We start from the raw sequence: 139,501 nt of genomic DNA on the forward strand, positions 1-139,501 counted from the left end.
CACACGTATAGGGATGGTTATACCATCTACCATAGCTGCGGCAACAGACATGAGCTGGGCACAGCTTTTATCGAGATGGGCGAAATGCAGAGGCGCGTGATTGGGTGGTGTCCAATCGACAACAGAATGTGCAAGTTGAGGATCAAAGGCCGTTTCTTCAATATCAGCATAATCAACGTGCACAGCCCTCACCTAGCAAGTGACGATGACGATAAGGACGCTTTCTACGCGCAGCTGGAACGTGAATACGACGGCTGCCCAAGCCATGATGCCAAAATCGTTATCGGAGATCTCAACGCTTAGGTTGGCCAGGAGGAGGAATTTAGACCGATTATAGGGAAGTTCAGCGCTCACCAGCTTACGAACGAAAACGGTCTTAGACTGATTGATTTCGCCGCATCCAAAAACATGGCCATACGTAGTACCTACTTCCAGCACAGCCTCCCGTATCGGTACACTGGAGATCACCCCAACAGACTGAATCGCAAATCGACCACGTTTTGATTGAAGGAAGACACTTCTCGGACATTATCGACGTCAGAACCTATCGCGGCGCAAACATCGATTCGGACCACTATCTAGTGACGGTTAAAGTGCGCCAACGACTCTCCGTTGTGAACAACATTCGGTACCGACGCCCGCCACGGCACAATCTGGAGCGACTCAAGCTACCCGAAGTCGCAACTGATTACGCGCAAAGCCTTGAAGCAGCGTTGCCGGAAGAGGGAGAGCTCACCGAAGCCCCTCTTGAGGACTGCTGGAGTAGTCTCAAAGCAGCCATCAATAACGCAGCGGAAGGTGCCATTGGGCTCGTGGAAGCAAATCGACGGAACGGTTGGTTCGACGAGGAGTGTCAGACGGTTTTGGACGAGAAGAATGCAGCGCGGGCGATGATGCTGCAGCAAAGCACCCGTCAAAACATGGAACGATAAAAACAGAAGCGAAGACAGCAAACCCATCTATTCCGGGATAAAAAGCGCCGCCTGGAAGAGTTGGAGTGCGAAGAGATGGAGCAGCTGTATCGTTCTCAAGACACTCAAGACACTCAATGCATCCCGCAAAGGCTTTGTGCCGCGAGCCGAAATGTGCCGGGATAAGGATGGAGGTATCTTGCCGGACGAACGTGAGGTGATTGAAAGGTGGAAGCAGCACTACGATGAACACCTAAACAGCGCAGAGGAGGAAGATCAAGACAGCAGGAGGAATGGCTTCATCAGTACGGCGGATGAGGGAGACGTGCCAACTCCCACAATAGGTGAAGTTAAGGATGCTATCAAACAGCTCAAGAACAACAAAGCAGCTGGAAAGGATGGTATTGGAGCGGAACTTATTAAAATGGGCCCGGATAGGTTGGCCACTTGTCTGCACCGATTGATAGCCAGGATCTGGGATACAGAACAGCTACCGGAGGAGTGGAAGAAAGGAATAATATACCTAATATACAAAAAGGGTGACAAATTAGAATGTGAGAACTATCGAGCGATCACCATTCTTAATGCAGCCTATAAAGTGCTTTCCCAGTTCATCTTCCGCCGTCTATCGCCACTGGCAAGCAGATTTGTTGGAAGTTATCAAGCCGGATTTGTGGACGGGCGATCGACGACAGACCAAATCTTTATGTTGCGGCAGATCCTCCAAAAGTGTCGCGAACATCAAGTCCCTACGCACCACCTATTCATCGATTTCAAAGCGGCCTATGATACCATCGACCGCGAAGAGCTATGGAAGATTATGGACGAGAATGGTTTTCCCGGGAAACTGACTAGACTGATCAAAGCAACGATGGATAGTGTACAGTGCTGTGTGAAGATATCGGGTGCATTATCGGACCCGTTCGAAACACGCAAAGGACTTCGACAAGGCGATGGTCTTTCCTGCCTCCTGTTCAATATTGCGCTAGAAGGTGTTATGAAACGGGCGGGCTTCAACATGCGGGGCACGATCTTCAATAAATCCAGCCAGTTCATTTGTTTCGCTGACGACGTGGACATTGTCGGAAGAACGTTCCAGGTGGTTGTTGAACAGTATAACAAGCTGGAACGTGAAGCAGATCGGGTTGGATTGAAGGTAAATACGTCGAAGACGAAATATCTGCTGGCTGGAGGAACCGAGCGCGATAGAGCTCGCATAGGCAGACGCGTGACGATCGACGGGGATGAGTTCGAGGTGGTGGACGAATTTGTCTACCTCGGATCATTGATGACGTCGGATGACAACTGCAGCAGAGAAAATCGAAGACGTATCATTGCCGGAAGTCGTGCTTATTATGGACTCCACAAGACCTTGCGGTCTGGTAAACTTCACTTCCGTACTAAGTGTACCATGTACAAGACGCTGATAAGACCGGTAGTCCTCTACGGGCATGAGACGTGGATAATGCTCGAAGAGGACCTGCAAGCGCTATGAGTTTTTGAACGACGTGTGCTTAGGACGATCTTCGGTGGAGTATGACTTCTGTCTTGAAGAGAGCGAATTTACTTCACGTAATTCAACAGAACTTAGTTCGATGGCATTTAAATCTTAGAGAAGTCTATTATGTGTTCGTAGCTTTGAAATACAACCATTCCAACACTTTTACCTCGACAACCACCAACCAGTGCTGACACTTGATGAAAAGCCATTGTGAGCTTGACAATGATTCCACTAATTTTGGTCGGAGTGCAGACGAATTTACCCGATGAATGCAATGTTTCTATACGTCTTCTAATGGATGAGTGCTTCTAAAATCTGTGCTCTAAACTCAAAGCTTCTTTTTGCTTCACAACAATTTCTACTGGAGCAGCTGGACTAACTCATCAATCTACTATTGTTTTCTTCTTCTGCAGCTTCCGCTGCATTAGCTCGTGTCAGATTTGCTGATTTCATGATTTAACGTCCATATCGTGTTCTTAAAAAAATCAGTCTCAAAGGTGACCTACCAAATTTACAACTTTATCTAGCTTTCTTTTTACATGCATTTGAGTATTTCTGTTCGTCTGCTTCAATTCTTGTTCACCGTTGGTCAATGCACTAGCTTTCGACTGAATTGTACTTGCATTTTTGTTTTCATTAAATATTTACACGTTGCTCTTTTGCTCGTCGTTTGATCTAAAGGGAATCCGCACTACGATTCGTTTAATTTGTTCCATTTAGGTGCTTTAGGAAAGGTCCTACGGTTGGGTGAATTAGCAGCATTGCTCTTTTTTCCCTCATGCACGGATACTCAAAACTTAACACATTCTAATGTGACCCCTTGTCCATTTCCATTGCTCTGCGAGAACCTTCACTAGTCAACGATTTTGTTTATGCGATCGTGAGTTTTCGTCAATGTGAGTGCAAACTTTTTTTCGATTTTCATTTTAGTGTGTAAAAAGGATTACAAAAACACGCACACGGATATGTGCTTAAGATTAGTGGCTCGCGCTTAGCGGTAGTAAGTGATGGATGATGTTTCGCTTGAGATTGTTTAGAAAGAAGTTTTTCCTAAGTATTGCTGTAGAATTTGCTTGCTTTTAAGTTCTATACTTTTGCGATGACTGATTCTTCCATCAGTCATTGACGCCATGAAGAAGGCTAGGGCTTTTGCTTCCGTTTTACTTGGTTTAACAATGTATTTGAGAGTGCCACGGATGGGAACGATATTTACAGTTTGCACACATTTAAAACACTTTTCTTACCTAGGATCGTTTCTAAACATATAACTTTGTGCAATACGTTTCGTAGAACATTCTTTCATTCGGCGATGGGATGCAATAAACGGAGGAGTTTTGATTGCCGTGGGCTGAATTGCGAGTCTTTGACAAGTTGGTTAGCGATATTTCTGAATCTTAAAATGATTTCGTTTAGCGTATAGCACATGGCAGACTTCAGCGGGTTGGACACTCAGAGCGAATATTGGAAGAAAGAGTTGCTAAAATAATAATCAGTAGGAAACCAAGTAGAAATTCTATCGACTTCGTGAAACAACAAGGATATGTTGGCAGTACGCAAGGACATGGACAGCCCAAAGGGAGATTACCTAAAACGTGGAGGGGGTTCAATGCAGGGCCCTGTTGAACTCCTACAATAATCCACAGGTCCGCAAGCACGTTTCCATACAAGCGACCCGTATCGTTTTCAAAGTACTTTAGCCCATCACCAGGAGCGCCAACCGGTGCATTAGGATCCAGGCCAGCGAGATCCTGATTATGGAAGACTGGCATCATCGTTAATAAGGATGGATTACACCGCCCTGAAACGGCGTGTTAATGGTATGGTTACCCCCATCCCGTTGAAACCTTGGCAGGCCTCCAAGTACGTACTAAACTCGCCAGGTGTCGAGGACCCGACTGCGTTCCAGAAAAGCGGTAAGGTGCCACGATCGCCAGTGCATACCAAGGAGAATCTACCGAGGTATAGCAGTAGCTCAATGCAAAGACTGGTCGACGGCGGACGCAATTCGGACAGTGATCGAGAGGGCCGAGAAAGCATTGAAACAATAGCGTAGAGGAGATTTTTACTGCGCCGTGGTCACGATAGATGTGAAGAACGCTTTCAACAGCGCCAGCTGGGAGGCCATTGCCACCGCGCTGCACAGAATGCGGGTTCCCGACTACTTGTGCCAGATTTTGAAGAGCTACTTCCAAAACCGTGTACTGAGGTATGAAACCGATGCCGGCTCGGAGGAGTAAAGAATAACGGCTGGATACCACAAGGTTCCATACTGGGACCAACGCTGTGGAATGCGATGTACGACGGGGTCCTATCGCTGGAGCTACCCAAGGGGGTCGAGATTGTCGGCTTCGCCGATGACGTCGTCCTAACGGTATTAGGCGAGACGCAGGAGGAAGTAGAAATGCTGGCAACGGAGGCAATTGGTCTAGTCGAAGAATGGATGGAGGGAGTCAAGCTGAAGATAGCCCACAACAAAACAGAGGTGCTACTAGTTAGCAACTGCAAAGCAGTCATGCACGATTGGGGGGCATGCCATAGCATCACAGCAAAAGTTGAAACACCTGGGCGTAATGCTAGACGATCGGCTGAACTTCAACAGTCACGTCGATTATGCATGTGAGAAGGCGGCGAAGGCGAACAATGCGCTCACAAGACTTATGCCCAACATAGGTGGTCCTAGAAGCAGTAAGAGGCGTCTTCTGGCTGTCATATCAACATCGCTACTAAGATACGACAGCCAGAAGAAGCCTCGGGATAAGTTAAACAGCACGTTCTGACTCATCACCATGCAAGTGGTGAGCGCGTAAAGGACTATATCGTCGGAGGCGGCATGCGTAATCGCTGGGATGGTCCCGATCTGCATCATCCTGTCCGACGACATCGACTGCTATCAGCAAAGGGAAACTAGGCAGGCGAGGAAGTTGGCAAGAATTCGTTCACTGGCTAAGTGGCAGCAAGAATGGGATGCCTCCGAGAAAGGCAGGTGCCCCACAGGCTCATCCCGAATCTATCGCCCTGGGTGAACAGGGAGCACGGAGAAGTGAACTCCCACCTGACACAGTTCTTGTTAGGTCACGGCTGCTTCAAGCAGTATCTGCATCGATTCGGCTATGCGTCTTCACCATTCTGTCCTGAGTGTAAAACGCCAGAATATGTCTTCGTGATGGACATAAGCGAGGAGATTTCGACTGATGTGGGAGAATTGGAGCTACTAGTTTCGGCGCTGCAGTCTTGGGTAATCAAAACGACTGTTTTTTAATCAGAGTCTTCTTCAGGGGGAGAATTATGTTTAGATTACCCAAGACTGCAGCGCCGAAACTAGTAGCTCCTATGTTGTCTTCGACTGCCCGAGGTTCAACATAGAGCGAAACACGGCGGCGACTGCTTTTGGTGAGTACTTCAGCGTAGACGGTGTGGTCCACGGAATGATAAGAGATCCCGATCTTTGAAATATGATGACCAACATGGTGTTGCAAATAATGTCTGGCTTACAGCGCTACTGGCGAGAAGAGAAGCGCTTGACGTCAGGACGTCGGTCCGCTGATGAACCGGAAGCCAAGCTCCCACCGGAATTAACGGACTAACCTCGACACTCGATAAGTCAGTCTGTTGATGAGAGGAGACCATCGGGCACGATCGGAGTAGGCTAGATCCTGCGTCCGAGTAGAACGAGTGTTACTTAGTATCGGTAATAAGTCGTCGAGGCGCCTGTGAACCGGGAGCCAACCTCCAACCGGAATTGCAGAACCGACCCTGACACTTGGCCGACCACCATCGAGTCGGAGTAGGCTAGATCCTCCACCGGGGACTAGCTGAGTAGATCGCGAAACAGCACCGGCAAATAGTCGTCGGGACGCCTGTGAACCGGAAGCTTCCTTCCACCGTAATCACAGGATCGACCTCGGCATCTGCCCGGATAGCATCGGTTCGGAAGATCTTCCGCCGCCGGGGAAATCTTCGTCGGAGATAGATCCACCGTCGGGGGCTATTCTGAGTGGTGAGAGTGTATCACCGACTTGAGTCGTCGGAGCGCCAGTGAACCGGAAGCCATCCTCCAACCGGAATCTCTGGGCCGACGGAGTATGAACAACGCGTAAAGTTACCGGTTACGGGAGATATTCCTCCGTCGAAGTACTCTCCATCGGAGTAGGCTAGCTTCACCGTCGGGAACTAAGCCGAGTAGTATCGATCACGACGAACCACCGGCTTTGGGTCGTCGGGGCGCTTGCGAACCGGAAGTTACCCCTCAACCGGAATCGCAAGACCGACCTCGGCATCCAACCGGTCCGCCCGTAGAGCATGACGAGCAGAAAAATGGAGCCAAGCGCACCAAGAAAACACAGCAGCATCCATAGAAAAATTCTCACATGGCCTAGGCGTGTGGTCGGCCCCAAAATGTGAGCGAGGTTGAAGAGACAAATTGCAGCCAAATCGAATAGAGCAAGAGGTGAAGCAAAGGCGTAGAGGCATCAACAAGCCCTCTGCCTCCTGAAGTAATACCATGAGGTAGTTCCAGGAAGACATCGAACTTGTAGCCCAAGCCAAAGAAAAGTGACGTGGTACAGAGTTGTTTTCCCCTTTTGTTCTCTGTAACCGTACTCGAGATGTGCATCCGCAGTAGACCGTAATAGACCGTTAAGTGAGAACCACAGAGCCTAAACCCCATGTGCACCCCAGATAGTCGGGTTAGGTGAAAGTTTCTAGCTTTGCTAGAAGTGCGAAAATTCTGTATAAAAAAACACAAAGACTACAAGGAGGATTAGGAATACAGAGTCCAGTGTACACAACGAAATCGTTGTTGCTCGAGGAGGGCAACAACCTGTAAACTCGAGGTTGACGGAGGTGAAAAATAAGATCGATGAACTCATCCAGTTCGTCAAGAACCGGCGTAATGTACATACAGCGATCAAAACCAGGCTGACGAGCATCAAATCCTCTGTCAACACTGCCATGAACGAGCAGAAAGCGCTGAGGATGAGAGCAGATCTTGACGAAAAGGCATTGATAAAGGTTACGGAGCAAATAACGGCTGACAAGCTAAGGACCCCGAAAGTACGAGCTGACAAACCTGCGAAGAGACGAGACATAGAGTCGCCAGGAGAAGAGGAAGACCCAAAAAAGGAAGCGCAACGAGCAAGGACAAGTTGTGCCGGAAAAGGACGGAAACGATGACGGATGGCAAACCGTCGGCAATGCCAAAGATAAAAAAGAAACAGAAAGAGAAGATGGGGAAGAAGAAAGCGAAGAGACGCCTACAGCGTGAGTGGTCGAAAAGGAATGCCATACTTGTTAAGGCAAACGACCAAACAACGTACGCAGAAAAAGTTAAGGACGATCCGAACCTGGAGGAGCCTGGAGAAAACGTAGTTAGAACGCGGTGCACCCAGAAAAGGGAAATGCTGCTTGAGCTGAAGAGAGACACAGCGATCAAGAGCTCGGCCTATCAGGAGCTAGTCACAAAATCTTTGGCGAACGAGGCGGACGTAATAGCACTTATTCAGGAAGCAGATGTTGAGTACAGATATCCTAACGAGATAACAATCGTGGACGAGGTGCGTGAGGAGTTGCGTAAGCAATGCAGCCTGTGCAATCCGTCTGTGGAAGTCATACGACGGCATACTGTCAGCGTCGATTCGGCTACCAGTTGACATGGCGAACTAACTGGTGGCAAGATGAGAATTGGCTTTGGACATGGACTTCAAACGCCCGACGGCGAGCTGTAAAGGTCCAGACAGAACCAAACTGTGCTGAAAATGTGAAGAAAGAGGTCACTTTGGGAAAAACTGCAATAACCGAGCAAGGTGCATGCTCTGCTCACCGGAGGAAGGAAACACCCATTCGACGGGCAGCTTCGTACCAAAAGCCGATCGCAGCCCAACACTAACAGAGGTATCGCAGATCAACCTGAATTGATGCGACGCCGCACATCAACGGATGTTGCAGTCGACAACAGAAACTAAGTGCGACGTTACGATAATAGCTGATCCGTATCAAGTACAACTCAATGCAAGCTCGAAGAATTAAGTCGGGTGTTGGAGCAGTTGACCGACGAGCTAGTTGTTCCAAAACCAGTGCTAATTGAAGGTGACTTCAATGCATGTACCATGGAGTGGGGTAGCAGGGTAACCAATACCAGAGCAAAGCTAGACATACAATTGTGCAACGAAGGCACCGTTAGCACATTTCAAAAAAGACGGAGTGGATGGGAGTCGATCATCGTCCTAACATTTTGTAGCTCATCACTGGCGAGCAACATGAACTGAAGGGTGAACGAAGAGTACACCGATGGCGATCACCAGGCGACACGCTATATGATTGGCCATCGGATCACTGTGGCAGTGCAAAGGAACACAATTGGCGACCGGCAGTATAAGACGAAGGCTTTCGACAAAGATCTCTTTGTTGAGGCACTTCGCAACGGCAGCGATGCCTTGAACTTGGATTCGGTAGGGCTGACAACAGCGATGGCAAGGGAATGTGATACAACGATGTAACGAAAACGAGAGCCCTGCAATAATCGACGTCCCGCGTACCGGTGGAACGAGGCACTCAATGCCCTCTGAGCTGATTGCCTTAAAGACAGGAGGCGTTACCTGAGAGCAAGGAACGTAGAAGTCAAAGTGGAGCGAAAGGTCGTATTCCATGCAGTCAGAGCTGCTTTCAAACGCGAGATAACGCTGAGCAAGTCTGAGTCTACAAGGAGCTGTGCCGAGCAGTTGACGCCAACCCCTTTGGGGTGCTTATCGAGTGGTCATGGCGAAAGTCAAGGGTCCACAATTCCGGTTGAAACGTGTGCTGAAAAGCTGAGGGTTATTGGGTCTTCCCAACGCATGATCTGACACCGTGGTCTCTAATGACGAGCTTGTAGCACCGGTGAAAGCATAGAAGGTGAAAAAGGCCCACGGATCGGATGGAATACCGACTGTGGCACTTAAAGCGACGATCCTAGCGTACCCGGTTATGTTCCGGAAGGTGATGCAGAGATGTATGGATGAAGGTCCTTCTCAGATATATGGAAAATCCAGCAGCTGGTGCTGCTACCGAAACCAGGTAAACCACCCGGTGATCGGTCATCGCACAGGCCCTCATGCTTGATGGATACACTGGGCACACTATTGGAACGAGTCATCCTAAACAGAATGGCCACATGTACGGAGAGCGAGATCGGACTATCAGAAAGGCAGTTCGGATTCCGGAAGGGAAAGTCGACGGTAGACGCAAGTCAGACGTTCCTGGAGAGGGGCGAGAAGGCATCGGAGAAAAAACGAAGTGGAAATCGTTACTGCGCCGTAGTTACGATATACCTTGAGAACGCGTTTAATAGCGCCAGTTGGGAGGCCATCGCCACAGCGCTGCATTGAATGCGGGTTCCTGAATATCTGTGCTGGATTCTTTAGCGCTACTTCGAGAATCGGGTATTGGTGTATGCAATCGACGCCGGCCGAAAGGAGTTAAGAGTAATGGTGAAAGTTCCCATGCTGGGTCACAACGTCGAAATGGGAATGGGATGTACGACGGGGTCCTATCACTGGAGCAACCTTATGGCGTCGAGATCGTCGGCTTTTCTGATGCATCGTCCTAACAGTAATAGGCAAAACGCTGGAGGAAGTGCTAGCCATGGAGGCAATGGGTACGGTCAAGAACTGGATGAATGGGGTCAAGCAGAGGTGTTACTAGTCAGCAATCGCAAAGCGGTTCAACACGCGTAGATTACCATCGGGGGACATGTCATAGCATCACAGCGATTGCTCAGATACCTGGGCGTGATGATATACAATTGGATAAACTTCAACAGCCACGTCGACTATACATGTGAGAAGGCGGTAATGGCGACCAGCGCTCATACAAGGAACATGCCATACGCTCATGGTCCGAGAAGCAGTAGTAGGCGTATCATCGCCGATACTGAGATATGGAGTTCCGGCCTGAGGTATTGCAAACCAAGCCCAATCGGCACAAGCTCAACAGCACATTCCAGCTAATGGCTATGGGAGTAACAAGCGCATACAGAACAATATCGTCGGAGGCAGTATGTGTGATCATCGGGATGATTCCGATTTGTTTCACCCTGGCAGAAGACATGATAGCGATATCGGTCAGTAGCCGACGGTTGGAACAGATAGCGTGGAGCACGCTGATGCCATTTTGATGAAGAACCTTAAGGATGCATCTGGATGAGGAGACAGGACCTGGAAGAGGTGCCCAAAAATAAGAGGCCAATATGCGGTCGAGGCTGTTGGCTGATCGATTGGCGAACTCGGCGATAGTGGAAGGAGCTCAGTAGCAGTGAGGAGCTTGGTACAAGGTGCAGTTGGCCAGGAGGTATATGGTGTGGTTGACCAGGAGGAGGTTAGTAGAGTTCGGCAGCTAGGAGGAGTTCGTTGCCAGAAAGAGTTTGCTGGACGTTGCTGGACGAGCAACGAGAATCTCGATGAAAAGGTCTTCGGAGTAGGCTGAGTCCACTCAAACAGATCGCGAAGTAACACCAGCGAATGGTCGTCCGCCTGTGAACCAGAAGTCTGCATCCGGCAGATTCGCAATACTAACCTCCGTTACGACCCATATTTCATCGGTTTAGATGATCTTTCACCACCGCGGAATTCTTCGTCGGAGATCCTCTACCTTGGACTATTTCGAATAGTACATAGCGTAGGATACCAGCTTTAGTCTGTGAAACGATAGTCGCAATCCAACCGAAATCGCTGGACTGTCCTGGAAGTATACCGGTCAACAACGGAGTAAGAACAATGCATAACGTTATCGGTTTCGGGAGACATCCCATCGTACGGGCTTCTCCAGCAGAGTTGACTAGCTCCTTCCCTGGGAATTACGCGGTGTAAAATAGATCACGACACAACGCTGACTGTGGATTGCTTTATGATCGACAAAGCGTTCTCATTGAATTCCATAGGGTTCTCAAGGGTTCTGTCGAAGATTCTTCAAGAGTTCCTAAATGATTTCTGAGGGACTACCAGTATACGCAAGTTTCTTAAGACGTCTTTGATGAACACTGGGAACTACTGCGTACCCCTACAGTAACTTTGGCAACTTTAGGATTTCCTTTTTTCCATAGCGCTTTTTGTATGAAAAATTTAAAATTTTTGTACGGGTCGTAGCGCTTGATCCTATTCCCCTCCTCCCCCTAGAGCGTTACGTAATTTGTGGACGGCGCCCAACTAACTTGTGCCCAACAATCCAGCCCAGAGCAATACAATCTTCCGCGTGTGTAACCCTCGTGGTGACACACGAGACTCTGACCGTTATTGCATTGTTTAACCCACGTTGGAAGAAACATGACGCCGCAGAACGCTCAACATAAACTTAACCTAGCTATTTACACCAATTCGCACACACTTCACACGGTCCACACACACACATTCCGCATTTAGTCGCTATTTACATCGGCGCCGTCGATCATTTTCCGATCCCGCTCCTGCCAGGATTGATCGTTGTAGCCCCCGCGGCTACCGGCCACCCGCTTCTGCCGGGACATTTTGAAGTTCTGCCGTGACTTGATTCCCATGGCGCTGGAAGGCATCAGCAGCAACTGTTGCTGCTGGGGCTGGGGATGCTGCTGCGCTTCGACGACGACAATACGTCCACCAACCGCTGAGGTCGAGTTCGTCTGCAACCCACTACTGTCCGGTTTCTTCAGCAGTGGTGAAGTGACCCGAGGTGAATCTCTGGGCGATGAACCAGCGTCCTCGTCGGAGACGGCTATCAGACGATCCTTCTGACGGATCGATCGCTCCAGTCGGCGGAGGAAGCTGCACGGAAGATCGGAATCTTTAGTGATAATCTAGCGTTTGTCGTCGAACGGAGTCACTTACCGAATCTGGTTGCCAATGGCGCGCAGGCGTCCGATCTTGCTCTGCGGTCGAGCACTGATGTCCTCCACCGTTACCTTGGGCAGTATTTGGCTAGACACATCCTGGATCCGGGGAAAAAAGGAACGGAAGGTAAATGTTCGATTAGTGGCTTACTGAATCAGGACTGCTGGTGTTCTATTCCGAGAGGTTCACATTCAAAAAACTCTATGGTAGATACTTAATAGCATGTAACTCTAGTCACTATAGTATCGATCAATCACAGGTTTACGTATTTACACTAGCAGCATCAGCAGCAGCGGCGTTCACTTTCAATATTAGCAGCAGCGGGCGCTAATCGGTAGCGGATGGATCATGGACAGTAGGATTGATGGGAATCGGTGATGTTCAGAAGCGTGGAATGAAGAGTGAGTGATTATGGGTGATAACTTATGAATAAATGAAAAAAAAACAAACATTCTTACACAGTTAGATCTTCAAATAGATGTTTCAACTAAATCTCATCACATTGCAATTAGTCAATTCGATAGAGCTTATTTTTATTATTGGAGTCATACATGTTCCGACACTCAGCAAGTTACAAAGTGTATTCTGTGCTTTTTCGCCTTTGACGTCTTCCAATAGATACATTGTGCAGCTAACGTGGCGCTAGTTTAAAAATTCTTCTTTCGTATAGGAATCTTCTGTCCAGGACTTCGTGGATCCAGTTTTTTTTTTTCTATTTCCAGCAAATATGTAATGGAGAATTTGCGTGCATGTTTATACGAGAATCGTTGTTTCACTGATATCTGATCTAACTATGTATTAGGGATATTTGTGATGCTACAAAAGTTGTTGCTGTTGATGAATTAAAAAAAAAACTAAGTTTGTTGTTCAGTAAACCAGGCCCTGCAAATTATTTCAAACGATTTGTCGATCCCCTGTGTTTCAAGAGATCTTCTGCTAATTGTAGTTAGTTATTCAAATGATCATCACTTCATCTGGGGCAGCCTGGATATTAGTTTAAAAAGCTCCAGTCTGATGGAATACTTAAGTTGCGTAGATTTTTGATTACTTAAAGCCTTACCTGTTTCTGCTTACCTCACGCATTACTCCAATAATTCCGTAAAAAATGTCTCCAGAATTATTGGAAGGCGGTCAAACATTTTCCCGGTGTTTTCAGAAGGAGTTTCCGGAAGATTCATCCCAGGAAACCTCCAGTATTTCACTAGCAAATTCACATAAGATCTCTGTATTAATATTAGTTGTTCTTGTGGATGTCCCATCGCAATTTCATAAGGTTTTTCTTAAGGAGCAGGGAAAAAATATGATGCTTATTCACGGAATAAATTTCTTGGCAAACTCTTAGTTTTACTGTTTAATTTTTGAATGTGTATCACGCTTACTGGGAAATTTAGGTTGTTCGAGTATTCCATGAATAGACAGTGACTCGCTTGGCTGAACGCTGTAAATTCCTAGTTTATACGGATAGTTTTAAGCTGCAGGGTTAGAGATTCTGGAAATTCTTTCTCGATCTCTGATAATGCTTTCAAAAAATGTGATCAAAACAAACAGAGTTTTGAATTCCTATCGGTGTTTCTCCAGATGTTCCTTTAGAGAATCCTTTAGGAATTCCTCCAGAAGTAACTTTAAAGATTCCTCATTGGTTTCCCCGTGAAATTCATCCTGGAGTTTATCCAGGGATTCTTCAAGAAATGCTTCCAGGAATTCTAGAAGGAATTTTTCAGGGATTTGTAAAGGATTTTTTCCATGGAGATTCCTTAATGAATTCCTATAGAGATTCATGAGTTTTTTGTCAAAAAGTTCCTTAAGGATTTCTTCCAGGAGGTCTTTCAGGAATTACGCCAAGATTTCCTTAAAGAATTACTCCAGAAGTTCCTTCAAGAATTCTTCCAGAAGTTCCTTCAAGTAATCCTTCAGGAATTGCTTCGCCAGGAATTTCTAAGAAAGCCAGAAGTTCGTTCAGGAACATCTCCAGGATTTTTTTTCAGGAGTTCTTTCAGAGATTCTTCCAGGGGTTTCTTCAGCAAAACCTCCAAATATCCCTCCAAGAGTTCCTTTAGAAATTACTCCAGGAGTTGCTCCAGAAATTCTTTAAGGAACTCCTTCTGAAGTTACCTCAGGAAATTCTTCAGAAGTTTCCTCTGGAAATTCTCCAGAAGTTACTACCGGAATACCTTTAGGAATTCCTTCAGGAATTCTTCCAAGAGTTTCTTCAGGAATACCTTTCAGGAGTTCTTTCAGGACTTTCAACAGGAGTATCTCCAGGAGTTCCTTCAGGAATACCTCCAAGACATCCTCCAGGAATTCTTTCAAAATTTCTTTCAGAAGCACCTTCAGGAATTCCTCCAGAAGTTCCTCTAGGAATTTCTCCAGGAGTATCTTCAGGAATTACCTCAGAATTTCGTTCAGAAATTCCTCCAGGAGCTCCTTTAGGTAAATTCTAGGAGCATCTTCAGGAATCCCTCCAGGTGTCCCTTCTATAATACCTCCAGGAAATCCTTTAGAAATTTCTTCAGAAGTTCCGTCAGGAATTCTTCCAGGAGTTTTTTAGGAATTCCTCCAAGAGTGGCTTCATTCAGGATTTCCTCCAGTAATATCTCCAGAAATTCCTCCAAGAATTCCTCTAAGAGTTTACTCCAGGAGTTCCTCCAGGGCTTTCTCCTGAAATTCCTCCAAATATTCCTTCAAAATTACTTCAGAAATGCCTCCACGAGTACCTTCAGGAATTGTTACAGAAAACCGTCAGGAAATCTTGCATAAGTTCCTTCAGGAAATTTTCCAGAAGTTGCTCCAATAAATTCTCCTGGAATTCCTTTAGGAATTCTTCCAAGAGTTCCTTCAGGAATTCTTCCAAGAGTTCCAAGAGGATCACCCTCTAGGAGTTCCTTCAGGACTTCCACAAAGAGTATCTCCAGGAGTTCCTTCTGGAATATCTCCAGGACATTCTCCATGAATTCATTTAGGAACTCCTTCAGAGGTACTCTTAGGAACTTTTTTTGAAGTTACTTGAGAAATTCCTCCACAAGTATCATCAGGAGTTCTTCCAGAAGTTTGTTTAGGAATTCCTCTAGGTGTTCCTTCAGAACTTCCTCCAGGAGTTTCTTCTGGAATTTCTCCAGGATAACCTTCAGGAATTCCTCGAAGATTTCCTTTAGAAATTACTTCAGGAATTCCTTCAGGAATTATTCCAGGAATTGCCCCACGAATTCCTTGAGGAATTCCTTAAGGAGTTCCTTCAAAAATTCTTCCAAGAAATCTTTCAGGAATTCTTCCAAGAGTAGTTCTTTCAGGACTCCCATCAGAAGTATCTCCAAGAGTTCCTTCAAGAACTCTTTTAGAAGCTCCTTCAGGAACTCTTTCAGAAGTTCCTTTAGGAATTTCTCCAGTAGTAGTTCGTTGAGGAATTTCCTCCTCAGACATTTGTTCAGAAGTAGCTACAGGAATTTCTTCAGAAGATCCGACAGGAATGCTTCCAGGAGTTCCTTTAGGAATTTCTCTAAGAGTATCTCCAGGAATACATCCAGTAGTTTCTTCAGTAATACCTAGAGGAGTTTCTCTAAGAATTCCTCTGAAAGTTTCTCCTGGAATTACTCAAGGAGTTCCTCTAGGTTTTTCTCCAGGAATTCCTCCAAATATCCTACAAGGAGTTCCTTCAGAAGATCCTTCAGGAATTCTTCCGAGAATTCTTTCAGGAATTCTTTCTAGAATCCTTCCAGGAGGTTACTTCAGTTATACCTCCAGGATTTCCTACAGGAATTCGTTCAGAAGTTCCTTCAGGAATTATTCCAAGAGTTCTTTAAGGAATTTTTCCAGGAGTATCTCCAATACTTCGTCCAGGTTCCACAATTTCCCCCAGGAGTTCTTTAAAGAATTCCTCCAGAAGTTTCTTCGAAAATTCCTCCAGGAGTATTCCTCCCAATATTAGTTCAAATATTCCTCCGGGAGTTCCTCCATGGATCTTTCCAACAGTTTTTTTTTCAGAAATTCCTATGGAACTTTCTTCAGGAACTTCTGGAGGTATTTCTGAAGGAACTCTCGGAGGAATTCCTGGATATACACCTGGAGGAATTCCTGGACATACTCCTGGAGGAATTCCTGAAAGAACTCTTGGAAGAATTCCCGAAGAAGCTTCTAAAGGAAATCATGGAATTTTGTAGGAAATCATGGAGGAATTCCTTAAGGAGTTATTGGAGGTATTAATGAAGAAACTCCTAGAGAAATTCCTGGGGATAATCCTGGAGGAATTCCTAAAAAAAAAACTCCTGGGAGAATTTCTGAAGAAACACCTATAGAAATTCCTTAAAGGATTTCAGGAAGAATAGCTAAAGAAACTCTGGACAAATTATTTGAGATGCTTCTGGAAAAACTCCTAAAGGAAATATTGGAAAAATTACTGAGAGAACTTCTGTAGGAATTCCTGTAGGAACTCCTGGAGGAATTCCTTGAGGAACTCTTGGAGGTACTACTAAAGGAACTTCTGGAGAAATTCCTGAAGATACTCCTGCAGGAATTTCTGAAAGAACTTTTGGGAGAATTCCTGAAGGAACACCTGGAGGAAGTCATAGAAGAACTCGTAGAGCAGCTCTTGGAGGAATTGCTGAAGGAACTTCTTGAGGATTTACTGAAGGAACTCCTGGAGGAATCCTTGAAGACACTACTGAAAGAATTCCTGAAGAAACTCCAGGAGAAAGGCCTGAAAGATTTCCTGGAGGACTTTCTGAACGAATTTCTGGAGGAGTTCTTGAAGATGGTCCTGGCGAAATTCCTGAAGGATGTTCTGAAAGTGCTCCTATAGGAATTCCTGAAGGTTCTCCTGGAGGAAATCCAGAAGAAATTCCTGGAGGAAGTCGTAAAGGAATTCCTGAACAAACTTCTGGAGGAACTTCTGAAGTCACTCCTGGAGAAATTCCTGAAGAAGGAATTCCTAGACATACCTTGAGGAATTTCCTGGAGGTATTTTTGAAGGAACTCTCAGAGGAAATCGTAGACATACTCCTGGAGGAATTCCTGAAAGAACTCTTGGAAGAATTCCTGAAGAAGCTGCTAAAGTAATTCCTGTAGGAAATCATGGAGGAATTCCTTAAGGAATTATTGGAGGTATTAATGAAGAAACTCCTGAAGAAATTCCTGGAGGAATTCCAAAGGGAACTCGTGAACTTTCCTGTGAATAATCCTGGAGGAATTCCTAAAAAACTCCTGGCAGAATTTCTGAAGGAACTCCTGGAGGAATTCCTTGAGGAACTCTTAGAGGTATTACTGAAGGAACTCCTGGAGAGATTCGTGGAAATACTCCTAGAGGAATTACTGAAAGAACTCTCCGAAGAATTCCTGAAGGATCTTCTGAAGGAATTCCTGTAGGGACTCCGGGAGGAGTTTCTTAAAGAACTCTTGGAGGTATTACTGAAGAAAAACCTGGAGGAATTCCTCAAGGAACTCTTGGAAGAATTCCTGAAGTAACTCCTGAGGAAGTCCTCAAGGGACTCGTAGAGCAACTCCTGGAGGAATCCCTGAAGACACTCCTGAAAGAATTCCTCAAGAAACTCCAGGAGGAAGGCCTGAAAGATTTCCTGGAGGATTTTCTGAACGAACTGCTGGAGGAATTCTTGAAGATCCTCCTGGCGGAATTCCTGAAGCAAGTTTTGAAAGTGTTCCTAAAGGAAATTCTGAAAGTTCTCCTGAAAGAATTCCAGAAGAAATTCCTGGAGGAAGTCGTGAAGGAATTCCTGAACAAACTTCTGGAGGAATTCCTGAAGTCACTCCTAAATTCTCGAAGAAAAAAAGTATTTCCGAAGGAGTTTCTAAAAGAATTGTTGAGAGTTTCATTTTGACTACGGTGAGAGTCGGACGCGTTTCGATGAGCTCGTGTGCGGTAATCGAAGTGAGGCAATCAAGGGTTGTGAGATTCATGTAAAAATTGATTGGTTTTTAGCTGCAAAATCGGGGTTTGTTACGGGTTTCATGGTAGAATGTTTATAGTGGAAAAGTTGGTTCTAGTGTGGGAAAAGTGATTATTATTGCCGGCAGGAGCGATTAGCATTGTGGAGTTGATGTGAAAAATAGGCGTCGAAAATTCGCGAAAAACTAGTCCAGCCGGCCATGCAGATACGGTTGCATTAGTGTGTGTGTGCTGTACATTCGGAACGGAGAGTTTAGAAGAGAGATCTATGGGAGAGTTAAAGTATTGAGAACAGTTTGGAACTGGTAGCAGACTGGAAATACGGAAGAAGGGGATAGTATTATGGTAAAGAGGAAAGGGTGTTGTGATTGAAGTGAGACGCAAATTCGGAATATGACAACGAGTTTCATGGGACTGTTTTTAGTGGATTGTGATTCGGAGGAAGGTTGGTGAAGGTGGTGTACAGAAACGGTCAGATAGATTGAAGTTGGAGGGAAAAAAGAAAATCGTCGAGAAATAGCGGAAAACTAGTCCAGCTTGCCGTGCAGATATGGATGCATCAGTGTGAGTGTGTGCAGTAGAGTCGAATCAGAGAGTTTTATTGAGAGATCTTGTGGGAGTGTTTAAGTATTGAAAACAGTGGGGTACTGGAAGCGGTCTGGAAACACGGAGGAAAGTGTTTGTTTTGGAAGTTTGTTTTTCCAAGTTTGTGATGAAGTGGAAGGGTTATGTAGGTTGAAATTAGAGTCATCTCATAAGAATACCTTATTATGTGGCTTTGAGAAGATTGAAACAGTGTGCACATGACAAGTGGGGAAGTTATTTTGGAAACTGATGAGAAGAAGAAGAAGAAGAAGCAAGCGGATCACAGTACGGATAGAAAGTTGATGAAAGGAAAGTGCGTTACTAGCTAGAAAGACGGGAAGAGTGCGAATGTACTAGTAGTGGTGTTCGGGTTTTTGATGAAGAGGTGTGTGGAGCAGACGGCATGGAGTTCTGTTTGATCTTTCGACCTTGACACTTGCTTTTGCCGGGGTGAGCGACGAGGGCAGGATCAAACATGTCGCGCGTTGGTCTAGTAAGTGAAAAAGTGGCGTGATCGGTGAGTTCGGTTGGAGTAACTGAAAAAGTGCCGCGATCGGTTAGTTCTGTTTGATCCTTCGACCTTGACGCTTGCTCCTGGGCAGTGCGTCAAGAAAGCCCGAACAGTTTTTTTTTATTCTTTTTGGGTCGCGCGCTTATTTTTTTTTCCTGAGTGCTTTTTTATAGCCGAGCAAACGAGTGAAGCCGAAAGTGGATTGTGGCTGCTCAGTCAAGGATAACGGATCAATTGGTGAGCTCGTTTCATGCTACTATTTCTAATCTATAAAATATGTATGACTGCACATTCAATCGTTACAATGGTGGGATGTAAATATGATTTTTCAACAAACTATGGATGGTTCGTCACTGCGAGTGTCGACACAAACTCTGATTCATGATTTATTTATGTTTAACATTTTTTTTTCAGAACACCTCTTATATACCTTTATTTTTGTAATTAAAAAAACTTTGAATGGTTCGACACTACAAGTGTGAACTTGCGAAAGGTTCACCTTATGCAACAAACTTTGGATTCGCCACTGTAAGTGTCGGCATAAGAATAAGAGTGTTCTATGATGTCCCAACCAATCGAGTTTTTTGTTTCTTTTCAAATGAGTAAAATATAATAACACATGCTTTCGTCCTGACAGCTGTAGGAATGTTACATTTAGGCATTTGTTCAACAAACTTTGAATGGTTCGTCACCTCAAGTGTCGGCATAATTTTCCTCTACATAGAAATTGTTCATATCAAATGAAAATATTATATTTACGTATAAGCATGTATATATCTCACAAATCATTGTTTATCATGGTCTAATCGCTTATCAAAGTGAATCCTATGACCCAACGATCCTCCCCATTAACAAACATCTCTCCCAGTAACCTTTGTGGAGATGCAGAGGCAAACACGGTCTCCAAAAAGCAAAGGTTACACACTAACATTCCTTCCCCCAATCCCACCTGACTGCAAGGACGTGGCCGGCGCCGTTATTGACCCTGTATAAATAGAGGCACTGAATTATGCACACTGAAGAAGATTATGGCCAATCCCAGCCGAACTTCTAGTTGATTCTTTGTGCATTTTCACTGACTTCGGTCAATCACGGAATAGCAACCATTGATATGTGTAGTCAGTCTAAGCTAAGCTAAGCTAAGCTAAGCTAAGGAGTTTCTAAAAGAATTGTTGAAGGAAGTCCTGGAGGTATTCCAGAAGGAACTCCTGGAGATACATCTGGTGAAAGTCCTGAAAGAACTCCTAGAGGGTGTTCCTCAAGAAAATCATGGAGGAATTCCTTACGGAATTGTTGGAGGTATTAATGAAGAAACTTCTGGAGAAATTCCTGGGAATTCCTGAAGGAACTCTTGGAAGAATTCCTGAAGGAACTCTTGGAAGAATTCTTAGAGGAATTCCTGAAAGAATTTCTGAAAATTTCCTGAAAGAATTTCTGAAGGTTTGGAGACATTACTGAAGGAACTCCTGGATGAATTCCTGGAGGTTCTCCTAGAGGGATTCCTGAAGGAACTCCTGGAAAAATTCCTGAAAGAACTTCTGGAGAAATTCCTTAAGGAACTCTAGAAGGTATTACTCAAGCAACACCTGAAGGAATTCCTGATAATACACCTGGATGATTTTCCTGAACGATCTCCTGAATTCCTGAAAGAACTCCTGGATTTCCTCCAATAGTTCTCTCAGGGATTCCTAAAGGAGTTCCTGCAGAAATTTCTCTAGGATTATTTTCAGGAATTCCTCCAGGAGTTTCTTCAGCGATTCCTCCACAAGTTCCTTGATGGATTCCCAGAGGAGTTCTGCTAGAGATCCGTAAGGAGTTTCCAGGAATACCTCTTAAAGAATTCCTGCTTGAGTTCCACCAGAGATTTTCCTTTATGGATTCCTCCAGGAGTTCTTCTAGTTCCTCCTGAAAATGCTTTAGTAATTATACCAGGAGTTCTTTCAGGAATAGCTCCAGGAGTTCTTTCAGGGATTCCTCTTAGCAATCTTCCTGAAGTTTCTTCAGGGATTCCTCCAGGAGCTCCCTCAGGAATTTATTTCATAGATTCCTCCAAGAGTTGCTTCATGAGTTTTAACTAGGATTCCTTCAGGAGATCCTTCAGGGATTTCATCGAAAGTTTCATCAGGAATTCCTTCGGGAACCTCTTGAATTTATTGAAGAAATTCTTGACGGATTCCTTTAAGCAACTCAAACAGGGTTTGATCTAGAAATTCCACAAGAAGAAATACTCAGGGAAATCCCCCAGGAATTCCTCCATGTAGTTCTCCGGAAAATCCTTCAGACATTCCTTCAAGTATTTCTTTATGACATCCTGGAGGATTTCCTGATGGCATGTATGGAGAAAATTTTGAACGAATCATTGGAAAAACTCTAGAATTTTAAGAGAAAAATCTGAACGAACTCCTTGAAAAATTTCCGGAAGATTCCTTGGAGTAATTGTTAGAGTAATTCCTAACAGAATAGGTAGAAAGATCTTCAAACAAATTACTGAAAAACCCGTAGAGAAATGCGTGGAGAATATCATGAAAGATTCCTTGGAATAGTTCATAAAGAAATCCCTAAAAGAAAATCTGCAAAAAAATTCTGGAAAAAATTCTGGAAAAATCCATGGAACACTGCAGTGGAAGAATTTTTCTAGGGATCTTTGGATGAATTCTTTGAGAAATCCTTTGAGTAATCTTGGAATATCCTGGAGGAATAACTGGAGAAGGAAATCTCTGGAGAATATGCCATAAGAGTTCCACTAGGTTTTCCATCGGGAACCTCTTAACGAATCAGTTCAAGAATTCTTCCGAAATTTCCCAGATAAATATATGAAAAAACTCCCGTAAGAATCCTTGAAGTCTTTGAGGTATCCTTTCCACGGCATAAAAGGAATTCAACCAGACAATGCACAAGTTGATTCTCAGCTACCTACTCCAGGAATTCCTGACAGTAGTTCTCCGAGAAATCCTCCGGATATTTCTTTAGGAATTTCTCTAAGGTATACTGGAGGATTTTTTGATGGTATCCTTGGAAGAAATCCTGAAGGACTCCCTGAAGAAAACTCTTGCATTCTGGGAGGAAAATCTGGAGAAATTCCTGCAGGAATATCCAGAAGAACCCCTGGAGGAATAATTGGAGGAATCCCAGAAAGAATAAGTGGAAAATTTAGAGGAAGAGGATTTCCTGTAGGAACTTCTGAAGGAATCCTTGGAAGAATTTATGAAGGAATCCCTGAAAGAAAGTTGTAAAAATACTCTTGAACATATTACTTGAAAAATCTCTGGAGTAATCATTGACATTATTTCTGTATGAATCAGTGGATGAGTGCTTGGAAGAAGTCCTTGATCCTGAAATATTCTGGAGGAATCTCTGAAAGAACTCCTGGATGAATTCTTGGAGGAGGAAATCTAAATATTTTTCAGGGCATCGCGATCAGTCTGCTACGCATGTATTGCTCAAGATATGAACACTGAGCTTTTTGGTCAGTGAGAAACAAAATGATAATTCTAATTGTGGAATTTTCGTGACATCAAATAGGCAGCGTGTTATGAATATCCACTAATTCAAAACTGATTTGGTTTTAGATAATGTCCAGTCTAAGCGCCATGAAATTCATGCGCTTGTACTCCAACACATGATTTTCTAGGCATTGGACATTAAATCGTGCCAGATATGTGGCATCGAACTAAGGAACCCTGCATTGGGTAAGAGTTTATTTGTAGAGGTCTTAATGCTGTTGTAACGCTCAAATCTGAAATAACAACCTTAAATGCTGTTGTAATGTTTCTTTTGCTGTGGAACATTTTAGAAGTTCCTTATCATTCTATGAAATAACACATTACTGACAATTCTCAAATGTTCTACTGAGAAGCTGTAGCAGTGTTCAGATGATACAGACGTATCTGATGTGATAGATTTCTCTTCGTCGATTTTTTCTTTGGATCAGTGAACGAAGTACAGCAAATTTTGGTGGCGGTTTACGATGGGTAGTACATTAAAATCGTAAGGGTTTATGGGGCGAGGAGGGTTTGAGTTTTCTTATGCGCCATCAGGGATGCCAAGTCATTTTTATTATTTTTTTCATAAAATTGACCATTTTGAAAATTTGTCTGAAAATCTGGATCTACTGTCATATGGAGAACCTTACAAATTATTTACAGAACCTTATAAATTTTTTACACAATTTTACCTGGATCTTCTAGATTTTCGTTAAATAGGGCTTCAAAAATCTGGAATATTCCAGTCATCGAGGAATGTTTTTTTTTGATGACCTTTTCCGAACTACTATCCAGCGTTGCCAACCTTGCAGATTTGTCTGGAATATTTCAGATTTTTGAGGCCCCTTTTACAAAAATCTGGAAGATCCAGATAAAATGTTGTAATGAAATTGTAAGGTTTTGAAAATAATTAGCTTGAAGTTGGTTTTGTTCACTACCAAGTTCCTAAAAACGAATAAGACAATGATAAAAAAGTTCGAGAACACACTACGAATTGGGCAGAACATTGTTTTAGAAAACTTCTTTCAATCAATTGTTGAAGTACACTACATTTTGCAACTGTAATGTTCTAACATTCAAATTCACTGTCAGCGATGCCAAGTCAATTTTTCAAAAATCTGGAAGAATTTGAAAATTTGTCTGGAAAAGTCTGAAGGGAAGATCCAAATATGACGCCCATCGTTTTTCGGGATTTCTAGACACCTCCTCCTCTCTTCTGTCAAGCTTTTTCCAATACCAAATACATGCACTGTCACATTTTCGTAGACCTCCCCCCCCTTCCCCTAAACAATGGATGTCAAATTTGGATGACCCCAAGTCGCTTATGTTGTATTGGGAGAACCTTACAAATTATTTGCAAAACCTTACAAATTTATTTGAAATTTTATCTGGATCTTCCAGATCTCTATAAAAGGAGGCCTCAAAAATATATTCTAGACAAATCTGGAAGGTTTGCAACGCTGTTCACTGTTATATTGCTGTTTTAGCGCTCAATGAAACATCTCAAAATGTTCCAGATTTTTTGAGAATAAATGAAAATGACTTGGCATCCCTGACGGCGCATAAGATATCTCAAAACGCCCCTCCTCCCATAAACCCTTACATTATAAATGGACGACTACCATGTTGCATCGTAAACTACCACCAAAATTTGCTGTGCTTCGGTTACTGATCTGAGGAAAAATCGACGAAGAGAAATCGATCACATCAAATACGCTCGTGTCATCTGAACACTGCAAGCTGTAGCAGAACATGCAAGAATTGTCAGTAATGTGTTATTTCGTAGAATGATGTGGAGCTTTTCAAATGTTTCACAGCCAACTGTGGGATTTTCTATATGTGATGGGTTAGACATCAGGCATCAGCTAGGAACAATGGAGATAAAGATTCTTTAATGGCGCTGTGCAAAAAATACGATTCGATCGCAAATAAATTTGTCTGCCACATTGATGATACTCATGCGTTTGGTGAGAACATATTTTCAACAGAAGGCCATGAATTGCTTCTTAAGGAAGCAATGAAAAATATGAAAAAAAAGTCTTCAGCAGATTTTGATGGAGTGGCTGGATTATTTGAATATTCACAAGAATATCATAATACAGTTACAGTCGACTCTCCACATCTCGATGTTCTACATCTCGATATCTCTCCCTATGTCGATGATTTCAAAAGTCCCTTCAGTCTGCATACATTTTCTCTCCATATCTCGATATCCTTCTCATCACGATATCTCCATATCTCGATGTGTATGTGTTGATTATTTGTTCCCAATTTTCTCTCCGTATGTCGATATGACCAGTATCATAGGTTAGTAGACCAAAGTTTTGGGATTCAAAACAAATTAGGAGCGCAAAATGGCATCTGTTTGTTTATTACTTTCTTGGCAACGGAGTGTTTTTCAATCTAGTATTCATCAAAAAATTGTTCTTTGTCCCGATCTCTCCCTATCTCGATGGCCCCTTCGATATCGAGATGTGGAGAGGCGACTGTATTATAATTTGTAGTTCGTATTGAACATACCACTAGTCAAATCTATCAGAAAAAGGTTACGGCACCGGTTTATTACCATATATCTTCTGATTTAAGAGCCATCACTGCAGAATGGCTTATCTAGTTTTGGGGCTTCATATTGAAAACGATTCCCTAACAATGGCGTTCCTTTCAGAAGAGTTGTTAGTGACAATGCTAAGGGAAATTTGAACGCCCTTTGTGTGGCGTTCAGCTACATTACCTTAACAGAGTACATTAAAAACGCATTCAGCTGGGTTTTTTCATCTGAATCGGACAGAAAAAAGGCATTGTCAAATATTTGTTTAATATATTTGTGCAATGCACATTTGACGAAAAAACAATATGAATCAGTAGATCAAAGTTTCGTCGAGAAACTGAGAATAACCGTCAAACGTCATACATAGATTCCAAAACTTGTTGGTATAATTTTGTGTGTTTCTTCTTAGTTCAGATCGTTCTTCAACTTTTGCCGAAGCATACCAATATTTGAAGCAGTTCAAAAAGAATAATGTTTTATGTTGTTAATGATTCAATGGAACACGATTCTTCAATAGATCAAACCAGTCAAGTTCAGTACATGCATAGCCCATTTTATTTATAACTAAACAACGTTTTGAGCGCTGCTAACAAATGTGTTTCGGTGGAAGCGCCAAATGTTGCAGCTAGATAGACTTTTGACTTTGGATAACGTCTTACGGCAACATACCGTAATTTCGGGTGAAATTGATCATTTTTCACTGTTTTCCTGCTATGCTTTCTAAACTGTTATCAATATCATACAACTAAATGCAGGAAAACAAGTACGACGGTGAACCTCATTGGCTCATGTACCGAAATTTTTCAACAAATGTGATGTTAGTGCCAAAAATCTGGTCTAAAATTAAAAATCGGGAATCCCATTTCGGGGTGAAATTGATCACTTGTCAATGTTATTATTGTTAGTTTCGAAATCAACTATACATACTTAATTTGGGCCTTCTGAATCCAAATCTGCTTGCCAAATTCTTAACAAGACAATATTTATGGAAATAATCAATAATTAAATTTCAAGAATACCGCGAAAAACGCCTAAATGTAGGCAATTTCCAAAGGATTTCCCTACTTTGTTGTAGAAAATTGAATTTTTCAACAAAACGAGCAAATTGGCAAGAGTTTCGATAGTAAAATCTGTTTTGGAGATATATTGTTAGCATCCTCACAAACTTTCAGGTTTACACCATGTCCAAATCCTTGTTTAGAACTAGAAGTATATAGATGATGATCAATTTCACACTAAACTTGATTCTAGAATTTTACATTATTTTCATAGAAATAAACATTCTGTGGCACAAAAAACTTCACTATACACAATTAGACATTATTTAAGACAAACAACGTTCATTTACTATAAGTTGCAATGAGCTTGGTGCACTATTAGTAACAAATAAAATCGCGTGACACGGTGATCAATTTCACCCTACTGATCAATTACACCCGAATTTACTGTACTGGGGTACAATTTCGAAAAACGAATCGCTCGCGTTATGATAAGTGGTTAAATTTTGACTATTAATAACTTACTAACGCCCGCATATATTTTCAAGATTCTTGCAGTAATCGATTGGAAATCTTTCAACGAATCTAGTCCAATGATGAAAACTATAGATTTTCATGACTAAACTATTGATAAATGGGTAAATATCAAGGCATGTCTTATTTTTCAAAGAAAAGCACATTTTTCTTGCTGTTATAAGGTTTTGACGTTTTTAAGTATGTACCGTAAAACGGGGTATCTTTGATACTGCGGGTAACTTTGATAGTACGTAACCCACCACATACTAAACGAAATATCATAATTTCAGTTAATCGGTTAAGCAAAACGAATGCAACACTGAAGAATATTAGTATGACACTCCATATAAGAGCTGTTTTCATTTGAATCGAGACCATTTGAGGCTTTTTACACTAATATTAAAAATTGACACAATTTTACCATTTTCGAAACGCTTACAAACAATCTGTTGTACGATTACTATTTGATGTACTTTCAAATAGTTGGCCACTTATATTTGGCAGCCTAGTTATCATAGAACTTGAATACGGTCTCAAATCTCTTAGCGAAAAGCATTTTCACAAACTGGGACCATTTTTGTAATCTAAGTCAGAAATTTCCATATAACGTTAAACGCCTAGAGGTATGCAATACCCTACAAATGTTCGTAATTCATTCAATTTTGTTCGATGCATACTCCATTATCAAAGTTACCCCAAAACAGAAAACCGACTTTCAATTTTATGAAAAATTATACATCCATTCAAAATAAATCTTTTGGCAATCTATCAACAGCAATCGATAGGAAGGATGCCAGTACTTGTTTTAAAAATATAAATTATAATTCTTTGAAACAGTATGCATAAATATTCAAGTTTTCTTCGAAAAAACTTTCAAAGTTACCCCGTTTTACGGTACCGTAATTTCGGGTGAAATTAATATTTTTTCATGGTTTTCCTTGTCTGTTTTCTATAATGTTGAAATTGCCAAACAGCTGAATGCAGGAAAACAAGTACGACGTCAGTCTCTTTGGCTCATGTGCCAAAATGTTGTAACAAATGTGTTTTGAGTGCTAAAAATCATCCCTTAAATAAAGAATAGGGGAATCCCATTTCGGGGTGAAATTGATTACTTGTAAATGCCATTATTGTTATTTTTTTAAACGACTCTACATAATGAATATGAGCTCGATGAATCCGAATGAAGTAATATTTAATGAAATAATGAATAGTTAACTTAAAGAATTGCAATAAAAACGCCTAAATGTAGGCAATTTCCTAAGAAAATCTCTGATATCTAACGGAAATTTAATTATTTCAACCGTATGAGCTGATTGCTACGAGTTTAGAAGATAAAATCGGGCTCGGGGATATATTTTAAGCATCCTTACAAACTTGACTTACTTTGAATAATGCCGTTGCCGTCGTCGCTACCTACATGTAAATGCATGCTAGTGCAATCAGAGTTTCAACTTGTCAAACAAAGAGCTTAAACTAATCAGCAACAGCATTGTTGATGTTTTGATTTGGTAAGAAATTGTCGATCGAACCAAAATACGCACCAGAGAAGATTGCAAAAATGCTACCACCACCCGACCCGAGCGACGGGAACCAAGGTAAAACTTCGTTTGCCATTTATCTCCGTTGAAAACTAATCATCTAAAATTATAATTGATAAATAAATAAATTATTTAATCAATTAATAGTAATAGATGGAATGTCTCTGGTTGTAACTCTTTTACGTCGAATGCATTATTGTGACCCTGAAAAGGGCCGTTTTGCTTGAAATTATGCTGCAATTCAGCTGAATGTCCTTCGGCATGATGCTGACATGCTTGACGTGGATCGCGCACAGGTTGCTATCCTCAAACAAACCGATCAGTTAGGTCACTCGCTCATTTGCCTTTACATTTCTTCGGATACCACGACGAAGCAGCAGAAGTTCTTCATGGCGCGGAACTTCCTCGAAGATCATGCCAATGATCGTGACAGGCAGCTTTAACATCGATTTGAGCAAAGAGGAGAACATGGAGTTCGCGGACTTCATGGAGAAGTACCTCAACCTACTGCCTTCGGAACCCACTAAAGCAACCAATCTTAGTGGATCATGCGTGGACCTAACTTTCAACCGGATTGGATTTTTATCAGTAGAAATCTTCCATTAGTTCGTGACGGTCTCAAGCCACGAAATAGAAGAAGCTAACGTTATCCAACGTTAATTTGGCGGTTGTATCTCGGAAACAACCTCTTGCTTCTTTGGTACCGTAATCCGGGGGCAAATTGAACACTGGGGTGAATTCGACCAGGTCGGTACCAAGTAGCATTTCCTTTCAAGGATGCTTAATACTTCGTTGGCATCACAGGTATTTCATGTTTTCTACTGAATAGATGTCTAATGATGATTTTAAACTTTTTCTTTTTTGTTAGGGTTAGTTTTGTATAGAAATATTCACAGTTTTTGAAGGTGTGAATAATAATGTTGGAAATGTCGGTACTTAAGTAAGCTAATCTTCAGTGTGAACTGCTGAACTCATTTTTTTAAATCGTACAGCATTACAAGAATAGGTTTTTGCTCATAAAACCGTTCATTGTTGCATAACGTGCTTATTTCAAGCAAAATTGCATACATTTAGGCGTTTTATGCAGATTTACAAAGTTTAATTTTGCAATAAAATGATGATATACACGAGTTGTAAGAATTTTGACATCATTTTCAGATCCAGGAGACCCAAATTTAGCAGATAGGGAAATTTTACTTTCTAAAATATGCTTTATTATATAGTGATCAGTTTCGCCCCAATGTGTCATTTTCAATTTTTGATATTAACCCGTAAAGTGGCAGGACGGACCTTAGTGCACAAAAATGCTTCAATCTCAGTCAATAGTCATCCGAATCCAATTCTTTAAAAAGTTATGGAAAGGGGATTAGTGTACCTACATTTTAGGGGGTGACCCATCCCTCCATACCCCTCCCCGCTTTTGTTTGACTCGAAAAACCTTGGCTCTTTAGTGTTTTTCTATAGCAATTTTACTAAGCATCATGAAAACAAAAATGCCATGCAGATTTTCGCTCTCAAAACTGGTCAAAATGATGAATTCAGACCTATGTAGGCATTTTGGACCATTATGGTCCTGTCGGAAGAGGACACCGGTGAATCCGGATTTATATAGGAGTGTTCATGTGAAAATGGCTGTATCTCAGTCATATACGAATCAAATCGCATTCTGCAGCCAGCATTCGGCAGCAAACCCTTAGGCTTATGTTTTTTGGTGGCGCTGGAAGTTGACGCATCCCCCCTAGCCCATCCCCCTCGATGTTTAGTTTGAAATTTTTATGATTTTTCATGCAAAACTATAGAAATTTTGCTTACTACCGCAAAGAGGCTGTTTTCAAAGCAGTTTATATCTTCCACATATATCACAATGATGGCAGAATTCCTTCCTGGCTTACAATGACCTGTCTGGTCCTTCTGAAACTGATCTGGACAGCAGTGAGTACGAATTTTTCGGAAGGACTTTTATAGATGGCAAAATATTGGCTATACGTGAGTCAAGAAAGCATTCGATAGGTGCATCGTAAGTCTACTTTTTGAAGATCGCGATTCAATAGGAAGTATCACATCCGTTGACGAATCTGTGATTTCAAATTAGTTGAGTCCTGATATGTTGAAGAGATTACCAAGAAGCTTTTAGAGTTACTATACGAATTTCTGGAAATTCTTGGAATACGAAATCCTGGGATTTCAGTAGGAATACTTCTTGCATGCATGTAGGTATTCCAGGGTATTCTTCGATTCTGGTAAGAAATATTACAATGAAAAGGAATTTTGGACTTTCGATAGGAGTAAGTTTTAGTGAAAGTTAGGGATTCTAGTGGTTTATGGTGCATGTTCTATATTTTTGAATTTTGGATCCCAATTGGTGTTCATAAATCTTGGAGGATGCTTCAAGACACCGGTATGAATTTTGAGATTGCAATGGAAGTTCTTAGTTATCAAAACTTCTTTGTTCTGAGATTTCAGTTGAAATTGTTGGTATTCTAAGATTTAGGCTAGAATTCCGAAGATTTATAGAGTTTTCTAGGATTCCAGTAAGAATCCTAAAATACCTATGGGAACTCTGAAATTCCAATGAACCCTAAGATATATTGAAGATAATCTACGATTCCGGAAGAAATTATGAGGGGCAGTGTTGAGTTCCGGATGAAATCCATGATTTCAATGACAATTCCCCTGAGATTTCATGTAAGGTATGCTGGGACTCCAATTAGAAGTCTGTGCTTCTGGTTGGAGTTCTTAGGCCCTGAAAGCAATTCTGAGATTTCTATGGGTGGGAATTTTTAAATTTTCAAAAAAAAAAAAAAATACCAACAATTCCTTCCAAATCCAGTAACTTCCACCGAAATAGCAAAATTTCTACCAAAATCTCAGAACAACAACTGCTGTCCAAACAGATACAACTAAATTCCTAAGAAAACCTACCAAAATTTCAACAGTAAGAAAATTGAGGAACCTGTCCAAGAATTCCCATCAAGATTCCAGAATTATTTCCACAGACCCATAATTGTGAAATTTCAGAATTTTCTCCAGAAACTCAAGAATTGCTCCAATATCCTAGAGTGAATCTCCAGGAATTTACTTCAAAATCCCAACATTCTCACCTAAATCTCAGAATACCCACGATAAAACCAGAAGAACTATATGAATTCCTATTGCAATCCCAGAAGACACATCGCAATTCCAGAACTCGTTTCGGAATCTACGGAATCTCAGAAATCATACGAGGCTGCTAAGAGCTTCTACCCGATTCTCAGAAAACTTTCCTCAAACTTGAGATTACCGCCAACCGAAATCTTATAACCTCTAACAAAATCTAAGAATCGGAATTTCATCAGAATTTCACTTATCAGAAAATAGACATCAAAAACAGGCACCCTTGGCAAATGTTTTTTTTTGCCAAATATTCGGGAAATTAAAAAAAAAAGGAATCTAATATCTTGAGGATCTGGATTTTCGATAGAAATTTTTGGAGTTTGGTTGAACTGCAGTGGGAGTAAGGTTTTATGAACGTTGTTCTGGAACTCCGAGAAAGTGCTGGTAATGGTATTCTGGATTTTGTTTATTACGTCCATGCATTTCAATGGGAATTTTGGAATTTCGGAGAAATCGATTGCATGCATGATATTTGAAAATGTATCTATCCAATACTTTGGTTTGAACTACTGGGATTTTGGCAGAGAATCTTTGATTCCGAAAGTAGTTGTGATATTTTTATGGAAATCCTGATAGAAGTTCTTGATACATGATGAGTGTTCTGAAGAATTCTTGGAATTCGAAAGTAATGCTGATAATTTAATGAGATAGTGGGTATTCTGAGATTGAGGAAATCCTATAAGCATTATGTGATTGAGGATGAAATCCTTTCATTTGGATAGACATTCTCTGAGTTCTCTATAGATTTAATGAGATTTTCAAGGGAGGATTCTAAACTCCAAAATTTCCGGTTCTAATATTTGAATATCGATAAAATTCTTGGATTCTGTCAGGGATTTTTTGGTGTAATTTCAGGAATTCCAATATATGGTGCAGGTATCCGATGGAAAACACGAATTTATAAAATAGGAATATGGAGAAGTCTTGGATATATAAAAAATGTCAAGAAAAATATATGAAATGCCTCAAAAGTTCTAGCATTCCGAAAAAAAAAACACTTGAAACTCGCTTGAATTTTGGTGGGAATTTTGAATGCATTGGCAGGTATATTTTTAGAAGTCGAATGTCATATGAAATTTGGCTTATGACCATAGTAGGAGAAACGGTTGAAATTCTGGAATTCCGATTAGAATTTTGCAATTTAGAAAAGATCTTCAGGAATCCAAGAACTTACACCAAAATCTCAAGCGGATGCCGTGTGAATTTTCCAATAATCGTTATCGTTTGGAATAGAAAAATCCAATCTACGAGATTTTTCTTGAATCCCTGTATCTCTAAATTTCTGTATTGAAATCCTACAACAATTATCATTTTTTTTAATTTCTTCAGAAAATTTAGCCAAAATTTTTGTAAACACAATGTAAACCTGAATTTCCAATGTAGTTTCAATCGCCTTCTCATCGAAATCTCACAACAATAGTTCTCCCTATCTATCACTATCAAAATCCTAGAATTCCTACCACAACACCAGATATTATATTATATTCACTATTTATCTGAATTCCATCATATATAATATCTAAAATCCAGTAATAATCGGAATTCCAGTATTCTAGCTTATGTCACAATACCCATTATAAAACTTCCATTTATTTCCACCGAAATTGAAGATTGAAATCACACATTGAAAACCCAGGATTTCTCCCCTAATACCAGGATTCCTATTGAAATGGCTGAATTCTCCTTGTAATGTTAGTAATTCACCCATAATCCCTAGATGCTGATCAGGATAATAAAATACCCTAAAAAATTCCAGATTGCCATTTTTACAGAAACTATACCATAAAACTAACATTTTCGCTTTCGGAATCTGATAATTCGTATTGAAAACTTAGGATTCTTCTCAAATTCTTAAACATTCTATAGACATTATAGTATTCTCACCGAAATTCTTGAAAACCCACACTAAAACTCTAAATTTGAGTGTAGTTCAACAGAATCCCTTGACGTCATACGGGAATCCCAGAATCTCTATTGACATCTCAAAATTTCTTTCAGATTCCAAGAGCTTTCATTGGTAGTGAATAAAGACTCCCAAAAGTTCCCCCATAAATTGCAAGAAATCATACCGAAATGTAAGAAATGATACTGAAATCGTGGAATTTTCTACCGAAATCCAAAAATTTCTATCGAAATACCAATACATCAGAAATCAAAAGATATGTTTTCAAATTCCATCATTCCTTCCAAAATTTCCAGACAGGATTCTCTCCGGAATCACAAGATTCTCTCCAATGTTCCAGGATGATCTTCAGAATTCTAGAATTACCACAAAAACACCCGAATTCTTACCGAAATCAACGAATTTTCTAAAACTCTAGTAACTTCCTAAATCTTAATACATCAGAACTCTCAATTTCTACTGAAATCCCAGAACTCCCATCAAAATCGCAGAATTCTTACAGGAATCCAAAGATTTCAACTAGATGCCCAGAACTCGCGCCGAAATTTCTGATCGCCCATTGAAATCCAGCATTCGCACCAAAAATTTGTAAAACCTCCCATAAAACCTGCACGGTTTCTGTAGGTTCCTATAAATCCCGGATTTCTTACTAAAAACCCATAACTTTCATCGAAAACCCAGATTTCATATAAGAATCCTGAGAGTTCCTACACGATTTGCAGAAATCCTTGCAAAATTTAAAAATTCCCACCCATAGAAATCTCAGAATTGCTTTCAGGGCCTAAGAACTCCAACCAGAAGCACAGACTTCCAATTGGAGTCCCAGCATACCTTACATGAAATCTCAGGGGAATTGTCATTGAAATCATGGATTTCATCCGGAACTCAACACTGCCCCTCATAATTTCTTCCAGAATCGTAGATTATCTTCAATATATCTTAGGGTTCATTGGAATTTCAGAGTTCCCATAGGTATTTTAGGATTCTTACTGGAATCCTAGAAAACTCTATAAATCTCGGAATTCTAGCCTAAATCTTAGAATACCAACAATTTCAACTGAAATCTCAGAACAAAGAAGTTTTGATAACTAAGAACTTCCATTGCAATCTCAAAATTCATACCGGTGTCTTGAAGCATCCTCCAAGATTTATGAACACCAATTGGGATCCAAAATTCAAAAATATAGAACATGCACCATAAACCACTAGAATCCCTAACTTCCACTAAAACTAACTCCTATCGAAAGTTCAAAATTCCTTTTCATTGTAATATTTCTTACCAGAATCGAAGAATACCCTGGAATACCTACATGCATGCAAGAAGTATTCCTACTGAAATCCCAGGATTTCGTATTCCAAGAATTTCCAGAAATTCGTATAGTAACTCTAAAAGCTTCTTGGTAATCTCTTCAACATATCAGGACTCAACTAATTTGAAATCACAGATTCGTCAACGGATGTGATACTTCCTATTGAATCGCGATCTTCAAAAAGTAGACTTACGATGCACCTATCGAATGCTTTCTTGACTGACGTATAGCCAATATTTTGCCATCTATAAAAGTCCATTCGTACTCACTGCTGTCCAGATCAGTTTCAGAAGGACCAGACAGGTCATTGTAAGCCAGGAAGGAATTCTGCCATCATTGTGATATATGTGGAAGATATAAACTGCTTTGAAAACAGCCTCTTTGCGGTAGTAAGCAAAATTTCTATAGTTTTGCATGAAAAATCATAAAAATTTCAAACTAAACATCGAGGGGGATGGGCTAGGGGGGATGCGTCAACTTCCAGCGCCACCAAAAAACATAAGCCTAAGGGTTTGCTGCCGAATGCTGGCTGCAGAATGCGATTTGATTCGTATATGACTGAGATACAGCCATTTTCACATGAACACTCCTATATAAATCCGGATTCACCGGTGTCCTCTTCCGAGAGGACCATAATGGTCCAAAATGCCTACGTTGGTCTGAATTCATCATTTTGACCAGTTTTGAGAGCGAAAATCTGCATGGCATTTTTGTTTTCATGATGCTTAGTAAAATTGCTATAGAAAAACACTAAAGAGCCAAGGTTTTTCGAGTCAAACAAAAGCGGGGAGGGGTATGGAGGGATTGGTCACCACCCAAAATGTAGGTACACTAATCCCCTTTCCATAACTTTTTAAAGAATTGGATTCGGATGACTATTGACTGAGGTTGAAGCATTTTTGTGCACTAAGGTCCGTCCTGCCACTTTACGGGTTAATAGAAATTTTATGAAATGTTACATTTTATTTCATAAAAAATCGACTACATAAACTAATAGAGATCAATGAAGTACTGATTTTGGCAATACGGTTGAAGCTTGTTATAACGACATCGCAAGGGACCGTCGTAATAGAGAAATGTCACTATAGAGAATAGTTATAACATCAAAACATTTTCCAAGGGACCGAAAAAAGTCGCTATAGAGAGCTTTTGTCGCTATAAAAGTTGTGGTTATAACGAGCTTCGACTGTATTTGAATTTTAAAGGATAACATGACAAAAAATTGTCCAGATGATGCTAATGCTAATGCTCCTCCCTTTCGCGCTCTTCTCTTTCTGATCAACCTATCTAGGAAATGGGTATGTGCCAATAATGTGTTGGGCTTAGAATCGCAAGAAAATCGCGGAAATGCTAATGCGTGAGAAAATGGTCGAACATGAATTGTTGGAAGGGTTGAAATTCCATAAATGTTCAATACTTAACTATTGATGATCAAAAGTTTTCTTTATTATGAAGGTAAATTTCTGATCCATGGGTGCCAAAATTATTACAATGGGTCGATGTGAATTGGTTTCAAAAGCGTTCGAAATATGTCGCAATTTTGTTATCAGTAATAATTTTAGTAATCTAAGTGTTCCCTTAAAATTTGGGAAATTAAAGGCGATGTTGAAAATGCCACTCTATTTAAAAATCGTCGTGGATTGTTGAGCACTCTCACCCCGACGGCACTGCAGCAGCGTCCGCGAATACAGTATCAAATTGTCGTGCCATCAATTATTCATGACAAATTAAATTTTGCACAATGCTGTGGGATTGATTGAGGAATATTAGATGTAATAAGGTCGGAAATATTTTTCTTATAATTCTTTTCAACACATTTGATGGCCCTGAAAAAAACCGATGGCTTTCTTAGCTTCGATGCTGTCACAGATGAATAGCACTGCGGGATGTTATCAGTTAATTGCCATGGTCAAACGGGAAATCCTCAACGCATATGTATAAATTTGAGCAAATTATTTGCTTATACGACGAACCAGCTAAATTTTTCGTGATGTGGATGGCGCACAACACCAATGGGTTGTGGATCACCGGGCATAAGTGGAAATCTGGAAACGATGCTCACACTCTTTAAATCTTGAGCGATTTCACAAGTCCGACGCTCGATTAGCAGCAGCTCTTCGGATCAGCAACTCAGGTGACTTCTGGTATTTTGTTCCTAACGGGTTTGCGCCTTGACCACCGATAAAGAATTTATCACGAATCGAAATCTGCAAGCGCGGATAAATTTGCGGCGGCGATGACGATGGCTTGGGCGTTTTTCCGAGCGGCAATAGTTCGCCGCTTGGAGAACCGCCCAAGCCATCGCCGCCGCAAATCAACCTTGCGTCTTCCTCTTCCGACGACACAAATTGAACTGTGACGCGGGTGCTAACGCAAAGCGAAAATGACTCGCCCGACCGTGTTAACAGTTCGACCGCAAAAAGAAGACTGAGGGAAGAAGCAGGACCGGTGCGCTTTTATAGTGAAAAGCGGAATCCAAAAATGTGCTTGAACGTGATTGGTTAGATAAGAAAGGGGTCAACATTTTACGATTTTTCAATAGTTTGTTGCCAATAATCAATAGTGTCCTCCATTTGAATCGACGCGTAGATAAATTTCCGATCAATTGGTCGGGGTTCTGCTAAACCGCACCAAGTACCAAAACCATCATTTTGAGATATTTAACATTAAAGTCCACTCACATGCAATTAGATCGCGAATGACTCTTTTCAAAATTTTATCGCTCCTGAATGACCCACAGGGTGCAATAAATAAGTCAAGGAAGAATATTCAAGAAAATCATGATATATTTTCCATGTAATTAGATTTGATTTCAAATCAAAAGGCACTTAGTTCACTCTGGCTGAACAAAAATTGAAGAAAATGGTTTTCAGTTCGGTTTGGCTGAATGTGTTTCATGATTTCCAGCAATACAAGAAAAAAAGAAGAAGAATGGTTCTTATCATCGCCATGCATGTTGAAATGCATGTTATAAATATTTATGTTACTATAATTGGGAAGGATTTGTAATTTCCCATAGAACTGGCTCACAATATAATGCGGGGAATATATGTGCACAATAAATTGGTACAAGGCATCCAAAACGTATTCTATCTGTCTTTCTCACGGTGGATTATCTATTTTAATAAAAATTATGTTAAATTAAGGTCCTCACGCGCTCAAAGATTCGAAAAAGACAATAATGATGTAGTCAAAAAATGTAATAATTGAAGAAAACCATGAATTTGTTCTGCCAGAGCGCACCAAGTTACTCGCATTTAGCACACTTTGGCTGAACAAGTTCATGATTCTTTATGTGAAGTGGATACCAGGTATGACACGAAATTCATCATTCCCGCTGTGCATGTAACTGCTTGTGCTCTATTGTTCAAAAATAGTCACATAAGCTGAAAGTTGATTATTTTCTATGACTGTCTGTTAGGGACAACGTAAAAAAATATGAATCGGGATTCGAACTCGTGTCCTTCGATTGGTGATTTGGCTTGCTACCTCTAGGTCATTTCGAACTGTTGAATTGAGAGCGAAACACTCGAAACAACTTATGCGCACTTTGATCAAATAGGTTTGATGGCGAAAACGTCATTTTCTGAACAGCTAAAGCGCACCAAGTGCTACCAAATTATTAGAACAATATCAAATTTATATGTCTTGTTATTTCATCACGGCTCCAGCATGGATCTATCAACATATTATATAAAAAGCAAAGGCGAGCGTTTAATGCGTGTTGATACCTTTTGTTCATACAAAAACACGATTTTTATATTAATGGTACTTGGTGCGGTATGGCTGAACAAAATTCCAATGAAAATACATCAGCACCACAAAAACAATAATTTATTTTACATGGCCGTTCGCTTACATTACATGCTCAAATCCGTTGGTGTTAATCCTGTATATTGTCCGGTATGACCACTTTGCAGTGTTTTAGGAAGAATTTGAAAAAAAAAAATGCCGTTTTGATTCGGAATACTCAATCACCTCCAATGAGATACTTAGGTTTATGGTTCGCTCTGGTTGGATACAATTTCAGTTTTACATATCCCGCCAGAGAAAAATTAGGAATTTAAACAACGAGGGACGGTTTAAATTATACGATATTTGTAATCTGGAAAGGTTATGATAATCTGAATCCTCTTGTGTGAATAACTCATTTTTGGAAAAATTGGCTCTTGGTGCGGTTTGGCAGAACCCCGACCAATTGATGTATAAACATTGAAAATCTATCGATAAATGGCTGAGTTATTAGCGGTCAAAACCTGACCACTTTTCGTTACATGCTCAATTTTTCGTTTTTTGGAATTGTATCCCCATATGTTGCCGAAGGACGTTATCCAACGTCAAAATCAGAGGGGGTTGTGTACAAGACACGACCGCATGACGTTAACAACGCCAAGTGATTTTCTGCATTTGAATTTTAGTCGATTGTCATAGTTCAAACTCATAAACATGATATCGTAACGGTCGCAACATTATAGATTTTCAATTGACACCCAGTATATTGCCGTAAGACGTAGTAAACGTCAAAAGAAGAAATTGGTCTGCTCTTATAGTGTGTCTTCCAACCCACGTGTTTGGTTGCGTAAGAAAGGGGTCGACATTTTCACAATTTTCGACAGTCTATCGTCAAAAATCAAAAGTTTCCTTTTTGAGTAGAATGTTGTATAAATTCCCGACTGATTGGTGGTAAAATATAGAAAATCTACCAGTAAATGGCTAGTATTCCAAATCTTACATAATTTTGTGACGATCGCCACATTTTAGATTTGCAAATGACGCTTAGTATATTGCCGTAAGACGTAGTTAACGTCAGAAACCTTGGCTTGATTTTTCATTTTTTTTTTAAATATTTGTTCTTAGCTTTGCGACTATTGGTACACCAACTCTAATTACTCCGAAAATTTCTCGAGAAAAGCCATGATGAAGAATTCTTTCAGGTAAATTCCAAAGAGATCGCACCAATCCTCGATTCTCTAGAGATAGTAGCAAAATTCTCCAGGGATATCCACCAGTAATGCCAAGGGTTCCTACACACTTTCTCCCCGTTTCTTAACGATCAACGCTCCGTCATCGTAATCATCGTCATCATCGTAACTTCAAAAGCAGTTTCTGCACAAAACTAAAAATTATTCGATGAAAATGTGTTTATTTAGATTGAGTTGGAGAATAGAATACAGTGAACGCATTTTCCTGTAAATTTTCTTGATTTTGAACGAAAAAACTGCTTTTGAAAATTCCGAAATCAATGACGGATCCTGCACCCTTAAATAGTTCTTTCAGTGTTCTTCCACAACTGCCCAGGGATAACTCGGGGATTCTTCCACGATTATCATCAGGAATGCTTCCAGGGAACCCCCAGAGCAGAGGTTCTCATTGTTCGGCTTCATGTTGTGCGGCCCGCGAAGAGTTTGAAAATTTCTCTTATCTGATCAACCCACTGGACCTAAATTAGAACAGGCCAAAAACTTTTCTCCCATATTTTTTGTTTACCTTTTAATAGACAAAACCAAAAACAAAAAATCTTGCGGTAAGGTAAAATACAATCTCGAGAGAGATTCGCCGAAAAAAAATTCTTTGCAGAATTTTCCAGACGGATTGCATAGAGAATTCTGCCTCAAATTATAGAGATTTCTTCAAAGGCTCGTATTAGAATTCCTTTACGGGTTGTTCCAGGGATTTTTCTAAAAATATCCCTAAAATAACCATCAGGGATTTCAACAAGAAATGCACTTGGGTTCATTGCAGCAATTCCTCCATGAATATAAATTCTTTTAGAAATGATTCTTATTCACAAAGATATTCTCCAATGATTTATCATGTTATTTATAAAAGGAATTTCCCATAGAGTTTGTACAGAGATTTTTTTAGTAAATTCTCTACGGATTGCACTCTAAGCACTCCTCTGGGTGTTCAGATAGTTTTTTTTAGGATTATCCCAAAAAAAAAATCAACAAAAAATCCACTATATTTTTTTGGACTCAACCAGATGACTGCTTTTGATTAAGTGCCCTTAGTGTAGAATTGCAGCCAATCTTTTATTTTTAGGCAACAATGGCGCTTGACTGAATGCTGACCAATGAGGGGAAGAGGAAGGAATTGATGTTGCATTTTAAACTGGCCCACGGTAGACCGGAAGTAGTAGGGTATTGGGGTGAGGCAATTTTATGGCAGAGATTCTGTCTGACTAGCAGACTGCCTATCAGGCGTACTGGGAAGGCGTGCTAAAATGATGGAAGAATGGAAGCGTAGGGAAGCGGTTTTTTGTTCATCTCTAGTTCTAGCGATTGCTATGCACGACTAGATTAAGAGTGGAAGATAGAAGCAAGTGAGAGCTACAACTGCAAAGTACAAGGGAAGGGAAAGGCCTGGAATTGAACCCATGATATTTTTGTTAGGAAGCAAATGCGGTAGCTACTAGACCACCAAACCCGTCAGAGGGAAAAAACAGGAATTCTTGGATTGCCACAGACATTTGTTTCTGACTTTCTGCAGCAATTTTCAAGAACTTATTTCAAGCATTTCAAACTTTAATTCCTCTGTCAGTCAAAGCCTCTCTAACCCAGAAACATGTGTTAAATTTCGACGATCTTAGTTTTGGTTTCAAAACACGTGTAAATATTTAGGCTGAATGTTGACCAAAAATAACACAAAATAGGAAGGGATCCTAACTTTTTTGTTTATCGTAACGATCGACTTGATGGGGTATGTGGGGGAGTTGCAATCATCATTCATAGGCATATAAAACATCAACTGTTTTCATCATTTGAAACTAAAGTTTTTGAAACTTTAGGTGTTTCTGTTGAAACACAGTTTGGTAAATATACTTCCATAGCTGCCTATTTGCCTTTTCAATGCTCTAGACAGTAAGTTAATTTGCTCCAAACTGACTTGCGAAAATTGACTCGCAATAATTCAAAATTTTTTGTCATTGGTGACTTTTATGCCAAACATCGGTCATGGAATAATTCTCAAAGTAATTCCAACGGCAGAATTTTATTTGATGAGTGCTCTTCAGGATATTTCTCAATTCAATACCCTGATAGCCCTAGATGTTTTTCCTCTTCTAGAAATCCATCTACGATTGATTTGGTCTTAACCGACTCTAGTCATCTTTGTAGCCAATTAGTTACTCATGCTGATTTTGATTCTGATCATGTCCCTGTTACATTTCAAATATCCCATGAAGCGATTCTCAATCCTATCAGCACCACTTTCAACTATTTACGAGCCGACTGGAATATATATAAAACGTATGTTGACTCTAATCTTGATGTTAACATTTCTTTAGAAACTAAACTTAATATTGACAATGCTCTTGAAACTTTAACAAATTCAATTGTTGAAGCCAGGAGCATTTCAATTCCAAAATGTGAAGTATAATTTGAATCCGTGATTATAGACGATGATCTTAAACTCTTCGTCCGTCTTAAAAACGTGAGGAGAAGGCAATTTCAACGTACTCGCGATCCTGCTATGAAAATTATATGGCAGGATTTGCAGAAAGAAATCAAAAAACGTTTTTCTCAATTAGGAAACAAAAATTTTGAAAATAAAATTTCTCAATTGAACCCTGGCTCTAAGCTTTTTTGGAAATTAGGGGAACTTACGTATTCTCGGCAGCTTAAGCCGATGCCGTGCTTCTTTTGTAATTTTCTCGGGCATCAGCAGACAAATTCCGTGTTTGTCTATTTACATTTATGCGTTGCTCAATCCTCTATCGATTCACACCGACAGACTTGTCAACATGCTTTTGGAAACGTTTTAACAACGCTGCGAACATCCCTTGCAGTGTGACTATTGTTGGCAGCCTCAATCTCTTCGGCAACTTTCCCATAACAACTGCTGGTGAATCTCTTCGGCAGCTCCAAATCAGTCCCATTTTGTGGCGTGCTCATTTGAATTGATGACATCTTCGGCGATATCGTTTGTTTAGTCTCAAAAATCTCGCCAGCGGGAAGCGGGCAGAACAAAGAATCATTTGATTGTTTCCACTGATGTGTTTTGATAGAAAAATACTGTATATTTGGCGTTTGAAATTTGGTTGCCGATAATAGTCGAATGGTGCCGAAGCCGTAAGTCTCCCTATCTAGATCTTGAAAAAACCTCAGAAGCCAATATCGGCATTGAAAGAGGAAAACAAATTATTACTAACTAATTACGAAAAAGCTCAAAAATTTGCTATGCAGTTTAAAAGTGCGCACAATTTTAATTTAGGACTTACTAGTCCAATTGAAAATCAAGTTACTCAGGACTTCGAAAATATTCTCAATCAAGAGAACGTTTTCGAAAATGCCTGGGAGACTGATTTGGAAGAAGTGAGAACTATTATTAAAAAAATCAAAAATATGAAAGCTCCTGGCGATGATGGAATTTTCTACATCCTCATCAAGAAACTTCCAGAAAGTAGCTTATCATTTTTAGTTGATATATTTAACAAATGTTTTCAATTAGCATATTTTCCTGACAAATGGAAAAATGTTAAGGTTGTTCCAATTTTAAAACCAGACAAAAGCTATCATCCAATCAGTTTGCTTTCCTCCATCAGTAAACTTTTTGAAAAGGTTATTTTGAACAGAATGATGGCCCACATCAACGAAAATTCAATTTTTGCCAATGAACAGTTCGGATTCCGCCATGGACATTCGACCACACATCAACTTTTACGTGTAACAAATTTGATCCGTTCCAGCAAATCTGAAGGCTATTCTACTGGTTTTACTCTTCTAGACATAGAAAAAGCATTCGACAGTGTTTGGCATGAAGGTTTGATCGTAAAATTAAAAAAAACTTTAATTTTCCAACATACATTGTTAGAATAATTCAAAGTTATCTGTCAAATCGTACACTTCAGGTTAATTATCAGAACTCGAAATCTGAAAGACTTCCTGTAAGAGCTGGTGTTCCTCAAGGCAGCATTTTGGGACCAATATTATACAATATTTTCACATCTGACTTACCTGAGTTACCTCAGGGATATCAAAAATCTTTGTTTGCGGATGACACAGGCCTCTCCGCCAAAGGTCGAAGCCTGCGTGTCATCTGTAGTCGATTGCAAAAAGTTTGGATATTTTTTCTTCATACTTGCAAAAATGGAAGATTTCTCCTAATGCTTCCAAAACTCAACTAATAATTTTCCCACATAAACCAAAAGCTCTTTATTTGAAACCATCAAGTAGACATGTTGTCACGATGAGAGGGATTCCAATAAATTGGTCAGATGAAGTTAAGTATCTAGGGCTCATGCTTGATAAGAATTTAACTTTCAAAAATCACATTGAGGGCATTCAAGTCAAATGTAATAAATATGTAAAATGTCTCTATCCCCTTATTAATAGAAAATCAAAACTTTGTCTTAAGAACAAGCTTTTGATATTCAAACAAATTTTCAGGCCAGCCATGTTGTATGCTGTACCAATATGGACTAGCTGTTGTAATACCAGGAAGAAAGCTCTGCAGAGAATTCAAAATAAAATTTTGAAAATGATTCTGAGGCTTCCTCCCTGGTATAATACCAATGAGTTACATAGAATATCCAATGTTGGAACATTGAAACAAATGTCAAATAAAATAATAAATAATTTCAGGCAAAAATCGTTACAATCTTCTATTGCCACGATTAATGCGTTATATGTTTAGGTTAAGTTAGGTTAAGTATATTTAAAGCGTTTTTTTCTCTTATAAGCAGGTGAAATCAACTCACCTGTAAAAAATCTGAACTGCTACGGCAAATGAAATGTAATATGTTGTTAACAAAATGTTAATTAAATCTTAAATTTGTTTTACCAAATTAGGATGATAGTGTTGTCTAATAACACAGAACACCTAGATATAAGAAATGAATGTAATGTTTGGAATGATACTAATAAAAAAAATGATTTTCATAAACAAAGTGTTGAGCAAGAAAAAACGATAAAGAAAACGATTAAAAATGCTGGGTTTGGAAAAACTTCAAAGAACCGCTGATCAAAAAAGAAGGGTGAATATTATATCAACCTTTCACCACCCTAAAATATACAATAAGTTATGATCATTATGAGTGGCAAAACATTTTCGAGGAAATAGGCAATTTGAGAAAACAGAGTAGCAGGGAACTGGTGTTCGGGAAAATGAAATTCGGGGTACCGATATTTGGGAGAAAGTAGCACAACCCCATTAAACTGTCCATTGAGAAGCAAACATTACCTGGTAATTGTACGATAAATTCTATAAAATACAATATTCTGATGGAGAACAGTTCGCGGTGGAAGGAAATGCAATTTTCTCAAAGTTAAAACTAGGTAAAATAGCTTAGAATATTGTATCAAAACCTCATAGGCAAAAATCTCGCAAGAGATGTAGAATAACATTGTTATATAGTCTCCGTTTAGTGCCCTAGCAGAAAGCTTGAAATGAGAAGAACGAGATTTTTACCATACTATTACTTCAATTTAGTGCTATTTAAGATGTGAAAAGGGGCACAAGTCGAATATTGTGACAGCCATGTTTGGATTCTGAGATGTTTCATCATGCATTAGTTGGTCAAAATCTCCAAGAAAACTAATTCTGGGGCATGGTACTTTCTGGCAAATGGTACATTCTGGCAAATGGTTTTCTGGTAAATGGTACATTCTGGCGAATGGTTTTCTGGCAGATGTCATTCTGGCGAATAGTTTATGGCAAATGATTTTCAGGCAAATATCGCACAATCAAATAACTCTTTTCCATTGATTTTGGGTTTCGTAATATTTGAATCATTCCTTAACAATAGAAAATATATTGCATTCCAACAGCAGTGCAGCAGCGTCCTTGGAAACATTCTCAAATTGTCGTTTTGTCAATTATTCATAACTAATCAGATATTGTATGATGCTACGAGATGAATTATAGCAAGAATGTGGTAAACACATTATCAAATATTACACAAATAACTCCTTAGTACACATTTGTTGGCCCTGAAAAGGGCCGATTCAACTGTGAGAATCGAGTAACACGGACAATTTTGCCTGCGAACTGGTTGAAATCCTCCCCGCCCGATAAGGTTTACGATGGCGATGACGATGGGCGCTTGAACAAGCGGCTTGGGCTGATTTTCTCCAGCCATCTCGTAGCCAGCGATTTCACAAACCGGACACTGGATTGGCAGCAGCTTAATGATTGTAAATTTTGGTGGAACTTTACTGATTTTGGTAAAATGTTTACCACAAATCAGTAAAAATTTCACTAAAACTATTATTTAATTCACCGACAGTTCTGTTGCTGTGAGTATTGCCAGTAATGTTGCGCTTCACGCTAGAAAAATTTTCAAAACTCTTCCAAAATTAAATTGTCGTCTTGAAAAGGACGGTTGGGTGAGGATATCGTCGATCGCTATTCCATGCTCAGGTTTTGTGGATTCAGTGGTAGTTTTGAATTCTGGTGTCGGTAATGGGAGCGATTTAACCTCCAAATCTGTACAGCGTACGACCCTGCCACTTCAGAGCGTAGCTGACATAATTCTGGATGACTTCAGCACACCGCGGGTTTTCTCGTAGATGAGACCGAAGGTACGTTTGACGTCGCCACGGCGAGCTAGACGGCGAATGGGGGGCTTGGTGATGATGAAAACCTTGCGATGACGCTTGGCGCTTTCTTTTCCGAGTCCTTTGCCTCCCTTGTCTGGCTGTGTACTACGGTCTATCTTCGGCAACGATTGTAACAAAACTGCTACGACGATGGCTCTTACCAAGCAGACTGCCCGTAAGTCCACTGCGCAAGAGCGCCCCAGCCACCGGAGGAGTCAACAAGCCGTATCGCTATCGGCCATGAACGGTCGCTCTGCGTGAGATCCGTCGCTACCATAATTCGACGGAGCTGTACTAGCTATGTAACTATCAACAAGTGCGCGATCCACGCCAAGCGTGTCACCATCATGCCGAAGGCCTTCTAGCTGGCTCGTCGTATCCGTGGCGAATGAGTTTAAATTGAATTGGGACACAATTTCAAGCAAAACGGCTCTTTTCAGAGCCACAACAATGCATTCCATGTAAAAGAGCTACGGCTAGAGATATTTCACCTATTATTATGAACTAATTTATTTATTTAATTGCCAATTAAAATTTCGGATGATTAATTTTCCAACGAAGAGAAATGGCAAACAAAGTTTTACCTAGATTCCCATCGGGCGGCGGTAGCATATTTGCAGTCTTCTCTGTGCGCGTATATGAATTCGATCGAAAATTTCTCAAATCATCAAACAAAACTGTTGCTGATAAGTTTTAGCTTTCAATTCGACAAGTTGATACTGATCGCTTTGGCATGCATGTGGTTAGTGACAACGACAACGGCATTATTCAATCATCGCTAAATGCGAGGCAAACCGGGATGGATTCTTCATTCTAGTGCGGTCCGCAATTTATATCTCATGCACACAATGTCGACGATTGCCCTGCGTGAGCGCGATGGGAAATTGGTTTCTTGGCCCTTCTTCGTTTTCTTGGCATTAACGTCCCCACTGGGACAGATCCGGCTTTTCAGCTTAGTGTTCTTATGAGCACTTCCACAGTTATTAACTGAGAGCTTTATTTGCCCATTTTTCGCATTCGTATATCGTGTGGCAGGTACGATTTTACTCTATGCCCAGGGAAGTCAAGGAAATTTCCATTACGAAAAGATCCTGGACCGACCGGGATTCACCTTCAGCATGGCTTTGCTTTGTAACCGCGGACTCTAACCACTCGGCTAAGGAAGGCCCTATGATTCTTGGCCATATGATTCTCGAAAAGCACTATTGTGTACCGTAAAACGGGGTAACTTTGATAGTTTTTTCGAAGAAAACTTCAATATTTATGCATTCTGTATCAAAGAATTATATTTTATATTTTTAAAACAAGTACTGACATCCTAGCTATCGATTGCACTTGATAGATTGCCAAAAGATTTATTCTGAATGGATATATAATTTTTCATATAATCGAAAGTCGGTTTTCTGTTTTGGGGTAACTTTGATAATGGAGTATAAATCGAACAAGATTTAATGAATCACGGAACATTTATAGGGCGTTGTATACCTCTAGGCGTTTAACGCTATATGGAAATTTCTGACTTAGATTACAAAAATGGTCCCAGTTTGTAAAAATGGTTTTCGCTAAGAGATTTGAGACTGAATTCATGTTCTACTATAATTAGGCTGTCATGGGTAAGTGACGAACTCATTATGACTTTATCAAATAGTGGTCGTAGAACAGATTGTTTGTAAGCGTTGCAAAAATGCTAAAATCTTGTAAATTTTTAATATTTGCATAAAAATCCTCAAATGCAATTGATTTCAACGAAAATAGCTTTGACATGAAGTGTCATACTAATACTCTTTACTTTTGCATTCGTTTTCCTTAACTGATTGACAGAAACTTCGATAATTCGTTTACTATGTTGGGGGTCTCGCACTATCAAAGTTACCCGCATTATCAAAGTTACCCCGTTTTACGGTACATCCATTCACCAGTAATGTCGCTCTTCACGGTGTAAAATTCTCATAACTCTCTTTCAAAATGAAATTGTCGCCCTGAAAAGGACGGTTGGTGGTAGTCACAATCGATCTAACTGGATTTTCATTCCATTCTTAGACAGAAACACACCAAAAGATTACCGAAGACGATTGAATTAAAATGCGGTCGTGCGTGTGCGCGTGAAGTGTAATTTGGTTGGCTTCGACTGAACACGAGATAATAAAGAAAAGTAAGAACAAGACAGGGGGTTTTTCCCTTTAAATTACGAAAGTGGCTAAGATATCTCCTTACCCATAACGCGGGTAGATCACCTTTTCGTGGTGCGTTATGGGGTAAAGATCTACCAGTGAACCCTAGTCCTGACTGCTTCAAACGAAGAGAACAGGATGTTATAGTAATCAAAGGAACACTTTCAGTCCTTGTTACATTTTAAACCTTGTTGAAAGTGACAAGTCTCGGTTTTCCCAGTTGCCGAGAATGATCTTGAGACAAGGAAAAAAATGAGTCGAATTCAACAATTTGTTTTCTAATCTTTTATTTATTTCGTCCTCTAGTTTGAAGAAGTAAGGACTAGGATTCTGATGCATGGACAATATCGGTGTAATTTCTTGGCTTTATCGAGGGATCCGATTTTGCCTGATAAAGGGGCGCGCCTGTGTGCTCCACACTCTTCGAAGTGTAGGAACCTTTCAGTTAAAATCCTTTCCTGTGATCAAGTTAGGAATTACAACTGTAATAAAACCGAATGCTTTATCACTTCTCGATAGTGACAAAGTAAAACGACATGCACTACACAAAGGACACGGGATATACTACAATAGATCAAATATTGGTCGCAGTGGTTTATGTTCCAAACAGAAAAAAAAAAGATATCTCGCAATGATGTCTGTGTCAGGAATACACAAGAAAAATGTGTTTTTCTATGAAAAATAAGACATACCTCGATATATCCCATTTTTTCAATAGTTTAGTCATGAAAATCGATAGTTTTCATTATTAGAGTAGATTCGTAGAAAGATTTCCAATCGATTGGTGCAAGAGTCTTGAAAATCTATCTGGGCGTTAGTAAGTTATTAACAGTCAAAATCTAACCACTTTTCGTGACGCGAGCGATTTTTCGTTTCTGGTTCTAGCGATTGCTATGCACGAGAAGAGTGGAAAATAGAAGCAAGTGAGAGCTACAACTGCAAAGTACAAGGGAAGGGAAAGGCCTGGAATTGAACCCATGATATTTTTGTTAGTAAGCAAATGCGGTAGCTACTAGACCACCAAACCCGTCAGAGGGAAAAAACAGGAATTCTTGGATTACCACAGACATTTGTTTCTGACTTTCTGCAGCAATTTTCAAGAACTTATTTCAAGCATTTCAAACTTTAATTCCTCTGTCAGTCAAAGCCTCTCTAACCCAGAAACATGTGTTAAATTTCGACGATCTTAGTTTTGGCTTCAAAACACGTGTAAATATTTAGGCTGAATGTTGACAAAAAATAACACAAAATAGATTTGTCATGGATGTCAAGATGCTGATAGTTATCAAAATACCATATTTTTTTTTAAAGAAGTCCATTTCTCATAATTCGATTTCGCGGAACCTCTAAGCGATTTCATGGAAAGGTGGTCAGTTCTACAAGAATGCTTGAATAACAAAGCAGTTATGGTACCCCGGGGCAAGTGGGACATAAAAAAACGATAGTTCAAACTAATTGTTCAGATTAATTTTCAAATGTCAATATTTTGCAAATCCAACGACACGGTCACACTTTGGCAACATGTTTGCTGGTGTGTGCATGAATTTGATCGAATAATTTCGAAATTGTGAAAACCTTTGAAGAAAAATGTACAATGAGTTATTAGACGCAGTTGCCTTGCTAAACGGGGCAAGTAGGATACATCCAGTTTTGTGCGTAAAACCACATCAGTAAGTCAACCGTTGAAATAATAGGATTGATAAATCATAGACATTTTATTCTGAGTACATATTTGATGTACATAAGGGATCAACCATAAAATACGTAACGTTTTAGGAAGAAACCCTTAAATTTATAATATGTCACATCGCATTTAATTTTAACTGAAAATTTCTCGCAAAAAGCGTAAAGAGCTATAAATCATGTTCAAAATATATCATTTACAAGTTATCAATCGAAATGCAGCTAGTATACTTCCAATAATTGACGAATTTTTGAATATGTTCTGTTATTATTGTTATTCATGGCGGAAAACCACTTAATGGGATGGAATTGTTTTCCGCAACTACTGAATTTGGTAGAAATAGCAATTAAAGTTTAATAAAAATAGAAAAGTAATCGTTCTCATGATCTATTTTTTTAATTTTATTTCTATACTCGCTTAATTATAAATTCGTAATTCAAAAAATTGAAAAAAAAAATCAAAAATCTTTTCAATTTTTCTCTTTTTTGAGCAATTATGTAGTATAAGATTGATTTTCTTTGGATAAAATCATTCGTTTGAATGTTTCAATGCTACTTCCTAATAATATTTGAAACGTATAGGAAAAGTTTTAATTCTGGTGCTTGTTTTGATAGGTCCCACTTATCCCGGGTATTAAGATATTTTGGGGTAAGTTAGACCATAGACATATGGAATGAAAACAAAATACCTGTTTATCGTTAGCAGCTTGTAATAATACTTAAAGTTGTAACTAACCGATGGTAATTAGATTTATGACACAATTATTTTTTGCGAGCCTATGCAGAACGTGAAACGTGTCACAATTTATCATGCAAGTTGAAAATAGCGCTGAGCTAACAACTGTTAGAAGGAGCTCATGGTAATAAAAATAACAATATTTTTTGTACTAAATACATTCCAATACATACTTTCAGGGAGACTTTTATTTTTACCATTATTTTGCACAATCCCTATCACAGTTAAGAAGTTTTTGTTTTCCTTATCATAATTCTGCAAGATTTTAAATAGAATTGGTTGTTGTTTGAATCCGCCCATCGCATATCAGATGGTCCTGCATTTACATTTCCTTTTCTATAGTATCCAAACAGATTGCTGGAAATTGAACAGAAAATAATAATAGTTTTTTTTCTAGCATATGTTATACTCACAATCTTATAGTGTTGTTAGGATCTTTATTGTCGCTCCATTCGCTCGAAAAATCTTCTAGGTTTAAACCTGAATCTGTTGATATTCTTTGTCCTTCATTTAATATAAACCGATCCGCTCTGCTCTTCATAGATGCACCGCTAAAGTCTTCGAACAGAACAACCATTTCGTGCGGTGCCAGATTTGTCAGCAGATAAAGTAGGTTCAGTCCCATCATAAATTCTCCGCTATCGAATCTTCCAAAACCTCCAAGATATTTGTTCCCTAGGGCGATCAAAACAGACGGACCCATCAAACCGGTTCATGACCACCGTCCAACCACCGCCTTCGTACTCTTGGTCACAGTAAACTACAGCAGTTTCGTCCAGATTGGCGTATATTCTGTACACCCCGGACGAATTCGATGGAACCTCATCACAAGAACCGTAGATATGCTGGGAATTTCTCAGCTGTTCCAGCGTTTGAATGCTCGACGTGCTTACTGGTAGTGGAGATTCTACTCTCACTTCCGGTAATTCAAAGTCGAACCCAGAACTACCCATAAGGTTTGCGGTACAAAAGACGGAACTTGCTGTTAACAGCAAAACACTACAAAAGGCTGTTCGGAAGCGATCCATTGCAGGTCGAAATAGTGAACAGTTGAAGACTGACACAGCAATGGAGAACCGCACTTAAGTAGTTCAAGAAGTCCGTGGCCATCCGATAGGGCGCGGCTTATTTTTCAAAAGTTCCTGAAACCACAAATTCGTGTGCTCTTCTCAATTCGAAGCACGTATAAAGACAAACCTCAAGGCTTATGCCTAATATAATAAGGTTTAGAGGCAGGTGAATTTTACTATGAAAATAAACTTTGTTTGACCATAACTTCATGAGCACTCAACTGATTCCAAATATTAAATATGTGTGAACAACACAATCGAAACGACAAATCGTTGCCTAACGTCCTGGTCTTGAACGGCTAGATGTTGTAGTGTTGGTCACTACTAACACTAGACAGGCAATAAATTTGTCGCCTCGACCTGTTAACTATATTGTTCGGCGTATGTAACAGTTCTATCGATCGTTGGCATATTTTCGGAGATTGATACGAAATTGACGTTACTTATTGGATTTTTTCGCGTCTAATATCGCATACCCCTAATTTGCCCAAGTGATCATTCGAACTGAAGTTAGATTTCTTTGCCAATTATATTCTACATTTATAAGGTTTAATCACCGCATGACTTTATTATTATTAAAATTCATTGGCTTTTTTCGGTGAATACAATATCTATACTCAGAGTGAAAGGGAGTAACGAAAGTAATGAAATGACAAGATGGATAGGATCGCAAGCGAGCGACGAGAGAAATGAATAGAAGTTGAAAATTTGTTTTTAACAGAGGGCCATATGTGTGAACAACACAATCGAAACGACAAATCGATCGATAGAACTGTTACATACGCCGAACAATATAGTTAACAGGTCGAGGCGACAAATTTATTGCCTGTCTAGTGTTAGTAGTGACCAACACTACAACATCTAGCCGTTCAAGACCAGGACGTTAGGCAACGATTTGTCGTTTCGATTGTGTTGTTCACACATATGGCCCTCTGTTAAAAACAAATTTTCAACTTCTATTCATTTCTCTCGTCGCTCGCTTGCGATTCTATCCATCTTGTGATCAATTTAAACTTGCCGCACCCTACTATCCAGCGGGCGAATTGAAATTCAAATTCGTTGTTATTAATGAGCATGAGGTGCTTGACGAAGCTAGACCTTGAACTTTCAACAGCACACATTTAGAGAGCCAATTAACATTCTGCGCTAAAAAAAACCAAATAATCACCACCAGCAAGCAAGCAATCGCTCAAAATTTCAAAACGAACGGTTGTTAGGTTTAAAGATTTGTGCCTTCGGAAACTCGAGGTTTTGTTAGATTGTTTCCATTCATCGGATAATAACGAAAGTAAACCTACAGCTCTCGCTCATCAAACTGGCTTGAAGACAATGACTCGCAATAAGTCCAATTTTTTATCATTTGTGATTTTATTGCCAAACATCGCTCATAGAATAATTCGCAATGCAATTCCTACGGTAGATTCTTGACGTAGGACTACGTCTTTCTTCTCCATACAAGAGTGGAATTGGGATTTCAAAACCAAGAGCGTTACGTTGGCATGAAATATTTTAAGCGTTTATTACTTTTTGCTGGCTTAACGAAATTGATTAGCACCTAAATCAATAGACAAGGCTTCAAAAGTTCATGTTGTTTACTTACTGAATCCCACACACCTGTCAAAATAGTTTAAATAACTGTTTCAAAAGAGAACGTTGATTTCAAGCAAATCTACAAATAGGGGTGCTAGAGAAAAGTTGACGCCAATTGCTTTTCACTCTCCGTTTGGATCTCAGCAGGCAACAGATCGGCTTGCTCTGACCGGGCATGCTTCTCAGGCACAGACATCGATAGCGAAGGACCCCCCGTGCGTCTTGCCTTGCTCAAATCAAACTGACCGTCGACCGTCCGTGAGAAGATGCCGCGATGAAGAAGACCCCGAAGAAGCCGCCACCGCAAACCTCCTCGGGCGAAGAGGATTCAACTTGTGCGTCGTCAAAATTTGTCCGTGTTATTCGAATTCAACAATTCAATCGGCCCTTTTCAGGGCCAACAAATCTGTTCTAAAGAGTTATTTGTGCAATATTTCCTAATATATTTGCCACATACTTGCTATAATCTCTTAATTCTTCTCGTGGCATCATACAATATCAGATTTACTACGAATAATTGACAATACGGCAATTTGAGGATGTTTCCGAGGACGCTGCTGCAGTGCCGTCAGGATGCAATAACAGCATAATGCTCATCTTGTACATCCCTTGCCAAGACATCAGTTTCATATAGCCTATTTCCTTGATTAGAAAGCGAAGAATACGAAAAGGAGGAGCATCATCTGCTATTCTAAGGGTATAAAGCATGCCTTCGTCGTTGAATTCGGTTTCATTCTATTTTCGCTTTCGATCTAGTAAGAGATCCACCGAACCTGCTCAGCTCCTCGTTACCTGTGCCACAGAGCTCTTGATCATCAAGCTGCTGCAAATTTAGCGTCCGGAATGTGTAATCGCTCAAGATTTAGGTCTTAGGTCGGTTTGCCGCTAAGCATACAACAGCCTCCTGAAGTTTTTTTTTTTTTTTGGAATGAGGGAAAGCCTGTAGGAGTGAAAAAAAAATCTCTTCTCCTATAGGCATAAAACCCTCAAACCTATCTTTATTTAGGCCCTTACCATAAAGTATTAGGGGCCGATTCAATAACGTTATATACAATGTTTGTAATAATTTTGTTTAGCTTCTACATCTTGTCATACTTTCACGACAAGTTAGAAGTTCTAAACTCGGGGCTTGGGATGCATCGTAGGACGGTTCTCTTGTCACTCCATCTTCTCAATGGATTTGTGAAGTTGCTCAGATGAGATGGTGATGATCAGCTCAATGGTATTATTGGAGGCGTCGTGCAGTTCAAAATGGTGGCTTGAGGAAAATTTGAGGAAACGGAATCGGTTTGATATGTGGCTTAAGACATCCGTCAATCACTCAAGTCGCAGGTAATAGTAATTCACTGTTAAAGACAATAATTAGATAGGAAAGTCAATAGCTTTTAGAAATTTATATATAGGATTTAGGAAATTGGGATTGCGAGAAAACAGAGCATCGCGGACTGTTGCGTTGGGTGGTTTCCATAAAACAGGAAGGGAATCAATCAATTCTTGTCTTTTTACTTCATATTTAGAACAAACCCAAACAACGTGTTCTATATCTTCAAATCCTTCACCACAGTCACAATGATTAGTATCACTTAAACCAATACGCTTAAGGTGAGCCTTAGATCTATAATGATTCGACATTAGTCTAGAAATAACCTTAATAAAGTCCCTAGTCAGATTATAATCTTTAAACCATGATTTTTTTGATATTTTGACGTATAAGTAACGTCCCATAGATCCTTCATCCCAAGATCTTTGCCATTCAGCAATTGCTTTCCGGCGACATGTTTGAAAAAACTCCCTAAAATCAATTTTTCTTTCAAAAATTTCACCTACTATGGCACCTTTTTTGGCTAAAATATCTGCCTTTTCATTACCATTGATGAGGCAATGCGATGGTATCCATATGAAAGTGATGCTGAAAGAGCGCATTGTTAATGTATTCAATAGTTTTCTTATTTCAATAATAAAATATGTTGCATTTTGTGGTTTTATTGATTTTAAAGCTTCAATAGAGCTAAGACTGTCGGAAAATATGTAATAGCTGCCAACCGATAAATTAAGGAGCCTCCTGAAGTTTGCTTCAAGTGTTTCGGGAAGGGCCATAAGTCGTGGAATCGCAATGGTCCCGACAAAAGTAAGATGTGCAGAAAATGCGGCACCGAAGGCCATAGGGCAAGCGATTGTAAGCAAATCACCAAGTGCCTAATATGTGTCGACAGAGCAGACAACGGACACTTGACGGGCGGACCCAAATGTCCGGGCACAAGCGGAATATCAAAGCAGCCGAAACAGAAGTAACACAGTTAAATTTAAATCACTGTGATGCAGCCCAGCAGTTGCTTTGGCAATCAGTCTCGGAAACCAAGACTGACGTGGTGTTACTATCGGATCCATACCATACTTATACCAGCCAACAACGGGAACTGGGTGGCGGATAGGTCTCAATAGCTAGCAGCTATATTCCCACAGTGGATCACCAGGCGATTCTCTACAGCATCGGCCGGTGAATCTCCCCAGCGCCGATGAGAATGAGGACATACGAGCGGAAGTGGAAGACAAAGGACTTCGACAAGGAGGTGTTTATTGAGTCTCTTAGAACATACAGCAGGGCGAAACTTGACGCAGAAGAGTTGACAGAAGTGGTAGCAACGGCTTGTGATGCATCGATGCCGAGAAAGTTGGAGCCTAGGAACCGAAGGCGCCCAGCGTACTGGTGGAATGAGACGCTTAGTACCCTCCGTGCTACATGCTTCCGAGCCAGAAGACGCGTCCAGAGAGCAAGAACCGAAGTAGAGAGAGAGAGAGGAACGGAGAATCGCTTTCCGTGAAGCTAGAGCTGCTTTCAAACAAGAGATTAAGCGAAGCAAGTCCAGCTGTTACAAGGAGCTATGTCGAGAAGCCGAAGAAAACCCTTGGGGCAACGCCTACCGTATTGTGATGGCGAAGTTTAAGGGTCCGGCGACACCAGTCGAAACATCTCCAGACAAGTTGAGGATTATCGTGGAAGGTCTGTTTCCGCATCATGACCCAACAGTGTGGCCGCCTACGCCATACGAAGACGAGGAAGAAGAACCCCGAGGTGTGCGAATCTCTAATGTAGAGCTACTAGCAGTGGCGAAGGGTCTGAAGGTGAAGAAAGCTCCTGGTCCGGATGGGATCTCCAATGTAGCATTAAAAACCGCGATATTGGCGTTCTCGGACTTGTTCAGGACGACGCTGCAGAAACTCTTGAATGAAGGCTGTTTCCCAGACAGTTGGAAGGTTCAGAAGCTGGTGTTGGTGCCAAAACCAGGGAAGCCACCAGAGGACCCAGCATCGTATAGACCTATATGTTTGCTGGACACACTTGGTAAGCTCCTGGAAAGGATCATCCTTAACAGGCTGACACAATGCACAGAGAGCGAGAGTGGCTTATCGAAATGACAATTCGGATTCCGGAAAGGGGTCTCGACGGTGGATGCAATCCGGACAGTTGTGCAGAATGCGGAGAAGGCATCCAAACAGAAGAGGAGAGGCAATCGGTTCTGCGCCGTAGTGACGATTGATGTCAAAAATGCTTTCAACAGCGCCAGCTGGGTGGCTATAGCCTTAGCACTGCATAGAATGCGAGTTCCTGGCTACTTGTGCAGTATGCTAAAAAGCTATTTCCAAAACAGAGTCCTGGTATATGAAACGGAGTTGGGTCAATAGTCGATCAGGATCACGGCAGGAGTGCCACAAGGCTCAATCCTTGGTCCAACGCTTTGGAACGCGATGTACGATGGAGTATTAATGCTGGAGCTACCTAACGGAGTGGAAATCGTTGGATTCGCAGATGATGTCGTTCTAACGGTGACTGGCGAGACGTTGGAAGAGGTCAAAATGCTGACGACGGAAGCGATTGACACGGTTGAAGCGTGGATGACTGGAGCAAAACTGCAGCTGGCTCATCATAAGACGGAGCTAGTGCTGGTTAGCAACCTCAAAGCTGTTCAGAGGGTTGAAATCAACATCGGTAGACAAGACATTTCATCAAAACGTGCTTTGAAGCATCTGGGGATGATGGTAGATGACCGTCTAAACTTCAACGCTCACGTAGACTACGCCTGCGAAAAGGCGTCGAAGGCGGTCAACTCGATAGCGAGGATCATGCCGAACGTCGGAGGACCGAGAAGTAGTAAAAGGCGTCTCCTAGCGAGTGTAGCGGTCTCTATTCTCAGGTATGGAGTCCCAGTCTGGGCCGCAGCGGTAAAAACCAAGCGTAATCGGAGGATGTTGAACAGCACATTCTGACTCATGGCCATACGAGTAGCGAGCGCCTATAGGACGATTTCATCGGAGGCAGTATGCGTTATCGCTGGCATGATGCCCATCTAGAAACACCGGAGCATGTAGTCTTCGAATGTCGTAGGCTCGAAGAAGTGAAGAGGGACATGCGAGGAGTCACTGTCGATAACGTTGTCGAAGAGATGTGCCGAGAAGAAGGCATCTGGAACGCTGTCGATAGCACGGTATCGAGAATAATGTCCGAGCTTCAGAGGTAGTGGCGTAGCGACCAACGATCTGCTAGCTAGAGTGAACGCATGAAAAGGAAGAATGGCTACTCGGTTTCGGGAGATATTCCTTTGGCGGGGAACTCTCTGACGGAGTAGGCTAGAATCACCGCCGGGAACTAGCTGAGTAGACGTGGCGTTGCACCGGTCCCGGGTCGTAGGAGCACCAGTGTACCGGACGATAGGCTTCACCGGAATCGCTGGACTGACTTCGGCACCCTACCGGTCGTCCCGTAAAAAAGTGAAGATCAGCAGTAGCAGCAACAGCAGCAGGAGAATCGGTCTCGGGAGAACTTCCATCGCCGGGGAATTCTTCGTCGGTGTAGGCTAGGTCCACCGCCGGGGACTAGTTGAGTAGACGTGTCATAGCGCCGGTTTTAGGGTCGTCGGGGCACCAGTGAACCGAAAGCTAGGCTCCACCGGAATCGCTGGACTGACTTCGGCACCCTTCCGGTCGGCTCGAAACGTAGAAAAAGAAGAATCGGTCTCGGGAGAATTTTCACCGCCGGGGAATTCTTCGTCGATGTAGACTAGGTCCACCGTCGGGGACTAGTCGAGTAAAGTACGTCGGGACGCTGGTAATGGGTAGTCGAGGCGCCTACGAACCGGAAGTTATGCTCAACCGGAATCATTGGACCGACCTCGGCATCCTACCAGCTGAACAAAGAAAAGGAGAAGGTGGTCGTAACTGTATGAGCACGCGCTCTGAATGAGTGCAGAGTAGTGTACAAACTGGAGCCGAAGGGCTCAGAATGTTGCATGTAGGTACTAACAAATTGACGGGTCGCCAATGGGCGAAAATAGGTACTAACAAATTACTAACGTGAGGAGCCGAAGGGCTCAGCATGGGGCACAACGTTGAACGGTTTTAAAACTGCTAACAGGAGCCGAAGGGCTGAGCATGTAGAGTAACAAATTGAAGAGGTGCGCTCAGCACGTTAGCCTCGCCTCCGAAGTAATACTGGAAGGTGGTTCCGGAGGGTTATGGTACTAAACCTAGGAGAGTGTTTTTAGTGGGGAAGGCACTTTGTGGATCCCACACCGCGCCAAAAATTACACTGGCATGAACATGAACATATACAGGCCAGTCTATGAAGTTTTTTAAACTCCTAGTTGCATGAAAAAAAAGCTAGCAGCTATAGGGACGACAGGACGATACCCTATCCAAGAAGTAGTCTCTAGCTCAAATGACGGTTTTGCGATAGCAAAAATCAACGGCGTGTTCTATTGCAGTTGTTACGCGCCCCCAAGGTGGTCGATTGAGGAATTCCCCCACATGGTCGACAGGATGATAGCCGAACTAGCTAATCGATAGCCAGTAGTGATAGCTGGCGGCTTTATTGCATGGACAGTGGAGTGGGGTAGCCGCTGCACCAATCAAAGAGGCCAGCTTCGACGGCGAAGTATTCATTGAAGCCCAGAGGCGTGAACGGAACACTCTGGACCTAAACGGTGAAGAGCTAGTTGCTGTGATATCACGAGCGTGTGATGCTTCCATGCCTAGAACAGCTCATAGAGAGAACAGGCCACCTGTGTACTGGTGGTGCGAATCAATTGCAAATCTTCGAGCAATCTGCCTTCGGGCTAGACGAAGAATGCAACGCACACGCACAGAAGCACCAAGAGAAGAACGCGGTGCAGCATTCATAGAGGCAAAGTTGGCTCTCAAAAAGGAAATCAAGCCTCGAAAACGGGCATGCTTTGATCGTCTATGCGAGAGTGCCAACTCGAGTCCATGGGGTGACGCCTACAGAGTGGAAATGGCTAAGACCAAAGGTGCCGTAGCGTCCCAAGCTACAACTCTTCCCGCACCATCCCATAAGCCCATGGCCCCCAGCGCCGTATGCGGCAGATGAAAAAGAAGAAGTGGAGAGAGTGACGAATGAAGAGCTGGCAGAAGTCGTGAAGTCATTCGCGTAAAACAAGGCACCGGGACCCGATGGTATCCTGAATGTTGCTTTAAAAGCGGCAGTGAACGCGGATCCAGACATGTTCAGAACCACGACGCAACGCTACATTCATCAAGGAATGTATGGAAGCGACAGAAATTGGTGCTACTACCAAAGGTGGGGAAACCGCCCGGTGACCCGTCGGCGTATAGACCTATCTGTCTACTAGACACGACGGGCAAGTTGTTGGAGAGGTTGGTTATCAACTGGCTAGTACCGTATACGGAGAATGCGGACGGCCTGTCCAACATCCAGTTTGTATTCAGAAAAGGTAAATTTATTCTGGACGCCATCCAGTCGGTCGTTCAGACAGCTGAGGTGGCAATCGAGCATAAAAGGAGCGGCATCCGTTACTGCGCGGTTGTCACTCTGGATGTGAAGAATGCGTTCAACAGCGCAACCTGGGAAGCAATAGCACACGCGCTTCCCCGCCTCAAGGTACCGGTGCAGTTGTGTAAGCTTCCTGAAAGCTATTTTGATGGTAGGATTCTACTGTATGACACAGAGGAGGGGCAGAAAAGTGTTCGAATTACCGCGGGAGTACCTCAAGCTTCAATCCTGGGCCCGCTGTTATGGAATGCGATGTACGATGACGTACTGAGGCTGCCCCTTCCAACGGGTATTAAGATTGTAGGCTTCGCCGACGATATCACCCTAGAGGTCTATGGTGAATCTATGGTGGAAGTAGAGTTGACAGCAGCGTACTCTATTTCCATATTTGAGGAATGGATGAAGTCTAGGAAACTAGGACTGGCCCGTCACAAGACTGATGTGGTGGTGGTCAACAACCGCAAGTCCTAGCAACGGGCGCTCATCTCGGTAGGTGATTGCACCAAGCGATCCCTAAGGCAATGATCGATGACAAGCTCAGCTTCGCTAGCCACGTTGAATATGCCTGTAAAAGGGCATCAACGGCTATAGCGGCGCTTTCGAGGATGATGTCTCTGCTGTAATTGCCAGCAAACGCAAGCTACTGGCAAGCGTGGTGCTATCCATACTAAGGTATGGAGCACCAATCTGGTCAAAAGCGCTTAGAACGAGCACAAACTCAAGGCGGTTGGAAAACACGTACAGGATAATGTGCTTAAGAGTAACAAGTGCATACCGGACGGTATCTGAAGAGGCTGTATGCATCATATCCGGGATGACGCCCATCGGGCTCATCATCAAGGAAGATGTTCAATGCTTCAATCAAAGGGGTACCAGAGGAGTTCGCGACACGTGTAAAGAGGAAACGCTCAGAAGCTGGCAGCAGGAATAGGATAACTCCACTAAGGGTAGATGGACCCATCGTCTAGTCCCAAATGTGTCAGATTGGTAGGGAAGAAACCATGGGGAAGTGAACTTCCTCCTGACGCAGTTTCTGTCAGCAGGACATGGTTGCTATAGACAGTAGGTTCAGGCACTCATAATCTCATGCGTGCCCCAATTGGGCTGGTGTGGAGGAAACAACGGAGCATGTTCGATTGCCCCCGTTTCATTGTTGTGAGAGGTCGCATGCTCACTACATGCGGAGGGGACACGTACCCCGACAATATAATAGAGAGAATGTCTACAGATGCCGAGTGCTGGAATGCAGTAACTACGTCTGTCACTCACATTATGTTAGAATTGCAGCGCCTATGGCACGCCGCTCTCCGAAGAAATACCGTAAGGTGGTTCCTGGGAGATAATGGTCTGAGGCCAAGGGTAATGTCGATGCACTGTTCACCAGTGCATAGGCTGGTTTTAGCGGGTCGTCGTTGGTGCGTCATCCCCGCATTCCCCAAGTTACCTTCTCAGGGGATCTGTTTGCAGATTTCCCCCTTGTAAAAAACAAAAAAAAAACTATCTACCAGAGCTGCGGCAACCCACACGAGCTGGGAACAATTTCTATAGTGATGGGTGATATGCAGAGGCGCGTAATCGGGTGGCGCGTAAAACGCGAGTACGACAGCCGCTCAAGCCACGACGTCAAAATCGTCATAGGAGATCTAAACGCTCTGGTTGGCCAGGAGGAGGAATTCAGACCAACTAATAGAAAGTTCAGCACCCACCGGCTGACGAACGAAAACGGCCTACGACTAATTGATTTCGCCGCCTCCAAGAATATGGCCATTCGTACCTCCTACTTACAGCACAGCCTTCTATACCGTTGCACCTGGAGATCACCGCAGCTCACAGAATCACAAATCGACCACGTTCTGGATGATGGAAGGCACTTCTCCGACATTATCGACGTGGTGCTAACATAGACTCTGACCACTATCTAAACTGAACCCAAAACTCTCCGTCGTACGGTACCGACGGTTGTCCCGGTAACTGTCGAAACTGCGTACGCGCAGCACTCGAGGCTGCATTACCGGAAGATAGCAATTCCACCGAACATGACGAATTTTTTTTTTTAAATTTAATTTTTGTATTTTTTGAATCGCCTGAAAATTTGCATACAGATTCTTTATGACCAAAAATGCCATTTTGCACCTTCAGACCGCCATTTTGAACCTCGCCTTATTTTTGAGAAGGGCGTATCGGAAAATGCATAGCAAATCTTTAAAAAACTGTAACTCGAAAACGGATTGTCCGATAGATTTGAGATCTTCTACAAAGTTGTAGGTATTGCTTAGGACTATATGGAGAAAAATATACACGGTAAAAAAAAGTTACAGATTATTTTTTATTTCTAAAACAATATTTTAAAATCGATTTTCTCCAGAAACGCAGTTTTGATTATTTTTTATTTTTGGATATGTTTTAGGGGACAACTTATGTGATTTATTGCACAATGTTTCAAAATGGAAGAATAATGACAAAAAAGTTATGATTTTTTTTTTAAATCACAGATTTTGAAAAAAAAATCGAAATATAGGAAAATAATATTTTTTATGTGATTATTTGAAAGTACAGAAAAATTGCTATCGAAAAGTACTTAAGTAAATTTTTTCTAGGTTGCATCAATTTCGAGATATACTCATATTTATATAAAATTTTCAAATAAAAAAAGTAAAATAGGCCCTTTTGAAATATATTTCGTGTTTCTCCATTCCAGAAATATTTTATTTTGATTGAGTGAATCGTAGCTGAATTGTTTATTGTTTGATCAAAACCTATATACTAAAGTATTTAAAAAAGTATGCACGGTAAAAAAATATAAATGAAATTTTCAAATGAAAATTTGAAGTTCATTGTTCTTAAAAACCGCAAAATTGATGTTTTTAATTTTCGGATATGTTTTGCAGCGTATTGTTTGTAATTTCTTGCACAATGCCTCAAAACGGAAAATTTTTGGATAAAATATAAATTATTTAAAAAAATAAATAAAACGAATATATGTAAAACGATATATTTGGTGCGCTTTTTTGAGTACAGAAAAATAACTATATATTTTTATATATGAAAAATTTCTAACGAAAAATACTCAAGTACAATTTAGCTGAGATGCATCACTTCCGAGATATACACGCTAAATCTAAATGTGGCATTAAAAATGTGATTCTATCACAACGGTGTACCCTTGGTCCCCAGGGCTAAGCCCGGCTAATGGGTAAAGCCCTCTCATCGCGGCAAGATCGTACAACCATGGAGAAGAAGTTTGTTTTTATTTTGTTTTTTTTTTTTATATATATACTGCAATTTTATTTCTTAATTATATCAACTACTTTCTTGTTACCGTCACAGTTCGAAAATTGTCTAACTTCAATTTGTGTTTCAGAGATAGGGATAAACGAGTGATATTTCTGAGTGCCCTGAACTGTTTTTTGCACTTGAAAATAGTTGGTTAAGTTCTTGTGCAATGATATCATATTCCTCAGTAGTTGAATAACAAAAGAAGATTTGTGTAAGCTGCTCTTCTTTCCGATTTTGAGCCAATCATATAGTTCCTTAGCATTTTTTATCGGATGTTCACGTTCTTTGGCAAGACTGGCTCTGGTAGCCATACGTTTTAGTGCCCCTCTTATGGCATCGCATGACCCTTTTCCATGCTACTACTTTAGTTGAGTACAATTAGACAGTTTTAAACGACAAGAATCACAAATTTTACGCTTACTATTTAATTTATTCTGTTCAGCAAATCCCAACAAAATCAATTTCTGAATATTATCTTCCGTAAGATTTCGACAATGTTTAGAACAACTTTGTTTGAACACTGTAATACATCTTGAACTGATATAACTCATTGCGAAAAAATGATATTTGCACAGCTTCATGTACAACAAAAATAAATACCTCTGTAAAACGCCTCCTTAATCCACAATATAATGCTGTATCTTCTTTCGTAGCACGTCAATTTCACAGGCAAATAAACGTCACCTACAATCACTGAACAATCACTGTTGATACAACACTAATGCTCTCACGGTTTCAGACTTACCTTATATACTACATAGGAAGTTTTTGTACCGCATTTTTTCATTGATGATTGCTACCCATTAGTACGTTTAACACATAAAAAAATATTGTTTTCCTTTATTTCGATTTTTTTTTCAAAATTAGTAATATTTTATACAATTATAACTTTTTTGTCCATTATTCTTCCATTATGAAACATTGTGCAATAAATCACATAAGTTGTCCCCTAAAACATGTCCAAAAATAATAAAAGTCATAGATGCATTTTCATAGAAAATCAATTTTAATTTTTTCATTAAAAAAAATCTGTCATTATTTTTTTCCAAATAGTCCTAAACAATACCTATAACAACCGCAAAATATATCCAAAAATTAAAAACATCAATGTTGCGGTTTTTAAGAACTATTACCTTCAAATTTTCATTTGAAAATATCGTTTATATATTTTACCGTGCACTCTTTTTTCAATACTTAAGCATAAATGTTTTGTTCAAACGATAAACGATTAAGCTACGATTCGCTCAATCAAAATATTTTTTTTCTGGAATGGAGAAACACGAAATATTCTATTTTTCTTTTATTTGAAAATTTTATATAAATATGAGTATTTCTCGAAATTGATGCAACCTAGAAAAAATTTACTTAAGTACTTTTCGATAGCAATTTTTTTGTACTCTCAAATAATCACATAAAAAATTATTGTTTTCCTCTATTTCGATTTTTTTTCAAAATCTGTATTTTTTAAAAAAATCATAACTTTTTTGTCCATAATTCTTCCGTTTTGAAACATTGTGCAGTAAATCACATAAGTTGTCCCCTAAAACATATCCAAAAATAAAAAAAAAATCGAAACTGCGTTTCTGGAGAACAACGATTTTAAAATTTTGTTTTTGAAATAAAAATAATCTGTAACTTTTTTTACCATGCATATTTTTCTCCATATAGTCCTAAGCAATACCTACAACTTTGTAGAAGATCTCAAATCGATCGGACAAACCGTTTTCGAGTTACAGTTTTTTAAAGATTTGCCATGCATTTTCCGATACGCCCTTCTCAAAAATAAGGCGAGATTCAAAATGGCGGTCTGAAAGTGCATAATTGCATTTTTGGTCATAAAGAATCTGTATGCAAATTTTCAGGCGATTCAAAAAACACAAAAAGCAAGAGGTTGTTTCCGAGATACAACCGCCAAATTAAAGTTGGATAACGTTAGGTTCTTCTATTTCCTGGCTTGAGACTATCACGAACTAATGAAAGATTTCTACTGATCAAAATCCAATCCGGTTGAAAGTTAAGTCCACGCATGATCCATTAAGATTGGTTGCTTTAGTGGGTTCCGAAGGCAGTTGGTTGAGATACTTCTCCATGAAGTCCGCGAACTCCATGTTCTCCTCTTTGCTCAAATCGATGTTGAAGCTGCCTGTCACGATGATTGGCATGATCTTCTTCTGATATTCGAGGAAGTTTCGCACCATGAAGAACTTCTGCTGCTTCGTCGTGGTATCCGGAGAAATGTAGAGGCAAATGAGCGAGTGACCTAACTGATCGGTTTGTTTGAGGATAGCAACCTGTGCGCGATCCACGTCAAGCATGTCAGCATCATGCCGAAGGACATTCAGCTGAATTGCAGCATAATTTCAAACAAAACGGCCCTTTTCAGGGCCACAATAATGCATTCGACGTTAAAGAGTTACAACCAGAGACATTCCATCTATTACTATTAATTGATTAAATAATTTATTTATTTATCAATTATAATTTTAGATGATTAGTTTTCAACGGAGATAAATGGCAAACGAAGTTTTACCTTCGTTCCCGTCGCTCGGGTCGGGTGGTGGTAGCATTTTTGCAATCTTCTCTGGTGCGTATTTCGGTTCGATCGACTATTTCTTACCAAATCAAAACATCAACAATGCTGTTGCTGATTAGTTTTAGCTCTATGTTTGACAAGTTGAAACTCTGATCGCACTAGCATGCATTTACATGTAGGTAGCGACGACGGCAACGGCATTATTCAAAGTAAGTCAAGTTTGTAAGGATGCTTAAAATATATCCCCGAGCCCGATTTTATCTTCTAAACTCGTAGCAATTAGATCATACGTTTGAAATGATTAAATTTCTGTTAGATATCAGGGATTTACTTAGGAAATTGCCTACATTTATGCGTTTTCATTGCAATTCTTGAAGTTAACTATTCATTATTTCTTTGAATATTGCTTTATTCGGATTCAGGGAGCTGATATTCATTATGTAGAGTCGTTTAAAAAAAATAACAATAATCGCATTGACAAGTGATCAATTTCATCCCGAAATGGGATTCCCCTATTTTTTTTCAAGGGATGATTTTTAGCACTAAAAACACATTTGTTACAAAATGTTGGCACATGAGCCAAAGAGACTGACGTCGTATTTGTTTTCCTGCATTCAGCTGTTTGGCATTTTCAACATTATAGAAAACAGACAAGCCAATGAAAAAGGATCAATTTCACTTGGAATTACGGTACATACTTAAAAACGTCAAAACCTTATAATAGCAAGAAAAATGTGCTTTTCTTTGAAAAAAAAGGCATGCCTTGTTATTTACCCATTTATCAATAGTTTAGTCATGAAAATCTATAGTTTTCATTATTGGACTAGATTCGTAGAAAGATTTCCAATGGATTACCGCAAGAATCTTGAAAATATATGCGGGCGTTTGTAAGTTATTAGCAGTCAAAATCTAACCACTTTTCGTGACGCGAGCGATTTTCGTTTTTCGTAATTGTACCCCAGTATGTTGCCGTAAGACGTTATCCAACGTCAAAATAACCGGGTTTGCGAAACAGCGTGGAACCGCTCAAGAGGGTGAGCAGGATGAAGCCCCTCCCGAGGACTGCTGGAGAACAGTAGAAGCAGCCATCAACAATGCAGCTAAGAGCTACGTCGGGTACGTGGAACGGAGTCGACGGAACGATTAGTTCAACGAGTACCGAATGTAGGCAGATTCTAGAAGAGAAGAATGCAGCGCGGGTGGTCATGCTGCAGCAAGCGACCCGGCAGAACGTGGAACGTTATAGACGGAAACGGCAACAGCAGACCCGCCGAGATGTGCAGGGATAAGGATGGGAGCATCTTGACGGACGAGCGTGATGCTATCAAAAGGTGGAAGCAGCACTTCGACGAACACTTAAATGGCGCTGAGAGCACAGGTAATGGAGGAAGGGGAAAACGGAGGAAATGCCTTCGTCAGTAAGTTCGTTCAAGTCACTTTGAGGGAGGTTAAGGATGCCATTCACCAGCTCAAGAACAATGAAGCTGTTGGTCAGGATGGTGTAGGAGCTGAACTCATAAAGATGGAGAGGCAGGCCATTTGTCTGCATCGGCTGATAGGCACAATCTGGGAAACAGAATAGCTACCGGAGGAGTGGAAGAAAGGGGTAATATGCCCCATCTACAAGAAAGGCGACAATTTGGATTGTGAGAACTTCCGAGCGGCCCACAAAGTATTATTCCAGATTATCTTCCGTCGTCTGTCGCCTGTAGTAAACGAGTTCGTGGGAAGTTATCAAGCCGGCTTCGTTGACGGCCAATCAGCAACGGACCAGATCTTTACTGTACGACAGATCCTACAAAAAGTCGTGAATACCAGGTCCCAACCTACTTATCGATTTCAAGGCGGCATACGATACTATCGACTGCGTAAAATCATGGACAAAAATAGCTTTCCCGGGAAGCTCACAAGACTGATCAGAGTGACGATCGAAAGTGTGCAAAATTGTGTGAAGGTTTCAGACGAACACTCCAGTTCGTTTGGATCCTGCCGGGGACTACGACAAGGTGATGGACTTTCGTGCCTGTAGTTCAATATCGCGCTAGAAGGTGTTATGCGGAGAGCCGGGCTCAACAGCCGGGGTACGATTTTTACTAGATCCAGTCAATATGTTTGCTTCGCGGAGGATATGGACATTGTCGGCCGAAATTTGAAAAGGCTGCAGACCTGTACACCTGCCTGGAATGCGAGGTAGCAAAACCTGGACTTGTTGTGAATGCGACCAAGACAAAGTACATGCTAGCTGGTGGATCCGAGCACGACAGGGCTCGCCTAGGTGTGTTACGATAGACTGGGATACGTTCGAGGTGGTCGACGAATTTGTCAACCTTGGATCCTTGCTGACGGCTGACAATAACGTTAGCCGTTAAATACGGAGGCGCATCATCAGTGGAAGTCTACTATGACCTCCACAAGAGACTGCGGTCAAAAAAGATTCACACCTGCACCAAATGTACCATGTACAAAACACTCATAAGGACACTACGGGCATTATACGTGGACGATGCTCGAGGAGAACTTGCAAGCTCTTGGAGTCTTCGAACGTGGGGTGCTTAGGATGATCTTTGGCGGTGTGCAGGAAAACGGTGTATGGCGGCGAAGGATGAACCGCGAGCTCACCCAACTCTACGGCGAACCCAGTATCCAAAAGGTGGCCAAAGCTGGAAGGATACGATGGGCAGGGCATGTTGCAAGAATACCGGACAACAACCCTGCAAAGATGGTGTTCGCTTCGGATCCGATTGGTCCAAGAAGGCGTGGAGCCCAGCGAGCTGGGTAGGCGGATTTGGCGAGCGTGGGGCAGAACCGAGGCTGTAGAGGTATTGTAACCGAGTATTGAGGCGTGAAATTGTTGATTCAGTGTTATCTGTTTAGATGTTCACTAAATAAATTTAATATGAAGAAATAAATTGACTGCCACGCAAATAAAAGTTGGCCAAGTGTTGTACAGAACCTGAGTATGTCGCAATTCGATTTCGTACACCCTTTATTATTTGACTAATTTTCAAAAGATTAGTAGCAAAAGTTCTGAAGTCACCCTTCAAATTTTCTTGAGGAATTTGATTAAAATATTCTTCAAGGAATATCGAAGGGTGGCTTCAACAATATTGCTGCAGTTTTGTTGGAAAGTAGTAGAATGATTTTTGGAATTTCTTAAGAATATAAATTTCCTTGGAAAAGTGAAGTTTAAATTTTAAGCTATAAGTTTATGCTAAATTATATAAAAATTGGTTTATGGACAAAAGGTCGAAAGACAAAAGGTCAAAAGGACAGAAGGTCGAAAGACAAAAGGTCGAAAATGATTTGCTTGGTGGGAAATTTTTCCTTCTTTGAAAATACATTTTCGACCTTTTCCCGAGCAGAAGAAAATAACTACTGAATACCAAATGGAGGTATGCATAAGAGGTAAAATACCTCAAATAATACCTTCTGCATATTCTACAAATACCAAGCTGATACTTAGATCAGGTATTGTAATACCTAAATAATTCTTGATGGATTTTCATATAAAAGTGAAATTTTTCAATACTAGTTCAATACCTCCAGCAGTCCTCAATAGCTGTCGAATACCAAAATGAAGTATTTTTAATTGTTTTAAACATTTTTTTCAAATATCATTATAATACCAAAATGAGGTATTGATAACTGGACAATACCTAATTCTGGTATGATACCAAAATATGGTATGCATAAGTTATTGGCGAGTTATTCTTTCCTCCTCGGGTTGTACCTTCTCTTTTGTTTTTCGACCTTTTGTCCTTTCGACCTTTTGTCTTTCGACCTTTTGTCATAGATTCATAAAAATTGAAGCAAAATTTAAGAAACGATCTGCTGCTGGAATAAAATACAATGGTTGATTTTCATGGACTAGGAAATTCGCTCAGTAGAGTAAGGTGGGGCAAAAGTTCGACCTTAGTGGTATAATCAAAGTTTCCAGGAAACAATACAGTTAAACAAAAATACCACACAGTGAACCTTCAACATGTTGGCTATAATTTTGCTGAACAAACTTGTGTCAAAATATTTACCCATTGTTAGTTATAACAGTTTCAAAATTGATTGTCTCATTCGAACTTTTGCCCCACCGGTGGGGCAAGAGTTCGAATCTAGTGTGGGGCAAAAGTTCGCTGGCTAAAATACAAAATATCGATCCTTTTATGACAGGCATACTTTACACCAGCCGTAAACTTAAGTTTGACGAAAAATACACACTAAATTTTCATCAAAAAATTGCCCAAATCCGGGTTAATTGTAATATACTCAAAAATAGCAGTTTTTCGCAAAACTAAGTGGAAATGTAAACTTTTGGTGACAGTTTTTACACGATCAGACAAATTTAACTAAATTTGAAGATAATATGTGGATTTTAGGCAATTTGCAAATTTTTCCGTGATTTTATACATGGGTCGAACTTTTGCCCGCTGATTCGAACTTTTGCCCCACTATGGACCAAAAATTGTTTACAAGCATTTATGCAAAAACTAATACACCTCAAAGCAACCTTATAATAGGTCTAGAAACGCCCTTACATAAAATATTGAAAAAGATTTTATCTTCAATTGGTTCCGAAAGTTCGACCAAAAATTACAATATTCACGTCGAAAAACAATAAATAGCCATAACTTTTCCAAATCTCAATCGATTTTTATGATATTTGGATTGAAAGTCTCTTACTTAAATAGCATTCGAACCACCATGACATTTATAAGATTTGTTTTGAATTGAGCTAGAAATCTTAAAAAGAAACTCTTACCCCACTCAAACTTTTGCCCCACTTTACTCTAATGTTTTCCAATTAATTTCAGTTAATATATGTATTTCTTAAGTAAATTATCACTATCAGTATTTAACACATCGCATGAATCAAATGAGTCGCATCGGCATGAGAATGATGGTGATGATTAGTACACGATGAATTTGAACTCACAAGCAATTCTACTTACTACCGGTTGATGATTCTACCTAGAAGTGAATGTCATCTAGTTGTCATCTCTGACTAGTTTCTTAACTAAGTGAACGAAACACACACATATATCTAGGAACAAAAGAAAACTCACACCCACAGCAGATGGAAGCACAAACGTATGTGCAAACAGTTCTCTAAAGAACAATACAGCATTGTAACCGCTAGAAAACCAGCAAATACCGGCGCACTGTCATCACGTCAAAGCTGTTCACTAGTTCTACGAATTTCTACCGATTTTTCTACTAGTAACAGAAACGCAAACACAGACTATCACTGGGATGCTAAACCAACAAACTATCAGGAGCTAAGGTAAGGGTGGTCTCTATATCTCTCTTTGTATTCTTTTCCTCGTTACAATTTCGATATTCCGAATAGCTTTGTCTCTTTTTTGACAGACACATGTGTGCGGGATTGTTCTAGGTGTAGTGAAACTAGGTTTAAGATCAGTCAATCCAATCAAGAGAGGCGGACAAGTGTGTGCGTGTGGGTGTGTTCGTTTGTGGAAGTGTGTGTTGGGCAAACGGGAACACGGGGTGGACAAAAGCGAGCGAGTTCGACAAACAGTGGGTGTGGCTGTAACAAGATTGGAAAGAGAACAAAACCTTTTCGTAATAGTAATCATCATCTTCGTCGTCGTAGTCGTCTTCGTTATCGTCATTATCATCAACATCATCGTCATCATCGAAATCGTCCTCATTTTGCCCGATTCGAGTGTAAGTGTAGCTATCGAAGGACGTAGACTGTTTGCTAGATTGCGACTGCGAGTGTTGTTGAGATGGCGCCGGCTTTGAGCGCAGCTTGTCCAGCTTGTAGTTTAACAAGCGACGGAACAGATCGGAATCAGCGCAGTTGGCAAAACGAGACGGTTTCTGGGAATCGGTTGGCGGTGGGTCGGATGATGTTGATGGAAGGAGAGTGGAAGGCTGAACAGAGGGATTAGGATCGAGAATTGATGATTGATTAGTAGAGCGTAAGGAAGGTGAAGAAAAGGGGAGGCTGTTGCTGTTGATGTTGCCAGTGTTGCCAGTTGATGGCAGAGTTGTCTGGGAACGTACCTCGCCGGTGTCATCTCCGGAGTCGCACAGGTGGGTTTCCCTCGTGAAGGACATGAACGCTGAATCGTTGGAAGCACGTAGTTGCAGAAAGATACGATTAAGTACATTTAGTGTGAGGTTTGTGATGGGTTAAGAGGGAAAGTAGTAAAAATGGCGATGAAGCAAGGAGGCTAGATAAAGGTAAAGAAGCGCTTTACCTTTGCTGGATCTTTGAGCGTACTCGCGAGTGGACGTCAACGATTCGGTTGACGACGAACTGCTCGCTATGGGATGCCGATACAGAGGACGCCTCTTGGGGCTTTTTCGGGTTGGCGTAGTGCAGGAGAACTTCGATCCAGGGACGCTGTGGGAGTTCATCATGACATGATGGCTACCAGAGCCGTTGTTGTCCTTAGTGTTCCCGCTGGGAATCTCCAGCAGTATAGAGTTCGATTTAGATGGCGAGAGAGTCGCTCCAGATCGAGAGCTTCGGCGTTCTCTCCTTCGACCGACGGTGCTCTTCCGATGGTGGATCGTCGAGCTGCCTTTGCCGTCGGACGAGGGGAAGTCGTACAGTCCGTCCGAATCGGTGAATGGCAGCTGTTGATCCTTTTTGCCGTAGAAAAGTGGTGAAAACCGTTCCATACTGGCGGTTCTATCGCTGCAAGAGGGAATTGATATGGGTGGGTGGAGAAATGGTAGACTGGTGACTTCTAAGGATCAGGCAGGTGCTACTTAGACGCACACCGTCTAATGGTTTTGCAGATATTGAAACAGTTGTATGTACGGGGAAGTCTTCGCTATTTGTGTTTTGCGTGTATACGTGTAAGGCAAGATGGCTGAACTTCTCATTCTCTTCGAGGTATTTCGGTATTTAAGACGAATCGACATTGCGCGTCGGATTGGGGCTTGCTAACCGCATTCGAACTTGCTGAAGGAATCAGGACTGGGAGGGATTGCACGGTCACCTTGCCAATTATGTTCTTTGTCTAGTTCAAAAAATGGTGCCATAATCTAGAAAAATTTGTAAGCATTCCTTATCTATAAAATTTTGAGTCTAGGCGTGAGCGAGGGTAAGTGTTTTGCATTATCTGTGAAGGAGATTCGAATTCAGCTTGGGGAGTGCATGAGAATAAGTGTTCAGAGATAATTGTACATCTGGAAAAGGAGTCAAAATACACATATTTACCGCTAAAGAAGGCTCGTTTACAGTGCGCTCAATCTCTGGGGAGGGTTCTACCAATTAACACGAGAAGTTCAACCTTCGAGCACCCACCGTTCCTAGGACGAGGATCACGATTCGACATTCTACCAAGGGACGAAGTCTGGTCGTGTTCTCGTGTGACTGAATACTGTCTCTCTTTCTCTCTCTTTCTCACTACACGGGCTCACAGTTACCTCAGGGGGCTCTCGGAGCGCGACGAAACCGGCGATAGCTTGTCGAACCCACTCTCCGATTGTATCACGATCGACGGTAGTTGCAATTGGGACATGGATGCCACCTCTGTTTGATTAAGAATGTTTCGCCCATTTTCGATCAGCTCCTTGCCGATGAAGAGTTCCAGCTCTTTGGCACTTTTGATTTCTCCTTCTTCGATCTTCTCATCCAAGTGGTCTGTTCCAATGCCCTCGTCGTTCGACTCAAGTAGCGGATCATCGGATAGAGTTTCAGAGTCGGACCTTAACCGGAAAGATTCGTGACGGTCAGAACTACCACCGGTTGCCGTTCCTCCGGCTCCTCCCGCAGCTTCGTTGTGTTTCTTCAGAATCGATGTATGACGACGCATGTTTGCTCCCATCATGGAGCTCAACCCAGGGAAGCCCGTTCCTCCGGAACCTTTAGCATTAATTGCGAAACACCGAGTTAGATTCATCGCTGTGGAATCAAAAGGTCGAACCTCACCTGTGCCGGGGTCTTCCATCTCGCTTGGACAGAGAGGATTGCTAGATCCGCACCTACTGGGACCGGGACTAGCCATACTAGAGTAGCCGGACGAACTAAGGTTACTTTCGGACGGCGCACGATCACCACGGGTACACATTGAAAATGGACTGAGATAGCACATTCCTACGGAACTACCGGACACGCCTAGGGTGTTGGTACCGTTTGGTTTACCTGTGGCGGCCGGCGACATGCAGTCGGCGTCCGACTCGAGCTCGCTCATGTTGGACGTGATTGTGATCATCGGCGGCTCAAAGGGCAGATCCAACGAACCGAGTTTCTCCCATTGTTTCAGCAATCTGGAAGAAGTATCACGGCAACTGATTAGACTAACAAGTTCACGACACACTACAGTACAACATCAAGCACATCTAGGATAATACATTGAGAGCACATCGAACCTTTTCTGCTGTTGTTTGTTGGGGAAGTGGAAACTAGTTTCTCCTATGCTGGCCCTTTGGGGAGGCGGCGACCCTGGGAACATCACCACCGAGGATCGTTCCTTCGTTGGACTTGGCTGCTGGATGATCAGCTCTGGGATTACTAGATCACGGGGCCGCACCGCTCGTTCTCTTTCGGGCGTTGGAGGTTGAACGTCGATTGAAATGGAGATCTTCGGAGGAGGTGGAGTTTTACGGCTTCGGCTGGAACCGTTCGAGCTGTTGGAGTCACTCTGAGAGGACAGATTAGTAGGAGTGGGCGAATCGGTGTCCGATTCGGGGTGGTTGATTTCTATTGTGACTTGGTTGGGATTTGCGTTCTGGAGTGTAGGAGGAAGAAGCAAATGAGAAGAACATTAGACAACGGGAAGACCGAAGCGATAGGGACTGGAGAGCACACTTACGTTGTATCCGGAGTAGTCTCCGCTGAACGTCACGGACATCGACTCCTCATGCATGTTCTGAGGAGATCGCATCCGCTGGGGTCGCGGCATGATCGGTGTCAACGCTGGTGATGGGATGGGCGTCGGCATTTCTCTGATTGGAGATAGGCACTTGTTATTGATTCCGTTGCTGGGAATCTCCAGCAGAATTGTAGGTGGATGCAGCTGTGTAGTGGTGGTTGTGGTGGCCGAAGGCGTCGTTTTGTGAGCGCTAAGTGCATCGAGAACAGGTACTTCGATTGTACTCTGCCGGTAGAACACGGGTGAGTCGGGTGCCCCACTAGAGAAGCTAACCGGCGTGTGGATGGACGAAGTCGACGAGTCGTCATCGCCAGCCACGTCATCTTGTGGGCTGGATGCCGTCGGGGTAGATGACGGCGATATCACGATCGACGACGGCAGGTTGATGCCGGCACTCGAAGTCGCAAAGTTTTTGAACATGGCCAGGATCGAGTCCGCGCTGGACACTTTGGGGCGAACCCGCCGGTTACCCCGCAAGCCGAAGTCATGCAAAGCTAGCTCGGAACTGGACAGCGAATCGCTTCCCTGGTTCGAGGAAGTGCTGTGCGGCGAACGGATTTCGTTTGTGCTTGGTGACGGTGGTACGGAATTTGCGCGTTGCGGTACTTCAGTCGGAAGACTTAAAGCGCTAGAATGTTTTGTTCCCTTTGTGATAAAGAAATATAGATAGGATTTTTGTTTTCGCTTTTTCTCTTTCCGTTTCCGCTTGTCAAGTTTGATTATTTTGGTTGCTGATTTGTTTGATTTGTGTGTTTTTCCGGACATTTTTGTTTTTATTACAGAGACACAACCACATAGATACGTTTAGGAACTCAAACAGAAACGAAAAAGAATACGAAACGTACACCAATCCAATCGGTAGAAGAGTTAAAACAGCATTTAATTAGCAGCGGGAGGCAAACTCATTAAAATTGCCGAATCAGTGTGCAAAACGATACAAACGCATGGCAGGAACGATTCACGGAAGTTGGAATCATTTGGGTCGTATTGAACAGATGGTAGTTTATTTAATGGTAGGTGGAAAGGAGCTTCGACTAGTTTAGCGATTCTATAGTTTTGAATAAATCAACAACACTTGGTTATAAACTATAATCAGTGAATAGTTAAGGAAGGTATCATAGCGGAAGAAAGTTAACATAACGAAGGGCGTAACAGCTAAGTTCAACATTTTTATCGTAACCATTGACTTTTATGAGAAGCTCAGAGCTCATTATGAGATTAATTTCACAAATCCGGAAGCTGACATCCATCGAACGGATAATAAAGAATGCCTAAAAAGGGCTCTCATTTACCAGCCGGGACCGCACTGGGCAGACGGGAATAACAAAATCATATTTTTACAAATCCATAGTTAAGCAAAATCAAGATTTCAGTTGAACAACTATTTAAGGTTTTCCGCAATCTCTTTCAAGTACAGGTCTGCAGATCTTCAAGCGTAACTAGCGATCTCTCAAAGGTATATGCCCACAAAGATACATTCCGAAGTTTTACGTACAACGATCTTTCAAGGTTATACAAGAATTTTCTTTGAGTACAGGCCTTTAAAAAGTGATCATCTCACATCCTGTGATATTTCGGAAGATTATGCACGTGAGTGATACCTATACGGGCTTATGAAATTATACTCTCCCAAGATTTGAGCTTAACGACAGACCAAAACCTACTTCAATACACGTCATCAGAACTAATACGTAAGAACTTTGCAATTGGGAGTAACATCCAAACAGGTTCATACAAGGTTTTTAAAGTTTTGAGTTCAGCGACTATTGAAGGTTTTCCTAAAATTCCTTTGAGTTCAGGTCGACATGATAGAACAATCAGCATCGAGGAAACATTCCAAATCTTCATTCTTAGCGCCCAGATGGAGACATAACTGCTTCGTCGATTTGAGGTACCTCCTGAGAAACGAAGTGCTAAGGCAGATGTCCGGTCGCGTGATGACCGCAACGTACAGCAGGTGGGATTCTTTGGTGGGCAGTTCTTCCTCCTCCTTTTATTTTACGTCAAGCGGGTCAAGCGAATTTTTTAATGATTTAGCGTTTTCGTGCCCGCACCTCTCCAAGATCTTGTCGATGTATCCTGTTTGATTCAGGGTGTAGTGGCCGTTTTGCTTCTCGATGCGGATTCCAAGAAACGTTCGAATTTCTCCTAGACTGAAATATTTGCCAGCGCCGTCGCTGTTGATCGAACACACGTTTCGAGTAGCAACATAGATTAAAATGTACCGCTTTGATTCATTTTACGAACACTTAAGGCTGCAGTGAAATATAACGCATCAAAAAGCATATAAAATAAATTATTCTATTCGATTCCTCCGCGTTATCAAGCTTTCAAAACACGTTACTTTCGTATGGTGGATCAAGATTTCGATTCCACACCTCGAAAATGAGAATTTTTTAACGGCAAAAATTGAAATATTTCGTGTGAAATGTTTCCCATACAAAGTGGAGTGCCCGGAATTTGAAGCTGTCCGTAATATGAATCAAAACGGTACGTTCACTTACCATTTTCTTCTCACGTACAGGTAGGGATCAGAGGACGAAGGATAGAATCCCATTTTCTTGGAAGTGTCGTCTATCTTCCGGTTACAGACACGTGCTGACTACTTTAATCCGTAGATGCTGCGTTTCAACCGGCAAAACTTGTCAGCCGTCTTCACACCTGGATGCAGTTCCTTCAAATCAGCGTATAGGTAGGCAGTCTTTCTTCCTTCATTGCTTTCTGCCGTAATTTCTTTTCCGGAGACAGGATTGCTTCGTTGTAGCTCCGGGGTTCACTTGTGGAATCACTGGTCAAACCAGTTACTTGACGGTACCGCTCTGGTAGGACTCATGGATTGTCTTGGGTGGCCAACGTAACGTGCTTCACATCGCTCTCTTGCAGTTCCACGAAAAATTCTCGCCTTGCGGCAGCGTGATTTATCGTGTCCGAGTCGACGATCCAAGGCTTTACCCCGAGTTTCACTTCCGCTGGCTAAAAACGCAAACAACACGATTGTCTCGATGTAGGCTTCACTGGTTTACCTGGCTTCGTTTCCTTCTCGGTGCCCCGTAGATGCTGGCGGCATTCCTTTTGAATGTGGCCCACTCTCTTGCAGTAGTGGCTGGCCAAAAGCTTCTTCTTCTTCTATTGTCCAACTTCCAACGCAGAATCCGAACCGCAAACGTCTTTCTTCGCTAATTCGTCCAGAAGTTTCCGCTTGACAAGCTTCAAAGTTAGTTCGTTCGAACGGCTTTCGAGGGCGGTAGTCAGGGTGTCGAACGTGCTTGGCAGGCTTCTCAGGATTATCGCGACCATGAGATTTTCCTCCAGCTGCTGTGCGGCATTCGCAAGGCTACTGAACAGCTCCTCCATGCCGAAAATGTGCTCCGCCATATCCTCTCCCTCCGAGTAACGCTTGTCGCAGATTCGCTGCTACATCGAGATCTTCGACGTTAGACTGACCTTCTGGTGGTGGTTTTCAAGCGCCGTCCAAACTTCCTTCGCGGTCCTCGATGATCGGATCAATGCGTGTTGATTGTGCTCGATCAGCAACCCGATGGTAGCTTTGGCCTTGGCATCTCCAGCGGCCCAAACCGCTTCTGCGTCCGCTTCCGGTTTTTCACCTGGTGTCACGTAACGCCATAGTTCTTCCCGAATCAGCAGAAGTTCCACCTTGAAGCGCCAGCTTGAATAATTTGCGTTGTTCAGTTTTTGCAGGCTGAATCGGCTTCCGTCGATTTTGCTTCCAGAATATTCGGCTTGTGGGAAAAAATTCTCGCTCAGGCTCATAAGATGCCATCCACAAATTACGTAGCACTTTAGGGAGACGAAAATTATACAAAAAGCGTTACGGATGGAGGGAGGGGGTAGAAAATTTCCAATTTAGATTTTTTTCATGATTGCTTTGATTGATTAAAATATATTCCAGGTTACTACGTTGCACGTGATTTGAATCAACGCACGACGACATAATTTTAATCTATCAAGAATTCAACGACTGTTTAAGGTTACCCAAGAGCTACTTGGAGTACAGGTTATCAGATCTTCAAGCAGAACCTAACAAACTTGATTAACACCCATTCTTCTTCTTCTTGGCTTTACGTCATCACACATATTTCAACGCCAACAAATTTCACACTCTGGCTCCCGTACACACATTTCGATGCATTCACTTGTACGTTGTGATCCTTGAGCCTTGCTTGAACGTCGACTAGATTCTTATCGTGCTCTTCCTTTGTACTGCCGAAAATCAATATGTCGTCGAGATAGTTAACGACACCTTCACAACCTCCTAAAATCGTACGTTCCATTATTACCTGGAAAATGTCTGGTGAGTTACATAATCCGAAGGGTAGTCTAGTGTAGCGAAACATGCCGAATTCCGTCATGAAGTTTGTTAAGTGACGCGAACTCTCATCTAGCTCGATATGGAAGAATGCGCTAGATAAATCTATGGTTGAAAACCATTTCGCTCCTTCCAATTTTGCCAGAATTGCGTCTAAACTAGGCATTGAATACGGACAGCGGATAATGTACCTGTTCGGCCCTCGCAGATCGACCACTAATCGAAAATCGTTTGGACCTTTTGGTACGACGAGCATCGATGAACAAAATGATTTATTCATCTCCTCTGTAACTCGCTCAATTATGCCTGCTGAAGTAAGCTCATCCAGTCTTCGTCCTACTACATCTTTCATCGCAATCGGAACGTTCATATAGATGTTGCGGCATGGGGGCTTGGTCGAGTCGTAGTTTATCTTAACGGCTGGAATGTTGAATTTGGGAAAAATCACCCCGGAACTGATGAACGCTACATTCTGCCATTTATCTCCACTATCAGATGTGAAAGAATTGCCGACGACAGGAACGTTCAGCCCAAGTAGTAACAAACTGTATCTGGTCGCCGTGGCTCTGCTTAGTAATGATCGCAACTCTCTGACGACATAAAATTTTTCGAGTAGAGTTGGACGCTCTTCCGAAACATACAGAAGGGCCTCGAAAGTACACAGGACTTCTATTCCAACGAATGTTGCGTATGCTTTCAACGGTCGATCGGTTCCACGTTGGATGTTATGCACTCCTTCGCTGTATTTCTCGTTCGTGATTAATTGTTCAAACACCTGCTCTGTCACCGTATTAACTTGGGCTCCTGAGTCAATCAAGAGCTCACAAGGTAGCCCCGCTATCGTTGCTCTTATGACACCACAATCTGTTGGCATATATGGTGCTCCAAGTGCTGAATCGGATTTTGAAATTATTGCGCAACCAGGCTCTTCTGGATGCTCTTCATCGAGCTTTGTCTCCGGTTTGGCTCCGACCGCCGCTACATCCAACGGATCGCTTCTCTTACGCTGAAACCTGTTTCTCGGTGCAACCGGCAAGCTGCAAGCTCGTAGCAAATGACCAACACCACCACAGTTGTGGCATGTCATGTTCATTGCATAACATCTGGCGGCAGAGTGGTAAATGCTATTGCAACGAGTACAGCGCTCCGGTACCTGTGAGTTTGAACCACGCCAAACCATTCCTTCTCTTACTGGCCGTTGACCTCTTCCACCGCGAACATTGGACCTTTGGAATGGTGTTTTCCCATATCCTGGAATCACACGACTCGGGACGTAACGCGAAGGCCCAGGAACCGCTTGAATTGCATCGATCGAAACTGAAGTCGGCTCTACAACTGACTGCTTTTTGGAAACGTATTCTTCATTCAGGCGTATCGTTTCGATTTCCCGGATTTTGTCGATAAGGTCTGCAAACGTTCTTATACGACTCATCATTTTAAGGGCAGCAATCCTCACCTCCTTATGTTTCGCCTGCTCCGCAACGGTACTCAGATTCTCTTCAAACTGCTTACCCTCGGGATATTCGCACTGTCTTGCTGCTTGTCCTACTCTTCTGATGAATACCAAATCCTATTCACTTGGATGCTGGGTCATGAGAGATAGTTTCCTTCGTTGCAACATTACATCAGATGTAGAAGCAAAGTACTTCTTGCAACGGAATATGGCGTTAGAATAGGGCTCTGTCTTTCCATCAGGTGCATCACTCGTCGATTCGGTTGCTCGATACAGTTCAAGGAGCTTCTGACCTGCCTTTACCTTGAACACAACGAACTGAGTATTCTCATCATTGATCCCTGCCAATGTCAACGAATCGGCCAACAAATCTTGCCATGCATCGAAATCCAATCGCGAGATATCTTCACCATCCACACTTGATTTTCACTCTGGTACGCAAATCGATGAGACGGACATCTGATTCATTGAAGAAACAAAACGTGAGACTTCGATAGAGTCGCTTCGATGTCTGGTCAGATGCTTTGTACTGCTAGGGCCCAAGTCATTTTCGAATTCGACGCTGTTGACATCTCCACACTCGCTTCTAGCGGACGTTAAACTGGTCTGTAGAGAGCGGATCGTTTCTTGAGCTTTGGCTAACTCTGAAGCTAGCATAGCATTGCTGGAATTAGCTTCTGATAGTTCCTGAATTGCAGCATCCAACTTCGATTTTTTCTTTTTCCTAAAAAAGTATTTGAACTGTGACGTTTGATCTCTAGTGATTGCTTAACATTGTCATTGAATGAATAATAATTCCATACTTTAGAGTCGATAAACAATGTAATTTTTCTCATGGCTTCCATTACTTTTTTGCCATGGTCTACCATTTTCAATTTGTGGTTTTGCGATCTTCAAAATGGTTTACCATATCTTTTACCATTTTGTTTCAATTCCTGAAGGCTTATCTTATTATTGTTTGCCCTCGTTTGTCTGTAAACATTTCTATGGCTTAGCTTAATTATTTGCTAGGACGCTCGATTAACTTATCTCACATTTTTTGCCAACAATTCATCACTTTATATGATTTTTCCTGTGGGTAATGTTTTTTTTTCTATCGAAATCGACTTCAACTTTATTATATTCAGATTAATTTGTTGTCTTATAAATCTATTAGTTATAAGACAGTTAGAGAGAGCATTGTCTGCGCCAATGTCGTGTTTCTTTGAATTCATATTGATTCAATTCCCACCACACTCACTCGGTGGAAAATGAAAATGAAATTGAGAATTTTTTTAATGCAACGTGCTATCGCACCAAAAATCGTACACTAAATGATCAATGAAGTCAACTTCCGATCTCAAAACGCATCCAGACAACGCCGTTTTTGTATTTCCTTTTTCCCTTCTTTCACCTTCGCATAGCTTTTTTTTGCAAAGCTTTCTGTAAATAGTTTTTTTTCTCTTTCACCCATATGTATAATCATGAAGCTATATCTTTTTGACTTATGTCAGTGGAAAAGTTTGCTCTGAGTAGCTCGAAGCTTCATCGATCCGCAACTTTTTTTACGATCTCTGCTTTCGGCTAATTGTCATTTGCGAAGCTTTCTACTCTGCGTTATTGCATACACTGAAACATTTTTTTTGTATCAATAATATATTAGCTCAATATCATCTAATAAATTACTTATTTGATGATTATTGCAAGAGTGAACATAAACATGTTTGAAATTAAATGACCACGATGATTTACATAAATTTCCTATATTTCGACTATAAAACCAGACCTATTATGTTTCCTACACTCAATTACACCAAACCTGAATTAATAATCAAAGAAATTATGTCGCAGATGCTCTACACTACAACTATTATATTTTTGGTTTCTTATTAGAGATACATGTTTAATTTTGGATTTTGTAAAATGAGTCAGTGAATCGGTTAAAATAAACGATTCAGTTTAGTGAGTGAGGCACCAAAGATTAACTCTATTGGTTATGTTTGTCAATCTGAAGACTCAACAGCGCTTTTGGATAATCCTAGAAAGCCGTTTGACTTCAAACTTGTTAGAATATGTTTGTTTTAGGCTGCTTGGGTATGGACCTTCCTCATTAATCATCGAGAAAGTCAATACAAAGGCTTTCACCCAAAGAAGTTTTTGGAAAGCCGTAGCAATCGTAGAAATCGAAACATGATGGAACACATATTATTGAGCAAGCTTGGGTGTGAACCATATTCATTACCATCAGAAAAGTCATTGGTTAAACATTTAGATGTTGTGGTCTTAACTCAAAAGAGTTCAATGATTACCAGAGAATGTCAAACTTAATTTTATATCTTCAAGAGATTACTGCTTACGTTTGTTGGTTTGAAGTCAAGTACTCAACGGAGTTCTTGGAAAACCCTAAAGAGACGCTAGCCTATAAATTATTATCACACGATATATTTTACTGGTCTGTAACCAAACCATTAATGTCAAAAAAACGTCACAAGTTACGCTTGTGAATCTGTAAGTCTTTACTCAAGGGAGTTCAATTATAATCGACACATGAGTGTAAATCTACTTCATTAATCGTCATAAATTACTATTTTCGTTTGTTAATCTGAAGACCTAGGCTCAACAAAATTCATGTGGATAACCATATAAAGCTGTGGGACTCCAAACTTGATAAAATATGTTTGTTTGAGTCTGTTCGTTCATAATCTTCGAAAGAATTATGATTACGTCTGTAGATACGAAGGCCTTAACTCAAAGAAGTTTTTGGATAAACAATAGTTAATTTCTAAACTCAATAGGACACATTTCATTGATGTCAGAAACGTTACAAGTAGTAGTAGACGCATGTATATTTGAAGGCCTTTAATCAGAGGAGTTCAATGATTGACGGAAAATGTTAAACTAATGGCGTAGGCTACCTCCGTCCCGTAAACCGTGCCAGCCCTTAGAGTACGTTTCAAATCCGTCGCCTGGTTGTTCCAACTCGGCAGGACTAGTCTCAGATACCATTACCTGACTTGTGCCAATCCTTAACAGAACTACTAGAAAGCTAAGGCACAATTTGGCAAGGCAGAAGTGTTTTCCTTCACAGGCAACGCGAATATATCGTATGTTATTATGCAATACGCGCTGCGAAAGAGGGGACCTCCCGAGGATAAATACGTGGCGGAAAGACGTATGGTTGCTAAGGGAAAAGTGATCTACGCAGCTGTCCTCCAGAGCGGAAAAGCTGACACGAGCCAAGCTCCGCGATCTAGAGAACATGGCAACAGTGGAGAGGCCAACACCAAGGCTATGGCCAAGAAAGCCTAGAAAAAAGAACCACGGGATTGGCACCAGGCAGTGCACCCACAGGAACTACGTGTTCAAGGCAACAGCAACCCGTGGATACGAGTTGGAAAAAAGAAAGAAAGGAGAAATTAGCCAGAGGAAAATGTTAAACCAAAAACGGTGAAACGTAGGAACTTGAGCAAGGTCTTCGTTATCGAAACGGAGGAAGCGAAATGCGCTGAGGTTCTGAGGGTGATGCGAAGCACGGAGAAGTTATCGCCATTGGACGCAGATGTGCGGAATATAAGGCGGACTAGGATTGGTGAAATGTTCCTAGTCTTGAAGGAAGCCAAGCAAAACGGTGCAGTCTATAAGCAACTGGCACAAGAAGTACTTGGAGACGAGGTTGATGTAAGATCCCTGAATGCAGAAGCGACTCTCTAGTGTAGAAATCTGGATGAGATCACCGATGCAGCGGAGGTCTCGGCTGCCCTCAAAGAACAGTGTGACATCGACGTAGCCAGTAAGGTCATCTACCTCAGAAAGGGCCCGCAGTGCATCCAGGTGGCGGTGATCAGGCTACCGGTTGCAGAAACCAAGAAAGTGAAGAACTTGGGCATTTTCAAGGTAGGCTGATCGGTTTGCCGGCTGAGCATACAACAGCCTCCTGAAGTTTGCATCACATGTTTCGTGAAGGGTCATAGTTCATGGAGATGATCCCGACAGAAGTAAGCTGTAGCTGTAGAAGGGCGATACCAAATCCAAGTAGTCTCTAACTCAAATTACGATTTTGTGATAGGTCCCCAAGGTGGTCGATTGAGGAATTTCCAACATGGTCGACAGGATGCTAGCCGAACTAACTAATTGGCAGCCAGTAGTGATAGCTATTGACTTGGGGCCTTTCTTACCCGTGTGGTTAGAGTCCGCGGCTACAAAGCAAAGCCATGCCGATCCATAATCCCGCACCACCCCACAAGCCCATGCCCCTCAGCGCGGCAGATGAAGGAGAAGAATTTGCGAGGATGACGAAGGAATAGCTGGCAGAAGTCGTGGAGTCATTCGCGTCGAACAAGGCACCCGATGGTATCCCGAATGTTGATCTAAAAACGGCAATCAATACAGATCCAGACATGTTCAGAAACGCGATGCAACGCTGCATTATTATTTATTTATTTAGTTGGTGTTACATCAATTAATTTGATAAAACCTCGTTAACGATGTTACGCCAATTTACTCGGTCCAAGGCTGTGTCTCTCCAACCTCGATTTTGGCCCACGTTCTCCAGATCTTGTTGCACCTGATCAAGCCACCTCGCTCGCTGTGCTCCCCGCCTTCTTGTGCCAACCGGATTCGACGCGAACACCATCTTTGCAGGATTGTTGTACGGTAGTCTTGCAACATGCCCTGCCCAGCGCACCCTTCCGGCTTTAGCAACCTTCTGGATACTTGGTTCGCCGTAGAGCCTAGCGAGCTCGTGGTTCATTCTCCGCCGCCACACACCGTCCTCCTGCACTCCGCCAAAGATCGTTCTAAGCACCCTTCGTTCGAACACTCCAAGTGCTTGCAGGTCCTCTTCCAGCATGGTCCATGCTTCATGTCCATAGAGGACCACCGGTCTTATAAGCATTTTGTACATGGTACATTTGGTGCGGGGGTGAATCTTTCTCGACCGCAGCTTCTTCTGGAGCCCATAGTAGGCGCGACTTCCACTGATGATGCGTCTCCGTATTTCACGACTAACGTTGTTATCAGCCGTTAACAAGGATCCGAGGTAGACGAACTCATCAACCACCTCAAAAGTATCCCCGTCTATCGTAACACTGCTTCCCAGGCGGGCTCTGTCGCGCTCGGTTCCGCCTATCAGCATGTACTTTGTTTTTGACGCATTCACCACCAGGCCGACTTTTGTTGCTTCACGTTTCAGGCGGGTGTAGAGGTCTGTCACCGTTCCAAATGTTCTGCCGACAACATCCATATCATCCGCGAAGCAAACAAATTGGCTGGATCTTGTGAAAATCGTACCTCGGTTATTGAACCCGGCTCTCCGCATGACACCTTCTAGCGCGATGTTGAACAGCAGGCACGAAAGTCCATCACCCTGTCGAAGTCCCCGGCGGGATTCGAACGAACTGGAATGTTCGCCCGAAATCTTCACGCTATTCTGCACACCGTTCATCGTTGCTCTTATTAGTCTTGTGAGCTTCCCGGGAAAGCTGTACTCGTCCATGATTTTCCATAGCTCTTCGCGGTCGATGCTATCATAAGCCGCTTTGAAATCGATGAACAGGTGATGCGTTGGGACTTGGTATTCACGGCATTTCTGGAGGATTTGCCGTACAGTGAAGATTTGGTCCGTTGTCGAGCGGCCGTTGATGAAACCAGCTTGATAACTTCCCACAAACTCATTTGTTATTGGCGATAGACGACGGAAGATAATCTGGGATAGCACTTTGTAGGCGGCATTCAGGATAGTGATCGCACGATAGTTTTCACATTCCAGTTTGTCGCCTTTCTTGTAGATGGGGCATATGACCCCTTGCTTCCACTCCTCCGGCAGCTGTTCGGTTTCCCAGATTTTGACAATCAGCCGGTGCAGACAGGCGGCCAACCTCTCCGGGCCCATTTTGATGAGTTCAGCTCCAATACCATCTTTACCAGCGGCCTTATTATTCTTGAGCTGGCTGATGGCATCCTTAACTTCCCTCAATGTGGGGGCAGGTTGGTTTCCTTCATCCGCCGTGCTGACGTAGTCACTTCCTCCGCTGTCGTGACCCTCGTCGCCTGTGTTCTCCGTGCCATTCAGGTGTTCATCGTAGTGCTGCTTCCACCTTTCAATCACCTCACGTTCGTCCGTCAAGATGCTTCCGTCCTTATCCCTACACATTTCGGCTCGCGGCACGAAGCCTTTTCGGGATGCGTTGAGCTTCTCGTAGAACTTTCGCGTTTCTTGAGAACGATGCAGCTGTTCCATTTCTTCACATTCCGCTTCTTCCAGGCGGCGCTTTTTGTCCCGGAATAGTCGGGTTTGCTGCTTCCGTTTTCTTTTATATCGCTCCACGTTTTGTCGCGTTCCTTGCTGCAGCATTGCAGCCCGCGCTGCATCCTTCTCCTCCAAAACCTGCCTGCATTCATCGTCGAACCAATCGTTACATGTCCTCCTTTCCACGTACCCGACGATGCTCTCGGCTGCGTTGTTGATGGCTGCTTTTATGTTGCTCCAGCAGTCCTCAAGAGGGGCTTCGTCAAGCTCGCCCTCTTCCGGCAACGCTACCTCGAGATGCTGCGCGTATGCGGCAGCGACGTTCGGTTGGGCCAGTCGCGCTAGGTTATACCGAGGCGGGCGTCGATACCGTACATTGTTGATGACGGATAGTTTTTGGCGCAGTTTCACCATCACTAGATAGTGATCAGAGTCGATGTTAGCGCCACGATAGGTTCTGACGTCGGTAATATCGGAGAAGTGCCGTCCATCGATCAAAACGTGGTCGATTTGTGATTCCGTCTGCAGTGGTGATCTCCAGGTGTATCGATACGGGAGGCTGTGCTGGAAGTAGGTGCTGCGAATGGCCATGTTCTTGGAGGCGGCAAAATCTATCAGTCGTAGGCCGTTCTCGTTCGTCAGCCGGTGGGCGCTGAACCTTCCAATCGTCGGTCTGAACTCCTCCTCCTGGCCAACCTGAGCGTTCAAATCACCTATGATGATCTTGACGTCGTGGCTTGGACAGCGGTCGTACTCGCGTTCGAGCTGCGCGTAAAATGCGTCCTTGTCATCATCAGTGCTTCCGGAGTGAGGGCTATGCACGTTTATGATGCTGAAGTTGAAGAACCGGCCTTTGAGCCTCAACTTGCACATTCTTTCGTTGATCGGCCACCACCCGATCACACGCCTTTGCATATGACCCATCACTATGAAAGCTGTTCCCAGCTCGCGTGTATTGCCGCAGCTCTGGTAGATGGTATGATTACCTCTAAACGTTCGCACCATCGAACCTGTCCAGCACACCTCCTGCAGCGCTACGATGTCGAAACCGCGGATCTTCAGTACATCGGAGAGTATGCGTGTGCTTCCGATGAAGTTGAGAGATTTGCAGTTCCACGTACCGAGTTTCCAATCGCTAGTCCATTTCCGTCGCTGTGGTCTTTGCCGATTGTTCCGGTCCGTATTCTCTCGTTGACGTTCCTGTGCTAGTGTACTTTTACGGCTGGCTTGCAGGGCCTGACACCAACCCCCTAGATTTCCGGAGGACCATTCCCCCTATATGTTCGGAGGGCCATAGTGCGCAGTTTAGCTTAGAGTCCTTCTCTGGCACTCGGACGATGATCAGCCGCCCCTGACATGGGGAACAGACGCTGTTGTGAGCCGCTCCTAACATGGAGTACAGACGCTCAAGGTTTGCAGAAGCAAACCCCCCCTTCCCTGTCAGCATACGACCAAAGTTCCCACCGGGGGTTGGTTACCCGATCTTCCCTAAGGTTACTCGTACCCCGGCCAGTACCGCGAGGAGGTAGGGATAGGAGTTGCTGGGCAAGAGGCTAAGGACCGCACAGAGGGGTCTATTTTATTCCTTCAGGTACGCGAGGTACCAATGGTACGCCATGCCCAGCCATTTACCAACCGCAACGCTGCATATATCAAGGAATCTTCCCGGATGTATGGAAGTGACAGAAATTGGTACTATAACCAAAGTCGCGAAAACCATCAGGTGACCTATCTGTCTACTGGATACGACGGTCAAGTTGATGGAGAGGTAGATCCTCATCAGGCTAGTACCATATACGGAAGGTGTTGACGGCATGTCCAACAACAAGTTAGGATTCAGGAAAGCAAAATCTACTCTGGACGCTATCCTGTCGGTCGTTTACACAGATGAGGTGGCAATCGAGCATAAAAGGAGTGGCATCTAGATGCGGTTAATGCGTTCAACAGCGCAAGCTTGGAGGCGATAATCTACTCAAGGTATCTCATCTCAAGGTACCGGTTCAGTTGTGTAAGCTTCTAGAAGGCTATTTTGATGGTAGGATTCTACTGCATGACACAGAAGAGGGCCAGAAAAGCGTTCGAATTACCACGGTAGTGCCTCTAGGGCCCGATGTTATGGAAAGCGGTGTATGATGACGTACTGAAGCTGCCCCTTCGACGAATGTTAAGATTGTTGGCTTTGCCGACGATATCATCCTAGCGGTCTATGGTAAATCGATGGAGGAAGTCAAGTTAACAGCAGCACACTCTATTTCCATAGTTGAGGAATGGATAAAGTCTAGGAAACTAGGACTGGCCCGTCACAAGACTGAGGTGGACCGCAAGTCCTAGCAACGGGCACTCATCTCGGTAGGTGATTGCACCGAGCGATCCTTAAGGCACTGATCGATGACAAGCTCAGCTTCACCAGCTACGTTGAATATACCTGTAAAGGGCATCTACAACTATAGCAGCGCTTTCGAGGATAATGTCTAACAGCTCTGAAGTAATTACCAGCTGACGCAAGCTCCTGGCAAGCGCTTAGAACGAACAGAAACCAAAAGAGGTTGGAAAGCACGTACAGGATTATGTGCTTAAGAGTAGCATGCGCATATCGAACGGTATCTAAAGAGGCCGTGTGCATCATAATCGGGATGACGCCCATCGGGCTCATCATCAAGGAAGATGTTCAATGCTTCAACCAAAGAGGTACCAGACGAGTCCGCAACGCGTGTAAAAAGACAGCGCTCAGAGGTTGACAACAAGAATGGGATAACTCCACTAAAGGTAGATGGACCCATCGGCCAATATCAAATGTATTAGATTGCTATAGAAGAAACCACGCAGAAGTGAACTTCCACCTGACGCAGTTTCTGTCAGGACATGGTTGCTATAGGCAGTACCAGCATAGGTTTAGACACTCAGAAACTCCTGCGTGCCCCAATTGTGCTGTAGAGGAAACTGCGGAGCATGTCGTGTTCAATTGCCCGCGTTTCATTGTTGTAAGAGATCGCATGTTTGTTACATGTGGAGGAGGGACACTTCCCCGGAAACATTATGCTAGGTAAGTATGCTCGAGACTATGTTGTAAGTTTGCAAGGGAGTATGAAACTAATAGGAGAAAGAGGCCGAAAATTATCATCAGTATTACCGTAAGAGTTGTATGAGATAACTATATCTCGGTTTAAATAGTTCTGTTACCATTTCGAAAAATAAATACATGAGAAAGGAATATTTTGAAGCAAGAAAATGTAATTAAAGCTACATCATATGCCTGTTATAGTAACCCTATCGCAATTGACGTTTAACTACCGTCTGTTTATACGACCCATTCATGTTTCTCCTTGATTCCACATCAAACCAAAACCCACAAACAAATTACAAATTCTTCGAGAGTCCATCTGCCGAAGATAACAACAAAGTAAACCAAAAGTACTGCAGCCAATCAACGACAAAATCCGAACGGAGTTTCCGCCAAAACTTAACAAACCATTGTTCTATATCATACTTAGGAGTACGGCAAAAGTTGAAATTACAAGAGAGTGTTCAACAAAGCAAAGCACATAGTAAAAGACAAAAATCGGCAACGGCATCTACTTACATTGGCCAGGTCCTCAGACCCGCTGCTCATCTCGGCCGAAACCTTGCTGAGCAGCCGGGCAAAGGTGACCTTCTTCTCCAGTTTCGGGTCGGAAATTTGACGCACCATCGACGACACGGACAGCGAATGCTCGGAAAAGGTCGTCTCCTTCAGGTCCGACTCCGATTCGGCGTGGTGCACCTTGAGCCGGTTCTCGGACAGCTGGATCAGCTCGCCCAGGCTGACTTGCTGCGAGGGAGGAATGGGATCGTTAGATGGACTCTGTGATACGTTGGGGAACCGTATGGTTTTACCTTGGTAGCGGAATTGGGTGCCGGCGATACCAACTGCTGCAATATCTGCTTCTTCTCGTTGACGTTCTTCTTCGTGGGAGTTGAGTTGTTTCGCTTCTTGCGGGGAGATGGTGTCCCTGGAAATGTATCAACTCTGTACAAATTTGCTTGCAAATCAAGCCGCACGATTACGAGAGAAGTATGAAAATCAAATACTGAACTCATGATGATTCGTTCGAGCTTCAGATAAGCTCACTAAAGCATGCCACTAAAAGGAAGGTTGAACTACTGGATAGAACTAAAACACCGAATACGCTTTCTAGAGCTGGTTTTAGATAATGGTTTTGAGCTTAGCTAGTAGATTCTACGACTCTGGGTCAAGCAAAATCATACTCAAATCAACCAAAGGTGTTCTTTGTGGTGAAGTAATGACAAACTCAGAGAGCATATACAGAAAATGGCGTCATGTTAAATGCAAAGTAAGTGTGAGTGTACATGTGGACGAATGATCCCAAAACTATGAACAAAAACGGTGAAAAATATGTGCATTGTATTTGCCTACCAGCAGCCACGCTAAATTTGGTTATTGTACAGACAGATTGTTTCGTTTGGTTTCGGTTGGTGGATTATTTCCTAAGGTTATGGATTTGTACTTTTTGTAATTACGAGGTTAGGATTGTTGCTTGGGCTGTATCACACTACTGCAAGTGGGTAGGTGGTGCAAGGTTTGAGACGGGGAGGGGTGTATCTACCAATTTGACATTTACAGCGGGATTATGCAAGGAGATTCTCTAGTCGTATATTTATACGTTCAAGTTATGTTAATGCACTTCATCTAGAATCTAAAAAAAAAGTCGAAAAGACAAAAAGTTGAAGAGGAAAATAAACGGGCAACAAGTCCTAAAAAAGAAGAAACAACTTTTCACAATTCAAATCATATTCGAGCTTTTGTCTCTCGATCATTTGTTCTGTTGACCTTTCGTCAACATTTTGTCCTAAACCATTTGTCTCCGTGGTTTCCATGTACGTTTATATGGAAGCTCGTATACAACGTTTGGTGGTCAGACGACTACCGCATCTGCTTAGTAAGCAGAAGAGTCTAGTTTTCTAGTTGTGCAATCAATATCTATATAGATACATTTCACTTCCACATACTTTCATTCGCACTCATTCGTGTTCTAGCGATTGCTAGAACCACCCAAGTAACCAATAAGCCGTAAAAATCGGCACCAAATCTGTTCTATAGTCGTTTTAAAGGCATGGCCAAAATGGCTAATTGGAACTACACTCCCTTGCATAAAAATTTTATAGCACCTGTAGGCGAATTTCGTGGGGCCCAGATAGCCGTAGCGGTAAACGCGCAGCTATTCAGCAAGACCAAGCTGAGGGTCGTGGGTTCGAATTCCACCGGTCGAGGATCTTTCCGGATTGGAAATTTTCTCGACTTCCCAGGGCATAGAGTATCTTCGTACCTGCCACACGATATACGCATGCAAAAATCGTCATTGGCATAGTAAGCTCTCACTTAATAACTGTGGAAGTGCTGATAAGAACACTAAGCTGAGAAGCAGGCTCTGTCCCAGTGGGGACGTAACGCCAGAAAGAAGAAGAAGAAACGTCATGTACACCAGCCTCTTAACAGCGTTGACAGTTGTTGTATGCTGCTTGCAGGCACAGCGTTTACAAGCACTGTGGTATAGCGTTATATACCAGGCAATGGACATGCCCTATATCAACTGCAGCTATTTGCAGTAGACAGGTTGTCCCTGGCCCGATCTATCTGACTTTTCAATATGTCACTTGAATCTGGTGAATTTCCAAAGGAATGGAAAAAGTCTTTCTTGGTACCTATTTACAAATCAGGCAAAAAATCTGATATCAGGAACTATCGTGGGATTGCCATCATTTCATGCATTCCAAAACTGTTCGAATCAATTATTAACAAATGTATTTTTGGTCAAATTAAACACAGAATAACTAATTCACAACATGGCTTCTTTAAAGGCCGTTCAACTACTACACACCTCCTGGAGTTTGTTGATTATTCCCTAATGGCAATGGATAAAGGTAACCACGTAGAGGCTCTCTACACTGATTTTAGTAAAGCATTTGATAGACTTGACATTTCAATGTTAATTTTCAAACTGAGTAAAATAGGTATCGAGAAAAAGCTTCTCAAATGGATTGAATCATATCTAACTGACCGGCAGCAAATAGTAAGATTTAATGACAAAAAAATCCAAACCAATTCAAGTCACATCAGGTGTTCCTCAGGACTCCCACTTAAGACCTCTTTTTTTATTTTATACTAGTGGTCCCGGCAAACTTCGTCTTGCCATCAAGTAGGCTGTTGAAAAATGCCATCAATCATCCCATACAAACTGACATATTAGTTCACACCCATTTAATTGAATTTCCCGGAAACTTTCCCAAACCTTTTCTTCATACGAACACGTCGGAACCCATGAAGAAGACAGCAGTGAAAGAATTGTAAAAATCGGTTTTCCCATTCTCAAGCCATTTCGTGACATACAAACAACATTCCATTTTTATTTATTTAGATGTTAACGACGTATCTTTTATTCTTAAAAAAATACGGATTCTTAATATGCAGATGACATTAAATTGTTTTTAGAAATCATGAAAGACGACGATTATGAAACATTTCATAATGAAATACTTTTATTTAATACCTGGTGTTTTAAAAGTTTATTGAAGTTGAATGTTGAAAAATGTAATCTAATAACTTATAGCAGAAAACGAAACACTCCGAATTTAACAATAAGGTTAGGAAACCAACATGTTAAGAAATGTGATAAAATTAGAGATCTAGGAGTAATTTTGGATTCCAAATTAACGTTCGTTGAACATTACAACACAATAACTCATAAAGCGGGCAATATGCTTAACTTCATAAAACGTTTCGGATATCATTTTCAAGACCCTTATACGATCAAAACCCTTTACGTTGCTTATGTGAGATCCATATTAGAGTATTGTAGTGTTGTCTGGTCCCCATATTTGAAATCACATGAAGAACAAATAGAGTCGATTCAAAAGCAGTTTTTACTATCCAGCTTTTTACGCTCGCCATAAAAACAATATGCTATAAAATATTTGACTATCAGCACTGAACTGAAACTTGGAAATATGTCCTCAGCATGCCTTGACGAATCGTCAAATTTCATTGTTTTTCTTTCTGTCAATCAAAGGAAAATAATGTTTGAATTTGCGAAAATAATCTTATTCGTTATTGGCCCTGTCCTTTTGTTCCGAAAGGGGTATGGGCGCGTTCTGCCAACTCGGTCGAGGCAGATTTCTTATGTGACCAAGTTACAACATGGACGTTCCAGAATGAAGTGTTGTGCTTGTGGGGAGCACTTGAAGATGGGATGGAAAGTCATTAATTCGCGTTCGTGCTTTACTTCTGCTTATCTAAAAAGTTATACGCAATAACCGACCCTGAGTTTAACTATCTAAATTAACAGTTGCAAATACATTAATCGTTCTTAGCTTACTAACATGTCGTCGCGTTAATTTTAGGGTAGGTGTACAAGTTATGGATACAATGGTTCCCTATTTCGCCATACCTGATAATTTGATTCTTTTCACATGTTTATTCATTCTGTGTGTTTTAGTAGTTTGATATCAAATGAATCTTGATGTTGAAACATTCAAAAATATTCAAAATGTGAAAGTTGTCGAGGAAACACATATGGCCAAATAGGGAATCACTATAGCCACAACTGGTACACTTTCCCTATATCATAATGATCTTTTATCTACATCAGTTGAACCATTCTGAATGGCCGTAGTGAGAATATCACCAAGAACTTCTCACATGAAATAAAGTTGGATTGTCCTACATTGAAACATCAAGGTTTTTGCTCTTTCGGATTAATTTTCTGTTGTTTATCATTAGTTTCAGGGATTGTTATCGTGGGAATCCAAAGAGCGAATTTTGTATGACTTCAATGTAGGCCAATACTGCAATAAAGCATGTAACAATCACTAACATTCCTTCTCTCTTTATCCTTGTTTTCATATCTAATCCAACTGTTTCAACTGTCCGCAGAGGGAAGACTGGAACGTCTGTTGAGTGCCTGCGTTTGGGAGACATGCGAAAGTTGGAACTCGCCGCCGGACTGAATGTCACGGACGACTTTCTCAAAATGTTGGTTTTGCAACGGATGCCGTCGAGTGTCGAGGCCTGGGAGGGAGGCACCGATACTACACACGAAATATGGAACAACGTTTGTTTGAACTGCAAGATAACTCCAGCTTGCCAACAACAATCAAGGCAGGCTTGGGGAAAATCGCTAGTTTTCTTTTGTTGTGTAGTTTCGATCTTTCCTGACAAACATGGAAAAAGGGCTACAGTTTTCTATGCACAAAATATTCATTTTCATTGGAAAAAGTAAAACGATGGGTTTTCAATTCTTTATATTCAATCAGATTGAAAGGTGCTTACGTGACATTACTTGCATTGTGTGCATGGATTGATTTTTATTCGATTTTTGTCACTTTTGATGAAAAGCGAAAATGTGTTCTAATCAGTTACGCGCTTTTTCCATGTTAGTCCAATGTTTGAGATCTGGGCTCACAGTGACAGTTTGTGACAGCGGAATCCCGGCTCACTATGACGTACATAATTTTGAATTGGTTTCTCCCTCCTAGGTCGAGGCTATTCTCACAATCAGCGATGGTACTATTAGGAAGCTGGCGGAAATGGCGAATAAAATGATGAATTCTCCAACAAACAACAAATCAAGTTTCCGCTACTGCAAGTAACAGCAAATTGTTTTTAGATTTTAGTTCGAGTGACAGAAAAGCAACGAAAATTATTTCAGAGAGTGATGGGTTACTAAGGATTTATTTTCGAGTTTCAGTTCAGTGGTGATAGTCAGCTTCTGTCAAAGATTTTATAGCATGGCTAGCGTAAAAAGCTGGATACGCACTCCGCAAATTAGGATGGACTGTATTTCCTCTTCCGTCATATAAAGCACGATGCATGTTGATAAACATTCAGACATTAAAACAGCGACGAGAATATGCCATGGTCGCATTTGTTAACGATATCGGTTCACAACGTATTGACTCAACAAAGCTATTATCCAAATTAAACTTTTATGCTCCTAATCAACAATTGCGTCACAGAAATTTGTTTACTTTAGATCGTTATCGTACAAACTACGTCAAATTTAGTCCTCTAAATCAAATGATGTCTGTTTACAATGAGCACTGTGAAATGATTGATCTAAGTATGCCCCGGATACACGCCAACTGATGGGTGGATAGTCACTTCTTATAGTGATGAGTCCTCTCAGCGCGGCAAAAACAAAGAGGATGACACCACAAAAGATCAAATAAATGGTCGCAGTGGTAATATGTCCCCGACACTGAAAAAAAAATGCCCCGGACCAAATTGAAATCATATTTTAACTCACTAGGAAATCATAGAATATAAGAAACTATGTAACTATGTAGTCTACAAATGATTGACGAAATAAATAAATAAATAAATAAATATCTGACAAGCCAATCGAGCCCTCTGTCACCATAGAAGATGGTGTCTCCATCATGTCGATAGCCTGTTATATACCCATATACGCAGGGCCGGATTTACAAATGTTGGAGCCCGGGGGCCATTTCTTGTGAGGGCCCTTTTCCCAAAAAAAAACAATTTGATACTTTACTTCATGAACGTAAACCGATTTCAAATTTAAATGTAATGTAGGCAGGGTTGTTGAATGTCATGATTATCACGCGACTTTGACAATTGAATATTGCTTATTGTTTTTCCCTGTGACCTTTTCTGAATTACTCTCGGTTGGCAATATTTACTGATGCAATATTTCACATAGAAGGATACTACAAGTTTTTATTTTTTTCCAAAATTTTGACATTTAACAGCACTGAATGTAGGGGATGTTTTTTATATTTAATACATCTTAGTAGATTTTATTTGTTAACAAGTTGAATTCAATGTTTTTGTCAATGTCAAACAATGTCAACAACAAAATTCGTTTGATGATTCTCTTCGTATTTGTACCTAAATTCAAATTATGCTTATTTAATTCATGTTCAATATTCAAGTTGTTGAGCAAACAAATTTATTTAACAGTTTTGAGTTGAAGAAATTGCTGTAGGGCTGGTAGCAGGTCTTTTCTAGAGGCTGTTTCTATTTAAGGTGATTATAAAACGAAGCCAAACTTTGAATTTTCAAGTGCACAAGACGAGAGTATCTGACAACAGTTCGCGTTGAAACCCAATCAAATTGCTTGCTTGCTGGTGGTGACCAATAGGATAGATTTTCTACGCGGAGCGCTGTTTGGTTCTAAAGTCTTGTGCTCTTGGAAATTTGAGGTGTGGCTTCGTTCTATAATCACCCTTAATGAAAGTCTCTGAATAGTCATTCATTTTTAATGGAACATTAATATCCATTTTTTATGGAACTGCAAGATCTCTATTTTAATCAAAATGCTCTCTAGAGTGTCTTTTCCTCTCGTTAGGATTGCAGTGAATCCTGATGCAAAATTCTACGGGATCCAGAGAAAAAAAAATCAAAGACTTTAATGCAGCTTTTCGGCAGGTACTTCAAGAATTTCCTCTTACATGTCCCTTTGGCTATCGATGTTCCAGTACCGTTTTTCAATCCATCAAGCGACAAAGATACAATGCTAAGAATCATCCAGAATTGGATGACAAATCTGACAGATTGAACTACCTTCCTTATTATAGATACCTTGATGTTGACCGAAATAAAATGTGTAACTTTATGTAATCATCTATCGCGAATTATGTGTGTAACCATAAAATATGTAGGGTGCCGGTGCCATTAGTGGACTACCTAAGCTTTAAAAAATCATAACAAAATAACGAAAAGCCTTAACAGAGATCTTTCGGCGTCAACAGAAAGATTTCAACCTCTACTATATGGGAAAAATATAAAAAGACTGATAAAACTAATTTTTTAACATAAAATCGCTTGAGCCAATATTGGTACACGTGTTCCAGTAGTTGCGCTAGTGCTCCAGTAGTAGACGTTCGGGAATGATACAAGGAATTTTTAACAAAATGGTAAATTTTTACATAGGTTTAACATTTTTCCCTCGAAACAGCAACTAATATCTTTCGAATGAAGCATAAAGATCATCTCTGGGACTCTTCTTCATTTTTTTACATCCATTTTAAAAACTGCTTCTATCCGTTGATCCACTACTGGAACACGACGGCGACTATTTTTTTGCGTAAATTTAATTATTTATATGACTTTTTGATAGAATAAAAAGCTGAAATTTGGCAAATCGACTAAACTAAGGACTGTTCATTTTATAAAGTGGACACCTTGTGCATGCTGTATCTTTCTTATTAATCAATGAAATTTCAATCGGTTTTTTGCACATCGTTCGACTAGTATTGTACAATGTTGTGATAATAAAAATTCTCCAAAAAAATTAAATTTCACACGAATATGGAACAACGATTAGATCGGTCGATTTTTTGAGGTTATCAAAATCAATGATTGTAAGAAATTGGCTGGAAAATTCGATAATTTATATTTTCTATTTTCAAAAAAGGCTTGTTCTTTGAAAGCATCATCAATCAGAAGCCTGATGGAAAAAATAAAGTTATTTTTGGAGCAACAATTTTACAAATATAATAAAATCAATTTTCCCGTATATTTTTAGAGAATTTTTTTTTAAATTTGATGGGAATTGATATGAGTAGAATTTTTTGTGTAAAAGTACGTCCTGACGGAAGTCCTAGTATAGTATTAATATGAAAAATAACTTACGCCTTCATAGAGTTACTTAGTAAGTCCCCACGTCACATTCAAAGCACAACAGAAACACAATTGCTTTATTCTTAGAAGACCTATCAAAGTACATTGACAATCATTGACAAATTGGCAACACTGCTGTAATGAAATCGATTTTATTTTCCACATATTATTTTCATAATATGTTATTCTGAGATTACCAATTGAAAAATTCGGAGAAAATTGTTTACAATTTGCTGTAGATCGATAAATATGCGTACATGATTTTGAAAGTATGAGACTTTTTAGTAAAACTACCATAAACAGTAAAATTTATACTTAAGACTGTGGTTTTATCTCACGATTTAGCTTTCGTTTATACTAATATAGTTTCTTTAGTAATCCAAACTAGTTTTGAACACGCTTTTTAATGTTCTCTTTTGCTGGGAGTGAAAGGATGGTGTATCAGTAAATTTGGCCATAAATGGGTAAATCACTAAAGTTACCTAATGTCATAGAATGGTGGAATATAATTGATATTTTTAAAGCTTTACCTTTAGTAGAATAGTAAAGGATACAAACATACAATTTGTTCATAAAAATAAGGATTTTTGTTTTGCGAAAAATAATGTTAAACTTTGACGGACAGCTTTTTTTAAGAGTTTTTGGAAAAACTATTTAGCTCTTCAACCAAAAGCATTTTCAAAGATTTTATATTTTTATAGCATTTTAGAATAATAGATCAACGATACACAGAAAACCGATTACGATTTTATCAATAAATAAAAAAGATATAGCATAAACAAAGTGTCCACTTTATAAAATGAACAGTCTTTAGAGGCGATCTATCCACCAAAAATAACACATGTCGTTTTTATCGCAAAATGTATGTTTTATTCCATAGTCCAATCTACTGGTACATTACAACCATTGGTACCGGCACCCTACGCACGGTAAAAAAATAGCAGCATGATATCAACAGTTCTGCACTTGGATTTGCATTACTGTTCAATCTTGGCAATACCGAAAAAACATCCCTTGAACTCAACGTTGCATGTTTTAATTTGAAAGCAAATAAACGTTCCCGCCTGACCCAGACTTGAACCTTCAATCTTCGGGGTGCTAGTTCTGTATCTTACCTCGACTCCAATTTGCCTCTGTTAGACGTGATTGAATTAATTTCAATCTCTTTCTACAGCTAGCTGCCAATGATTGCTTTCATACATGATGATCAAAATCAACGACTTTTCACTTCAGAGTCTAGTGCTAAAGACAGCACAACCAATGAAAAATTTAAACTCTTCAAAGAATGGTGATTGGTGTTTTGGATTAAGTCAAGATATCAATCAATTAAATCGAACGTGCTAATTTCTTACCGTGCGACTATGTCCTCCACCTCCCGATGACAGCTGTCATCGTCAACATTATTCCCACATCGCACACTCATCAGCACACGTACAGTTTCCGGTAGGACTCCGACACAGACAAACAGACGTCACACTCTCATCATTGGCCATCGACCACCTTTTTAACGGTCGGTTCAAAAATATAGTAGGTGGCCGATTCACCACCCGCAGCGCTCGCATCGTTTTTGTTCGTGTTTGACGTTTGCACACTACCGCCATCTGTTGGCCTATCGGCCAAACACACCGATTTTAGCATTGGGCGTACATGTCCTCGTGACTATGATTTTGATCGACATTTGTTCTAAGTGTTACGTCTGTTTGTCTGTGACTCCGAGTGACACACAAAAAGTAGGACCAGCTTGTAGCTTCACAAAAGAGACAATGGCGAATCGGAAAACCGGTGCTGTGCCAGGAATCGCTGCACGTAGGAGAATCGGAGTTGCTCTCCGTGCCAATCACCCTTATTCTTGTTTACGGCGGATCCAACTTTCGATCGAATCCTATTCGTTCGAATCCATTGCCCACTTCATTTTGCTGGCGTAAACGAGAATGCGAAAGGGTTTTCGATCGAAAGCGCATTCGTACGTAAACAAGAATAGGGGTGAATATCAGCAAATATCCCGTAAGTTAACAAAATTTACAATTAGGCAGGATAACTCAGGCTTACGGTACTGCCCACGTGAAGGTTCACGATACAAGTCGCGGATCGGACCAGAACCCGGTTAAAGCTGTGGCTTGAGGAGCTTACGTCCCAAACAACCCACCAGCGGCACCACGAAAGTACTTTTCACACCGCCATCGACGAATAAAGCGTTAAAAACACGCAATTCCATCCCATATAGCACATATCTACAAAGCCATTATTTGAGCCCAATCCTGGCGTGCATGCATTATTTGCCGGTACTCTGAATGAGCAAAACCCCGTGCGGAACTTAGCCTTCCCAGAAAAATATGGACTATCTTCCCGGCAGTGGGGTATCGACAGTTTCTAACCCTACCCTGAAAGCACATTCAGGACTCATCGGAGAGGCTAATAATTCGGCAATTCGTCCAAGATTGGTCTAGTACTCTTTGGTCCACCCAATGAGAGACGAGCCTTCACTTTGAAGTTCGCGCTTTACGGTTGATGGAACTCAAGGTAAGACACTAATGATCTGCGATCATTTTAGGGCGCGCATTACGAGACTAACTTCCATCAAGGTCATCGCTGGTTCAGGTAGGATTGGCGTGTCTTAGCTTCTCGATTATGTTCAACTCGCCACGGACAACGTGTGAAATCCAGGGACTTCCTCCGAGATTGGGACGCCATCAGTACGCTGAAGAAGCACCGTTCCCAGAAGAAATTTGTTCAGCACCTCATCGACCTGAAGAGGACCACCGCAACAGGATAGTGGAATTCCTCGACCGCCCTAGCTGCCTAAATCCATCATCAAAATGGACTCGGAACCACCGAAACCAGATAGAAGAATTGTCAACACTCGAACAGACAACCAACGTGTCGCCGGCATCGGTGGTCGTGCCGACGGCCGTCGCATACTACCACGGGAAGGAACAAGAGATATGTATGTGCGTGCATGCGGAGGTGTGCACTGTTTGTGTACCTGGGTCTAGGGAGGACCTGAACGGCGCCTTTGACCTACAAGAGCGCCATCGAATTACCGTTGCAGATCGAGGCCCCGCAATGAGAAAATCAACGGCAACAGTAGTTGCAGCCAGGTTAATTTAGGGTAGGCTATTTTCAAGACAAACCAAAATGTTCATGGCCAATGATATTGGGTTGGCAAGTGGCATGAGGTGAGAATTATCGGTCTTGTTTAGAGAGGTGACAATTCTCGATTCGAGTGAAGTGATTCTCCATTTGATTTACACGGCGAGTCACTTCACTCGAGTCGAGAATTGTCACCTCGCTATACGAGACCGACAGTTCTCACCTCACGCCACACGTAGAATAAGGCCAATTATGTTACCGCTAAATCCTTCCAATCATGTCTAAACTCCCTCGCTCGAGTGTGCTATATTGGCTGAGCGACACTGCTCGTCAACATCTACTACAGCGGCGGCAATAGAGCAGAACGTGAAATGAAGCGGGTTATTCGGTGGAAATTGGTAAGCGACCGAATCTGTGTGTTGACAATGAAAGGCAATCTCCTCAATTATAGCCTGATCAGCATATATGCGCCAACGAACGATAAGCCCGATGACATGAAGGATGAGCTCTATGAGAGTCTAGATAAGGCCAACGGAGAATGCCCAAAAGGGGCCTAGATAGCCGTAGCGGTAAACGCGCAGCTATTCAGCATGACCAAGCTGAGGGTCGTGGGTTCGAATCCCACCGGTCGAGGATCTTTTCGGGTTGGAAATTTTCTCGATTTCCCAGGGCATCAAGTATCTTCGTACCTGCCACACGATATACGCATGCAAAAATGGTCATTGGCATAGTAAGCTCTCAGTTAATAACTGTGGAAGTGCTCATTAGAACACTAAGCTGAGAAGCAGGCTCTGTCCCAGTGGGGACGTAACGCCAGAAAGAAGAAGAATGCCCAAAACAAGATTCTTTCTCCGACCTGTCATTGGAACGGAAAGCCTCCATTCCGTTACTAATGATAGTTGACAGCGGCTTGTAACCTTCGCTGCAGCTAGAGGGATGGCAATCATCTACTTTGCACCTAGGAATATCCGCAAACACAACTGACAACACCCGAATGGCGATGTATTCTCCCAAATAGACCAGGTGCTGGTTGATGGCTGACGTTTATCAGAAGTCATAGCTGTCGGGACCTTTCGGGGCCCTAATGTCGACTCGGATCATTATCCCGTTGTTAATAAAATTACGGCGTGATTACTCAGCGTCACAATTTCCAGGAATCACCGTACGATGCGCTCCGATATCCAACGTTTGTCAATGGATGGGATAGCTGCATAGCACCGCCAGCAGATAGGCAAGCAATTAGAAAGAATCAACGTTTCTGAAGATATCAACAATCTGAGGGGTGCCTATCCACGAAGGCGAAACGACTGGTTCAGAGAAGAGTACAATCACATCCAAAGATTTTCAAGTGCTCGAAGCACGGTTTTCGGCCGTTCCACCGTTCAAATGGACTCATGCCGATTGGTCGTGACGGCAAACAATTTTGAAGATACTTTGCAGTCAAAACTGCCTCGTTCCTGTACTTCGCATCAAGTCCGGCTTCTAGCAGCATACACATGGTCATTTCCTTCAGGTAGCGGTTAGGGCTCTCCGCAACCCCGTTCTTTTGCGGCGAGTATGGCGTTGTGAACTGGCTGATGATTCCTTTGCTTCGCAAAAATAGTATAACTCCTTGGCAACGTATTCACCGACGGCCGATTGCACGACATCGAGTATCTCCTTTGGACCACGGTCGGCCGTCTTCTGTAGTGGAGTCCGTGACATTTTTGCATCCAGGCAGCATCAGCAGACCGTACATCCATCGCATTCCACCAGTTTCATGCCATTAGCTGCACCGTGTGAACCGCTTAAATCTCTTCAATGCCTGATGGCCGAGACACCTGTGCCCCGTATTAATTAACTCACCGTTGCTTGATCTGGAACTCAAAGTCTGTACAGGCAGCCATAGCGATCGGCTACAACTGCTATTTCGTAACTTTTCTTACGGAACTCGCATCCGTTTTCCTCAAAAACAACATTGAAGCATTTGTTTGTTCGGAATATATAGCACATCGAAGAAACCTCTGTTCCCAGTCATGTGCCTCGATGCCCTGCTATCCACAAACAACCCAAGTGGTCCACCTTCCCTGCAATCCAAGCAAGAGTTCCATCAAAGACGTTTTGAACCTGCATCGCTTCTGCCAAACCGTCTTACGAATGATTCGTTTTATTTGCCTTCCTTCCGGATGCCTTCTGCTGGCTCCGACAATTCGTATGACCAGGTTTCTTGTATAGAAGACATACCAGCGTCTCTTGAATTTCGTGAACTGCTGCCCTTCCATGTCGCTGTATTCTCTCAACTCCGTGATAATGATAGGTGAGGTGATAAATAGATGAGTTTCTTGATTAGGTAAACCTTGGATCCCTTGTCATGGTAGTCCTTCAATGTTTGCCACGCATGCTGCTCCTCACTAGGCTCGTTTAGCTGTCATCAATGTAAAGCCCAATCGTAGCACGGGTCATCAAATTCGTCCTGCTCCAGTCGTTAGTAACCGTTTCTGGTTTTGCCTGGCCACAAATCCTTTCACACGAACAGCATTTTATTAACTTTATTCAATTTGCGTTATTTCCGCTGGGCCCATAACCTGTGAGCAGACACCGGAATAAACTCCCAGGAAACGTGAACTAAACGCTAATAACAACGATTATAAACCACGGACTACTTTTACCCTGAGACGAGACTCGCGAAGACGGTCTTCTTTTTCTGTGATTGCTGAGTTTTTTTCTTATTCCACTTTGTGTTTATACCAATTATGCGCATGCTGTTCAAATCCTCACATGAACCTCTCAGCAAAAAATGATTGAGTTTGCATCACATCGAATCATAAATAGCCGTTTGAGTGAAATTTCATGCCAGCAAACGTAGCAGACATTAGAAATAATTAATCTTCTGCTTAGATTTATCAGCAACTTTGGAAAAAACTGCTCCACCGACTGAGGTTTTTAATAACAGTTTACTTTGAACACAATACTTTTCACTTTTTCAGCCATAAAAACGGTGGGCTGCATTTGACGTTTCGTGAGAGGGGAATCTGGGCTGCATATGACGTTGATATTTTTCCTCTTCGCGAGTCTCTCTCAGCTTTTACCAACAACGTGTTCGTTTATTTACTCTTCAATGACAGTTTCTTACACACGGAAAGAAAACCAATATTCGTAGTTTACATTTGCTGGATCAATTTTCGATCGGGGCGTATTCATGTTATCGGTGCTACACATCAACAGTATTGATGCTGCCCGTTCCGACGGGAGTAAAGATTGTAGGCTTCGATGACGACATTGAGCTCGAAATGACATGACATTTCTGGCAAGCAAGGACTCGATTACACGACTGTGTGTGCGCACTTTTTTCTGAATGGAGATTCTTTTATCTTGCGGGTTTCGCGTAAGGGTCTCTGCTTACGGTCAACCCCTCCCGACCAACCAGTCTTCATAATTCTTTATAGATCTTTGACCAACGATGGCGATCGCTAACGGTTCAAAACGAATCTTTATCGATCGCTATCGAAAATCACTGACTGGTTGACCGGGCTTTGCTTTTGGCCCTTCATACAGGAGTATGATTGAATACTAATAGACTTACAGACAAGTATCAAATACGGTTCGTTGGATCTGCGAAAACATCTTATTGAACCTCTGACTTGGAGTGTTGTACAACAAATAACAAATATTACAGTAGTGTCATCGATATAGTCTTAAGTGCTTCGGATCTAATTTCTTGTTAACAACAGTTGGTGCCGGTGCATTTTGTGTATAACATTCATTTTACGGACATCAGCTTTTGGCATATGCTTATTTTGTGAGGATAGGTTAAAGCCACATCAAAATACACGCAATACAGGATAGAATACTTCAAAGGGGTAGTGTGAGAAATATTTAGAAGCCAATGTTCTTGTTGGATCACAACACTATGTGAAGTTTCTCGGAAGGACAGGTCAGATATGTAGGAAAGTTACTATCAACTACAAAACGCGAAACGGTTTTTGGAGGGAAGAGTTAAGGTTATCAGCAGAGTTAATGGTAGATACAGCGCATTTAGGGATAGGAATGAAATGAGTTGAAACTGCCAAGACTTCTGGAGTAAATTTGAAGTTTTTGGCAGTTTTCCAGAGTTGAGTCAATGCAAAGAGCAAACCAATTCAGAGGACAGGATAGAGGAAGGACTAGAGAGATAGTGAGAGATTGAGTTCACTGATTAACATTCGAAAAACTTGTTAGAGGGTTAGTTTGAGGGTAAATTGAACTGATCGAAAGTCGAATCGGTTTCGGTTTGATTTGCTTAGAAAAATAAGATTATTCATATGTTTGTCTGTCTTACGTCGAGGAGGGGGCCGTAATAGATCATCTAATGAAAATGTTCTAGCGGTTGCCCCTCCAACTTGCTGAGGGCTGCTGAGGCTCAATATGGATGGTTTTCTAATACCCAAACGTCCGAAGATGGTCCGGTGCGTTGCCGGGGTGGTGGCCGTTGACGAGGGCACCGTTCCGACGGCCGTTGCTTGCAGCTGTTCACGAAGAGCCGTATTTAGGTGGTGCGGCGGGAAGTTCGCAGCTGTAGGAAGAGAACACTCGTTAGCATTCCAACTCAAAACCCAAGCTTGACCTAGATCCTACGTCTATTCCGATGAGCTTCATCGGCGAGCAGCTTCTCAATCTTCTCCGGGAAGTGTCGCTTGGCACACCATACCAATCCAATGACCGCCAACACCACGAAAACCGTAATCAAGCCCAACCAAAACGGTTCCTGCAGCATCCGCTCCGACAGTGGCTTATACGGGATATGCATCATTCGTTTTTCGCAGCGGGGTCCTTCCCACCAGGCGTGACATCGGCAGAAGTAGCCTCCGTTCTTGGGATGGCACTCGCCTCGCCCCTCGCAAGGGTTATCTTCGCACGGCTTCGGCTTTTCATCGCACCGTTTGCCCATATAACCGGGCTGGCAGTGGCACTTGAAGCTGGATTGTGTTAATTCACATTTGCCGAAGTAGCACGGTTCTAGTTCGCACATCGTTAACCCGCAGAAGCGACCCGTGTAGTGACCCCGGCACTGACAAATGCCCCGGTCGTCTTTCTGCATGACGCATTTGCCCCCGTATTGGCAGGGGTTCGGTTTACAGCTTTCGACCCACTCGTCCTCGTTGGTGATGAGCTTCATCTTGTAACCGATGTCGTTCTGCAGACGGATGGTGGCGTTGAGTCGGACGCCCATTCCCTGGACGTTCCGCTGACGGATGTGCAGAGTGTTCAGGTAGGACGTGATGTAGATGGGTGCCGGCTTGGCCTGGCTGTTCTCGATGAGCTTGTACTCCGCGGAATAGGCCTTGGAGACGGATGCGTTTGGGTGGTTGAGCTCGCACAGATGCCACAGCGTGCCGTTCTTGTCTGCGTAGTTATCGAAGATCTGCAATGCGGAAAATATGATTTGACTAAACTAGATTTTGTTTAAGATAACGGTAGGATTGGAATTGAACTTGGACTTGGACTTTGACTTGGACTTGGACTTGGAAGACTTGGACTTGGAGGACTTGGACTTGGAGGACTTGTACTTGGAGGACTTGAACTTGGAGGATTTGGACTTGGAGGACTTGGACTTGAAGGACTTGGACTTGAATAAATTGGACTTGAAGGACTTGAACTTGGAGGACTTGGACTTGGACGAATTGAACTTGGATGACTTGGACTTGGAGGACTTGGACTTTGACTTGGAGGACTTGGACTTGGAGGACTTGGACTTGAAGGACTTGGACTTGGAGGACTTGGACTTGGAGGACTTGGACTAGGAGGACTTAGACTTGGAGGACTTGAACTTGAAGGACTTGGACTTGGAGGACTTGGACTTGGAGGACTTGCACTTGGAGGACTTGAATTGGAGGACTTGGATTTGGAGGACTTGGACTTGGAGGACTTGAACTAGGAGGAGACTTGGACTTGGAGAACTTGGACTTGAAGGACTTGGACTTGGAGGACTAGCACTTGGAGGACTTGAACTTGGAGGACTTGGACTTGGAGGACTTGGACTTGGACTTGGACTTGGGGGATTTGCACTTGTAGGACTTCCCAAGTAACATTGGTAGTTGAATAATGTCTTATTCAGCTAAATGCTATATATACAGCCTCTTTTCAGCTGAATAAGCTGTTATTCAGCTACCAATGTTAACTGAGTTGGGCTTGGACTTGGACTTGGACTTGGAGGACTTGGACTGGGAGGATTTGGACTGGAAGGACTTGGACTTGCAGGACTTGATTTTAGAGGACTTGGACTTGGAGGACTTGGACTTGGAGGACTTGGACTTGACATGGACTTGCAGGACTTGGGCTTGAAAGACTTGGACTTGAAGGATTTGGACTTGACTTGGACTTGCAGAACTTGGACTTGCAGAACTTGGACTTGAAGGACTTGGACTTGGACTGAGAGGACTTAGACTTGGAGGACTTGAACTGAGAGTCCAAGAAACATTGGTAACTGAACGACAGTTTATTCAGCTGAAATGTCGTTTATACAGCTTCTTTTCAGCTGAATAAACTATGGACCAATGCACGAGTTCACTAATTTGACGTTTGAGCGGTGCCGAATTCACTCGTTGCTATGGTCATGTAAATAACACGGCACCGCTCAAACGTCAAATAGTGAACTCGTGCATCGGTCCATTATTCAGCAACCAATGTTACCTGGGAGTACTTGGACTTGGACTTGGAGGACTTGGACTTGAAAGACTTGGAATTGCAGGACTTGTACTTGGTGGACTTATACTTGGAGGACTCGGACTTGGAGGACTTGAACTGGGAGTACTTGAACTTGGAGGACTTGGACTTGGAGGACTTGAACTTGGAGTACTTGGACTTGCAGGATTTGGACTTGGACTTGGAGGAATTGGACTTGGACTTGCAGGACTTGAACTTAGAGGACTTGGACTTAGAGGACTTAGACTTAGAGGACTTGGACTTAGAGGACTTGGACTGGGAGGACTTCGACTTGGACCTGGATGACTAGGACTTGGAGGACTTGGACTTGGAAGACTTGGACTGGGAGTACTTGGACTTGGACTTGGGCTTGAAGGACTTGGGCTTGAAGGACTTGGACTTGGAGGACTTGGACTTGGATGACTTGGACTGGGAGGACTTGGACTTGGAGGACTTGGACTTGGAGTACTTGGACTGGGAGTACTTGGACTTGGACTTGGACCTGGATGACTTGGACTTGGAGGACTTGGACTTGGAGTACTTCGACTTCGAGGACTTAGACTTTAACTTGGAGGACTTAAACTTGGAGGACTTAAACTTAGAGGACTTTAACTTGGAGGACTTGGACTTGGAGTACTTGGACTTGGAGGACTTTGACTTAGAGGATTTGGACTTGGACTTGGAGGACTTGAACTTGAAGGACTTGAACTGGGAATACTTGGACTTGGAGGACTTGGACTTGAAGGACTTGGACTTGGAGTACTTCGACTTCGTGGACTTGGACTTGGACTTGGACTTGGACTTGGAGGACTTGAACTTAGAGGACTTAGACTTGGAGGACGTTGACTTGAATTGGACTTGAATTGGACTTGACTTGGACTTGCAGGACTTGGACTTGAAGGACTTGGACTTGGACTTAGAGGACTTGGACTGGGAGTACTTGGAGTTGGACTTGGAGGACTTTGACTTGATAGACTTGGACTTGGAGGACTTGGACTTGGAGGACTTATACTTGGAGGACTTGGACTCGGAGTACTTGAACTTGGAGGACTTGGACTTAGAGTACTTGGACTTGGAGGACTTGAACTTGGAGGACTTGGGCTTGGACTTGGAGGACTTGGACTTGGACTTGGGTTGGCTTTGCATTGGCATTTATGGTCTGAAAAGCAACTTACCTCGATAAATCCACTTTTGTGACAACCATGCTCACTAAACCCCACCCCGTGGAGCTCCAGCAGTATCACATCTCCCAACGGCGCTATCAGATGCTGCGTAAAGTCAATCTCGTACGGCATCGATTGAGGATAGTTCAGGTAGAACATGTTCCCACTGGTTCTGTTCCCCAGATGGATAGACCTCTGCTCGGCTGCCGAACTCACTGCAATAGTTTTTAGATAATCAAACTGATTGCCAGGATCATTTATACTAAATCGTAACTTACACGTCTTGAAAGTCGCATGGAAGCCTTTTCCCCGAGGAAGCGATCCAGTCTTCAGTCGCACCACCAGCCGTTCACCCTTGCTCAAGAACACCCCATCGTTGACGTGACTCTCGTCCCGGAACGGCTCAAAAGGTCCCTCCGAGATGTCCACATAAACTATCGCATCCAACACAATGTCAAAGGACGTGAACTCCAACCAAACCTTCTTCCCGTACGGAGCCTGAATGATAAACGTACAGTCTAGATTGTTCAACAAAAAATGCGGATAGTTCGGACTACTAATTGTTCCTTCCCGCGAAGTTATCGTTTGCACCGGACACCCCGAAACGTCTACCGTGCTCCAGGTTGCGGTGTAGCCTCTTCCGCCTACGGAAAAGTCCGAATGAAACCGCAGGAACGCTTCGTTCCCGCTGGAGATGAAGTTGAAGCGCGTCATGTTGGCATCGTGCGTCCCACACCACCGCACGTACGGTAGAAAGGAAGGATCTGTTTCTTCGACGACCGGCTCAACCGCTGAATTGGACTCTAAAGTGATGCTCTGGGAGCTGTTCTTCACCGTTTTGTAGTTGTCCGAGCTGAGAAATCGCTTCTTGCGATCTTTTAGCTTGGAGTTGATCTTCTCCAGCAGCTTGATGTTGTCTTGCAGCTTCTGTTGGATATCGTCATTTGCCGAAAGTGATCGCTTCCGGTAGAATTTCTCCTGTCTTGGCGGAGAGGAGCTCTTCTGGTCGTAGCTGTAGTCCCCCGTCAAAAGTGGTCGGTAAGGCTGATCATTTGAGTAGTCAGCTGACAATAGGCCATCGGTTCGGCCATCCCAGAACATGGCCATCGGTTGTGGGTTGGTCCCTGGGTTCAACGGAGCATTCGGTACGATTTGAAAGTTCTGTATACTCACGTAGTCGTACAGGCATTCTTCCTGAAACTCGATATCCAGCATCTGAAACTGTATTATGATCCGGTTGCCTTCCGGAGCCACCAATCGGACCCAGTAGTCCGTGTGAGCTGGATACGGATTGGGCGAATCCAATCGTCCTTCCGTTCCACTGACGGTTTGGTTCTTGACCATGTTTTCGTCGGCCGTTGGACGCGGCTTTTTGCATACGTAGCCTCCCCTGGCCGAGCACTGTTGCGCACTCCAGTGCAATCCAGATGAAATCATCGGAGTGGGAGATATTTTCCACTGCAGACCTAAGCACATGGAAGCTTGTGGTGGCTGTGTTGGGTCCGGTCGCTGACCGGGAAGCCAACCCTGGAAGGTAAGGGAAGATTTATCGTTATTGACTGGTTCCATAGGAGACAAATCAATTGCACACCTCAAACAGTAGTTTCGTTCCATCGGCCCATTCTAGCTCGCCGGCGTCTGTTAGCTCACCACCAACCCAGTACAGAGCCCGGGGCGTGTAGTCCAGGCTGTTACGGATGTTGAACGTGATGAACCTGTTGAATGAGTGGTAAAGTGATTGCGCATTAATTGGTTTATCGTATTTTGATTGCTGTGGTATCCCGTACAGTATCAAATGGTGTACTTCAAATAATTTGGCGATTTTTGTTAAGTGAATGGAAGTGGAATGGAAAGGTTATTATTGGAGAAAAGCTGTTGCGATGCTTAGTTTTGCGAAACATAGCATTTAAGATTGTAGTCATGTTTTCTGCCCTGTAGAAATCGGAAAATTTTTAGCATTGTTACTGATTCTAATACACCCCACAGACGCTCAGACGGTTTGACCAACATTGACTCCGCCCCCCAGGTTGATGCTCATGTTGGTGCAATGTTTGACCGTGTGTGATGCTGCTTGACGAACCAATTTGACAGTTTGTGAAACCAATTTGACGGTTGACGAATCGGTCGGCCAAATCAAACGAGTTTGATTTTGCTCAAACCACCGGTGGGCGGAGCCAAATGTTCGACGAACTGATCGTACCGTCTGTAGGGATGTTGCACGAACACCGACGTCATCATGTCAAATTGAAGCTTCGAAGTCAGAATTTTCTCCAGGGATTCCATCAGGAATTCCTTCAGCGAAAGCAACTGGAACTTCTCCAGGGATTCCATCAGGAATACCTCTAGCCAAGCCATGAGAAGTTTCTCCAGCGATTCCATCAGCAGTCCCTTCAGAGATTCTACCTGGAATTCCTTCCAGAGATTCTATCAGGGGTTTCTCTAGAGATTCCATCACTAGTTATTCTATGAATTTCACCAGAAATTCCTCCATTGATTCCATCAGGGAGCTCCTCAACAACAACAACAACAATATATTCAGGGGATCCAAGGGATCCAAGGATTTCATCAGCAGTTCCTCCAGGGATGCCATAAAGAGTTTCTTCTGAGATTTCACCCGAAATTCCTCAAGAGATTCTATCAGGAGCTTCTCTATAGATACTTCTATAGGTCTATAGGAGCTACTCTATAGATTCCTTCAGGAAACTTATCAGGAATTCCTCCAGAAATTTCATGAGGAATTCATCTAGAGATTTCATCGGGACTCTATCAGGGGCTCCTCCAACAATATCTTTATATTCCTCCAAGGATTCCATCAGGAGTTCCTCCAGGGATTCTATCAGGAATTCCAATAGGGATTCTATTAGAAGTACCTTTAGGGCTACCATTAGAGTTCTTCTGAGGATTTCATCAGGAGTTCCTCCAGAAAATCCACCAAGAATTCCTTCAGAGATTCCAGCTAGCATTTCTTCCGAGATTCTATTAGGACTTCCTTTAGAGTTTATATCAGGAGGTCATCTAAGAATACCATCAGGATCTACTAGGGATATCATAAGGAATTTCTCTTGGCATTCTATCAGGAGTTCCATCAATAATTTTATCAGGAATTCCTCCAGGGATTTCATCAGGAGTTCCTATAGTGATTCCATAGGGAATTCTTCAAGGGATTTCATCAGGAGTTCCTGCAATGATTTCATCTGGAGTTCCTGCAAGAACATCTTTAGGAATTCCTACAAAGGTTTCATAAGGAGTTCCTCCGGATTCCGTCAGGAATTCTTTCAGGAATCATCATTCCCAGGAGTTCCCTTAGAGTTTCTATCAGGAGTTCCTCTAGAGATTGTATCAGAAGTTTCTTCAGAGATTTCACCTGGATCCTCGAGGGATTGCATCAGAAGTTTCTTCTAGGGACAACATCAGGATCTCTTTGGGGAATTACATCAGGAGTTCTTCTGGGGATTTCAAGAAGAGTTCCATCAGGGGTTTCATAAGCATTTTCTTTAGACATTCCACCTGGAATTCATTCTGGGATTCTATCAAGAGTTTCTATAGGGATTCCATCAGGAGTTCCTCTGAGTCTTTCAATAGGAGTTCCCAAGGATTTCCATCAGGAGTTCTTCTAAGGATTTTATCAGGAGTTCCTCTAGGGTTTCCATTAGGAGTTCTTTTAGAGACTTCACCTGGAATTTCTACAGGAATTCTATCAAGGGTTTCTCTAATGATCCTATCAGGGATTCATCACAAGTTTTTTCAAGGATTCCATCTGAAGGAGTTCTTTAATAGAACTTCTGCAGGGATTCCATCGGAAGTTCTTTCATGGATTCCATTAGAAAAAAAATTCTAAGACTTTATTATAAATCCTCCTGGGATTCCATCAGAATTTCTGTCAGGGATTCTATCAGGAATTCTTCTAAAGGTTCCTTCAGGAATCCCTAGTGTTATTCTAGGTTAATTTATTATGAATTCTTTTCGGAATTTATTAGGTGATACTACCCGAACTTCTAGAGAATACTTCAAGAGACTCATCCAAGGACTCTTCAAGGTAGTCCTCCTGGAATTCCTTAAGGGATTTCTCCCGGAATTAGTCAAGGGATACCCGAAATTCCTTAAGGAATCAATCCTCAAGGAATTCCTCCAGCAAAATCTCCAACGATTCTCGAAGATTATCAAGAATTCCTCCAGGGATTTTATCAGAAATTTCTTATAAGTATTCCATTACCGGCATTACCCAAGAGATTCCTTCCGGAATTTCTCAAAGGATTCCTCGCGGAATTCATCATGGGGCTCCTCCCGGATTTCCTTAAGGAATCAATCCCGGAAATCCTTAAGGGATTCCCCCGGATTTTTCAAGTAATTTCTCGTGGTATAACTCCAGGGATTCTTGGGGGTTTTCAGGAACCCTCCAGCGATATTATCAGAAATTTATTATAATAGTTTTACCTGTAATTTGAGAATCTACCAGTATATCATCCAGTGACTCTATCAGGAATTCCTCCTGGGATTTAAAACAGGAATTCTTTCAGAGATTCCTCTGGGAGGTTCCTTCGTGGATGCCACCAAGATGAACTCCAATTATCCAATAACGAATTTCCTATGCGATTTGACCACAATTTCTTGTAAAGATTCCACTAGTAATTCCTTCAGACACTTCAACAGTATTTTCCTAATTATATCACCTATAATTTTTCGCGAGAGAAGTTTTTTTAAGGAATTTCACAAGGAGTTCTTCTAGCGTTAACACTGGGAATATCACCAGAGTTTTGCTAGAATAACCACCAGAAAAATCTACCAGAGTTTCACCAGAAGTTCAACCATAAAATAATTCAAAGGTGTTACTAGGATTGTGCTTCAGGATTATCATAAATTCCTCCAGGGAGTTAACTGATATTTACTCAGAGTTTCAAACAACAAATTTCTCTAAATACCTCAGGATGAATCCCTAAAGTAGATCTAAAAGTTTTTTTTTCATTTCTGAAAAAAAAATCCATGGAGATATTTTTTAGAAACTCTTGGAGGTATCACCAAAGAAATCAATAGATTAATTCCTAGAGAGTATCCTGGAGAGATTCCTTAGTATATTTCTGGAAGACCTTTTAAAGCAATCCCTGAAGGAGTTTCTGAAAGATTTTCTAAGGTAATTCCTGAAAGATTCCTTCGAAAAATTCGTTCAAGAAATACTGGATGGAATTGATATATAAATTCCTTTAGGAATCCTCGGGGAAATTTATATTAGATTATTGAAGTAATTTCTGCAGAAATCCCAGGACGAATGCCTTCAGAGATACAAGGAAGAATCTTTTGAGGAAACAGAGTTGGAGTTTATAAAATAATTTAATGAAGATTCTCTAGAGGAATACCGAAGGATAACCTGGGGGTTCTTCTCAAAAAATTACACGTAGAATCTCTAAAGGAATTCCTGCTGATCAAGTTTTGATGATTTTTTTTTTTGCAGTATTTCTCTTGAAATCTTTGGAGGCTTTCTGATGGAATTCTTGGAGGAATTGTTGGTGGAATCCCTGGAACTTGATGAATCTTTGGAAAAATTGTGGGTAGTATCTGTATAGAAATGCTTAAAGTTTCGCTGGAAGAATTCTTAAATGAAACATTGGAAGATTTTTTGGTGGAACTCTTGAAGGAAGCATTGGATAAACCACTGAAGAAATCCCTTGGGAAGTATTTGTATAGATCCCTGGAGAAATCTGTTGAAAAATTGTTAGAATGAATCGCTTAAGAAATTCCTGGTGGATTTTCGGATGTAACTCCTTGAGGAATTTGAGAAGGAGGAGTCCTAGGAGCAAGCCCTTGAAAAAGTCCTGGTGAAATCCTTGGGCGAACTTCTTGAGATGTTTTTTTTTTGAGAAATCCATTGAGAAGTATCTGAAAGAATTCGTGATGTGATTCCTGGGTAACGCGTGATGGAATCCTTGGAACTAATTTCTAGAGAAATTTCTGAAGAAATCTTTGAAAAAAAATGTTATAACAATCTGGAGGAATTCTAGGAGGCAGCCTTGGAGTTAGTCCAGAAGAAATTTCTTGGGATTTTTTTGGACAGATCTTTGAAGGAATCAGTGGTTGAAATCCACAATAATTTGTAGAGGAACCTCTAAAGGTATCCTTGGAAAAATTCCACCTGAAGGTATGCCTGAAAAATGTTTCCCGGAGGAGTTTCTGGATGAATCTGTGGATAAATTTCTTAAGGAATTATTAATAAAAATTCGTGGTAGAATCCCATGCAGAGTTTTTGGTGGAATCTTTAGTATAGCTTATGGATTCGTGGAAAAACTTCGAAGCAGAATAACTAGAGGAAACGACTAAAAGATTCTGGATAGAATGTTTGAAAAAAAAAAACCATGGCCATTCCCATATCAATGACTGCTCAGAATATTTCCCGAAAGAGACCCGTCATGATTTCTGAGTTTTGTCGAAATATTTCGTACGAATTATAACTGGAATTCCTCTTAAATATTTATTTCTTCCGGTACTTAAATGTTGAAAATTCTTCTCTTCCTTACTGCGATTATTGCCAGAAAATCGCGAAAAGATTCGCCCCACAGCCACAGCATTCGAAAAAAATAACAATCCCATATTCACTAGACGCTCGGCAGGTCTAAAAACATGCGAAGAAATATCGTGTTGCTGCAATCAACCTTGACAGTCGGTCAAACGGTTGTATCAACATAAGTCGGTTTGACTAACTTGGGGGCGGAGTCAATGTTGGTCAAACCGTCTGAGCGTCTGTGGGCTGCATAATGAGATGAATCTGAAGTTTCGTTTGTAGCTGACACATAGTTTGATCTTATTACCTCCCGAGTTTTAACTAAACTGATAGAACGACAGTTGAGAAATTGCTTTGTGCGTAAAGTGGGTGACAGTGTCAAAAAGGAGGCCTGACTATAGTTCCATAATTATGCAGAAACCCTGGTTTCGGGATTCGTTTTTGAATTTCCAGATACACTGGAAGTATTTTTGTAAGAATCCTGGAAGGATTCAAGAGAATCTGGAGAGAAAGCTGGTATGAATATTGAAAATATTCTGTTGAGAATCCTAGAAGGAATGAATATCCTAAAACGACTCTTGGAAGAATCCTTTATGTACTCTCTTGATAACCCTGGTAGAATTGCGATAAGAATCCCAGATGATTTTGATAAAAATCCTGGTTTCTGATGAGAATCCGGGAAGGATTTCTAAGTATACTGAGTATACTGATAAGACTTTTAGAAGGATAATGATGAGAATTCTGATTTTTTTTTATTGAAATTCTTGAAGGATGTTGATGGATGAAAACACTGTTGAGCATGAAAGATATGAGGATTCATGTGATAAATCTAAGAGGATTCCTTTGAGAATCCAGGAAGAATTCTGATGAGAACTCTGAAAATTTTGATCCGAGTTCTGAGAAGATTCTGATAAGAATTCCGAGAGAATCGCGATGAGAAATCTGAGAAAATTCGGATGAGAATCCTCATAGATTTTCAATGAGAGTCCTAAGACGATTATGATAAGAATCCAGCGATGATTCTGTTGAGAACCCTGGATGAATTTTGATGAGAAAAGAGATTTTGATGAGAATCCTCAGAGAATTCTGATGAAAATGAATGATCTTCAATTTCTAAAGATATAATTATTGACACTTTGCCGAATACAGTACCTACTTGCTATCTCTTAACGCATACGAGATATTCAACAACACTCCCAAATTGATGGAATCCCATCAGCCCTTTGTCTCCTAAAACGTCCTCCACCAACATGTCTTATAGAAGACCTGACTGTATTTAGCTTATTCGTACTATTTCATCAGAATCGCGCAGAAAATTTGATATATCTAGTTTCCTAGATTTTACTTGAGCAGTGTTGCCAGCTTCGACAAATTTTTGAACCCTTCATAGAAAACGGGATTACAGTTGAAGAGCATTCCTAGCTTTCTGTTCCGCTCAAATGTTATGATTTTGAACTTTTCTTTATTTTTTTTAAACAGTGTTGCCAGCCATACGATAATTTATGATTCGACCAACTGGGTGGCATGCAACACTTCCTTCAACTTTGGTGAACATTCGGTATAATTATCTTTAAAATTAAATGGTATAGATTCTACGTAAAACACCCGCATATGATTGGCTCTTTTTATAACAATCGAGCTGTGTTGCCATCTAGTATCGATGAATGCAGAAATCCCATATGGAAAAACAATGCAGATTTAGATATAATCATCCACGTTTCACATGAACCCCAATTGTTGCTTCTCGACGCCAACTAAATGCATTAAGCCCGCTTTTCAAGTCTCTCCCAAACCTCATAAAATATTCACTCATTCGGCCCATATCCGCTGCTCTCAGCAACATCCGTTCTCTAACTGTTGATGTACCAGAAACCAGTGCCAAAATCCTTACCTCTGCTCATCGGTGGTCGAAATCGATGCCAGCTGCGCTCCGTTCAACCGGCAAATCTGTTGCGCCGTCATCCAGTCCGCTTCCGGGAAGGAGATGAACGAGTAGCAGGACGCATTGTAGGCCTTGAAGCGCTCGTCGTAACACTCGGATATCACTGCGGGGGAAGCCGGCACAACATTCGACATGAAACGAGAAAATCCCAACTATTAGTATTTGGAATGCGGTAATAAGCGGGGGAATGTTCAATTATAGATAGATAGAGAGCATATTTTAGAAGCGTGTTGGCAACATACAAGAGATTCACAATCCAGGCGAGCCACATCGATTACGGACAACAACATGTAATTAATGCACAAATCTACACAAACACCGAAAGCGACTACTGTTGATAGCAAATGAATTGAAATCTCCGATTGCACTTGGAGTGGATGAGCCGAAGCGTGATTCCCTCTATTGAAATAGCCCTAGTTGAGCATGATTTATCTAACGCATCCACCGCCGCTTCGTTTGTTTCATTATTCCGGTTAATCAATTTAGGCCACACCCAACTAGATCAGGAAACTTGGCAACTCGACATAGGAGATTGGCTAGCATCATCTCCACGGTGCTACAAAATAGTGCACAGTGGGCGAATACTGATCAAAAGCAGCAAAGTCGTAAGAAAAAGGATTAGTAAAGAATCAACGATAGAAATCTTTATTATTGGATAAAGCTATTTGAAGAAGTTTATTAGATAGCTGATCGGGATAGGAATATTGCTCTAATGTCAAAAAGCCAAGCCCCAGTGTAGGCGAAGTTAACGTCAAACATGTTCAATAGTGTCAAGGTTGAAATTTCAACGCATTTTTTTTTCAAATTGAAGTTTAATTATAAATTTGTTGTTGTGTGAGCACCAAAAATTGTCAACTTGTGTCACTAGTCTTATCCGATTCCCATACAATTTCTCCTTTCAGACTGAATCCAGATTCAACAGCGACAAAAGGTATAGAATTCTTACCGCTTTTGGTCAGGGTTTTCCCACTGTGCAATGGGTCAATTCGATCAGTTAGAATCCTGTCAGTTGCCGGGCTTTGTCTTGCAAAAGGGCCACCACCGCTACATTGTTGTAGAAGCTCGCACCTAACTATCGTGGAACCAGCACCATTCAAGGATGTGTGAAGCTAGAAGCTAATAAATTCAAATCCGGATAATTAATTCTTCACCTCCTCTCGGGAAGTCAGTCAGAGAGAGTGTGGTACTTTGCGGTTGGTTCTTCGAATGAGTTACCTCTTTAGTTACGCTACTCCGGGATGGGATGTTAGGATTGCCTTAGCCGGCTTGGTTTGCCGACAAATGGGTGGTCATTTGTTATGTTGGATTTTGGCAAATTGTCAGACAAATGATGCCGATTAAGGACGATGTTTTGCTTTTCGGAAATAATGGTGTTTTTGGTGGAGATGTTACGTGATTTATCATTAGCGTAGTCTAGTTTAGGTGAATGCACGGTCATTGACACAATGTATATTTTAAAGTAGATTGATGTTTACAGTACCGTCGTCGGGGGTGACATTAGGCCAAAGCATAATCTGAAATGTCTCAGCATATAAATATACAATTTTCAAGTAGTATTTCTTGCAGTTTCCATCTAAAAAATAGACTCTCGGAGCTAGTAGTTTATATATCTTGAAAACTGAGCGTGTAGATTTTTTTCAGTGTTGTAAGTGAAAGCAGATGCTACCAATCTGTTTCAAAAGCAACTTCAGTTAATCAAGCCTACATCAAAAGGAAACTGTTACGCAACACTTCTCTTCTTACTAATCACTTCTAAGCCTTACATCATGTCATCCTTTAGAGAAAATTAAAATTGCGTTCGATCCTCTGCTCCGGACAGAACACCTTGTCAAGCCTCAGGAAGACGTACGTATCCTTTCCTCGAAAAATCAACTGCTGTATTGATTTTCTAAATTTCCAATCACTCTGGCATGAAATTTGACTAATTGCCAACCTGACGTGCACTGGAACTGCACCCTTCGAAGAACGTACACTGAAGAGTCCAAACTATAACAACTCGCACTGTGGAGCGAAACTAAAAATATTGGTCAAAATCTCTTGGAGTCATTTTAGCTCACAGGTGTCCCAGACAACCAGAAGTCGCATTAAAGTTAACGTAATAACTCGTTTATTCATACAAATCACATCAAACCCGCAAATTGATGAGTTTCCTCGCATAAAACGCTTTTTACTGAGTTCATTTGTACATTTTGTTTCGTCCCGTACACTCATACAAAGTAAGTCGAATCAATTCGTAGCAGCCGTAAAATCAACATTTGTTTTTCATAAGTAAAGTCGAATAAGATCACAGGTTAGTTCGGTAGAAAATTTATACACTCGCATTGTATGCTATTATTCATCTACTTTTGTACGTAGAAGGTGTTTTCGCAACATCTTATAAGTGAAATGTTGCACGAGAATAGCCTCCAGGTGATTTCGTTATACGTACATCTTGGTTGTCTGGGGTATAAGGGACTGGTTTTGGATATTACGACTTGAGTAATGATAGAACCAGTGTTTGGATTTCGATCAGAATAAGCCGATCGAACCATATTCGGAGGGTGTTACAGTTCGCGAACCATAACAGTTCGTGGCACATCGCATTCGGAGAGCCCTAGGAATGTAAACATTCACTCTCTCGTTTGGTACGTGGCATGAGAGCGTTCGCGAGTAGCAACTCTCACAGACTGCAACAGTATCCAGTCGTTCGGGTGATTTCTGTTTTGCATAAAATTGGCAATAACTTTCATATTTACTGATCATGCAGCCTTTAACAATCTAATTATAATCTATTGGACCATTGAACCCCGTTGGTTGCAAACATAGCACAGAAAATAAAAAATATTCGCATATGTTTCTTGATCTGAATGAGTGTAGGTCAGCGAATGTTACAAGTGTTGACACACAGTGATCGGGGCCAAACAGTGGGTGGTGTGTGTCTGTTTTGTTTTCATTCATGGTTCGCAATCTTCCACAAACGATAAGTGTCATGCATGTTGTATGATTGCAGGCAGATAAATGGGCTGAAATTATGGCTCGTGTGTCAATGATCGTTAAATTTCCCAAAACCTGGATAGAAAGTACTGGAAAAAATGCTAGTTACCAGGGTAGACAACTTTCTACGACAACATGATGTACTTTACTGCCGACAATATGGATTCAGAGAGGGATCAAGCAGATGGACGGCGGCTAGTGATTTGGTTGATGAAATCTACAATGGCCTGGACAACCGGAAAATAGAAGGAGTACTGTTTATCGACTTGAAGAAGGCTTTCGATACAATCGACCATCGCGTTTTATTACGAAAGCTGAACTACTGTGGGAAAAAAGGGCTGACAAACAAATTGTTCGAGAGCTATCTGGCTGGAAGAAAGCAATATGTGTCTGTAAACGGAGCATTCAGTAGCGAACGTGATGTGACGGTAGGAGTTCCCCAAGGCAGCAATGTAGGCCCTCTTCTGTTTCTACTGTATATTAACCCCTCTACCGGCAGCTTCATTTTTTCCCCCAAAATTCAAATTCAAATCGTTATAACTTTTTTGTTTTTCAATATTTTTGCACCACTTTTTCATAAGCTCTCAAAAAACTCTTCTAGTTTTAGGATCTGTGTCGATATTGATCATAAGTCAACTGGTTTTGAAGATATTCCAAAATTCCTTGGGGGACCGACCCGTAACTAGAACCCCCCGTTAATTTCTTAGGCTACAGAATTTTAATCGTATTCGGATATTCACTCTTCGAAACAATACATTAATGAGAGTATGTTGTGAAAAAATGAAGCAATTTGGTGCAGCCGTCTTTATGTAATGACCATTCAGGTTTCTGGAACCACGCTGGCCAAATTAAGATTTTAAAAACTTCAAAAAACATGATATCGTAATTTTCATATATCTCCAAGAATACTGAACCGATTTGTATGATTTTTTCAGAGAAGCTCCTTATTACCTGGCATTATATAGCCCATATTTTATTTTTTTGATAAATCAATCAAAAACAAAATGGCCGCCAAAGACATTTTATATGAAAAACCAGATCACCAATAATGAATATCGACACGGATTCCTAAACTAGAAGAGTTGTTTGAGAACTTGTGAAAAAATGGTGCAAAAATATTGAAAAACAAAAAAGTTATAACGATTTGAATTTGAATTTTGCGGTAAAAAATGAAGCTGCCGGTAGAGGGGTTAATGACTTGGCAAAACTGAAATTACACGAGAACCCTAGAATGTTTGCCTATGACACGTCCCTATCGTATCAGAATGCAAATCCAGATTTGATAATTCAACATATGAAAGAAGATTTGACCGTTCTGCACCACTTTTTTGCTGAAAACATGTTGTCACTGAATCTCTTAAAAACGAATTTTATGCTGTTTCATTCACCTCGCCTCAAAATTCCTCGACATGCGGATCTGGTAGTAAATACGACTGTAGTTGACAAAGTCCAATCCTTCAAGTATCTCGGCCTCACCTTTGATTCGAAACTACAGTGGAACGAGCATATTTCGTCACTACAGCGAGAATTAAGTGCCACGTGTGGTGTAATGTGGAAAGTATCTAAATTTATGCCCCAGAAAGAATTGTTGACAATGTACCATGCATTTGTTCAATCGAAACTCCAATATTTGGTATCAGTCTGGGGAGCTGCAACTAAAACTGCAATCAGAGCACTACAATCAACACAAAACCGCTGCTTGAAAATTCTCTACCAACGACCTTTGCTGTTTTCAACTCTGAGATTGTTCAAGGAAGCTGCCGACGCGATTCTACCCATTGCTGCACTTCGTGAGAAAGAAGGACTAGTTAAAATGCATAATATTTTAACCAATCCCCGCACTTTGCATAATCGACAATTGCAACACAATCTACCCGATACCCACTCAGAAGCCAGGCAGTCTTGGTAATTGATTTGATTTGATGAGCTGAAAGAAATATGGAGCGTTTCAAAAAAATGGTTCTGTGTCTGATAAGAAGCAAAATTGCAACGTACGTAGACTAAGCATCAGATTGCTAGGTCAGGGAGAATCGCCAGTGTCACGTCCAGCTCCTCCACTTTTCAACGGCAATCACACCCCGCTGTTATGTCAACGCCTGCGCCTGGTCGCGTTCTAGAAGAATCGCCAGCTACTTTTCCAGCTCCTCCACATTTCTACGACAATCACACCCCGCTGTTACGTCAACGCCTGTGCCTGGTTGCTCGGTCAGGAAGATTTCGCCAGTTACTTTTCCAGGTAATGAAGACTGGTATATGTCTGGCCGAAGCCAGTGATGCTACGCTCGTTAAATTTGCTCGTATATGGTTCCAGCTCCTCCACTTTTCAACGCCAACCACACTCCGCTGTTCCGTCAACGCCTGCGCCTGGTTTCTCGGTCAGGAAGAATCGCCAGCTACTTTTCCAGCTCCATCACTCTACAACGGAAATTAGTTTGTCCTGCATCTTTACGCTACCGATGACCCTGAACATGCTGTCCCCACGCTACTTCAACAGTACTCAGCTGTTTCGTCAACATCTGCGCCTGGTGGCTCGGTCAGGAATGAATCACCAGTTCCTTTTTCCAGGTAATGATGACTGGTATATGTCTGGCCGAAGCCAGTGATACTGCGCCCATTAAAATTGTCTTCAAATGGTTCCAGCTCCATCACACGTCAACGTCAATCAGTTTGCCATGCACCTTTACACAAGCGATGACCCGATCCTTGAGCATGACGCCCCCACGCTGCTCCAACAGAACTCCGGTGCTCCGTCAACAAGAGCGCCTGGTCGCTCGGTCAGGAAGATTCGCCACTTACTTCTCCAGCTTTTCACTGCTTAACGCCAACCACACTTCACTGGTGCGTCAGCATCGGCGCCTGGTTGCTCGGTTAGGAAGAATCGCCAGAAGACCTTTCCTGCAGATATCACCGCTGATCATCAATCCTCGCCATGTGTTTTTCTCGTTGCTCGAATTGTTATTTTTTGAATTCAATTTTTTTGTAGCCGTGTAAATTAGTAATTATTAATTTAGGAAGTTAATTAATTGAATTAGATTTACCGCACTCCCTTCAAAGAGAATTATTTCTCACTGGAAGTGCATGTTTATTGTAATGTTTTGATGAAAAGAAGAGAAGGTTTTATGCCTCTAGGAGAAGTGCTTCGAAAGGAACGCCACTCCTAGGGGCTTTTCCCTACTCCAATAAATAAAAATAAAATAAAAAAAGTAAGAGGTTGTTTCCGAGATACGACCGCCAAAGTGACGTTGGATAACTTTAGCTTCTTCTATTTCCTGGCTTGAGACTGTCACGAACTTATGAAAGATTTCTAAGAGAGCAGCACCAATTTTCAACCCAACACTAATTTTCGACCGTTTTTCGATGATTTTCGACCGATCGGTTTTCGATACGGTTTTGGCCTACTTTGTATGAAAATCCGAAAATAGGCACAGAATTCTTGTAGGTCGAAAATAAGTGCTCTTCTAATCAATTTTCACACTATTTGTTGCATGTCAATTCTGACCTATTATGAACATTTTGTGTTATTATTTGGTTGGTTCGATTAACACTTCAATTGGTCGATGAAAGCAGAAGCATGAGCGGTAACTTTTGCTCAACAAACAAATATTCCGCTTGAGGATCCACGCATGATCCAATAAGATTGATTGCTTAAGTGGGTTCCGAAGCCTTTCGATACTCGTCGTATCCGTGGCGAACGCGCTTAAATTGCATTGAATCACAGTTTCAAACAACTGCCCTTTTCAGGGCCACAATTGATTAAATAATTTATTTAGTTATCATTATAGTTTCGGATGATTAGTTTTCAACGGAGATAAATGGCAAACAAAGTTTAACATAGGTTCCCGTCATTCAGTCGGGTGGCGGTAGCATTGCTCTTCTAATCAATTTTCACACTATTTGTTGCATGTCAATTCTGACCTATTATGAACATTTTGTGTTATTATTTGGTTGGTTCGATTAACACTTCAATTGGTCGATGAAAGCAGAAGCATGAGCGGTAACTTTTGCTCAACAAACAAATATTCCGCTTGAGGATCCACGCATGATCCAATAAGATTGATTGCTTAAGTGGGTTCCGAAGCCTTTCGATACTCGTCGTATCCGTGGCGAACGCGCTTAAATTGCATTGAATCACAGTTTCAAACAACTGCCCTTTTCAGGGCCACAATTGATTAAATAATTGATTTAGTTATCATTATAGTTTCGGATGATTAGTTTTCAACGGAGATAAATGGCAAACAAAGTTTAACATAGGTTCCCGTCATTCAGTCGGGTGGCGGTAGCATTTTCGCAGTTTTTTCTGTGTGCGTATTTCCATTCAATCGACAATGTCTTACCATATCGAAACGACAACAAAGCTGTTGCTGATTTTTTTTTTTTTTTTTTTTTTTTTTTTTTTTTTTTTTTTTTTAATTTCTTTATTAGTATCATTCCAAACATTACATTCATTATTTCTTATATCTAGGTGTTCTGTGTTCTTAGACAACACTATCATCCTAATTTGGTAAAACAAATTTAAGATTTTACTAACATTTTGTTAACAACATATTACATTTCATTTGCCGTAGCAGTTCAGATTTTTTACAGGTGAGTTGATTTCACCTGCTTATAAGAGAAAAAAAAAAGTTTTTAATATACTTAACCTAACTTAACCTAATCATATAACGCATTAATCGTGGCAATAGAAGATTGTAACGATTTTTGCCTGAAATTATTGATTATTTTATTTGACATTTGTTCCAATGTTTCAACATTGGATATCCTATGTAACTCATTGGTACTATACCAGGGAGGAAGCCTCAGAATCATTTTCAAAATTTTATTTTGAATTCTCTGCAGAGCTTTCTTCCTGGTATTACAACAGCTAGTCCATATTGGTACAGCATACAACATGGCTGGCCTGAAAATTTGTTTGAATATCAACAGCTTGTTCTTAAGACAAAGTTTTGATTTTCTATTAATAAGGGGATAGAGACATTTTACATATTTGTTACATTTGGCTTGAATGCCCTCAATGTGATTTTTGAAAGTTAAATTCTTATCTAGCATGAGCCCTAGATACTTAACTTCATCTGACCAATTTATTGGAACCCCTCTCATCGTGACAACATGTCTACTTGAAGGTTTCAAATAAAGAGCTTTTGGTTTATGTGGGAATATTATTAGTTGAGTTTTGGAAGCATTAGGAGAAATCTTCCATTTTTGCAAGTATGAAGAAAAAATATCCAAACTTTTTTGCAATCGACTACAGATGACACGCAGGCTTCGACCTTTGGCGGAGAGGCCTGTGTCATCCGCAAACAAAGATTTTTGACATCCCTGAGGTAACTCAGGTAAGTCAGATGTGAAAATATTGTATAATATTGGTCCCAAGATGCTGCCTTGGGGAACACCAGCTCTTACAGGAAGTCTTTCAGATCTGGAGTTCTGATAATTAACCTGAAGTGTACGATTTGACAGATAACTTTGAATTATTCTAACAATGTATGTTGGAAAATTAAAGTTTTTCAATTTTACAATCAAACCTTCATGCCAAACACTGTCGAATGCTTTTTCTATGTCTAGAAGAGCAAGACCAGTAGAGTAGCCTTCAGATTTGTTGGAACGGATCAAATTTGTTACACGTAAAAGTTGATGAGTGGTCGAATGTCCATGGCGGAATCCGAACTGTTCATTGGCAAAAATTGAATTTTCGTTGATGTGGGCCATCATTCTGTTCAAAATAACCTTTTCAAAAAGTTTACTGATGGAGGAAAGCAAACTGATTGAACGATAGCTAGAAGCTTCTGCAGGATTTTTGTCTGGTTTTAAAATTGGAACAACCTTAGCATTTTTCCATTTGTCAGGAAAATATGCTAATTGAAAACATTTGTTAAATATATCAACTAAAAATGATAAGCTACTTTCTGGAAGTTTCTTGATGAGGATGTAGAAAATTCCATCATCACCAGGAGCTTTCATATTTTTGAATTTTTTAATAATAGTTCTCACTTCTTCCAAATCAGTCTCCCAGGCATTTTCGAAAACGTTCTCTTGATTGAGAATATTTTCGAACTCCTGAGTAACTTCATTTTCAATTGGACTAGTAAGTCCTAAATTAAAATTGTGAGCACTTTCAAACTGCATAGCAAGTTTTTGAGCTTTTTCGCAATTAGTTAGTAATAATTTGTTTTCCTCTTTCAATGCCGGTATAGGCTTCTGAGGTTTTTTCAAGATTTTAGATAATTTCCAAAAGGGCTTAGAGCCGGGGTCCAATTGAGAAATTTTATTTTCAAAATTTTTGTTTCTTAAATCTGCAAAACGTTTCTTGATTTCTTTCTGCAAATCCTGCCATATAATTTTCATAGCAGGATCACGAGTGCGTTGAAATTGCCTTCTCCTCACGTTTTTAAGACGGATCAAGAGTTTAAGATCATCGTCTATAATCACGGATTCAAATTTTACTTCACATTTTGGAATTGCAATGTTCCTGGCTTCAACAATGGAATTTGTAAAAGTTTCAAGAGCATTGTCAATATCAATTTTAGTTTCTAAAGAAATGTTAACATCAAGATTAGAGTCAACATACGTTTCATATATATTCCAGTCGGCTCGTAAATAATTGAAAGTGGAGCTGATAGGATTGAGAATCGCTTCATGCGATATTTGAAATGTAACAGGGACATGATCAGAATCAAAATCAGCATGAGTAACTAATTGGCTACAAAGATGACTAGAGTCGGTTAAGACCAAGTCAATCGTAGATGGATTTCTAGAAGAGGAAAAACATGTAGGGCTATCAGGGTATTGAATTGAGAAATATCCTGAAGAGCACTCATCAAATAAAATTCTGCCGTTGGAATTACTTTGAGAATTATTCCATGACCGATGTTTGGCATTAAAGTCACCAATGACAAAAAATTTTGACTTATTGCGAGTCAATTTTCGCAAGTCAGTTTGAAGCCAATTAACTTGCTGTCCAGAGCATTGAAAAGGCAAATAGGCAGCTATGAAAGTATATTTACCAAACTGTGTTTCAACAGAAACACCTAAAGTTTCAAAAACTTTAGTTTCAAATGACGAAAACAGTTGATGTTTTATACGCCTATGAATGATGATTGCAACTCCCCCACATGCCCCATCAAGTCGATCATTACGATAAACAAAAAAGTTAGGATCTTTTTTAAATTTGGATCCAGGTTTTAAATGAGTTTCGGTAATAACTGCTATATGCACTTTATTAGCTGTAAGAAAATTAAACAGCTCGTCCTCTTTACCATTCAGAGAACGAGCATTCCAATTTAAAATATTTAAATTATTATTTGGATCCATTAGAAAAACGTAATCCAATAACAATTTTATTTGTAAATTTTACACCTACTTGGACTGCTTCAGTCATAGTGGTGGCTTTGAACATTGCATCAATCATTAGATTCAATTGTTCAGTTAGAAAATTAAAATCAGAGGCAGACATATCATCTGATGATTTCCCATTGGAATTTTCGGTAGACGAAGAAGCGGGGTAGGAGTTACCTGTGGCGGTAGGGTTTTTTCCATTTGATTTGAAACAAGTAGAATGGGTACTCATGGAACGAACAGGGGAAGAGTTCAAATTACCTGCTACGATATCGGCAAAGGATTTACCGTGGGTAGATACATTCGAAATTGAAAGATTCGAACGGCTACCCGACGGATTAAAATTTGTTTGTGAATGAGCATGATTATGATCTTCCTGGTGGGTATGATTCCTAATCAAGCGATCGTTAACTGAAAAATGAGCATTGTTCGATACTCTACCAGGCAAATTCCGGAAACGACCGTTATCGTAACGGATATTATCCTTCATCTGCTTGGCACGAGCCTCAACGACTCTTTTGCGTGAAATGCATTCCCAAAAGTTAGCTTTGTGAGGGCCCTTGCAATTGGCGCATTGAAATTTTCTGGTATCTTCTTTTACAGGACAGTCGTCCTTAGCGTGAGAAGAACCTCCGCAAATCATGCATTTAGCATCCATGCGACAATTTTTTGTACCATGACCCCACTTTTGGCACCGACGGCACTGAGTGGGGTTCTGGTAATTTCCTCCAGGTTTCTGGAAATGTTCCCACGTCACACGGACATCGAACATAAGTTTAGCTTTTTCTAAAGCTTTTATATTATTTAGTTCTTTTTTGTTAAAGTGAACTAAATAATATTCTTGAGAAAGCCCTTTCCGAACAATGCCAGATTGGGTTCTCTTTTTCATAATGATTACTTGGACTGGGGAAAATCCAAGTAAATCATTTATTCCATTTTTGATCTCTTCAGGTGACTTATAGTCACTTGAGAGACCTTTCAAGACGACTTTGAACAAACGTTCAGTTTTGTCGTCATAAGTAAAAAATTTGTGCTTCTTCTCTTCAAGATATCTGAGAAGAAGTTCGCGATCTTTAAGAGTTTCCGGCAAAACGCGACAGTCTCCTTTCTTTGCGATTTGGAAGGAAACCTTGATTCCCCTAATGGAGTTCAAGATCTCCTGCCTAAATCCCCCAAATTCGGAACAACTGACCACGATAGGCGGCACTCTTTGCTTCCTCACTTGAATCAAAGAGCCTGGGCTAGAGGCTGCTTCGATTTGGTGTTCGGAAAATTTGTCTAGAGCATCGAACTGATTGCTCATTTCGATACAATTATTCATTTCACCCTTGGAAGAAACTTCGCATTCCGGGGAAGCGTCCTTTCTTCCATTCTTGCCACGTGTAGTGACAGTTTTAAAACCCACTTTTTTGGAAGGAAGTAGTGAATTCAGAGATTCACCCTTCCTTTTGTTAGTTGTTGATACCATGTTTAGTTAATAAACGAGAAAGACGTGACCTTCGAGAGGTTTTTTCCCTAGACGGTGTCCAAGAAGGATTACCACCGCTAGCTTTCGCCAACGGGTCCAACGAAAAATCGAAGGCACGGGTCCAAACAAGGATCGTAAAGGGATCAATAGTAGAAAAAATAGTACTGAAAAGTACTGTTTAAGTAGCACTGAAAAGTACCGTTTTTAATTTTAGCACTGAAAAGTACTGTTTGTCTAGCACTGAAAAGTACTGTTTTATTGCTTTAGGTAGTTTTTAAGAAAACTTCCAAGAGCAGAGAGAATTCGTGTACGCACAGCACGAAGGTACGATGCGCACTGCTGTTGCTGATTAGTTTTAGCTCTGTGTTCGACGAGTTGATATTGATCGCTCTAGTATCATGTAGGTAGCGATGGCGATAACGGCATTATGCAATCATCACTAAATGCGAAACAAACCGGGAGGGAATCTTCATTCAAGTGCCGTTCGCAATTTATCCGACACCCTGTCACGCACACACTGTCGACGATTGCCCCGCGCGCGCACAATCGGAAATTCATGTCCCATTTATGGTTGCGTGTAAATGACTGACCAAAATCTAAATCAATTACATCCAATCATCAGTAATTGTCGGTGGAAAATTCTCACAACTCTTTTAAAATGTAATTGTCGTCCTGAAAAGGACGGTTGGTGGTAGTCACCCGTCGATCAAACTGGGTTTTCATTCCATTGTTAGACAGAAACACACCAAAAGCTCACCGAAGACGATTAAATTGAAATGCGGTCGGTAATTTTGTGCTTTCTTGTCGATCCTTGTATTCGATGGTTTGCTCACTCCTCCGACGGTAATTATCAAGGTTTCTGGACGCATTCTCCACGAATTCGATGGGCGAGCTGGATGCCAAGGGCCATGATGAGCGATAACACGGAACCCGCAGCTTTTAGCTTGGGAATAAACAGCAGCAGCAGCGACGAACGTGTAAAATTTATTCCGATATGAGTCCTTCTCCGGTTGCTGGTCAAACGATTGACTGATGCGCGCGTGAAGTCGAGTTTGGTTGGCTTCGACTGAACACGAGATAATAAGAGAAGTAAGAAGAAGACCGAAAGGGGCGTTTCCCTTTGAATGACGAAAGTGGCTAAGATATCGCGCAATGATGTCTGTGTCAGGAATACACAAGAAAAATGTGCTTTTCTATGAAAAATAAGACATGCTTCGATATTTCCCAATTTTTCAATAGTTTAGTCATGAGAATCAATAGTTTTCATTGTTGGAGTCGATTCGTAGAAAGATTTCCAATCGATTGGTGCAAGAATCTTGAAAATATATCCGGGCGTTAGTAAGTTATTAACATTCAAAATCTAACCACTTTTCGTGACGCGAGCGATTTTTCGGTTTTCGAAATTGTACCCCAGTATGTTGCCGAAAGACGTTATCCAACGTCAAAAGAACATAATTTTCGTTGCACATTTAAATTGTAAATTTCTAGGCTACTCCATCCAGCCTAAGGAATTTTACCTTTGTAAGGTTTTGAAGTTTTCATGTACTCAACCAACACGTGCCAAATGTACAAATCACGATGCCGATGTCTAAAAATAATATCTCTCTCGCTTTGATGCCTACATGTACACGTGTGTCAAATGTCGAATGACGTTAGGTCGAAAGTACATTTGGTCGAAAAGGTTTAGTTGCAACAGGAAGCATATGATATTTGGTCAAATAGACATTTCGTGGAATGGATAGTCGAATCTAAATAGTATGGAAACAAAGTTTTACGTTTAGTCTGACTGTCGTCGAAAGTAGCATTTAGTCGCTAGAACAAGAGTGATTGAATAATTGAAAAGGTATCAGCCATTGCATCAACAATTTATATGCGATTAGCAAAATTTAGTTATTCAATTTGATGGATGCTCTCCCAACATATTTATCAACCTATTGCGTTTTTGACGTTTTATACTGCTTCATATTGACTGTTCAAGCATGTTTTGCGATTCGAGATAAGCTCATCTTAAATGAAAGCAAGCCAACTTTTGTCGCCTCATTCAACTCGTCTTTTCTTCCCCAATACAGACCAATTTTCATTAACAAAAAAATAAACTAAATCTTCTACTGCAAAATCTATTATTCACGCGGGGTCATCAACACTGTCAGCAAAGTCATATATTTGCTTGAGGAATGTTATTAAACTGGAAGTTACGATAAGCTGAATAGTCAGCAGAGTTACCGACACCTAACAATTACTTCGCCATAGAGGATTTCCATTTTTTCCTGCCGTTTTAATTCTGATTTCCGCATTCAAAATTCCTACCTCCATCCGTAAGCTGCAAGACCCAGAATTTAAAGAAAGATCCTGAGCACTCTCTCCGAATGCTTCCATCAGATAAAAATCAGCAGTTCACTACGAAGAACGATATCAGAAGAAGGATATTTCAGAGAACATTTCAGAAAAATAATTAATAATACAAACATTATGTTCACATCGTTAAGTAATGAAATAACTTGTTGAGCAGTTTTTCAAAGAATGATGAAATTTTCAAAGAATAATAAATTAACAAGAGTTAAATATTTCAGTAAATATACAAAAAAACTACTACTAAAAATTTTATTTGAATAATCATCGAATCATCCTCTAGGGTTGGCATAACTTCAGATTACAAATAAAAAAATGTTTGAAATTAAAAAAAAGGCTACATAAAATGTCCCATTTTTTATTCAACAACAGTTAATGATTTAGATTATTCGAAACGTTATATTATCAACTTTGCAATACTTAAAAAAAAAAACACCAAATGATCTTTCAATAAGCCATTTGAAAATAAGCTTTCAACCAAATTTCCGTTCAACTAAACGTCATTCGAGCAAAATAAATGTTCCAAAGCAATTCGACCAAATGTCATTCGACGAAATGTCCTAAAGCCGTCAAATGTACATCTGTTCAGACTGCGAAATGATGACACCATGTGCTTTGGAATAATCGAGCACAGTTCGCCTCCGAGCGTTTGGGATCTCTCAAGGGGCTCCGCAGCTTGTAGGTTGCAGCGCCATCTAGCGAATAGGGTTCGATCCTCACCGGAGCGCGTGGTTTCTTTTCGCAGTTTCAATTTCAATTTCTACATTTGACAAGTGTTTAGGCATAAAACTTTACAACAGCATACTTTTCGTGTTAGATTCAATGAGCTTATGCATGCTATAAAACGTTTGACTTTTACTGTGCGCCCTGTTTTCAAGTTGCCTGTGAGAGAGAGCGAGACAGCACCAACACACGGTGCACAGTAAAAGTCACGAGAACAAAAGAACTTATGGCACGTACAGAGGCTCATGGGACATCCGAGCAAAACAGTTATAATGCAACAAGTTACAAAACGATGATATTTTTCAGCACGAGTCGTACGTTTATCCAACGAGGCTCGCCGATTTGAGTGTTGAAAAAATCGAGTTTTGCTACGATTGCTAAATGAAAATTTACGTTTAGTTGGGTTATATCTGGAAACAACAACAGATTTCAGGAGAACGTAATTGGAAATATATCCATGCTTAGAATCGGCACAGTATTTTTGAAACGTTTAATTTTAAATTGTTTTTATGTTTTTATACAAGAAGTTAGAAAATTCTTATGTATAGAAAAAAAAAGCTAGATTATAAGTTTTTGGTAGAATTCTGTAGAACAAAATCCAGTAAATCAAGGGAAAAATCGGCAGAGGTTATGAATATATAACTGGCAATTTCTTGTATTTTCAAATGAAAACATATTTTCAGACTCGAATAATATTTTAAAGAGTCTTATTTACATAAACAAAACAAAAATTAAATCATTAAATACTTATTCTTTTTAGAAAAAGTTCAATGAGCTTTGACAATATCTACAAGAGATTTTGTAGGAATGCTTTCAAAAGCTCACCAATAGCACGTTTTGGTGCAGACTCAGAGATTTGATTTGGTGAATGGCTACGCGTTTACCGCTATATGGGACCCTAATCGGATCTTACAGGGCACATAATTTTAGTAACATTTGACATAGAAGCGCGAGAGATTTTGATCGCCCATTTTTTTTGTTTAGTTTCCTACCACTGTGCACCATGCTGGCCATCCAAGCAGTGCTCTAAGCATTTGGAAGCGGCTTGCACTTCCTGTTGCTCCACCTTCAGTCTGTCTGCACCAAATGTGTGTAGAGGAACATGGTCCAATATGCCCCGATGGAGTAAAATGGCCCAACTCATTGGAAGGATAGAAGGATTTAATTTGATTTCTTTGTTATGCATGTTTACCCAAGAGTTGCCGCTACAAGGTTTTGGAGAAACACTCATAGATTTCTTTTAGTGAAATGTGATCAGTTCTCACGATTTTGCCTAAGTAGTAAGCTTTTTCGATGATTTTTCCCAGAAGGACGTTTGACATAATAGAAGTTTTGCATTGAGCATTTTCATACAAAAACAGGAAGCATTATAAAAAAGGCATATAATTCTTATTATTGGAAGAATCCATTACGTCAAACCTCCTTATCCCAAACGTCTTTGTGCAAAATGTCCAAGACGGTTTTTTAACGAATACAATAACGATTTTATTAACGAATAATTTCCATAATAAATCCACCTATTTCGTTATTTTGAACTAGGCCAATTATTCATTTGTATGCGACACCGTGAAAATTCTCAAATTTGGAAAATTTTACCAAAATAATAGCTAGCAAATATTGTTTAGGATATGTATAACAGTTATGGACACGGTTCCCTATTTCGCCATACGTGACAAATCAACTGTTTCCAAATTTAGAATCATTTTGTGTGTTTAAGTTTAAGTAGTATTTAATTACTATCAAATATATCTTAATATTAGAACGTTCACATGAATCCAAGATATGGAAGTTCTGGAGAATTCACATTGGGCATCTTTAGAGCCATAACTGGTACACACTTTCCCTATCACTATAAATGTTGATCTTATTACTACTCAGAAGTCGAACAAGAATTAACAGAAACACTCGTTAACTTCTACAAACAAAATCTCACCCGCACAAAACGGTAACACAAACGATATCATTTGGGTGACAAGTTTTTTTCGCACAAAACGTTATTTTCTGGGTTCATCATTGCATTTTGTTTCGTTCCGTATTGTGGATATGCCAATAGAGCAATTCCACCGAACATGACGAATTTGTTTTTTAATTTAATTTTTGTACATTTTGAATCGCCTGAAAATTTGCATAGAGATTCTTTATAACCAAAAATGCCATTTTGCACCTCCAGACCGCCATTTTGAGCCTTGCCTTATTTTTGAGAAGGGCGTATCGGAAAATGCATAGCAAATCTTTAAAAAACTGTAACTCGAAAACGGTTTGAACGATCGATATGAGATCTTCTACAAAGTTGTAGGTATTGCTTAGGACTGTACGCACCAAAAATATCGTTTTACATAAATTCGTTTTATTTATTTTTTTAAATAATTTATTTTTTATCCAAAAATTTTCCGTTTTGAGGCGTTGTGCAAGAAATTACAAACAATATGCTGCAAAACATATCCAAAAACTGAAAACATCAATGTTGCGGTTTTTAAGAACTATTAGCTTCAAATTTTCATTTGAAAATATTGTTTATATTTTTTACCGTGCACTCTTTTTTCAATACTTTAGTATATAGATTTTGATCAAACAATAAACAATTCAACTACGATTCACTCAATCAAAATAACATATTTCTGGAATGGAGAAACACGAAATATGTTAGAAAAGGGCCTATTTTACTTTTTTTATTTGAAAATTTTATATAAATATGAGTATATCTAGAAATTGATGCAACCTAGAAAAATTTACTTAAGTACTTTTCGATTGCAATTTTTCTGTACTTTCAAATAATCACATAAAAAAATATTGTTTTCCTCTATTTCGATTTTTTTTTTCAAAATCTGTAATTTTTTAAAAAATCATAACTTTTTTGTCCATAATTCTTCCATTTTGAAACATTGTGCAATAAATCACATAAATTGTCCCCTAAAACATATCCAAAAATAAAAAAAATCGAAACTGCGTTTCTGGAGAAAATTGATTTTAAAATTTTGTTTTTGAAATAAAAAATTATCTGTAATTTTTTTACCGTGCATATTTTTCTCCATATAGTCCTAGGCAATACCTACAACTTTATAGAAGATCTCAAATCGATCGGACAAACCGTTTTCGAGTTACATTTTTGATCATAAAGAATCTGTATGCAAATTTTCAGGCGATTCAAAAATACAAAAATAATCGGGTTTGCGAAACGGCGTGGAACCGCTCAATAGCCGCATAGCTAAGAACAAAAATTCGTATAAAATCGAAAAATAACGCTAGCGTCATTATTTTTACATCATCTGAGAGCTTTTTATCTTGGTTTTATGGGAAAAATATGAAAACTACGAAAACTCAAATGTTTGTATTCATTATCGCGTGTGCCACTATAGGAATACATGTGCCTATAGTAGCACTATTCTTATTTCTGTTCCTATAGTAGTACTAGCATCACGGCGTTGGCAAAATACTTATCAAATCCGTATTTTTACAAAACTTTTATATTTTTCCTACAAAGTGTGGACCAAAAGCTTTCGTTTGACGTAAAAAAGTTCTTATTTCATCAATTATTTCGTATAATATAAAATAGTTTCTCTCAGTTGTGCTACTATAGGAACAATAGGTTTACTATAGGCGCAAGGGAGCTCAAATTTTAAGCAAAACTAATTATTTCGATCATTTTTAGAACAAAATCCAGCTGTGTATCAATGGTACTTAGACAAATAGCTCCTGACCTTCATGTCAAAAAATGTTTTGAAAAGATTTATAGCAAAACGGCCGTAAAAAGCCACTAGTGCGACTATAGGGGACTGTCCACTAAAGGAGCACCGACCCTATACAAGTACGAAATGCGTCGTATCAACCCGTAGAATTTGTCAAATTAAATTTGTTATCATGAATTAAGTCGCTTAAGATTACAGAATTCTTCGCAATAAAAAATTGGGGTGGGTAATGTCTGTTACATTTCCTCGGGGTTGACGTAGGACTACTATGGACACAAATTCGATCAATTCTTGGGTCAGACTCTAACAACAGTGCGGTAGCTTTTTGCAAATGATAGGATGTTTGATGATAGATAGGTGCTGTGATTGTGAGTATTCACTTAAGTTACGGTTTCAACCTCATCGGGCGAGGAGGATTTCAATCAGTGCGCCGTCAAAATGTGTCCGTGTTACTCGAATTCAACAATTCAATCGGCCCTTTTCAAGGCCATCAAATGTGTACTAAAAAGTTATTTGTTCAATATTTCCTTATGTGATTACCACATACTTGCTATAGTCTTCTCGTAGCACCATATAATATCTGGCTTATCAGGAATAATCGACAATACGACAATTTGACGGCGCACTTGTTGAAATACTCCTCGCCTGATGAGGTTTTCGGAGGCGGCTTCTTCATCGCGGCGGTCTTTGAAACTTGGTGAAGTTTTGCTTAGGAACTGCTTTCTTTTTCACCTCCACCTTCGCGGATGCCAGCCACAGCCACAGTTTCCCGGGATTTCACTTCACTCTTGCCAATCTTGCCGACATCACAGTTGTTGTTTTTTCCCTCATCTGTAGAGCCTTTTAACCACTGCTTCCATTATATTGTGGTATGACCCATATTTTATTTGGTGCTCATCAAATGTCTTTTCACAATTGAGATGTGATAGACATTGGTTGATGTGTCACACTTTCCCAACTGGGCGCAACTCGTTTTATAAAGTATTTTACCCTATTAGGACTACCTTGCCAAATTTCCAAGGGCTCTTATAACCCTTTTCCAAATGCTAAAATTCTTTGATCAAGCAATGCTCCGCAGTTGCAGAGTAAATGCTCAGCTGTTTCGTTTTCAGTTTGACAAAAACGACACTCAGAGGATTGTGTTTTTCCTGTATTTTAAAGATGATACCTACTTGGATGTATCCGTGGCGTTCCAATTGGATTCTACTATGGACATTTCCAAATTTTTCAGTTTCATCCTGAGAGTGCACTCAGGAACACCACAGAACGGTTCAAGACCGACAAAGCTCGAAGCTGCACCCTGTTATGCTAGATTGTCAGCGATTTCATTCCAGTACAATGTAACTTCGTTCCTACTGGCTAATTGCTTCAGGGAAAGAATGCATTCTCACACTAACTTTGATCTACATGTGAATGCCTTTAGAGCTTTCAAAGCTGCTTGACAGTCCGAGAAAATACAGATCTTTGCAAACCTATAGTTTCTTTTGAGACAAACATTTGTACAGTATACGATGGCTTGTATTTCAGCTTGGAACACAGTGGGACTGCGCCCCATAGCGATTACCTTGCTGATACCAGGGCCGAAAACTCCAGCTCCGGTGTTGTCGCCCATCTTTGACCCGTCGGTATAAAATACAATAGAACCTGCACGTAAACTTGCCCCAGCAGAATCCCAAGTATAGCGGCTTAGTTTAACCACTTTAAAAGGAACATCATAGTTGGTCTTCGTTGTCATCCAATCTTCTATTGTTTTCACATTGTATTGCAGTTGTAGTTTCCGCCAATGTATTTCTCGATCATCTGCAGGGAAGACTCGTTCCGTTCGTTCAGGGCTGCGATGGCGGACTCCAGTGGACTGCTTCCTCTTCTTCCTCTTAGCGGCGGCAGCGGTGATGGCTTTGGCTTTGGACGGCATCTTCTCTCGGTCGGTTAACGGTCAGTTTGATTTGAGCGAAGCAAGACAAACGGGGGTGTCCTTCGCTATCGATGTCTGTGACTGAGAAGCACGACAGGTCAGAGCAAGCCGATCTGTTGCCTACTGAGATGCGATCCAAGTGGAAATCGAAAAGCAAATGACGTCAACTTTTCTCTAGCACCCCTATTTATAGATTTGCTTGAAATCCACGTTCTCTTTTAAACAGTTATTAAACTATTTGAACAGGTATGTGGGATTCAGTAAGTAAACGACATGAACCTTTGATGTCTTGTCTTTCAATTGAGGTGCTGATCAAAAGATTTCGTTAAGCCAGCAAAAAGTTATAAACGTTTAAAATATTCCATTCCAACGTAACGCTCTTGGTTTTGAAATTCCAATTTCACTCCTGTATAGAGAAAAAAGATGTAGTCCTACGTCAAAAGCTATAAGCTTTTATTGCATTCCAAATACCAGATAAAATATGCACATATATTGTCTTCACTTTTGTACGTTTATTAACGACATATTATCCAGAAACTTTGCACATACAAGCATCGCATCATACTTGCATTCTAGTTATCTGGGTGGAAAGCGACACAAATCCTTTGTGTGGCATTTTGGACCACTTTACCCTACGCCTGCCGTCATTTGTGTGGGATTTTGCACCGAGCTCTTCTGCTCAAATTTTACAGAGACATGCAATCAGTGTCGGTTCGGTTCCATTGATGGTGCATTAAATAAAATCGGGAGTTCGGGAAAGTGGGAGTTTGAGGATGGGTCAGGTTTTTCGGGACCGGCCCCCTTTTCGGACAGCACATTGCAATCCCTGACCGTTGAACTGTTGAACGTAGCCCTATGTGGCTTCCAATAGAACCAGCAGTGCATTCAGGCGAAACGTGTTCTGGTACAATTTACATGCGGTTCCAAATCGGCACTAAACATGGCGCTCCATTACAACTAATGGGTTACGAGGAAGGGTCGGTAGAATCCTTATTCGGACTTTGGGTGCAAGATTGATGAGCGTTTAATTGGAATTGCTGTTTGATCAGTCGAACCTTTTTTCAGCATTGCAATGACTGGAAGGTCGTAACTGAAGGTAACAGATGGAATGACGTAACTGACATTTGATTGAAAACT

The 139,501-nt window shown here is 41.2% G+C and overlaps 1 protein-coding gene and 1 long non-coding RNA gene across 2 annotated transcripts; both read right to left on the bottom strand.

The window, feature by feature from the left end:
• Positions 1–11,208: 11,208 nt before the first annotated feature.
• LOC5574754 lies at positions 11,209–118,052 on the bottom strand. Its single transcript, XM_021838541.1, has 16 exons — positions 117,868–118,052; positions 111,078–111,201; positions 109,765–111,013; positions 109,499–109,701; positions 106,257–107,043; positions 105,961–106,194; positions 90,809–90,924; positions 90,516–90,743; positions 74,870–75,574; positions 74,427–74,785; positions 73,987–74,324; positions 73,482–73,920; positions 72,302–72,744; positions 72,105–72,163; positions 12,243–12,343; positions 11,209–12,179 (listed from the first exon to the last, which is right to left on the bottom strand). The coding sequence occupies exons 1-16, from the start codon at positions 118,050–118,052 to the stop codon at positions 11,798–11,800; spliced, it is 5,952 nt and encodes a 1,983-aa protein (XP_021694233.1). The 3' UTR covers positions 11,209–11,797.
• Positions 50,966–51,882, bottom strand: LOC5574756. The gene is made up of 2 exons (XR_002499436.1): positions 51,223–51,882; positions 50,966–51,166 (listed from the first exon to the last, which is right to left on the bottom strand). It is a non-coding gene; the product is annotated as an uncharacterized LOC5574756 (long non-coding RNA).
• Positions 118,053–139,501: the final 21,449 nt, after the last annotated feature.

The sequence above is a fragment of the Aedes aegypti genome, chromosome 1 (assembly GCF_002204515.2).
Source record: "Aedes aegypti strain LVP_AGWG chromosome 1, AaegL5.0 Primary Assembly, whole genome shotgun sequence".
NCBI lineage: Eukaryota > Metazoa > Arthropoda > Insecta > Diptera > Culicidae > Aedes > Aedes aegypti.

What these genes read in the sequence shown, in the direction of transcription:
- LOC5574754 (XM_021838541.1), bottom strand. Translation starts at nt 118,052, where the DNA reads ATGTCGAATGTTGTGCCGGCTTCCCCCGCAGTGATATCCGAGTGTTAC. An exon ending in TGAAGCTCATCGGAATAGAC is followed by an intron (nt 106,195 to 106,256) that starts GTAGGATCTAGG and finishes CTCTTCCTACAG; the next exon opens with CTGCGAACTTCCCGCCGCAC. An exon ending in CGCTCAAAGATCCAGCAAAG is followed by an intron (nt 72,164 to 72,301) that starts GTAAAGCGCTTC and finishes CCAACGATTCAG; the next exon opens with CGTTCATGTCCTTCACGAGG.